This window comes from Gymnoscopelus microlampas, assembly GCF_963454915.1.
Source record: "Gymnoscopelus microlampas genome assembly, chromosome: 20".
Taxonomy (NCBI): domain Eukaryota; kingdom Metazoa; phylum Chordata; class Actinopteri; order Myctophiformes; family Myctophidae; genus Gymnoscopelus; species Gymnoscopelus microlampas.
Window position 1 is genome coordinate 24274091 of NC_139957.1, and position 144179 is coordinate 24418269.

The 144179-nt window shown below is 42.4% G+C and overlaps 3 protein-coding genes and 1 long non-coding RNA gene across 6 annotated transcripts in view; all 4 read right to left on the minus strand.

The window, feature by feature from the left end:
• Positions 1–4622: 4622 nt before the first annotated feature.
• Positions 4623–8633, minus strand: LOC311035726. Its single transcript, XR_014599767.1, has 3 exons — positions 8535–8633; positions 7953–8099; positions 4623–5397 (listed from the first exon to the last, which is right to left on the minus strand). It is a non-coding gene; the product is annotated as an uncharacterized lncRNA (long non-coding RNA).
• A 1819-nt stretch (positions 8634–10452) lies between these two features.
• aqr (aquarius intron-binding spliceosomal factor) lies at positions 10453–89717 on the minus strand. Of its 3 annotated transcripts, none has more exons than XM_084044338.1 (36): positions 89616–89717; positions 88702–88797; positions 88184–88240; positions 87440–87480; positions 86973–87012; positions 86768–86884; positions 85925–86065; positions 83882–83950; positions 83617–83717; positions 83425–83504; positions 82378–82442; positions 80304–80420; positions 79023–79136; positions 76904–77007; positions 71637–71739; positions 69394–69514; positions 68904–69045; positions 68124–68302; positions 64921–65088; positions 60403–60572; positions 57525–57766; positions 57107–57253; positions 55711–55780; positions 52321–52431; positions 51522–51631; positions 41977–42112; positions 39864–40073; positions 33126–33263; positions 32303–32374; positions 30214–30401; positions 28918–29089; positions 22997–23167; positions 17352–17437; positions 13369–13543; positions 11631–11738; positions 10453–11030 (listed from the first exon to the last, which is right to left on the minus strand). In XM_084044338.1, exons 2-36 carry the CDS (start codon positions 88774–88776, stop codon positions 10704–10706), a joined length of 4467 nt encoding a protein of 1488 aa, XP_083900464.1. In that variant the 5' UTR covers positions 88777–88797; positions 89616–89717; the 3' UTR covers positions 10453–10703. The 3 variants fall into 3 exon arrangements, with proteins under 3 accessions (XP_083900464.1, XP_083900465.1, XP_083900463.1); XM_084044339.1 differs by having other exon boundaries at positions 86768–86888; positions 86977–87012; positions 88702–88801; positions 89616–89716; XM_084044337.1 differs by having other exon boundaries at positions 88702–88801; positions 89616–89716.
• Positions 89718–90717: 1000 nt separating this feature from the next.
• On the minus strand, positions 90718–94773 carry LOC311035849 (uncharacterized protein). Its single transcript, XM_084044311.1, has 2 exons — positions 94667–94773; positions 90718–94326 (listed from the first exon to the last, which is right to left on the minus strand). Exon 2 carries the CDS (start codon positions 94265–94267, stop codon positions 90803–90805), a length of 3465 nt encoding a protein of 1154 aa, XP_083900437.1. The 5' UTR covers positions 94268–94326; positions 94667–94773; the 3' UTR covers positions 90718–90802.
• A 2284-nt stretch (positions 94774–97057) lies between these two features.
• Positions 97058–144179, minus strand: part of dph6 (diphthamine biosynthesis 6) — a 79753-nt gene continuing 32631 nt past the window's right edge. The window contains exons 8-15 of the mRNA XM_084044733.1: positions 144086–144179; positions 141480–141630; positions 140900–141025; positions 139159–139288; positions 138820–138994; positions 121888–122133; positions 105620–106010; positions 97058–99101 (exon numbers count right to left, since the gene is read on the minus strand). Coding sequence (XP_083900859.1) covers positions 98983–99101; positions 105620–106010; positions 121888–122133; positions 138820–138994; positions 139159–139288; positions 140900–141025; positions 141480–141630; positions 144086–144179 — 1432 coding nt within the window. The 3' untranslated portion in view covers positions 97058–98982. The remainder of the gene's footprint in view (positions 99102–105619; positions 106011–121887; positions 122134–138819; positions 138995–139158; positions 139289–140899; positions 141026–141479; positions 141631–144085) is intronic.

Here is a 144179-nt window from a genome sequence, read left to right on the forward strand (position 1 = left end):
GTTAACATTTTATGAACATGACTTTGCTGAGTCTGTCCATAATACAGGATAAGTGATATATATAAAGTAATGTGACTGCTTTTGCTACAGTCATTCATCCCTGGAAAAACATTACAATGATATGGATGTGATATTATTTGAGTGTATAAGCCTAATATCCTTACGCCTATGTTTTCAGATGACATGTTAACATGGCAGATTGAAATAGAGGGTTATCTGTTGGTCAGAGAGGGATTTGGCTACTAATGGTCATTCATGAAAACAGTGTTTATTTAGCCTATTCCCAGAGCACCTGATGGTGTAAAAGGCTCGCAGCAGTGCCTGCCTGCTCATTTAATTGGAGAGACACTTGGAGGCTTCTCAAATTCTCACATCCAGCAATTTTCAAAGCTGTTCCCACCAAGGTTAAATCAACATTGGGTGATCACACACCTATCTACTGCCACCTCAAGGAAGAAATCAGATATAAATATAGCCCAGTAAAATGTGTGTTCTTTGTGTGGCCTAGTTGGGATTGTTTTAAAGGCCTGTGCTAAGTGAGTACAGATCTTCAGAGTACCGTCAACTATCCCCAGGTAGGTATAGGCACTGTAAAATGTTATTCAACAACACTGACACTTGTGCATAGTATGCAAATATTCTTCAAATTATTCTACTACACATTTAGTCTGTTTTATAGCCTAATAGGCTAAACGTATTACACATAAAGAGAACTGCCCTTATATTATTATATTATAGTACTGAACACAATATATTTGTTAAAAGAATAATGATATAAAGATATATATGGTGGGAATTGTTCAAAGCATTGTGTAAAACAAAAATCACACCCTGTGTGAAGGTAGCGGCACCTTTGATACATTTTGTCATCGATATGTGTTTATAATGTGTTTATAGCCATGTGTCACGTGAAGCTTGACCAATCAGAACGTTGACGGGTCTGACCAATCAGAACGTTGACGGTGAACACGGACAAAGTCAGGTATAGAGCAGGATCCGCTCTATACCTAAAGGTATAGAGCGGGTCTGACCAATCAGAACGTTGACGGGTCTGACCAATCAGAACGTTGACGGGTCTGACCAATCAGAACGTTGACGGTGAACACGGACAAAGTCAGTTATAGAGCAGGATCAGCGCCGCTAAAAAAAAAACTATTAAACCATCACATTTTAAGTCGAAACCAATATTGCATTGTATTGATATATACCAATACAATGCTGAAGGAATTGAAAGCAAATTGTTTATAAAGAGCTCAGAGCATCAGAGAAGTGTTAGTCTATCCATATTCAAGCAAACAATAACTTACCACTGTTGGCAGGGATTCACATTAAAAATGCATGAACCATTTTGAACGAATTACAATATAGCTTGTTCAGCACACACACCCTGAAGTGCTTCATATTTTGCAAACTCTCACTGTCACGAATCAGCCTATATTTGCATACAGTGCATGGATGTGTGTGAGTGTTTATGGTCTGCATGTATTTGAATATATTCACTGTACAGTCCCTTAGTCAGGAGCAGCAGTCAGGGGTAGTTTGTGCCCTTTGGTAAGAGCCTAAGACTGTCAGGAGAGGAAGGAGATAGGAGGCAGGAAGAGAAGGAGAGAGGAAGGAGATAGGGGGCAGGCAGACAAGGAGAGAGGAGAGGAAGTAGATAGGAGGCAGGCCGACAAGGAGAGAGGAGAGGAGAGGAAGGAGATAGGTAGGTAGGTAGGTACTTTATTCATCCCCGAGGGGAAATTAAGATGTTACAGCAACTCTCATAGAGACATCAATAAAAATAAGAAAATAAAAACACATTATAGTAATAGAAAACATCTAAAATAGGCATCTAAGCATAGTCTACAAAATTAAAAATTGACAATTGACAGACCAAACACTACTAAAGAGTCCGATGGCTTGCATCCCACATATACAGATAGGAGGAAGGCAGACAAGGAGAGAGGAGAGATAGGAGGCAGGCAGACTAGAGAAAGGAGATGAGCGGAAGGAGATAGGAGTCATGCAGACTAGAGATGAGGATATGAGAGGATGCATCCTGCCTGATGAGAGCTAGGAAATGCCAAGCTAGAGTAGAAACCCTCTGGGTGGTAACACACGTGCATGCATGCAGGCGGCCAGGCAAGCAAGTAGGCAGGCAGGCAGGCAGGCAGGCAAGCAAGCAAGCAAGCACTCTCGCTCGCACACTCTCTCTCTCATTTACTGCACACATACATTAAGTCACAGCTCATTAGCACATACTGTAGATCACATTATGAGGAATGTAGTAGCTTTACATTCAGGGCAGTCTAACTCTGGCAGTCCCTAAGTTAGTCATACAAAAATGTTCCCACTTCAGTGTGTGTATGAATGTAAAATAATGTAATATGTAAAGTGTGTGTGTGTGTGTGTGTGTGTGTGTGTGTGTGTGTGAGAGATTACAAACCAGCATGTGATTAATTGGATGAGGAGGCCTACATTTCCTCTCTCTAAACCTCCTAGGTCTCCTCACACAGTAACCAAAGTGCTAATTTAATTCTGGGAGTGTAAAAATGGACTCCTAAGGTCGTAAGCCAGGTTTCACTTTTACACTCCGAGTTAAATTATCACTCTGGATTGTTACTTTGCAGCCAATAAGGAGCAAGCTTTTTCCATACTCAAACTCAAATGAAAAAATCACCAGCTAAACCCAGGCATCTCTCTCTCATGTGCATCCATCCACTTGGCTCTCAGATCCTATACCCTGTGCAAGCCAAGCTCACTGTATCCTCTGCCAAGGCTTCTGAGTGTAATAAAAGAGAAAGAACAAAGTTGAAATTAAAATCGGGCGATTTTTGGCAAGTGCTATTCTGCCCCTCTGGGCGTTTGGGAGAAGAACAAACCCAGAAAAAAACATAGTGTAACAGGATCTCATATGACAGACATACATATTGCACTACAGCCAGTCCTTTTTCGGAGAAATTGCTCAAGGATTAGAACCCAACGTATAAAAAGCATCACTGAGTTTTAGTCACTGTGCATCAGTCAACAGCGACAGCCTAAAACATTTGGTTAAATAGCTCTTTGAGTTGCAAATAAAATATTAATGAATAAAATGTGAATGAGCTACAAAAATGCGTTGGCGATACCTACCCGGATTTGTAGGTTTAAGCTTTAATACCGACATTTGAATGATTTCCGAGGCCGCTGGCAAACCAATGTCTGTTAGGGGGGTGAAGTCGGAAGACCTCAAAAGGTAGATTGGTGAAGATCTACGAGCGAGTCCAGGCCGGCTAGTTGCCTCCTGGAGTATTGGGCTGTTAAGCTTATCGTCAGAGTTGCTCGGATGAACAACTAAAAGGGTATGAGATAGTTAGCTGAATAGACTTTAAGAAACTGTTAGTAATCTTTATTATCAGACAGCTAGAAGAGGAAGGCGACGAGATAGATAAAGGGCCGAGGGATGACATCATCGTCGGAGATGGCGTAACGGTCACATAACCGTTACGTCACCCTTAACAATGTCAGTCAAAAGTGACATGAGATTTTTGAGTTTTCAGACTCAACATCGTGCACAAAAGTGTACTTTTGACTGTTGTTGGAAAGATGAAGTTGGCACACCACTTTTGTGGGATTTCTTTTGAGCTGAAATTATGTTTCATATGTTACCCCACCCGACACTGGGGTAAAACAAAAGTGGCCTCATTCCACCTTTACAAGTCATTTAAGGACACTGTCAATAATAATGATTGTTTGTTTAGCAGACACAGGTTGCCAATTGCAATTGACAGAGAATCAGTAGTACCGAGCAATGATTGCAAAAAGTCATACAATGTATGCATTTAGCAGACATTCTCTTATCCAGAGTGACTTAGTCTTTACAGCTTGATTTAAGTTAAATGAAAGGTTACTCAAGGACGCTATTATGCAGCATAAAAAAAGAAAAATGGTAATTTACTATGATAGTCCTCTAAAATATTTGTTAAAGCACAAGCCTTACCTCAACAATTTGTCACGATAGCTCAGAGCACAATAGATTGAATCACAGGTGTAGCGTCTAGTGATGGAATTCAACATTGCCAAAATCTCTTTCCAGGATTCTGTATAGCACAACAGAATAGACAAACAGCTGAGGTCACAGTTAAAGTTGTATGCCTGTTGATTAAACCACAAATCTTTTAAGTGTGAGTAGAAGAGAGAAAAAGATCAATCAAATCATGTGGATCTCGGGATCCAAATAGGAACAGCGTGGCTCCAATGTGGATCTCGGACTAACTTTTAGATTCCTTTTGTGATTCCAGTCATCTATGATGACAGTTGTCTATGATGCATGACTTCAAATTTTGGCAAGGTTTAATCTGAGCCCCACTGACTTATAAAAGTATACAATATACAGTATGTGGTAAAAAATAAATAGTAATTTGTCACTTGGTCCAGCGGTTTGCGAGATTAGCTCCACACACACACACACACACACACACACACACACACACACACACATCGTGCAATTGTTATTGTATTATGTTTTTACAAACATTTTGTATCTATTGCTATTTTTGCAAATGTTTTGGCTCTTTATTGACCATTTTGTAAGACCTGACCAGTGCATTTTCTACCAAATTCTGTCTGCAACAACTCAATCAACCAACAGAAGACAAGTTCAAAGCAATTTTAATCGTATTTTAAATTTCCATAAACTCATTTACATGTCTGAGCGTCTTCATTGTTGAATAGCTATTTCCATTCTTATCTGCCCCAAGCAGTGTCATCATGAATTAAACAGCAATCACAGACCATGAACACAAAGCCTATTTCATTGCAGACAAACCCACACAAATGTGAAATTCATGGTTATTACATATTCACCAAGCAAGTGGAACCCATTTTTCCAGACCTTCTGGACCAACAAAATATGTTTATATTATATTGTATAAAGTTTTCTCAAAGTACATTTCACATCAGCATTTGAAACCAAAGTGTCTCAAAGCTCCTCAGGACATCTCATAATAAAACAGACCTTACAAGACTTGAATGAAAAGTAACACACTTCTCTCTTAAGAAGAATATCAAGTGTGCACTGGTTTCCCATTTGATTTCTTGTTAGACCTCAAAATCTTAACCACTTTAACCCTGGTGTCCCAATTTTGGGCATAGCATAGGTTCAAATAAAATAAACATTTAGAAAACCTTTGTGGTTAAGTGGTCAAGTGGTTAACACAACGGCTTGCCGTGCCTCATGTTCTGGGCGCAGGTTCGACCCAGGTTGGCTCCCTCCAGGAGTAGGTCAGAGAGTCGGTCCAGGCCAATGCAGGTGGTGAGCGGGGTGACGAGGCCATAGAGAGCCCCCAGGGTAACGCTGAGTGGCCAACCCACGCACAGAAGAACCACCAACCAGATGATGCTCCAGAAACATGACCCACAACTGGCCATCCTAGTCTGGGAGAGAGAGAAGTTGAGAGCATGGGAAAAAAGTTTGTGGTATACTCATAAGACACATAATAGGAATGGTCTAATTTAAAAACATATTACAGTATATTCAAAATATATATATATGCTAATTCACATTTTAATCAACCAGACTAATCACAGATCAGGACATTTGTAGTTTGAGTCTTGCTGTAAGACAGGGCTTCCATCTCTGAAGCCATTGGCCATGTCAGTCTCTGCAAAAATAACAGGAATAGAGTCCCAATGCCTGTCCACACCACTTTAGTGATGATAGGGAGATTATCAGATTGGAACGTGCCCTGTTGATGATCTGGATGTACTTGTCAGGATTTAGCTGTGGTCTTGACAAAGCACGATAAGCCGGCAGTGCCATGCAACAACCACAGTGCACGTCTGGCTGCTGAGGTCAACTGGCCGCCCACTTAGACCCCACAGAGGAAAAGCCCTGACACATGAATCACCTGCTAACAGCAGCGATCATGCATGACGTCCGTAATAAAGCATTATTTAGCTGTCAACATTAATAACAAATGACAATGGGTGACACAGTGTGTTGGTATTTGGGGATCCAGATTGTTTATTATCTGTGATGAAGCACAGATAACTGGAATGTGTAAATGCCATCTGCCTGATGATTTATTCAGTGCAAGGTTCCAATTGTATGCACACTGAAAGATTATAAAATATGTTTGCTTTCATGTAATTCACGTATAAAGACACTCAGTATGTGAGAGATGAGAGATTGAAGGGGAATAATATTTAAAAAGTACAGTGATAACAAAACATATACATCTTGAGTATTGGTACTGTTTTGCCACCATTATAAAGTCTGTTGGTTGTCTTACTGGCTGCATGTTGCTGATGGGGATGTTTGGCCCTTCTAAGTGCATAGAGATTCATGTCATCACTGTCAACAGAAAACTTTGTTGACTGTAGAAAGCTTTAGACAGCTAAAACAGCCAATCTACAAGCTCACAACTTCAGATCAATAGATCAGCTATTTTCGCTACTTTCACTGTCACATGGCTATGTATAAAATATTGAATTAATTTATGAAAATGGAAGTTACAAGATTTCTGCCCGACAGTGACAATATATTTGGTTATAAATGTATTTGTTTTGGGTGCTCGGTTGGGGCAGTGGTCAAGTGGCTGACCACCACTGCGGAGGTTGCGGGTTCGAATCTGCAATGGTGTATCCGGCTTTGTCGAGCGTCTCTATACGAACAAAATTGGCCCGTTCGGGGGAGGGAAGCCGGGTGTGGAGGGTGATAATTGTCACTGCACGTATTCCTACGGGCTGGAGCGGCACCTGTCAGCAGGGAGTGTTTGGTGGGAGGATTGGACGAAGGATTACATCCTCCTGGTGGCGGCTCCTCACTGGCAGGTGAGTCAGTAGGATACAACAGCAGTGACAACACACAGAAATGTGTGGGGTGGAATCAATTCGCATAATGATTGAACTGGGAGAAAAGGGGTACAAAAATAACAAGTACTTTTTTTTTTTAATTTAAATATTTTTTCCCCTAAATTCTGTCTTTAAATAATTTAATATTTTTCTTTCTCCATACTTTTTATATATCATTTTATATTTTTCCTTCTCCATACTCTTTATTTTCCCTAACCCCACTTGTTCTTCTCTATACCCTTTATCGTGCACTGCAGTGCTGTAATCTTGCATAAATGTATTGTGTATAACTTATTCTTTCTGCCAATATTATAATAAAAAAAGGGGGGAAAAGAAATAAATCACTGCCAGAATATTTGGTCCGAGATCAAGCCTTGAAGTTGAGATTGTATAAATTGTGGTTTTATGAGTGTCAAAGTCTAGTTTGCTGGGATTCCACAACCCAGTTACAGTTTAAAGAGCTAGTGTTTTTCTTCCTCTCCCAACACTTCCCAGTTTGCTTTGTGGTATGCAATTTCCTGTTGAGACAGTCACACGACATAAGGCTAGGGCTGAGGTCATGAATTACACAAAACACGAGCACATCTCGTGCTTTTTGGGAACACCGTGCAGCTTATCAAAACATTTAGAGACAATGCAGGCATTGAAAGGCCAATATGCAGAGACGGTGGAATGTTATGAGAGTCAGGAGTGCAGTCACTCCTTTTCTGCTTTGGCAGCAATTCTTTTTTCATTTACAATTTCTGCTAAATGAGTAAAATATGATCAATGCAGTATTTGGATTAATAATAATAATAATCAAATCACGGCTTGCCGATTCATCTGCTACTTGTGCAATATCTTGTAAACACAAGATATATACATTTCCACAATATGACAGTTAACATTCCAATAAATCTGCACAGGAACAATTATTATATTGCCACAATAGCCTAGCTTAAGAGAACTTTGACTATGTTCAGAGGACAATACATTACTGCCCCAACTGTGATCATAAACAAATGTACACAACAGTTTCACTGCATGCAGTTAGTTTTTAGAGACAAACAGCCCATAGCAATAGTTAAAACAGTGCTTTGCAAAGTAGCAATGAACCTAATGAATACCTGTCGCGTGAGTATAAAAGACATGTTCACCTTCAGCAATGGAAAGCTGTGGAGAAAGCGAGAGCCTGTTCTCCTCCCTGACCGTGGATGCTGCTTCCAGTCTCAAGTCCCTGCTTGGGGCTCCAAGGGATCGTCTGGGTGCACAGTGGCCACTTCCCACCACTTAGACCTAATTTACTACAACAAGGTATACCACAGGGAACTGAATGCCCAACAGTCAAGCTCGTACTAAACAGATATGTAGTAATTAGCAGCCTGAAGTTGGGGGAGGATATTACACAATGTGGACATTCATGTGACTGCAGTTGTTGCCATGGGTTTTCTGCATTGTTTTTCTAGGCTCCCAACAATATGTAGTTTTATGTATGTCATAAAAAGGGTTGTTGATCTTTCACATGGCTAACGGCTATAGTATAATTATGGATTACATACACTATATATACATACACACTTTAGGTCATATCTTGTATGTCAATAATGTATTGATACAGTACAAAGATTGGACATACTGCCTGAGGGAAAAGAAAAAAATCAGTGTTTCAATGTCATAATATTAAACATACTTTTAGTAGGTTTCTCAGAAAGGGAAAAACCCAGAAGTTAGTGGCCTACCTTCATAGTGGACTGCTTTAGCAGAAGTATAATTGTGGAACTGGAATGATACCTCCAAAGCCACTGTATCGATCAAATGCGGGTCTATCCCAAGCCCCCAGAGCCGCTGAGAAATCTTGAAGCCGCCACCCCAGTGGCCAAAGCTGGAACTGCAGGCGGGGAGAAATACATGCGCGAGCAAAACATACTGATATATATTTATATATATAGATATAAATATGTAAACATATTATACATAAATACATATGCATTTACATATACATAGGCATCACCAGTGAATTTCATAAATATCCCGCGTTCAATCCTTGACACACAGGCTGCCGTAGAACGCAAAAATGACACTAGTGCGCATGCTCATAACTCTACGTGTGGTCAAAATCGAACCAATAATTCTACTTCCGGCAGTCTTCCGGGTGCTTCAAAACGCCACTGAGCACATTCATTGAAATGATAGCTGGGGGCGGGGCAATCCGCCCTCTAGTTATATTATACCTCTATGGTCTATCCATGTCCGCCAATACATGAAGATTCATTTTGAGTTGATAAATACTTTGGTATTGTCTTGATAAAGGCCTGCAGACCAAAATGTTGACTTTCAATACAGATGTAAATCGCCACATGAGCTTCTTGTCTTCAATTTAAAACAAGACTCTAAAAGCCATGCTACCTACACCCAATTGTACAAATTTGAAACGTCAGTGCTTTCACTGGGGCTAGAAATGAAGTAGACTAACACATTGTAAATTACAAAATCAGTGGGGTTCATTGTGCAATATTATTGCAATATGATATTAGATTATAACATATTTTGAGTGTAAATTTTACATTTTGGCCAAAGAGCTAGAGGAAAGGTCAGGGGGTACTCAAAAATGATTAGGGTTCATCCTTTGGAGAGCATGAATTTGCTCTGCAAGTTTCATGGCAATCCATCCATTATAAATTATTTTCAGATATCTTGTATGCAAGTGGAAATTGTGGCTTTACGGCAGTATTAGAGTAAAGGCATTGGGGTCATCATAATTGTTTGGGCTCATCCTCCAGGGAGCATGAATGTGCTCAGCAAGTTTCATAGATCTCCACCCATCGTGCAAGTGGAAATACTGGCCTACGGGTGCCGCCACAGTTCAGGCCATGGGGCCAACAAAATCAGTACGACTCATCCCCCAAGTTGCACTGCAAATTCAATGGCAATCCAGACAGTTTTCGAGATATCTCATTTTGGATCAAAGTGTTGAGCCGACTGACCTTACCGTTAGAGCCCCACCGCTAAGGGAGATGACAAAAGAAATAATTCGAATGGCTGCTAGTTCATCTGAATGAATCTACTCACATGATCCCCAGCAAAGTCAATGCGAGGACTGTTAAACATGCAGCGGTTGGAGCAGCTGTGCAACTGACCTCTCTACTCAGACAGTAGGGGTTGGGGTTTTGTAGTGTGGACAAGTCTGCCTGAGGTATGAGGTAACGGCAAGCTAACATGTGGTGCACGGTAACGACTAGAGTCTGCCTGCCTGCAGGTTGTGGCCTCATCTGTCTTCTCCACAGTTAAGTAAGACCCATATGCAAGTTATGAATGGAAAAGGGACTGGGTGACTGTACAATATCTGTACAATGCCGGTTGAAATTCACCCTGCATGCATGGTGGCTGGGTGACAGACCTACAAATGCTGAATAGTAGCAGCTTGTCTGCCAATCATATTGCCAAATTGCAGTTGTGCTTCAAAACGGTAAGGGAGGATGAAGTACTGTATATCATGACTAAGATTTTACCACGACTTGAACATGATGAACCAATATATATATATTATATTGTGTGTGTAAAGAAGAGGTACTGAGAGAATAATGTCTTCCTAGTGAGCATTTTACAAACCCATTCAAGTGTGTAAAGTAAAATATATATCACAGACTAGAAATCCAATTGAGCGTTTAGTTTCATTTTTTTTAATAAAAAAGTACTATTGGTTACAAAAGGTGTTTCACAAAAATCAAATATATCACTGTTCTCCAGATCTTCCCTGTGTGAATTCTTTGTGGCTCCAGTAGAAAAAAAAATCTAAAACAGGATTATTGACTCTACAGTCATGGACTCTCTCTCTCTGTAACGGTCAGTTTCAGGTATACATGAGCCTCCCAAAGCCGACACTCTTGATGAGGCAGAGATGGAACACTCTATGGTTCCTGCTCATCTGCGCTGTCCTCCCCATCGCTGTCGCTGTCTCTGCCGGGGTGCTCTGGCATCTTAGCGCGCTCCTCATTCTCCTCCTGGGGCTCCGCCTTCTCTGCTGTGTCCTCCTCCGGGGTTTGCTCCATCTCCTCCTGGGGTGCCGCCTTCACTGTCGTTGCCTCCTCTGGGGTTTGCGCCACCTCCGCCTCCAAGCTCTTAGCCTTGCCCTCTTGGTTCTCCTGCTCCATTGGGGTGTCCTCGTCTGGTTTGGAGATGGTTGCCAAGACAACGGTCTTGGTTTGTTGTGGGGGTGGAGCAAGCTGCTGCTGTTGCTGTAGGGGAATGGTGGTGGTGGGGGCGGGGGGGGGGGGTAAAGATGATTCAACCTTTACATTTTTATAAAATCCTTTCCCCTCAAGTTTCATGATATTCTTCAGCTTATTGTACATTTGTGTATTTCCACTGGAAAACATTCTGTATTGAAGCCAACTGGGTTGAGAATACATCTAGTCTAGTGTCAAAACATGGCTTCCCTTATGGTATGTAACATTCATGTCTCTCTGGATGGGAAGGTTAAAAGCAGCAGGGGATAAGTTCAAACTCATTTGAGCTTCTGCATATGTTAGGCTTGTGGCCTGTTAAGGCTCCACACTCAGAACTAAAACAGTGCTCTAATACATGACCTATTTCTAGCGCTGCATTAAAGTTTAAAGTAAAAAAAAAAAAAAAAGCAACTAGGGAGAGAGACTGCTTTAAGAGCTGCACCATGGCAAACTGTAAGACATCTTGGCATGATTTGCAGTGATATGTGTGTCTTTTAGAGTTGTATAAATATATAATTAATAAAATGTTTACGTTGCGGCTCTGCAGAAGGCTAGCCGTCTATATCTAGGTTTGATTTGAACATTATTTGAAGGCTTTTTCTTTTTTACCTGTCTGTACTGCTGGCTCTGGATCATGCGCATGTACATATTGTACACCAAGTTGGCCATCTCAGGCATATTCTTTATGACCTGGTCGGGCTGATTAGAAGCTTCTCTCTGCAAAGACGAACAAGAGGAAGAAGAGTTAAAGTGAGAGATGGTTAAAGTTTGTTCCCAGAAGCCGATCTGAGTGAGGGATGCTGGGGGCCTGTACCTACCTTGTTAGCACAAATTCTCAAATGTATTACATCCTTGTTAACAATTGATCTGCGGGACAATGTACAGGGAGATAATGCTGAACTCGCTCACCAGGCGCCTTGTTAAATAAAAACACATCTCCTGTTGGCCGTTTCCGAAGATCAATGGTCACGCTACATCAAAAGAAGTGGTTGCACAGTTGTATGGTTTGATGAATTAGTATGCAGGGGGATAGGCCGCAGAGGACACATTGAGGAGGGAGGGGAGGAGTACAGTATTCATTCAACTGGACCGTTGCATCCTAAATAGCGAGGTAATAGGTTGAAATCACAGCGGCTTGTATGGGCAGCAAGTGGATCTGAGCACAATGAGGGCTGCAGCGTTGTAAAACTAAACCGTCTGTGCTTTTATCGCTGTAAAACTATCACAGGCAGAGCGCCTTAAAGTGCTTCCCGAAACCCCATTTTGCAGTAATAGATGTTTTACGGTCTTGTCCAGTACAGTTATCAGCTGCTGTAAATGTATAAAGCTGCATGCAGAGCTGCAACCGGTTCCACGTCCACACTGTTAAACAATTTATAATAGCTATGCTCAAGGCTAAATGGGAGAAAAAAGGCTGACTTAAAAACTGCATTACGGTACAGGCAACAGCAGGAGTTGCCTGGCTCCACATAGGCTTGGCCCAGCATGGGGGGCACGTGTGTGCCCAAAACGAGCTGTCCCTCTCAGGAGCAAGTGCTGCAGTGTTGGAGCATGTGTCAGGTTGGGGGGTGTTTCCACTCACACCAGTCAGTGAAACGCACAATGACCAGACAGTGGCCGTCTCGCTCCGGCGGGATTTGGGGGAGCAGCACAGAACTTCTGACCTTTGAGTGTTAATTATAGCCCGGGCCTGTAGTTCCCCTGGCTAGCAGACGGCCCCTGTAGAATGCTGTTAACAGACTGGAGGCCCTTGGGCGCTAAAGCCACAGTAAGACTTGTGACCAAAGGCTAAGAAGAGGAATCAAGATTCCATTCAGAATATAGAGGCAGGATTAGACAGGGAAATGGGGTGAGCTAGGATGGAGAACAGCATTGCAGAATAAGGAAAACGGTATTTGGGTATATGCGAAAGTAACCACTTTCAACCTGGAGTCCCTGTGTCATTATAGGCATAGATAAAACGAAAACATTTCAACATTTTCAAAAATCACACCCAGTGTGAAGTGAGCGGTGTTATTTAGAACAGTGGTCATCACAGTGATGGAAGCTCACTTTTAATTTCATCATGCGTCTCGCTAGCCAATCACAGTACTGAGCAAAGAGTGTGAATAGTCAGCCAATCACAGTACAGCGAAAGACACATTTTCACGACGGTCTTTTCACGACGGTCCCAAACCCACTTATAGGAGCGGCTACACCGCTCAAAAATAACAAGCTTGCAACGCGCCATGAACACCTACCTATTTATGCAAAAGTATACAGGGCTTAAGTGGTCAAAAGACTAGGAAATAAGGGTGCTCTGGGAAAACACGTCCGACTCTCTGCACATGCGTGCATCTCTACTCACGGGCTGTTCCTGGTTGAAGTATTCGTGTGGTCTGATGTGCAGCTGCAGAGGTCTGGCTGTGAGTTGGTTGAAGGCGGGGGTGAGCTCAAAGCAGTTCTGGAACAGAGACACTCGGGCGAAGATGTACAGACCCAGCCTGGATCTGGACATGGCTACCACCAGACGCCTCACATCCCTGGGAAGAGACGAGAAGAAAGATTGAAAATAAATAACTGGGGGTGGAAGACAACAGATCAGAAAAGAGGAAGGATGAACATTGAGTGCAAGGGCTGGGGGAACTTGAATTGAAAGGATCAGATAGGAAGGGGAGTGAAACATATTGGAGTTAAAATGAAATAAAAAGTGTAGGAGGTAGAGGTTTAGAGAAGGATAAGCTAGCTATAGTTGAGGGTGGAGATAAAAAAGGAACAGAGGGTGGGGGGAAGAGAAGAGAGAGGGCAGATATGTTGGCCCACTCTCCATCCACTAGGTTTAAGGGATTAGCGAATCGAGGGGTCGATTCGACTGTCTGCAATAGGCGAAGTGTTTAATAAAAGATCGTTTACAGGTTGCTCTTGTGATAGTGAAACTCCACATGCCACATTTAAGCTGCCTGAGAACACACACACACACACACACACACACACACACACACACACACACACACACACACACACACACACAGCTAGTTAAGCACTGAAATGAATTCTAATTTTAACTCTATGTTAGAGGACCCTACTAAGATAAGTAGCTACAGGGTGTTGAAAGAAAAACAGATTCCACCTCAGGCAACACCAGTACAGTATAACACTACATACTGTACTCCACCAACACAGACATGTTGCTGTCAGGTAGAAACCTTGTATGTTACTTTTCAAGCAACGGGGGAAAAAAGTACTTGTGTTCAAATGGGTCCAATGTAGTTATTATTTAAATCAAGAGCTATTTAGTCAAAAGATTTTCTTATACTTTTAATTGGTTATATATTTATAAAATCCACAGACAGAATCCTTTTTTGGGCATGATTCTATAGGAGAAAATGTAAAAATAAAAAATAGCAAAGGTAGCTGATATACGAGCCCACAATGCATCACTTACTCGCATCATGTTGTAAGTTTGTTATTTTTAACACTTTCATGACAAAGTATAAAATGGGGCATTAATTCATGAAAAATCATAAAAAGATTAAATATGGAAATCCAAGGTTTCTGTCTGACAACGACGATATGATATATAGAGAAGGAGAAATGACCAATGTCAAGTGCATTGACACATTCTATCATTTGAGACATAAAACAGTGAGATCTATTCAAGAAAAAAGGGGGTGGGGTGGACACTTGCTCTGCAACATAATTAATATGTCACATACAGTATATGCAACATATTGCCGTTGCAGAGAAGTGCACACTTTATCTGGCCAATAAATCAATGAGACAAATACAGCTTGGTTGATGCAGAGCTTCTCTCTCGAGCGTGGAAACGTGATAGAGGTTATGAGGAGGAAAGGATATGACTTTGGCTTTCTCACAGCGGCCACGGTGAGATTCAAACCAATCTTTGGTTTTTATGTAGAATCATATGGCTCTCAAGTTGGCTCTCCCTCACCCGCTATGTGTTCATGAATGCATATGAAGAGCGCACAAACCTATATTCGTACAGATACTCTCACTCACACACTAATGCAGCCAAAAATGCAGAATGCAGAGAGGACATGAGCAGAGCATGAGATTAACAAGATTAATCTCTGCAATATGTACAGTGTGTGGATGAATTATGTGGGGGGGAAGGGTTTACGGAAAAGAATGTGCAGGATTTAAGAGTCAGTTAATGTGTACAGCCAATAGCATCAATGTGTGAGTAAATACAGCATTGTAAATCTCAAGCTGAAGAGGATGCACGGTACATACATGGGACTCTAAAGTACATCAACATTGCCACAGAGACAAACCGCAACAGCGGACAACCAATGAGCACGGAGCTTGAGATGAGCCAAACCAATCACGAAGCACAGTAGCCTGGGGACATCGTTCGGTTTAGTGACTCCCACCTGGGTTGTTCCATGACACGACAGGGCAAAGTGGACAAGTACTGTGTGTGTGTGTGTGTGTGTGTGTGTGTGTGTGTGTGAGAGAGAGAGAGAATGAGTAACCCCACATGTGAGTGCATGTACATGTCGGAGGATGTTGGAATCTGTGTACATCTGTGTGTGTGTGTGTGTGTGTGTGTGTGTGTGGGGGGGGGGGGGGGGGTTCTGTCTCCACGTGGAGCAGCAGTAATGCGTCTCCTGTCAGATCCAGGGTCAGCTTGGTCAGCTGTATCCCCTGTGGTTGTCACGGCAGCAGGTTGCCATGGGAAGGGGGGTGAATGGGTGTGAGGTGGGCCTCGGGGTATGCCAGAGTGATCACAGCATGGGGTAAAATCCAAGTGACAGCAAGGAACTTCCCATGAATCAATGCTCTTAACAAGCCATTCACTAACAGGAACACAAGACATGAATGAATTATAAAGATGTGATTAATTGTAATGTCTACAGGTATTTCATATTTATCAATAACATATCTCATACTCAAAAATACAACAATTTGTTACAATGCATACATTTTATAATGCATGCATCACCAATGAGAACTACTTTCATTGGGGCAAGCAGGGGGAGGCAGTGTCTCTTGTACTCTTCAGTGGATAACTGTAGCGTTAGCATGCATTATGGTAGGAGTGCTTTCTAAACCCATCCCTCGTGTGTGGGCAGAGAATAAAATGACAACATTAAATGAAAGATAGCAGAAAGGAAAGCAGGCTGGGTTACAGCCAATAAGATGAACTACCCCTCTCAATGGCCCTACTGCACTTCTCACAGGCAATGCCATCAATTTCCTGGCTTTATCTGTGAGATGAGGTCGGGGATAAAATAAATAAATAAACAAAATGGAGTCTTCAATGTTTTCTCTGCCGGCTTTTATCTACACCCTTCGCTATCAGGGAAATAGGTGCGCGTATGCCAAAAGAAAAAAAAGAAAAGAACTGAGGATGACTTATTTGCTACTTATACGATGTTGTGCACTTCAAATAGCAGATCTACAAGCTGACAATGTGTTGCACTGCGACGCATTGTAAGCCTGTAGATCAGCTATTTACAGTGTGCAACCCGGCGTGCAACCAAGTATAAATCAGGCATTAGGCTCCATTTGCAGACTTTCCAATGTGAGGCCAGGTGAGTGTGGTTGTTAGAGGCTATCTGTAAGGACAAGTTTTCACTTGCAGTCACTCACTATACATCAGAGCACTGTGGTCAGTATGGTGCACATTAGCAGCTTAGCAAGTGCTGAAGGCAGAGTTTTGCCTCAGTGGTCTGGCATTAAGACATTCAGAGTATTAAAAACTCATCAGCAACACCCTAAAAATTAAAGCCGTTTTGACTATATACTGTATATCAATTCATGATTAAAAAGCGAAAAAGAAGAGAGGCAAGGAAGGAAAGGAGTTTGAAAAGAAGAACAATGGGACACAGGATGAAAAAAATTCAAACCTACAGTACCATTGCACAGTGGTGAACCAACATGTCACTTAAAGCCTGCAAGAGACCGCTCTTATGAATTGCCTTTGATCAGTCTTTGTTCGTTATTCTCACCCCAATCATCACAGCACAATGGCTTCTCTTAACCCTGACACACACCAAAAAAATGTGGGTACTTCCAAAAGACTCATTCTGCTCTCTGCCACAGTCCCAAAAGCTGTCTTTATCCCCCCCTGTCTGTGAAATTAAGCAGAGAGCTTAACAGAGCGAGAACTAGAACTTTTCTGTGCGTGCCAACGTTGTATGCTAAGAAAAGAAAACAAGAAAAAGAAATCCCTTGAGAATTGTTGTCTCTAGATAGCCAAAGTCATCCAAGGTGTGTCCTTTTCCCAATGCTTTTATTCTTTTGAGACAAGTATATTTACGTAGAGTAGTTCCTTCCTGTGAAGTGTGCGTATTTCAGGAGAGGGGAAATGTGTTTACTGCTTACCTCAGGTGTCCCACTGCTTTCGTGCGGACCAGTGAGAGGATGATGTAGTCATTCTGCTGACCCTGGAACCTGTCCACTGTTGTCACCTAAGCACACAGACATGATGCCATTAAAGAAGCATGCACATAACGCATAGAGATACTGCTGCTAAGCAATGCTAGCCAGAATGATGTTGATGGTTTTTTACTGAGTAATTGAGCACATGCATTTTTGTATGTGGTGGCAGGTGGGCGGGGGGATTTGGTGGAGTCTTCAAAAGCGCAAGTTGGAGAGCTTTCCATCCCAAATTCTGCGAATTTGTTTTTCGTTTTTATACCGCGAGGATGAATGGCTCTGGGTGGATGAGTTTTTGAGGTTATTGCCGTTATCGCTGTGGGCCATGTGTATATCTGGGCGGCGTTAATGCGGCTTAAGGGGTATTTTTCCACGGCTTACAGCTTACCTGAGGCCCCAGGACTGAGGGGCCACAGCACCTGGGGGCCGCACAGCCTCGCTGGGATCAGAGACTATTTCAGTGTAATGGAAGAATTGTGCTAAAAGCAGCTAGCTATTTTTTTTCCTCAGTGCAAAAGGAAAGTCGTGTCAGCCCATTTGCTTTCATTCCCTGGTAATCCTCTGTCCTCTTGAGAAGTGTGCTTATTCCACAGCCCGCTTCTGATGAGGAAAAGATCTGTGTTGAGAGTGAGAGCCTTGCATAATAAGTGCCGTACTGCTCGTGTGCTTGCGATTACCTGGAATGCCCAAGAAGCCAATAAGCCACGTAAAAATGTAACATGCAACAGATACTGTATGCTAGTTTTTCCTCTGTGTGTGGCATTCATATCACCATAAAATGAAAGGCCATGAGCAGTATGTACTGTACACTAAGTGACTGGCTCTATGTGTGTACTAAGGTCTCAGGGGTACTCAATGTCCCAACCTATCTTTGCTAACAAAACAAAGAACTGTTTTACTGAAAATACACATTGGAAGAGATGAAAAGAGATAGCCCCTTCTCTCCAGTGAATATAGCCAGGACAAGCCATCAATCAATGCAGTGGTACACTTAAGTCTATGTGGATAACACAGTATAGGGTATTGGCCATATCAAGGACATCTGGAGAAGTCCTCTTCTTTCCTCCACCAGTCCATACTGGATCAATAGGACAGCAGCTGGTATCATGATGCCACACCGCCCCAGGACCACAGCAACTAGCCCACCAACCAACAGCTTTAAATAAATCATCCCACTGATCGAATGCAACATTCAGCAACTCTGGGACCGCTTGCCAAAACCCTTGAAGCCCCCTTAGGGGCAATAGGAAGGGTGTGCATGTAACGGTGTCTGTATGTGTAGCGCCATAGACGGGGTTGAAACAAGGAAGTGGACCAATATTTATTTACGTCTCCCTGTTGCTACGTAGAACAGGTGCAGCACCGGAGGCAACAATATGCCAGTTTGTACAATAGCGTGAGGAGGCATTGACTTCTGTCTGTTCTAGTCAAACAGCCACCGAACCCAAGGCTGGGAGGAAGAGGAACACCCACCAAGTTTACCATGTGGCCTCAAATTACCCCCCGAGAAGAGGAAGAGCGCACGCACACACACACACACACACACACACACACACACAAGACTGAAGGGGCTAAATATGCCACATGGTTTCAGCCAAAACAACTCCACTTGTTTTCCATTAGACTGTTGTATGGAAGACAGTTATTCTTGGCCCACAGAGAGAGGAGAAAAAGAGACCCACAGAGAGAAGAGAGAAAGACAGAGATACAATGACAGGGAGGGAGGGAGAGAGGGAGACAATGACAGGGAGGGAGGGAGAGAGAGAGAACAAGAATGAGGCCCAGATAGAGCGTCTCCCTTGGGAGTAGCATTTTGCATGCTGTTTAGTTATTTATATGAAATCTTCCAGGGAGTGAATTGCAGAGGTCGTGTCATTGTGGCAGGCACATGGCTGTACTTACAAATACATGCACGGCACGCACACACACAGACAGACAGAAAGTAACAATACTCACACAGGCATGCAGGTACGTACACACGCGCACGCGCACACACACACACACACACACACACACACACACACACACACACACACACACACACACACACACACACACACACACACACACACACGTTCCTAATAGAAGTCATTTGACAGCAGGGATAGAGGACTCATTTCATTTCACCTTCCTACCCTCTTCCTGCTCATTGTCACAACCACAATGACACAGTGTCTCAGCAGATGCCCTCATAGTTGGAAATGCGGTTGAAAAATTCATCGTTCTCATTCCTCCTCTCCCTCTCTCATTCACTCCCTCCGACCCCACTATGACTTATTCATGCACATTATGCCGCAAGGAGGCGCAGAAGTCATAGATTGTCGATTGTTCAATTTTTCACGAGGAACTCCACGAGGGCAGAATGCCGTGGCAGTCTAACGCCTAGTGGCTCTTCATACCCCACCGCTGGCACTGTCCTCCTAGTCTACAATAAGGCGTGCCGAGATATGTGCCGCATATGTGTACTGTACGTCTGGTTGCAAGTGTGCCCCTTGTTCCCATCACTAAATTATGTATGAACTGATTCAACTTTGTCACATGTTTGCCAATTTCAAAACAGTCAATGTAATCTACCACTGATCCCCTTAAAAGGGACTGCACTGTGGTGCATGTGATTCTCCATCGAATAACCTCTTAAAACTCTGTTTCAAAGTAACGACAACAACACAGTGGAAACTAGAAACAGGGTTGTGCATCAACACCCACAGCAAAACAAAAACCCCAACAAAAACAAAACAAAGGCCATTAAAAATGCATTAAGTAATATAAACAGCGTGCAAATGATCTCCCTGTGTGCATGTGCAAGCAAACCGTGGTGTTTAAGATTCAGCACTCATCTTCTGTTTTGACTTCCTTTCTAATTCTCGTTCTGAAGTGTTTGTGTGGATACGTATGGGACTGTGACCCAAACGTATTGGCCTTCCCCTCTCCATGCGACTAATTACAGCTGTCATGGAGGAGTGGCTGACATTGCTGACATTCGCCTGGTTGTATCCATAGTAAAGCGCTGTCAAGATGCACATTGCGGACCAACGGCAGACATCATGACCTTTCAGCTGCCCAGCATTCCTTCTCCCCTTTCTTTCTCATCCCTTCATCTTTCATCCCCTTACTTGTCTTATACAAAACAATCCAGCAGCCTCTGCCACCCCCAGTAATCTCAGCACTGGACAGTGGACACATCTAATGAGTGAAAGACTAAGAGATCAAAGCTAGGGAAGAGAGTGAGGGAGAGAGCATAGAGAGAGAGTTGAGAAATTCAGGGAAAGCAAGAGCAGACAGAAGTCAAGACAGAGGCTAGTAGTAGTTTAACAATGACCTTGAATTATTTCAAGTTTGATGACACTTTTTATTCTCAGAAAAGTATCCCCCGAACACGGGCCAATTGTGTTTTTATAGACGCTCAACAAAGCTGGAAGCACGGCTGTGGATTCAAACCCCCAGACTCCGCGTGGTGGGCAGATACTTACCACTGTGCCACCTGAGCGCCTCCTACCTTGCAGTTCTATGATAAAGACACGCTGGAGCGCTCCTCTTCCCAGTAACGAGCATTAACCTTGTGTAACCTTGAGTGTGTTGGTGAAGTTTCAAGGCATCAGCATGCTTTAGGATGTTCTTTTTTGCTTTACTTTCTTCTTTGTCATGTGTTAATTTAATTGTCACAGTAAACTTTAAAAGGCTAGTTGTATACCTAAAAACACAGATGAAGGCTGTATTCATATGCTGTATTATAAAATTCTCTTTACAGAGTGTGCAAGCTTTTTTCTAGGTGACTATACACTTCATGTGAAGGATGGAGAACGGGCGAAAAGCATTGAGAAAACGAGTGTGGGTGGAGAGCAGCATGGCCTGAAGCAGGATTGCCGAGCATTATGCTTCAGGGGAGAATGGAGCTCTGAGATTACACCTACACTAAATTTGACACACAGGTTCTCTGTCTCACTCTTTCATACACACACAAAGTAACAACACATCAGACAGACAATTGCACACACGGTTAACTGCGTACACAAAAATAAATCCATATCTGTTTAGGACAATGTTTAACCCTTTTACTGCCAGACTTATTTCTGGTTGTGTGCACCCACTGCCAGCGATTTTCTTACCTTTTGAAGAAGTCACAGAATATTTATCTCCAGAATGATCGATCCCCTGATGGTTGCTAATCACAGAGGGTTTCACTGTGCTTCCTGTCATCGCGACCTTCGCTTTTTTACGCCTTTGAAAATAACATGTCTCGGCCAAAATGACATAGTAAAAAAAATAAGTACACAGGAGCCGAGATAAAAGATTTTTAAGTAATAAGTTAACCAGGAAGTGAATGTCTTCGGATTGCGTTATCTCTGGTTCTGCGTTTTTTTCTTTTTTTTTAACAAATTAAGTGCCAGAGTTTAATTAAAACAGGGTACATCTAGTGCTGACATTCTTTACCGTTTACGCTGATATGTTTAGCGCTGTAGTGGCCATGACGAGGACGCGGATGTAAAGAATGGATGCGTGTATGACTTTTAAATTAAACAAAAGGCTTTGCTCTTAAATCATAGCTGATAAAGAGTCACCTAAGAACAGATGACTGTTTAACTGTATTTGGACACTGTTCACCTGTAAGCTATGTCTGGAATAAGGTGTTTGCTGTGTTCAAGTACTGACAGCAGTTACACTACATACTGTACATGTATAAGATACAGTTGATGTGTCCAAGGTATGTGCTCCGCAATGTAAATTAGTCACGCTACGGCTAACCACACAACACTCCTAGTGTACGCATTTACAAAGAAAAATCCCAAATGCCTATCCCTAGTGAGTACACGTCAGAGGCAGGGCTGCCAACATTGGAGTCAGAGGATAGGATAGTTGACAGTAACACAAGCCCCCCCCAAGCAGGTTGGGCAGTTGGTGATTTGAGTGCATTGTTCCTGTCAAAGTACAAGCTTACTGCTGTACAGGCCTGTAGGTGTTACATGGTATAGGAAAAGAGGAATGTGTGTGTGTGTGTGTGTGTGTGTGTGTGTGCGCGCGCACGCGCATGCAGGTGGTAATTTAAGTTAGATACAAGGCAAGGCTCCTGTGAGAATTGAGAGCTGTTAACGTCTCTCTTGACAGAGTGGATGACATAGCGAGTTGGTTGGTAAGCCAAATGATTGTAGATGACATCTGGAGGTGTGAGGAGCCAGTGTTTGTGTGTTGTGCATATGTTAACTACACCAGCCTTTATGCAACATACATACTGTATGAAGTAAGAACACGTCTGATGGGAGTTGAGATACCTTACTGACAGAGACGAGAACGTTTGACTCTCAGGAGGTGCCAGGGCTGTGTGTGTGTGTGTGTGTGTGTGTGTGTGTGTGTGTGTGTGTGTGTGTGTGGTCGGTTTTATTTCACTGTGCTAAGGGGAGTGGGTCTATACCTGTCATGAGTACCTCATGCAGGAACAGCATTAAAGACCACATGAAAAAGGAAATATATGGGTTAGTTTTGGGAACCGTTTCCGAGGCAATAATGTATACAGATACACATAGATTTTTTAAATATATTTTTAAAATCAGACAGTTGCTTTGGTGTGTTGCTGTCCAGAAACAACTTGGCCTCACCTTATTGGGCTGTCCGAAGAAGGGGTTCCCGGCACAGCGCTGGTTGATGACATCTCTGATCAGGTGCTTCTGTCCGTTGTAAGTGGTGAGGATGCTGATGCGGTCAGCAGGGTAACCCAGCAGACGCATGTACATGAACAGAGCCACAGAGTACTCCGCCTCACCCAGGTTCTATACAGGGGGAGAGAGGAAGAGGAAGATGGTAGAAACGTTCAGTGGGCAATCTTACTAAAGCAAAATTGACTTCATGTAAAAAATGCATAAATTAATATTGAAACAAGCAAACCAATTATGCAATAGAACTAGCTACTTTTATAATGCAGTAACTAAGTTACTTTTTGAGTAGCAGTTTGTTACTAACTAAAGTAACATGCCCAATACTGCCTGCCAGTGAGAAGCCCCCATCGGAAAGATGTAGCGCCTCAATCCGACTCCTGCTGACAGGCGCTACCCCAGCGCATACCCCAGCCACTATGTAGCGCAGCTACAAAGGTCGCCCTCCTCGCCTGTGTTCCCTGAACACGGCCAGTTGTGTTTGTAAAGACACTTGGCAAAGCCGGATGCATTGTGGTGGTTCTAAACCCCTAGACTCTGCAGCGATGTACAAGTAATTTACCCCTGTGCCCCCTCTAGTAGAGTTTGTCATTTTTAAGCAAAGCAAAGTTTACAGTATCTGAATGGAAGTTGATTTGCATACCGTACTGAAATGAAAGGAATCTAATGTCTTCTTTAAAAATTGACCGTATGCTTTGGAAAACGGTCAGCAGTAACGTTGTAAATGTCGACATCTGTAACAGGGACCCTGTCACCTGTCTCTTAACTATATGAGCAATGCACAGCTCAGTTTAGAGAATCACATACTACAGAGCAGACAATCACTCAAATATACAAGTCACTCTTGACTGCACACCTCTGGTTGCCTAATCCCTTTCGAACACCACCCCCCTCGCGTTGTCTCTTCCTACCTTACAGACACACACAAGCGTGCTCTTAGACAGACAGACAGACAGACAGACAGACACAAGCTCACTCACTCACTGACTGTCACTCACTGTCTGACTTCTCAGCCAGACGAAAGCCCTCTCTCATTCATGCATGAGTAGCCATCTGATTTGGGTTGGAATTAATTACCTTACACAAAGCACAACAATAGCACTACCCAGCTATCATTTAGGACATAATGTCCTGTCCTTCGTTCCCTGTATAAAAGCAAAGCAAAGGAGAAAATGGGGCATTTTTTTGTATTGAATTAGATATTAATTTAAAAAAGAAGATAATCGCCTTTTGGGGTGTGACAAATTGTTGGATCTTAAAAACAAGTTTCATCATTCAGTCCTCTGGCAGAACGCTATTATGTTACCCCTATAATCCAATTTACATTTTAATTAGCAAACTTGAATTTAATCAAAATGTAATCAGTTTGGATCACAGCCTATTCTTTCCATTCTAAACAAAGATCTTTGTCATAGCCACCCAATAATTGAAAAGTAAACTGACATGATGTTATTCATCTGAAATAGAACATGACTAGACAATAAAATATGATTTAATTAGTTCCCAAGCATACACAAGCATGACAAGTAGGCTAGTTCCAGTGGTGGACAAAGTATATACCCCAGTATTCAAAAGTACAAATGAATGAATTATGAAGTACATTTTATTTTTAATATCAATGCATTGCTGTCTTTAAATGTATAACATTTCTACAAAAACAAAAGAAAAATAATTTCCCAGACGTTTTAAAAACAAAATAGTGAAAACATAGCAGAGCTAAAAGCTCACCAAGCAGTGCACTGTTGCAAAAATAAAAAATAATAAAAAACAACAACAAATGTACTTAAGTACAGTATTCAAGTAAATGTACTTAGTTACTGTCCACCACTGGCTAGTTCAGCCCCGCCTGTGACCCATCCAGAGCTCAGGGCTAAAACAGGAAATGGTTTGCCCTTCAATAGATGACCACGTTTGAATAACAAAAAAGGTCAAGCACATTCATTTTTCATCTAAGTTGCAATCAAATAGGATGGAAAGAAACACCACTCTAAACACACTCGTACACACACCAACCTCTTTATCTTTTTTCTTTTCTTTTTAACCAAAGCCTCCTGACCCTGCAGGGTGATCTGCCCTCCAAACACGACCACAAATAATTAAAAAAAGGCCAACAGTATGCATTATTCACTCAGTTTCAATTAAGCAGAGACCGCAACCTCTCATTTGTGCTTTTGAAATAATTCATGGGCCTTGGGTCATAGTTCTCGATCCAGCCACATCAGAGTCAAAACTTCAAAACCCTAGGCGGCCTTTGTACCTCTGCCCCTCTATTAGCTGGCCTGGGAGGTATTGAGCATAATCAATAACAATGAGGATCGCCCCCACTCTATTACTGCATACCAACAGAAATGTTCCGTCAGTGCATGGAATGTAGGGGTGGGACGATATGGGTATCTCACGATACGATATCTGTGGCGATATTAGGCCCTCGATAACAATAATATCATGATATTCGATATATTGCGATATCACGATATATTGCATGAAATTTCACCAACGATATATCACGATAGTCCTTGTATTCAATTCATAAACACATAAAATAGCACCAAACAGTTCAAAATCATCATCACACAAATACAGAGTCGGAAAAACAACGTATCACAAACGAGAACAAAAGATTAACGAAAAACGATTATTACGATTATTTATCGCAGGAGGAAGTATCGCGATATATCGCGATATCGTCCCACCCCTAAGAATGCCTCAGATTTGTGCTCTGAAGGTTACGGTTGGCTCTGAGGGAAGCTGTATACTTAATTCTGCATGCAAATACATGAGAAGGAGGGAAATGAAGAGAGTCACACTGCAGTTTACAAAAGAAAGACACGGGAGAGAACCACATGTTATATGCATTATGCAATTATGCGTGTGTGTGTGTGTGTGTGTGTGTGTGTGTGTGTGTGTGTGTGTGCATGCTCGCGTGTGAGGGCGCACACAGTCACACAGATGAGTAAGAACATTGTACAAGCTGATGTCTCTTGAATTATAGTCTTAAAAAAAATGCAGAATTTAAAAAGTACTACAGACTAGAGTGACCGATTATTTTTGCCTGGGTTACAACAATGATAAGATAAGATAAGAGCTTTATTGTCATTGCATACACAACGAAACATAGTTTGGTACCTCTGCAGACAACAACAGTATTAAAAGAGATCACTGAACATTGAAGGAACAATAAAAAAACGTGGTCAAACAAACAATGCTCTCAAACATGAAATAAAGACTTGTGTAACCTACCGGACAAGTACAGTAATCCTGTTAGTGTTTTAGCAGCGTGAGGCGAGCGTCACAATAAATACAACTTGTAAAGTGACGGAATGCTCGAGCATGGACAGTCCAGCATCCATGCTGGACATTGATGTCACCATCATGCGGAATTGTTTCAAACACGTGGGATTAACCACTTAATCCCTGACCTCTGATGTTCGGCGGTGAAGACCGTCAGCACGCACAGAATTTACTTTATAAAACATTGCCACGGCCACTAATCGAATATATATATTTTGTACAATTGAATGCGCATTTTCCCCCAAAATTAGACAAATATTCGATTTATATATTTATTTCCCAATACTAGTTGGCACCTTCCAGTTGTGCTCGTCTCATTTGAGTTTAGCATAAATGTGATCTAATGGCCTGGCACCCTAGAGCACTTGGTAACCATAGCAACAAGGCCAGGCCAAGCCTCATCTGGGGTTGGCGCTAAACTACTATATACAGTGGTGAGTGTGTATGTATGTGTAGAGAGAGAGAGAGAGAGCGAGAGAGAGTGTGAGAAAGAGAGATTCAGACCTACATACTATAGAGGCTCATCTACAGTATAATCAAATTTCTCCAAGAAACCTGTCTAATCTAATGTAAAAGTCCCTAATGTGCCACTGAATCCACCACACCATTTGCTCCTATATGCAATTTATAATGCGTGATTTAATGCTGTTTACAATGCAGCAGGCACACAGAATGGAACATAACAACCCCTGCACCAGAGGAAAGCAATTTTCTAACTATAGGGGAGGTGGATTAAGGGAAACATTTTCGTCTTTTTACGAGCCATTTGAGATCCATGGGGAGGCACCCGCAATGTGCCATAGTGGGGCAAGACTTGACTTAAAATGTGCTTTAGCAAATGAGCCAAACAGGGAAGGGATAGATTGCTGCTGGCTGTCACTTGGTTGCTGGTGCTCAATGAAGGAGTAAGAGAATGAGTGTGTGTGGAGTGTATAATGTGTGTGTATGTCCATGGTGGGGGTCAGAGCAGTGTTTGTACAGCTGTGACAGGCATTCACCATGCACTAGACACATTGCTTCTCTAGTGTCCAATTTACTCCCCCTGATTCCTTAGAAAGTGTATGTCGGGGTGAGTGTTTGAGTGATGTGGCCAGTTCCCTTGAGGTGCCTGAAAATGGCAACAGGCAAATGGAGAAAGAGTATCATGTGACTTAGTGCCTCGAGAGACACACATGGTTTGCATTTAAGAACAATAAGCAGCTTCATCAACATGCCCACGTGCAACGTCATGGTTTGGGTTGGCACTGGTACCAGTCAAAATGTTGGCACGGTAACAGTAATAGTGTACATAAATGTGTGCTTGCACACATGCGCGTGCATACACACACACACACTGTTGAAAGCCCCCTTAGTTTGTGCTGTGCTGTGATTTCAGGTAATGTTGTGTGTACTGTGTAGGTAAACTGTCTATAAGAGTATGGACTATTGACCTGGCAGAAGAAGGTATCTGTGTGTGCGTGCATGCACACATACTCACTTCCCATTTTCCTCCGCAGTCTGAAAACAGATGTCTCAAGAATCTACTTCAATCCCTAGCACAGGCCATCGATTACTGACTCCTATCTATTTGTCTGTGTGTCTGGTAGTGTGCCTGTGAACAGCTACAAGTAATCTCTGAAACTTTGCATGCACACTCCCTTTATCTAATTAGCCTCAAGGTGGCACTGTAACAGGTCACCTCACATTTTGGCCTAAAACTATCCCTGGATTCCTTGGAACGAATCCCCAATTAAGCCCCACCAATTTCCACCTGAAAAGATTTTCCACCATTTCGTGTTTTCTTCAAAACACACTTTTTGAGGCCCGGATCGCTGGCCTAGCGGCACATTAGGCTCTAATGTAGCGCGTCGTGGGTTCGAGTCCCGTTCCCGACGACCTTTGCTGCATGTCTCTCCCCCGTCTCTCTCTCCCTCTTTCAATCAATAAAGGCAGAAAAGCCCCCCAAAAAAACACTTTTTGCTACTACTCCTACAGATTTTGTCCCAAACTCACCCAAACACATTATATCTGGGATCAAGACCTATGTGTCCGATTTCTTTGATCCCACTCCAATTGGCTATGACTGCCTTCCAAAGTTTGCGGGGCCCTGGGTAGGCAGCCCATGCTGGCTGAGACCTGTGTTTTGAGGAGCACACTTTCCTAGTTCATATACAGGGGTATGCTATGTACGACGTACAGATTGGCTCTACGCATGGCGTCGCCCCTGCCGCCGTGCAAGAGACCTAATGATGATGATGATATTCTGTTTACTTCTCCACATACGCTAAGTATGTTATTTACAGTGTAGATAGCAGTTTTTATGCAGGTGCTAGGTTTGATGTTGACCTGGTAACCTTTACTTGTAGAACTCATTTATTTTCTTTGCACTATATTTACCATTTATCCTGTCATTGGTTGACTAGGGTTTGCATTTACCATCTTGCATTTTGTCACATCTGCCAAATGCCAAAATTATAAATGATACTTTAAGTGTGTGTGTGTGTGTGTGTGTGTGTGTGTGTGTGTGTGTGTGTGTGTGTGTGTGTGTGTGTGTGTGTGTGTGTGTGTGTGTGTGTGTGTGTGTGTGTATTATTGACCTGGTAGAAGTAAGGGTTGGGCTCAGATTCTCCAACCCCATTGAAGTCCTCCACATTGACGAGCTGGAAGTCAAAGGTCAGGCCTGGGTTGGGCACTTGAAACTGTGGCAGAAGCTGGACATGGGGCAGGTTCCCCAGCTGCTTATAGCGCCAGTTATACAGGTTGCACAGGCTGATGGGAGAGAGATGAAAACATTATTACTTCTACCATCAAAACCCCCTTACAGTACATGGCAAATTTGTGCTCAAGATCAATTCTTTATTATACCAAGTTTTTTTTATTTTGCACTTACAAAGACTTTTATTTGGCAAGGTTGGCGCATGAATAAGCAGAAACAAAATATTTACACACTATACAATATATTAGAGCTTGACAAATATATCAGGCAAATAGCATTTTTAGACCACTTTAGATCAGTAGTCAAGGATGAGACTCCCAGCACAGACGGATAAGCTAATGCTAATACTCGACCTGCACTCTGTGAGGAGAGTGACATTGTTGGTATTCAAATCTCGACCTACACACGTGCGGTCGTGCGCACAATCAATATGGCGATCAGAAGGAATTAAATAGATAGAAATAATATTCTGTGTTTTCTGTTTTAACAAACTCAGGTAATATTTATACTGTGCGTAAAGGGCTTAAATTACTTGATAGGCAGTATTGAAGTATTCAGTGTTTTTTTTTATTTATTCAATCTATAATTATTAGAATATTAACATTGATGTTGTCAACCAATTTTAGAAATGAACTATAAAATACTGTATATCTAATATAGATGGATGATAAATAAAAAAAACTATAAAAAACATTAAGGTCGTTTGACCTTTTGGTTTGTTTCCGGAATGCTAATTTAGACATTTTACATTGTACTGTATGTTTTGTTTGCTGGACCTAAAGAATGCTCACTGTCCCTGCAGTGTTAGGTAATGGACATCATAATAAAAGGCAACAATAAGATATACATACAGTAGAGCAGCAGAAGAAAACAATCTAGGATGACCATTACTTATGCAATACAGTTAATTAAGGATTCATTCCATAGCTATGCTCTATTAGTCAAAGAATTACCACTGTGCCCATGTGCATTAGCAGTTACTTATCTAATGGTACTGAGAGGTTAGATACAGTGGTGTGTGTAGCTCTTTCTGCAGAACATCATTGCTGTTATGGTGAGTAATACCTCTAATTATCTGCCTCAATACATTTTTGTAACATAATTTAAATAATCATCAATTCTCTCTGCTGTCCAAACTCTTGACATTCTTGTTCAATGTTAAGCCAATGTGACACACCTTGCACGGGCTCTGCCCTGGGCGTCCAGGTCTACTGGAGGCACCCCCAGCCGTACAAATCGAGTGAAAAGGGACTGCTCCATGTTGGAGTACTTCTGGAAGGCCATATTCTTGATTACAGGGGGCAGTTGGTGGTGGTCTCCAATCATGATCCAGCGCTTCAGCCTGCTGTAGCCATCCTCTGGGTTCTATGCAGTGAATGAGTGAGTGAATACAGTGGAGGGAAAAGGTGAGGGGGTTACATTAAGAACAGGAACGAGTTAAACAACCTCAGGATTAATCTTCTGTAGGTCTGGAATTAGCTTAGATCAAGAATAATTAATAATCAGAATGTTGGATCAGGGTGAGAGCACATGCATATCATGTGGATCCAGCTGCACTGATGGGCTCCTCCTCATTTCTAATACCACATGAGTCTAATGGACACATTTAAAGAGAAAATGGAAGTGCTAAAAACCAAGAAATCTGTGAAGATGTCGGCTTGAACAAACTATTGGCTTTCTTAGTACCTGACTACAACATGCCATGCCAGTGTGGACGTATTTTCCCCTTAGCGGTTAAACGTTTAAGCCTTTAGAAAACAGGGAGTTAAATGTTAAGGACAATGTTGATTTGTCATACCCCTACAGTAATTAACGTTCGTTTCCAACCTCGTCCTTTTCATTGTGGGCCTACCACCCCCTGAAAAAAAAAAACCCTTGTTATTCGCTCTCAGCTTCACTGCTTGGGTGGTTTTAACAGGCAGGAAGAAAATTCTTACTGCCTTGAATTTTAAACACCTTTCGCCTGCCAACGAGAGGCTTCACATAACATCTGTTTTTCATGCTGCCACCTCCCTTTCCTTTCAGCCTGTGTCTTTTTTATCATGCTAATCAGGCTGTGAACTGCTGTGTAAACTCAGAGTGCAGGATTGCTGCAGAGAGGGCTGCAGCAGGTACACCTGAGCAAAACGAATTAGAGCGGCTAAAATAAAAAATTAAGTAGCCAAGTTTGTTAAAAGAAAAAGAAAAAAATAAGTACTAAATGTAGTATGAGCTATCTGACTCAAGGTCTAACCTGGTTGCTTGAATGGCCTTTACACACCATCTGGTCGGGTCCCCGACTCCCCGCAACAAACTCCCAGGCCAACAAGGCAGCTGTGTTTAAAATGTAACTTCATTTCCTGCAATATGACATTATCATACTGTGGACCCGAGGGTTGCACGCTAAGCTGTATCATGAGCTGTGCCTAGTGTTACAGGAAGCAGTGAAGCATGAATACACTGTACAGTATTTCACTCATGACTGCTCTCCGCTGCTGCTACTAATTAGACAAGGTTTAATTGAAGCTTGACCCCAGACAAACCTGATATGTCAATGTTCATAACTCTGGCAGTGATTCAATCACTGATAAAGGGTTCAATAAGAGGGAGGGAGAATAACATGTTGCGTTATGATGTTCTTAGTACACAGCTCTGACTGTCGCTCCCGGAAGGAAAGAAAGATGGAGTCCAGAGGACAAGGTAGTCGGACAGGCTGCTGTGTCCAATGGTCTTGTCTGTAAATAGACATTAGTGCCATCTCAGACAATTAGGTACAAGCTTCAAACACAAGGCCCATTACTCTGTATAGGTGGTTTCATCTAAGAGCTTTCATGTTGCTAGGAGACAAGCCAAAACCCTTGTCCACATCCAGTTTACTGTTGGTTGGTTTAGCCAACAATCGAAGGGGTGAAGCCCACAAGACAATTTCTCAGAGTATCTTTTTGTTTTGTTTTTTTAATCTCTGAACATTAACCACTCGAAATTACTAGCTGAGCTAAAAACAGACAGAAAGGGCTTTAATATTATATCCAGGAAACAGAACAGAAAGTTCAACTGGATTGGAACACCTGCTGTTGTCAGATTGACACCATCTACCTAATCAGCAAGAGTGAGGTACAGTAGGTAGTAGAGGTCACTGCTGAAGAAACCATTTGTGTTTCAATTGGCATGAAGGCAGTAGATAATGAGTAGATAGAAATGTAGCATTTTGGGTGCCCAGCCTTAATACGTAAATTTCAGGTTGTAATTTGTGTGGGGACAAAAATAAATATTAAGGTGCTGTTCACCTGCAGCAGTAGAGGGATGAAGGTCTCTATCTCCAGGATCTGAGCTGCTTCTTCCATCAGGATGTTGTCATACTGATGAAAACAAAAGCAGGTCAACAAAAAATACTACATGACTGAAAACTGAAATAAAGGATGAACTAGGTTCTTAAAGTATATGTTAAAAGATAGTGTAAGTGATATATTTTGGCTAAAACAATAAGTCTTTAGTTAACCCATTTAGACCTGAGGCCGATTCTAAAAACGCCTTCTAAATCCTGTCCTAAGTTTTCTGAAAAACTTCAGAAAAAAAAACTAACAAATATTTATTTAACAATTACAACAAATGTATGTTGCTATATACTGTACATAGCAACAGGAACCGTCCTGAAAGGTATAGTTACAAATAGGGGTTCCCGCCCAAAATGGATTAAAGGGTTAAAGCTCTATATTCTGATAGTAATACTTTCTATAGTGTGTTCAGTATCAGGAGTCTCGCCAGCTCTTTAATAAACAGAAAATACATTTTCAGGTGGGTTGCAAATTTCATCCAATCATGTAAGTGTGTCCATTTATCAGCTTCATTGTTCCAGTTTTGCTCATTTCTTTGTGTCATCATTTTCAATTTCCCTTGTTTATCCTGTCGAGGTTCTCTCTTTATTGGATAAAATTGTTATCCTGACCTGAAAATGCATTTTCTGTTTATTAAAGAGCAGTAGAGTTACTGAACAAACACTATGATTAGTATCAGAATATAGAGCTATTTAACACTTATCTTAACAAAAAGAATACTACTTACTGCATATTTAAAGTGTGCATGCATGTGAGTCAAAATAGAGAAACTCACCTTGAATCCAAGCTCCACCAGATCATGGCGTTTTAAAGCGGCATGTGTACAGGTCATGGCGATTATTTTGGCTTCCTTCACCAGCAGGTACTTGGAGCGGTCCAGCCCACTTCTCAGCAGCTCAAAGGCCCTGAACTCCTGACAGGAAAGACAGACAGAGGGACAAGTGTCAGGAGTCAATCACTGTGTTATGATGAACAAGAAAGTCACAGAGGGTAGGAATAAATTGGTTATATCATTATAAACTTGACTGAAATCAAGCATTTCAGGATAGCTCTAATCTCACATTTGGTTTAGTTTGTATCAAGTAATCAAGTTAATAGATAGTTGGTTAGTTGATGTGTGTTGCTTCTAGCGGGATGAACGTGGGTCTTAGAGAAGAAATCTGAAATCAAGTAAATGATGTGCGCATGGCGCACGCATCACGTTGGATTTTTGGGGGGCCTTTGCAGTTATATTATAGAAAATTCACATCACCAGAAATGTATTACATTGCAAGTCATGCTAATGAAACACACACACACACACACACACACACACACACACACACACACACATGCGCTTTTGATGCTTTTTCACGAGGAAGACCCCGTTAATATATCGCAAAACATAAAAACTAATTTATACTCCATAGTACAATGGTGTTGCTTGCCAAAAAGAACAGATATACCAGCCTACAAACTTCCTTCAATGAATCGCCTAGCACCCATTCTTGAGAATCGGGACGAAACCTTTATTTATTATTTCTTTTAGTATATTCTTCTATTATGCAGGGAAAATATATTTAAAAATATCACAGCGTTGATAAAATTAAAAAAAAATGTTTTAAACGTCAACTCCAGATGGCATATCTGACGGAGTTGACATCTGACGGAGTCTGACGGAGTTGACAAAATGTTTTTCATTCCACAGCACAGTCGTAGTGAGTTGACAATTTATTTTTCAAAGTTTCTTAGGTTCTATTAATGCTAATAGAATTAGACTTTTTCTTTTTCTTTCTTTTGATTTAGAAGGCCTGATGGAGTTGAGTTGACATGTTATGGTTGGGACACACTAGACAGTAATATTATTTAGAGCATTTATCAAAAAATAAAAAGCTTACCAGAGCTTTCACACCTTCACCGCCTTTTTTTAAACCGTGAAGTGAGACAGTGGACCTTAGAATATAGCTAAATCTGTTTATGCCTGATTAAATTATGTTTTTTGTAGACATCTGATTGAGTTGACAGCAATCTTGGACACAAGTTTAAAGGACAAAAACTATTACAAAAAACAGTTGATGGCAAAAGGACATTCTTTGTTATCAATACACATGGTTAGATTTTTAATGCTTTTAACAAAAACATGAAAAGAATGTTGTGAATCCTTTGTCTTAGACAAGGGTGTTTTCTGGCAGAGTGCACGTTTAGATGTAAAAAAGAAAAAAGAAAAAAAGGAAACCAGACCAAAATATTGTATAAATCTTATACAATTCATCCTACTATAATTCTAGTAACCTGACGGTAGGTGGGTGGGTGGATGGGGTCTTGGGTCTCCGATCAAACTGCGCATGCGTCGTGTTGCCAGGTTTCGCGAGAGAAACAAGCAGCGAGGTCTATGAAAACGAGGCCAAACCAAACGAACCCTATAACACCAACATTGGCCCTAAAGCGCTTACAATCGGCGGACATGGCAACACCGACGCCGACGCTACACCATAGACCCCGCCCACTCTCTGCTGTGGAAAGTAAACACTCCAGATTTGTTTCCCCACACACGATGCACATTAGCTCCATAAAGAACGGTTCTATGTCGTTCTCTTCCAGGATCGGGCAAACGTCCGCCAAGGCTCCGCTGTTTACCCTTTTGTATACATCGTATCCCAAAACTAATGGTAGATTCTAAACCGCACGGATGTTTAAGGTTTGGTCTCCTGCATAATATTTTAGGTCGCCAGCGAAACTACCCGTTTAAATCGCTTATTTAGTCAGCCTGTGGCCATTTAGTCAGCCTGTGGCCATGTTTCCCATTGTAGCCAAACCGGGAGCAGTAGTGGCAGCGGACGTAGGGTTTTTTTCCGGGTTGAATGGGAAACATGGCCACAGGTTTCGCGAGAGAAACAAGCAACGAGGTCTATGAAAACGAGGCCAAACCAAACGAACCCCATACCACCAACATGCAACCTGATAATAATGTCCAAAGCATGTCTGTGTATGTTTACATCCATTACTGTGTTGGCGTTAGTTGGGATTAATGTTTATTAGCCAAACCAAGTTCATATGAGCCGTTAGCGTGATGCTAAGCTAACGGACGTTTGGCGCTAGCATGCGGCTAACGCTAATGCTAACGTCGTCATCGTGGCTGTTTACCCTTTTGTATACATCGTATCCCAAAACTAATGGTAGATTCTAAACCGCACGGATGTTTAAGGTTTGGTCGGCTGCATAATATTTTAGGTCGCCAGCGAAACTACCCGTTTAAATCGCTTATTTAGTCAGCCTGTGGCCATGTTTCCCATTGTAGCCAAACCGGGAGCAGTAGTGGCAGCGGACGTAGGGTTTTTTTTCCGGGTTGAATGGGAAACATGGCCACAGGCTGACTACATAGCCTGAATAAATAAGTTTCCCACGGGACCCGGGGCGGGCGAGTAACATGCCTACGCCATTCTCCGTGCTGCTGTGGGTGGGGGGGGGGGGGAGGGGGGGGGGGAGGGGAGGGGTCCCTGGCATATCTATCAAATGGGGGTCCGCGGGCTAACAAGTGTCAATTTGGGGGTCCTTGACATAAAAACGTTGGAGAACCACTGCACTACACAGTACACACTCACTTTCGATCCCTGATAACTTAAAAGTACTGAAAATTAGTAAAAATACTTCAAAGTTGAAAAACAAAGTACAAATACTTAAAGATTGATAAAAACACTAAAAATACCTACAAGTTGAGAAAAACAGTAAAAATACTTAAAAATAGGGGGGCGCCACAACGGGGCGCGCACGGGGGAGAAACCGCGCGACAGGACGTGCATTAACCCTAACTTTGCAAATACTTTCGCCTGCGCCCTTCACCGGGTATGGTCTAGTATATATAAATGCTTTAAGAATATATTTTTAAATGAGTGTTAATAAATAATAATTTGAAATGTTTTGGTAGGACTTGATTTGTCCCAATTCTCAAGAATGGGTAAGTATGAGACACAGACACACATAGACATTGAGTTGGTGCAAGGTAATTAATCACACCTCAAAAACATTTGCCATGTTGTTTGTGATGAACTCATTTAAAAAACACAGAAGTGTTTCTCCGCACTAATTGGCTGCACAGAGTTGAATCTGAGTTCAGCACTGGCAGAGAATCTCATTTGCTGCCCCCACAACCCCCCAAAACAAATGCAGATTTGCATTAATCAATATGATCATTTCTGGAAAGAAAACCCGGAAAATTCAGAGTAAGTGCAAGATCAGAGTGAATGAAACCTATAACAAATGACAGGTCAGTGGTCACTGCAAACTCGAAAAACAGAACAAGCTAACTAGGATAACATGTAAAAATCAAACCTATAGCATCTGTATACACAACATGGCACGTAAATAACATTCTAAGCATTCGCGATCAAGCAAACAGTAAAGTTATGTCTCATCTAAATAACATTGTGAACAAATAACCAACACACAACACGCATAGTATAACTAGTATCTATCAACCCCCCAAAAAAGAGGGAGGGGGGGCAATAACGAGTAGTGTCCCAAGAGGTGAGTTTTCAGACTGCCGCAGAAAATGGGGAGCGAGTCTGCAGTCCTGATTGGGGTGGGGGGTCTCATTATATAGATGAGAGAAGACACTAAGATGCTTGGAGAGTTGGTCAAGGTGTTCAGGGAAAAGGTCTGGACATTCTTGCGTGAGCTACTCCTGAAACAATTTGTGATGATTTGTGTCAGTCTGTGAAAGATGATGGATAGCATAATTATCAAAGCTGAGATAGAGCAATAACTCTAAGCCCCTATAGGAAAAAGAAGCTCACCTCATCAAGTCTAAAATTTGACAGATACATCAGTGTCTACCCATTTCATATAACAATTACACAGGCATTTGACAAGCACAGCAGTGGCTTACCTTGACATATTTCTTTTGAACAAGGACCACAGTTTCCCATTATCTATTAGAAATATCTGATTTTAAGCTTTTCCCTGGAGACAAATCACAATGGCAAACTAAAAGGCTGTGGTGAAAAACAACACCTTAATGGGTGAGTAACCTACCCTTTTAGCAAAGTGATTCAGATTGGACTAACTTATGCCTTGGGGAGCATAAACCAGGTGTAGGTTACTGCTCAATAGTATCTCGAGAAGCACTTCCACCACGATACTTTTGCATGGCTTAAGTGGAAGTGTTAGATTAGGGTTTTTTTTTTTTTTTAACGCCAAAAAGGACTCTTAACAACATAAAACCTATATACTTATAAAACTGATCTACAGGCTCAAGTTGTAAGCTTATAGATCTGCTATTTAATAATATTCACCTATTCTCGCCAAATGTTGGCCTATTTTTGCTGAATGTTCCTCCGTCACGACATGCCCAAAATCGGGAAGCTATAGGGTTCATGTAATTAACTTCCAAAGACTGACAACACGGCACTGTGGAAGCCCTGCTACAGGGGGGGGGGGAGGGGCAGTATCGGTAAACGAGACAGCCATGCTATTTTCAGGTTGCCATGCTGGCTGTGGTCGGGGCAGTGAGGGGAGGGGGAGGGATCTCAGAGGGCATGAGGTTATAAATATTTGATGCATTACTATTTTAGCATTAATATTAAACCAATCAAAACATGCAATATTAACGAGGTCTATTTTTAACCCCTGTGGCACCAGAGTGGTTCGAATGTCGAAATCAAGCCGGGCCAGGACTGGCAGACAAGTGTCCGAGGGGAGGGGGGGAGGGGGGCAAAAGAGGTAAACAACAAGGACAGTAAACCTGGAGGAGGAAACCGGAGATGCAGATGTCTGCACTGGAAGTACAGAGGAATCACATTGTGTTCCCGCTCCTTTTCCTGTGTCTGTCTAATCTGTCTGTTCTTAATAAAAAAACTGTCAACGATGCATTCTCCGGAACGACGGCAGTTCTCTCAATCATATGGCTTTCCCCTATCCTACAGTGGAGAAAGCAAATGTCTTCTAAGCAGATGGATTTCATTGCAGTGTGGGTGTGGCTGAGCAGGGATCTGAGGTCCTGTGTTTGATGCAGTGACACAGGGGGCAGCCAGATAAATCAAGGTCAGCACACGTGTTGGGATATTACCTCCAACCAATACATTCTTTATTGCTTCTCAGAGGCCTTGGTGGGGGTTCCCATTAATCTCTAATGTTATTGTTATTTCTATAGAAATACTGAATGGGCTTAAGAAAGATGGCACTGCATCTTGTGCACATTGAGTGTGCATGATTTAAAGTGTGGTTGTGTGTGTGTGTATGCCTTGCATGCACGTGTTAGAAAGAGTCAGAGAGATAAATATAGAGAGAAATCGAGAGGAAGAGAAATTAATAGCCTTTATCATTACATCTTGCAATTAGATAGCTTATCTCATTCGCGAATGACATGGCTCAGATTTATTTTCAGCAAAATAATCTGCACACACGCAGCTACCTTAAAGGATGATTTGCTCCCAGCAATTTAAACAAAGAGACAGATGAAATCAGAGCGATGCCAACCTAACGTGGCTGCTACTTGTATGTACACTTAAAACATTCACAGACAGAGATGCCGTGTCCAACCAATCACTGCTAATCTGAGATAACCCGTCATCACCATGGTGGCAGGCAAGGGAAGAAAAACACAGTCAGGTCACGTGCGCAGCGGGTAGAAGCTCCACCTGGAAACACAGCTGGCTAATGGCCTGTGAGCAATACCAAAAAAGTGCTGACATAAGCCGCGTGCGATGACTGTACGTGTGTGCAAGCATGCATGCTTCCATGCATGTGACCTCTTTCCATCCCACCAAAAGTTGATCTGCGCTATGCAAGTACAGCAGAGGTTTTCAAACATCTTTTGCCCAAGGCACACCGATGGACAAATCAAAATCATATCTGTGCAAAGTAGCCTCTAACACGTGTGATCACTCTGTAAACATGATTTTTTTAATGCTAAATAAGTCCTTTTTCATACTTTCACATATAAAGAAAGCATACATAGTAGATCTACAAGCACAACGTGACTCCATGTTGAAAGTGGTTAAAATATATTTTAGGGTATATAATTTGCCCCTGTATTGGGAAACAAGTGCGCACAAAGTACAGATATAGTACATCAAAAGATAATTCATAACTTTGTGTATAGTTTGTGTATAGTAGATTTAGGTTATCTTTCAATAGGTAGAGTCTGTGTGGTTCCTAATTGAAGTGTGTACCTAAATAGATGACAGGTAGTCTGAGTGGTTCTGGAAACCTTCTAAAGTGATGTAGTGATGTTTTGTTCTGGCTGTTTTCTTTTCTTTTAATTTTGTTCTTATTTAATATTGTGTTATTTTTCTTTTGTTGTAATGTTTTTTTATGTAAAGGCTGCATTATGTATGGGCTGCATTTGATGTCATGAAAGGTGCTATAAAAATAAAGTTTATTATTATTATTATAGTTGATGTGTAGTCGTCTCAAAATCCAAAGGCCCGCCTGAACTTGTCTCATCACACACCATTTGGGAATCACTGTTCTACAGTATGTGTGCACCTTTGTGTGTGTGTCTGTGTGTGTGTGTAAGCATGGCCTGCCTGCTTACCTCCAGCTGAGTGAATATCTTCTTGATGTGGCGGTAACAGCCCTCAGCGATGTCCATGTCCTCTTCATAGGATCGACCCCTGAACACAGGCTGGGGTGCGTTGGAGAAATACTTGGGAAAGGGGAAGTGCGTGGCCACTGCCTCAGTCTCCACCTGCTTGCCCTGCTTGGGCTTGACCTTGCTCATGTACTCTTCCCAACGGGATATCACCTGCAAGAGGGCGGGCACACGATAAACACGCTATAAGCCTACTGTAGATCCATAATTACCCCTGTAAACAACACATTAAAAGATACAGAAAAGCCTACAGGGGACTTAAGTGGTGTTACAAATGTGCACTGCCATCTGCTTGAAAGGACAATTATGGCTAACAACCAGAACCTATTTCCATCTATACAGTCTCAATCAATCACATCCATTACAAACAGTACGACATGTTCATGGACACAAGATTCCACGCACCAGCAACCCCACTACTTTCAGTCACTATAGTGGTCACTTAGCAGAGCCTCAATAAAGCCAAGGACTCAATCAAAATGGACTGAGACGGTGTGGAGATTGCAAGCGCTATGAAAATATAAAATGAATAAGGAATGCATGTGGCGACTTATGGGTCTCTCGCATTGTGAGCACAATGAACATTGACACGAGACCTCTGGATCCAATCTCAACTATGACTCTCTCTATATACCACTGGCATCCTGTATAAACATCTCCACTGTGTATTTCGGCCATTCGTTCCATTTATTAGACTGGCTAGACAGCCACTTCTCTTCATTAAGAACCTGCGGGCTGTTACATAAGCTGGGCTGCTGAAGATGACAGCTACACCTTCAGCTCGGCTTTGTTGCAGACATCTATTTTAGGGGCACTTCTAATGATGCATGGGGATGCGGCAAGTAATTGTCTGTGGTGGCATTTTTTCCTGGAGCCCGGGAGGAGGGCGATAATTAGGTGACAGGAATAAACAGAGGGATATTATCTGGGTATTTGCTGTCTAGGCAATATGAGCAGTGAGCCCCGGGAATGGAAAATTCAATACTGTCTGGGTGTGATCGGCATGAATAAGTCACACTGCTTTTTAGTCCACTGAAACTCTGTCGTCAAAGGACCATACGGCAGTCTGGCATGTTTAGCCAAGACTCACAGTATTCTTGTTCTAGTTTCTAGACTTGGAACTTGCTCGAGATAGGTACTATTCCAACATATGAATTTTGTTGTCAAAATTAAAACGTTCATTACTTGAATTATTTCTGGCTATTTCTGGCCATTTCGATAAAAAAAAAAAAAATCAAATTATAAAAAAAAGTGCTTAGGAAGCGAGATACAGCCTTTTTCAGTTATAAGTTAAACAAGGAGTGGATGGAGCTGCAAATCTTCAGATAATGATTTTTTTTCTTTTACTATTTTTTTACAAAAACACGTGATTGGCACGTTGCACCATAGCGGTAAAACACGTGAATGGCACTCAATGAGTTAACTGTCCAATTATTAAGGTACATCCGGTAATGTTTTAATTACTATATAAATGTAAACAAACGCAAGATATCAAAGTAAAGCCAGTAATGAAAAAGGTTCCATGTATAATATGGCTGAAGCTGTGAATAAACAATGAAATGTATTGACAGCAGTATAGTCCTTTAATAATGTCCAGAAACGGTTTCAACTTTCCAGGTACAGTATATCAATGGCCTGGGACTGGAGAGCTGACGGCGAGGGGATTACACCTGTGGGTACTTCATCTCATTAAGACCTGAGGCCGGCTCTAAAAATGCCTTCTAAATCAGTAGTGCTCAAACTTTTTCATGCCAAGGACCCGTAAATGATATGTATTTGGCCGTGGACCCCCATCTGAAAATGTTTTGTGGTATGGACCCCCAGAAGAGAAGATTGGGGGGGAAAATTCAAGATTTCCAAAAAGAGAAGTTCAAAAATAGCAGATGTACAAGCTTGTATATCTGATATTTTTGAGAAGCACAGTTCCAAACAACTGTTCTAAATCCTGAGTTTTCTGAGAAACGTATGTTATAAAGCTAAAATCTAAAATGACAGATGCTTTCCCACACATTACTGTGTAGTCCCGTCACTGCTGCCCCTAAGACTGCTGTCTTACCTGGTAGAGGTAGAAATGTCCAGCGGTTTCACAGGTGTAGGAAACGTCTCCCGGCACATCTAAGCTCTCCTGTAGTCTCCCCACTTCTCTGAGCAGCTCCAGTCTTCTGGCCAGGACATAGTTGACTCTGCCATACCTGGACACACAAAAACACAGCACACATGTATTAAGATACAGCTTTTTCTTATGTAGAAACACACAACACAGTTGAGGAAAGTTCTGTAGTTTGTCACCACTTACCTTTCTACATGTACATGTATACGTGTGCTCCTAACTTCCAATACAAACCTCAATGAACTACATACACTATGTACAGAAACAGGTTGTGTGGAGAGATCAGAAGATTAAATGTTACTAAGATGTTGAGAGACCTTTTTGGAGCTAATTAAAGTAAAGACAATGACAAAGACAAAGTTCACTACAAACCCCCAAAGTAACAGCAGACCTAAAAACAACTTGCACAATATAGGTCTGCATGATGGCTGATTTCTCAGAAAAAAAGTAGTACACCCAGATAAATCATTTTAAGCCCTCTGAATCTAATTCTTGAGACTTAAAGGCTGTTTGTCATCCCGTAAAGTGCCCTGAATGTAGATCACCCAATTTTTTTATTTTGAGGGACCTACATACATTCTGCGCAAGAAATGTACCTATGGCGCACTGATGTCATAAATGAGATATTTCTTGCTCATTTATACAGTCCTGCAATACACAGTTCAGATCACAGTTCGGATCTCCGCCAGGCCGGGTTTGCTACCCATAGCCCACAAATTCAAGTCAATTATAATGGAATAAGAATAATCTGAATGATATACTAGATCACATCACTCCAGAGATTTGTGCGAGTTGTGGACCAAATCTGTAGGAGTAGTAGCCAAAAGTGTGTTCTGAAGAAAATCTAGTCTGACATAAATAGGCGCGGGCCACGGCCCATAGGAGGAGTTGAGCAATGATTCAAGAAATCTTGGGAAAAGATTGTACGAACTACAGTTCAATAGTTATAGGCCAAAATGTTAAGTGGCCTCTTATAGCGGCACCAAAGCGGCACTCAGACAGATGGACAAAAAAATTAGCAAACGCAAGGACAGGGGTGAAAACAATCTCCCATCCTTCGGCTGTCCGGCCTGGCGGAGATAATAAGAAGCCCAAGATTCTAAGATCTGTGGTCCACTTTGTGATCACACAAGAGCCGAGCTTCATTTCACACTGCTTTGACAAGAGATGCTGTCAATAGAACTGTAGACTCAGCTTAAAAAGTTTTAAACAACAACAGGGAAAGGTTTCACCTCAAAATATGTTGTTCAATATTTAGATGCCAGAAAGACAGTGAGACATCAAATGTATAAACAAACCTGACAGTTGCAGATATGATAGCAAGATTCAAATAAAAATGATTCCTGTCGCAACACAGTGCTCGCAAGGCAAAGACTTAGGGCCAAACTTTTGACTAAATGTTTTATGCAATTTTCGTTTTCATTTTCAACAGAAGGTAGTAAGACAAATCAATATATTCACTTAACCCATTTAGACCTGTTACACCTATATGTTGTTATGCCTTTCAAGCTCGGAACGCCTCTGTGTCATTTTAGTTGTTTCTATATACTGTATTGCTGTTGTCGGGCAGAAATCTTTTATCTCCATATTTTAACTGTGTTTTTTTCTTTTGTAAATTAACGCCCTACTTGTGTCGATCATACTACAGCGTCACACAAAAGCATAAAAATGTGCAGATGTGCAAGCTCAAAATGCTGCGCAAGGTGACACATTTTCAGCTTGTGGAACTGCTAATTTTGAATTTGAATCCTGAAAAGTAACCGTTTTGGACATATGAGGTTTCCACCAGACAGAGATGATATATAGCAACATTGTTATTTTGAAGTTTTGAAGTTTTTCAGAAAACTAAGGTAGGATTTAGAAGGCGTTTTTAGAAACGGCCTCATGTCTAAATGGGTTAACTGGCCAAAACATTTCCAGAGTAAAGATATTCTAAAAATGTCCCATCATAAATACCATTGTAGAGCTGACACAATATTCAGTAACATAAGTGATTCGTAGGTGGCAATGAGACAGGCCACACACCTACACATGGGGTCCATGGTAGGGTGGCATGGTAATACTGGAGGTAAGCTCTATTTATAGACCCTCTGCAAAGCTCCTCAGTCAGCAGATGACTCAAACACAATCCCACTGTCCTGCCTGCCTGCCTGCCTGGTTGGGATAAAATTAAATAAAATGGTGAGTGACCTTGTTTCACAGAATGTGAAACAGTGATGCACAGAAAGCCTAGTCATTTATAATACATCAACAGCAACTATATTTAATTATATTTCTAATCTAATAAGCCAGATCTTGACAAACTGTCACAAAAAAAAGGCATTTCATATGACATCAATAAAGGTGTCGCCTCAAGGAATATTTTGTATAGCAAAAACCCCATCACCAAAGATCAGAAGCATGCATTGATATGGCACACATTGCTCTGCCCATTGAACTGTGTATACTACATCTTGGATATTTTTACATTTTGAATTATGTACTGGTTTGTGCTCAGCTGAGGTGAAATTAGGTGCAGCAGGGAAAAGCGGTGCGATATTGTTAATTATTAGGTGCAGTGGGGAAATATAGTTAACTAGTGCTCCTCGAAGCTGTAGGTCAAACAACGTTCGGAATTGCAGTCATGACTATAGACATAATGTGTACCGATTTGCGTGATGTTTGGAAAAAGATTGTAGCAGTAACATAGTGTGTGCAAAACTCGGCCTCCTGGTGGCATTTCTTCCTTACTTTTCAAGGCAATCGGACCCTGCGTTCATGATTTTGAGGCATTTTGGTCAAAGCAAACCACTCCTGTAAACATTAGATGCCAATCTTAGCCAATCAGGATGGAATATGAAATAATGTGTACCGATGTGTGATGTTTGGACAAAATGTGTAGGAGTAATATAAAACTAGAAAAAGTGCTCCTCGGAGCACTGGTCTCCGCCAGGTCAGGTAGGCTATTGTGGCCTCCTGATGGAGCTATAATAGGCCAACGTGAAAAGGGTGCCATTTCTTCTTAGGCCTTGCACGACAATCGGACACTGACTGCATTCATGATTTGAGGCATTTTGTTAAAAACATTTGTTTTGCTAAATTAGACCTGCTGGTGGCGCTATAACAGGCCAATGTTAAAAGGGTGGCATTTGTTCCTCAACATAGTGTGAATGTGCGTGCAAAGTTTGACCGCAATCGGACAGTGCTTTCATGATTTGCGGAATTTTGTTCGAAACAAGTCAATAATGCAAACTTTAGATGTCAATCTTAGCCAATCAGTATGGAATATGAAAAATCAAACACATCCGTCGTGATCACATGACTATAGAGATCATGAGTACCGATTTGCGTGAAATTTTGATAAAATTGGAAGGAGTAGTATAAAATAATGTGTTTTACATAAGTCTGCCTCCTGGTGGCGCTATAAAAGGCAGATGTGAAAAATGCAGGGCAAAGGTTTTTCCTTGACCTCTAGGGAGTGTGCATACAAAGTTTTACTACAAACTCTGCCCCCTGACTGAGTCCCCCCCCACCCCATCCTACCTACCTTCCCCTCCCCTTGTTCCTCCCCTCTCTCTCTCTCTCCTTTCTCTTCTTTTCCTCCTTTTTCTTTAACTTTCTTTCAATCTTTTTGCTGAATTTAACTTTTATCAACAGTGTACACTCCCCCCAGTCATTTTTATTTCTATTTTTCTATTACATTTCAAGTCTGTGAGTACCTATATGATTATACATATATACATTTATTTTTTTATTATTCTTTTTTCGTTGTTTGTTTTATATACAGGGACGAGGCCGGGTAAAAAAAAAAAAAAGGGGATATAAATATATCTGTACATGCATATATTATGCACCTGTCTGTGAAACCTAAACTGAATTCCCTAATAAAAAAAAATATATAATAATAAAAAAAAAAAAAAAAAACGGTTCTGCATTTTTTTTAAATAAAGATTTCAACTTCCTGTTGATTTTGACATTTGTATTAGGAAGAAGACCCAGACTAGATCCATGATTAAAAAAAAGTCATACTGTATATTGCCAGAATCAGCTTTATGTGCTAAGAGTGGCTTTAAGAGCCGTTTCACCATACATGTAATGCCAATTAGTTCGTGCTTCAAGATTACAAGACCCTTGGAATAGCAGCAGCCATAAAATTGGAATAAATATTCTATGAAGCTGAGCTATTTATATCCAATGATGAGTTTTTATTGGTTTGTGGGGTCGTCAGCTACGGCAGAAAAATTACATTTCAGCTGATTCATGCAAAACATAGTCTCTCAAGCCAGCCTATCTCTTCCCCAACCTTTGTATGCTCAGGTTGAGAAGAGGAAGCTTCCCGTTTATAAAGTTCAGAAAGAGTTGAATGAAAAATATCTTTAGGAATTTCCATTTCCAGGATGAGTTATTTATGCAACTGCACAAGTGAAATGACAAGAGGGAAATGACCAAATTTACAATTTCAGACGGGTAGGCAGAAGCATTTAAACTTGTGGGAGCCAACACGTCTTTATTGAGAGACTATGCAATAAGTGCTATAGTGACAGTCCTTATAAAAAAGATTGCTAGCATCCTTATTCTGGGGGGGAACATTTTGCCAAAAATAGCAGACCTACAAAAGGCTATTTTCGGTGAAGATATTTAGTGTAGATAAAAAAAAACAGGAGGAGGCCTAGTATATAGAGCTCTTGGGAATCTTGTCTCATCTCTGTCTCACTAGCAAGGGCTGAGTCACTGTCCCTCAAGGCAGACTATAATACACAGACATACACACAGTGCAGCTTACAACTAAATGTGTGGGTTAGGGTACTGGGGACACTTGAGGTTGTTCTTGTTTGAGAGTTGTTCAATTTTATTTGATTTATTAGATGTCATGGTTAAAAGAAAAACACATGCTACATGCTTCTCACAGAAACGTCAATGATAAATACACAATAAAGTCAATGACTTAATTCCATTGTGGTCCTTGGTCTGAGAGACAAAACATAACATAAAACAGGCAATGCAACAATAAATAAAACACTCTAGAACTATAATGTTAAACAATGATTATGCCATAAATAAAATATCTGATAATAAATATTAAATAGAAGTGCCCATGCTATTCTGCAACGTTTTCTAAAAGCCTTGCTTTGACCCTTTGTTTGAAAAGCAAATGACTACTGATTCTCTTTATTGCCAAGGGAAAGAATCTAAATGAGCATTTTCGCCTCTCTTCTTGCCATGTCCTTCCACTCATGTATCTTTTGTCTGTGCACACCATCTATACAGTACAGTAGAATAGATATAAGAGCAAGGTTGCACAGTATACTGTGAAATTTTCTACCCCACAATAGATGGTAAATTATTTAACAATTTTAATGCTTACTGTAGATTGGAGCAACAAATCACTATTCATAAAGAGTCCCATCACAGCAGTTCTGCCTGTCCAGTTCAGCAGCATAGAGAAGAAAGGTCTGCAGAGACTAAGCATTTAGCAAACATTATGCTACTGGTAGACTACTGGTAGGGTGGATGAATAGATATTGAAAGACGACATTTGTTCCAATTACAAAACATATTGAAATTAATAATTATAGTCAACATACACATTTTACCCCAAATGATGCATAATCTGGCCCTAATGAAAGCTAAAAGACAAATTCTAACAAAAAAACATTGAAATTGTAAAGAATTGCCTGCACCCAACTGTCTTAATGTAAAGGGCCAACAAAGCCCATTGCCTGATGGCCCTGGCCACAAAAGTTGTTTTGGGCAACAACTAATTCAGTGCCACTTCCAAAAATGCCAAAAATCCATTACTACTTGCAAATTGCCACTGAGTGATTTCCTTTACTTAATTCAATTTGTTTCAACAAAGTTTCAGAATGGACTCCCTCAAATGTTTTACTCTTCTAACATAAAATCCATGTGCTTTGCACCATTGCTTCAGCAAAACACCTCTCACTTACAGTCAATACGAAAAAAGCGTCCCCTCCCTTCCCCTTGCCCTGATTCATCGACTTCAAAAACATGAGCAAGAATCCAAGTTAGTTTTAATGTCAAGTTGAACAAACTACATTTTAAGTACCAGTAGTCAATAATTTTTGTCTCCGCCAGGCCGAAAGGCATGGCGAGAGAGTATGTTTTACCCTCCGTCCGTCTGTCCCTGTGTCCGTGTGTGTGTGTGTCCGTCCTTCTGTCTGCGACCAGCTAATCTCCGCCACCGTTGGCCCTGTCGCTGTGAAACTGCGCACACACACTCCCTGGATACCACAGCAGAACCTCTGGCCCACATTTTTCAGATCAGCCCGTCATAGCGCCACCATGAGGCCGACTTTTGTAAAACACATTTTTTGCTCTTACTCCTTCAGATTCTGCCCAAAAATCACGCTAATCGGTCCACAGTATCTCTTTAGTCATGTGATCAAGATGGATGTGTCCCATCAGTGTCCATACCCTAGGTGGGGTTGGCGAAAGGGCCTTTCTGTGTGGAGTTTGCATGTTCTCCCCGTGTCTCCTAGGGTAGGTACCCTCACAAAAACATGCAGTAATCCTGGTCACTATACTGCCTCACCCTGGCCAGCCGGGGCGCCTGATGGAGGGGAAGGGAACTGGTTGGAATAACGTGTTCCTTCCACGCGCTACGTCCAACCAGGGAAACTCCCCCCCTGTCAGGTGACAAGAAGGTCAGTTGGCTCTCATGCATTGAAGGAGGCATGAGCTCGGCCCTGGCCTCCCTAGGTTGGCAGAGGGAAGGTAGTGCCCAGGATTACATAGACAATTGGCACTGGGTGTAAAAAATAGGGTTACAAAAATCGTGGGATAAAAATTTAAAGTAAAAAAAAAAAAAGATGGATGTGTCCGATATTTCATATTCCATCCTACTTGGCTAACATTGGCTTCCGAAGTTTGCAGGATAGGTCCCTTTTGAACAAAATTCCTCAAATCATAAACGCAGTGTGCGATTTCCGTGAAATTTTGCACGCACATTCCCACTAGGCCGAGGAAGAAATGCCACCCTTTTCACATTGGCCTGTTATAGTGCCACCAGCAGGTCTAATTTAGCAAACCACATTTTTGGAACAAAATGCCTCAAATCATGAATGCAGTGTCCGATTCTCGTGCAAGGCCTAAGAAGAAATTGCACCCTTTTCACATTGGCCTATTATAGCGCCACCAGTATGCCACAATAATCTACCTGACCTGGCGGAGACTTGTGCTCCGAGGAGCACTTTTTCTAGTTTTATTTATGTTATTTTTCAGATAGGTCAGTGTAGAGAGATGACCAAAGCCAGAGAGCGGAGAGAAACAAGACAAGATCAGGGTCTGATTTGAACAGTATTTGCACGGATGGGGGCCAATTATTTTACACCTATTATGCACCTTTCAACACCATGGATGGTGGCTAGAAAAATGAGTGTATACAGCATCAAGCTCAACTCTTTGACTGCCAATGACAAGATTTCTCGTCACATTTTGCAATGGTTCACACCGCCAATGACGAGATTTTGTATTTTCAGTGGTTTTACGATAGAGGGCGCTTTTCCGCAGCCTGTGAATGATCCCGGGATCACCCAAGTCGAATACACACAGAAATCACGTGATCACAACAAAATGAAGCTGGTTTCTTTCAGGGTTATAGGATTTATAAAAGTCAAATTTTCTGTGCCTTCTGTAGTTCTTGGCAAAAACAAGCCACATTCATCGGCGAAAGGGCCTACTCTGTGTGGAGTTTGCATGTTCTCCCCGTGTCTCCTAGGGTAGTTAATACCCTCACAAAAACATGTAGTAATCCTGGTCACTATACTGCCTCCCCCAGGTCAGCCGGGGCGCCTGATGGAGGGGAAGGGAACTGGTTGGAATAACGTGTTCCTTCCACGCGCTACGTCCAACCAGGGAAACTCCCCCCTGTCAGGTGACAAGAAGGTCAGTTGGCTCTCATGCATTGAAGGAGGCATGAGCTCGGCCCTGGCCTCCCTAGGCTGGCGGGTGGAGTGTAGTGCCCAGGATCACTTAGCAAATTGGCACCGGGTGAAAAAAAGGGTTACAAAATCGAGGGATAAAAATTAATTAACAAGCCACATTCAACTGGCCATAACTACGGAATGGATTATCCAGACAGCACGCCCCTATGATTTTTCAAAGGTTAGTAAAAAACGTTCGGAATCGCTGCCAGTGGCTTGACACTTTTCTGAAAAACTCTGGCAGTTAAAGAGTTAAAGTGTGTACTGTGCACAGTGTTTGATGTGTTGCGGTCTCGGAGAGCACAACATATTGCTAGCAACGTAAGCATCTCACTAGTAGCACCTTAATTACAGCCGACAGAAAGCTGACCAAAGACAAAACTGCAGTGTCAAACAGCAGTAACTGCATTTGTGGTGAAAGCAGTGTTACATCAGCCATGCATGCAACATACTGGACACTCAACTGTATGTAAATGGATGGACATACTGTTTTGTGTTAATGCGTGAGTCATCGTGACCATGTCACGATGACCTAAGTTACGTGAGCCACGTAACTTAGGTCCATGTCCTGGCAGGTAGCCGCATACGTCCTTGTAGATATGTAGTCTTTGTTTGCGATAATGTGCGTGCAATTAAGTGTTTAATATAATTGACTAAATTCTTCACGGCAATAATTGATAGTCGATTAATACTCAACATCTCTAGTATGTCATGTACTGTATATCAATCTGTAGCATTTACATTTGTCATTCAATTGAAAAAAAAACAATAACAAATGAATGCGTAAGATCTTGCTTAGGCCAAGCATAACCATTACTTGGTAAATGGATTATTTGTGCCAATATTCCATCACATCATAGAATTATCCAGATCTGCTAAGAATATTCATGTATTTTCCTGGTTTTCTATGATCACAGGCTCACAGCACGTCATTCTCCAGACCAGTTTTTGGTGCCTGGTTCGCCCACCACCTGTTCTGGGAGATTAATCTCTCCAATAGACCAGTAAAACTGGGCTACAAGGGCTGCTCTTACTCACTCAGGCCAATGTGGAGAGGATTATTCAGGCAGGAATGGGGGGTGACTGCAGACTCTGCAGGGAGAGATACACTGGTGGAGAGACCTGGGAGGGCTGCGATGCCTAATGAAGATAAACCAGGCATATGGACCATCGTAGGGGTATCGAGTGGCCCCTGTCACTGTGTTGGCTCAGACTAATTATGTGCAGGGCAGCTGGATTGCTTTTATGTATGTGTGTGGTCAGCCTTTGGTGCAACTGACTTTGTAGTGCAGATGCACCTTGAGTGTAAATCTGTGACCATGTACTGTATATATGAATGACCCCCTTATGCATGTACACAAGGATTTGTGTGCTGTAGTTTGCAAATTTCACACGTATTTCCATGTTTGTTCATGAGCATGTGTGTGAATGTGTGTGTGTGTGTGTGTGTGTGTGTGTGTGTGTGTGTGTGTGTGTGTGTGTGTGTGTGTGTGTGTGTGTGTGTGTGTGTGTGTGTGTGTGTGTGTGTGTGTGTGTACAACACATCCATCTGTTCCCTGCTGTCCTCACCTGCTGAAATCCTTCTCCGTCTCCAGCGCCTCCTCTCCATGTCCCAGACGCAGGAGGTGGCGTTCGTCAATGTCCAGAGCCATGATCTTCTCAAATAGCTGGTTCAGAGCCTGGTGGAACACAAACGGCGTGAAGAAGGGCTCAGACATAGAATTTGTTTTCTTTTATATAGTTTTTTATCATGTTCTATACCACTTTGCGTGTATAAATACTTGATTTCTACTCTTTTTTTGTAATACCTGAGGAGTTTGATTTAAGCGTTAGCCACTGTTGGAACGCAGTAGAGAAGTAGAGTGAGTGAATGGGTGTATAGCATGCTTTGAGGCATGATTCTATCCTTGTACACATTCCATGAGAATAAGGCTTTAGTTTTTGTAATTACATTGAACCATATATTCTCCCCTTCAGCGGTGGATTTGTCGGGCAGGCTGCCATCAGTGTAAAATAGCAGCAGATTACTTTATGATTAAATACTGAGAGCAGAACACAGGGGGCACAGGGGAGCTTAGATGTAAATTTTTCCTCCATAATTCGGACATGGCTTTTTCACCTGATTAATGGGCACCTCTGGGGCGGAGCTGTGAATTCTCAATAGAAAGCTTCACTATTATTTTTCACACAAGTTTCACTAGCTTACTGAGAAACTTTGAAGAGCAGATTCTTGTGCCCTAAAAAGATTGGTGTGTGTGTGTGTGTGTGTGTGTGTGTGTGTGTGTGTGTGTGTGTGTGTGTGTGTGTGTGTGTGTGTGTGTGTGTGTGTGTGTGTGTGTGCATTAATTTAATGATACTTTCTCTGTACCTGGTTTGAGTGTGTGACTATGAGGGTCCTCTGCTCAGGGAAATTGTGATAGAGGTTGGAGATGATCTGGACAGCAACATCTGTCTTTCCTGTTCCTGGCGGTCCCACAACCTTGAGAGATAGGACAGGGAGAGCAGAGAATCACAGTTAGCAGTTAAGTCACGTTGGAAAAAGGCCCCTGCCTCCGAGATAGCTTTGCGGTTGCGACAGTGAAGCCATATGCCTGTCAGAACGGGCTAGCCCAGCTCCCTGTTGCTAGTGCCACTTGGATAACCCTCGTGCAGCAGGGCTGTGGTACCACTCCAAATGCCAGATCAGCCACACAACACACGAGGCAAGGACACAGAGAGCCAGGCAGCAGGGAGGTAGTTATACAAGGACGACGGTAGCTTCAGAGCATACCTTTTATTTAGTGTTTTGTTATCAGAATACCACCGGCCCGCAGCACATGAGTACACAAATATGCAAATCGACTTCAAAAGATAAATATTCATGAAACATTTTATGTCATCTCAGGTGAGCATTTTCCTCTAAAATTTGTGAGCACAATAAGACCTTGCTCCAGTCTACAGCATTACACACAAGAAGCTCTGTGGTTTCGCTATAGCAGATCTACAAGCTCACCACTCGTCACAATGCAGCACGTTGCGAGCTTGTAGATTCGCTATTTTCGGTGGGCCGCATTGTACGCCAAATTACAATTGAGGCTCAAGATAGAAGGCAAGCCAGGCAGGCAGAGGGAGAATGTGACTCGTCTTGGCTGCTAACAACTGTAACACATGCCAGGGAGGGATCAGACAGGCAAGAAGAGCAAGGCATGCATGCCGAGTTGTTTTTACAAGTCTGCTGATAGCCAGTCTGCCATATTTACGCCCGCTAGCTATGTGATAAATAACTCAGAGCTTAACTGCCAGCTACCAATCACCAAGCAGGAGTGGCACCTCGATAAAAAACTGTGCATAATACACATGTTTCTGTGTCTACTCTTGCCAGGACAGCTCCAGTACACAATAGGACTGAGAGTGACTGATTACTGTGTGTATGTGGTTGAACTTGTGCTTCCATAGTCATAGGATGTGTGATGTTTGAAGTCAGTGTGTATCATCAATGATCATCATCAAAGTCAATGTTCATTTGGGTGCTGGGGGCGTGTCTCCTCCTCCGCGTCATCAGCGCCCATACCCTAGGTGGGGTTGGCGAAAGGGCCCACTCTGTGTGGAGTTTGCATGTTCTCCCCGTGTCTCTCAGGGTAGTTGATACCCTCACAAAAACATGTAGTAACCCTGGTCACTAAACTCCTCCCCCATGACAGCCGGGGCGCATGATGGAGGGGAAGGGAACTGGTTGGAATAACGTGTTCCTTCCACGCGCTACGTCCAACCAGGGAAACTCCCTCCTGTCAGGTGACAAGAAGGTCAGTTGGCTCTCATGCATTGAAGGAGGCATGAGCTCGGCCCTGGCCTCCCTAGGCTGGTGAGGGGAGTGTAGTGCCCAGGGTCACTTAGAAAATTGGCACGGGGTGAAAAATAAGGGTTACAAAATCGTGGGATAAAAAAAAAAAAAAGTCAACGTTCATTTACATTAGAAAACAGGTTGTTCAGACGCACCACACACTCGGCGTGGGGCACCACGTTCCAGAGTGGGTATCAAAATGATCCAAGCTGATCACCAAGGCAATCACCATAGGCTAATAATAAAATGTGTTGAGAAATCAGAAATATCAAAAAGACAACAGGCAGAGCTGCGCAAACATGAGATTGACAAACTTAAAACAAAACAAAGGTAATGAAATCGTTATGCACTAACTACTACTGCATCATTTTGATCTTGCCATATGGGTAGGCATTTTACAAAAGCAATAACTCATGACAGGCCAGGGTACAGTACAGTATATAGTCAGCCCTTCATTCTGTGTTGGGCCAAACACCCCTTAGCTGTTATAGAAACAGAATATACCATGGCCTGTCGTGAGTTATTGCTCAAGTATGGAGGTGCGTTTTGGGACAGTACAGTATTTCACTGCAGCTGAGCAGCTTACTATCTGCATCAGAGAGGGATACTGCAGATACCTCCAGCATGTTTACTGGTGGGTGGGGGAGTACTCTTACACTGTGTTCACACTAGCAGCTATAAAATATACAAAGCTTCAAAGCGACATAGCATATCTGTCACTGCGTTGGTGTTGAAGTGTTGATTAACTCATTGAGTGCCAGAAATAAAACATTGTTTGCTACGCCACTGCCAGCTAAAATCTGCGTTTTCCTTAGCTTTCAACTAGTCACAGAATATTTATCTCCAGTATGATCGAGCCCCCGATCGTAGCTAAACACGGAGGGTTTCACCGTGCTTCCACGAAAAGAAAAGAAAAATGTAATCTCGACCCCCCGTTTGCTTGTTATAGGCAGTTAAATATACCATGTCTTGTCAAAAATGCAGAGTAAAACCAGGGAGGCGAGATACAGATGTGTACCTGTCATACCAGCCAGCACTCACCTAACATCATCACCACCACACTGCTGGATAGAAATGATCTGTGACTTATGGAGCATATTGTTGTTCAACATGGTGTCTGTAAATGTTGTAATTAACTTCACCTTGCTGTTTGACACCCACATAGTCTACAACTCATTGATGACATTAAAGCTAGATTTAACATAAGACATACACGATCTGTATGCACATATTACTGGATAGATATGTAGTGACTTATGGAGTAGAGTTTTAACATCTGCTCTTAATTAACTTCACTATGCTGTGTGACATTCACAATGTCTACAGCTGATGAAAATTCTTCATGACATTAAAGCAAGGTATAAAAGGCAACATAAAACAACATAAGGTGTGGTGTATTTACATTTTCAATGTGATATATCATCGATTAGACTAGATCTTTAATGAACAAATACTGTGTACAAGTGTACAATAATATGCTAACTGAAATCCACCACTTTTCAATAAATATTCCAGGAGATGTAGTGCAATATTTCTGACACAGTTTTGTTGAGCAGTGGAAATGTGATTGGAACGACCCAGCTTTATGTTTATGTTTATTAAAGGATCCCCATTAGAGACACATGAATGAGCCTCTAGTCTTCCTGGGGTCTTGTTTTGCTATAATGAACTCAAACATGAATGAAACATGAGTGAATAAACTTCACGTCAATTTTGATTCCAATTATCCATGGGATTCATCCTGTAGCCGAGTTTTACACTAAACGCTTGAAGGTCGAAGAACAAAGACAAAAACAAAATTGTGAACAAATGTTGATGAAATGTTTTAGAAATCCCATAAAATGATCGGGACTGCAAACAATAGTTCCTAAATTCTATGTCTTTTCCCAGGTGCTTCGTGATGGCACGTCTTTGACAATGTTAGACACGTTTTCTTACCATGGTTAGTCCTGGTTGCATGCCAGCTCGAATGGCTTCAATCTGAGTAGGAGTGAACTGGATGGTGTTCCTGTAAGACACACAGCAAAGATTTACATTTACTGTTCCCATGACACGAACATACTGCATATATCCATGTTTTTTTATGGAGATGTAGCTGTGAGAGTTACATACGTGCGTTTATTATCGATGCTTCATGCCACTAGCTGATGTTTTCTAAGCCTTCATGAACGCCAGTTCAGTCAGGGCCTTCCCCCAAAGGACTTTTTACCCCCCAAGATTTCAACATCAAAGTACAAACTGAATATTATGGAATACCATCAAATGAATGCTAATTTTCAGAAAAGAGAGCAATTATTTTGTGGTTATCATCTCCACCAGGAGATCATGTTTTCAACCTGGTCTGTGTGTGCACGTCTGTCCGCAGCTAATCACGCAAACGACCACACTGATCAGACCGGATCTGAGCACTGAGCAGACTTTCCACGGAAAGCCTGGTGACATGAGCGTAATTGTTTTTATCATATTATATTATATATTATTATATTATTTTAATTAATACAGTACATTATAAAATGGCGCTTTCCCATTGCATAGAGTTAGTCGAACTTCAGTTCCACTGCAGTAAAGCAAAGCAAAGCAAAGTTTGTTGTTTACCCAGGGTGTCGGACTAAGTACGAAACTTGTTTCCAGCCGGACCCTGCATGGAAGCCTTGCTCAAGGGCTATTCAGCGGTGATTCATGATTGATGTGATGAATTGGGGAATCGAACTAGGGACCTTCCGGTATCAAGGCCGACCCTCTAACCACTAGGCCACCGCTGCCACGTTGCAGTTAGGATACAACATTGCTATTTTAGAAAATAGAAATTGAATTGCTTTGAAAATTTGCCCAAAGTAGTGACGCTAGGAGAGGTTAAGAGCCTTCAGCAAACCCCTGTTAGGAGAAGAATGATAAGATCATTGACTGCCGTGGAAGTTTTTTTATTTATTATATTTTTTTTAATTTTGCACACTTGAGCCTTGAACCAGGAGATAATGTGATCCAACAATGTACTGCTCCATTCAGTTCCTGGTTTAAGTATTTGGGAAATAGTCTGTATCTCGGCTCCTGTGTTTTACTATGTATTTATGGCGAGACATGCTATTTTCAGCAGCGTATAACAATCGAACGGGAGGTTGCGATGACATTCCCCCCCCCCCGGAAGCACAGTGAAACCCTCCGTGATTAGCAACCATCAGGGGATTGATCATACTGGAGATAAATATTCTGTGACTACTTGAAAAGGTAAGAAAAATCGATGGCAGTCTTTATTTATTTAGCCCACACTATTTTATTTATTTACTCTGGCAGTGAAAGAGTTAAAAAAGACTCTTGACTTGGTTTTGGCCCTTACCGTTTGGGCTGGTTGTAAGGGTATGGCCCACGGTTTGGGGTGACATGAGGCTCCACAATTAAACATTTGTTGTCCTCTTTTTCTTCTTCCTCATCAGCCTTCCTCTTTTTCCCTTTGTCAGTTTGGTTCTGGATGGGGAATTTAATTCTGGAACCAAAAGCCCAAGGTTGATGGTTAAATAAGGTTTGGAAACAAAAAAAGAGAAGAAAACAGCATATTTATCTCGTGATTAATTATAGCAAGTTTAATCTATAGAGGCCAGAACACAAATTCTCTAGAGATTAGCGAGGTAATGCAATTGCTAGCAACAGTTAGAAAAATAAACAATATATTTACTCTCAATGCTCCTTCATTCATCATTGAACCTTAATAATAAACCTCAGCTTTGCAATCACATTCGACCTTTGTTGACCCTCACCTGAAAGGCGGTACTTGCAGTTCGCTATTCTGTTCGGAGACCTTGACGGTGTAGCCAGGGAAACAGGAGCGCAAGTGGTCGAGGGTGAGGAAGGTGTCGTTGAAGTCCAGGGTGGAGATCTGATTGGGCATTTTGGAATAGTGGGCACTGCCTGGGTCGCCGTAGCCGAGGATGATGTCGTGGAGCCAATCTGGGACGACACACTCCGTGTTCATCAGGTTTCTGATGGTCTCAAGCACTGCCTGGTTTACAGGCAGAAAACAAATGGGGACAGCTCAAACAAATATAACATGTTTTGAAAAACACACTGAAGTCTGATTTATACTTAGATCGGCTATTTTTGCTGAGAGACACCGCAACGCGCAACCAAGTTTATATCAGGCATTTGACTTTCACCATTTGAATTTTTCACTTCAGGTTACAGAATTACAGACCCTTTTTGAGTAGAAAGACGGAAGGTTCAGACTGCAATAGCTCTACAGTTTAACTAATGGGGGAAATGGGAAATTACATGTGCATCTGTCAATAATATTTTAATGAGCTGCCAACTGTCAAATGCTTAATAGGGAACCTCGTCGGAATTTTATCTCTCATCACAGATGAGGGGAGGAGAAGAATGTTTCTTCAAAACTGAAAGAAGCCCATGTCGTTTCATTTCAAAAACATCTGCCAATCTTGTGGATTTGAAATGATAGAAATGGACTTTAGAGAACAGAAACAAAAAAATATCTGCATTTTGAGGTTGACAAACACTCCAGTTGATAATGCAAATGGAGCACAACATCCTACTATTAAATGATGAAAACTCTGTCTATCTGTCCGCATCTATTTTTTCCCGCAGTGAGTTGACCAATCATCTGAAATTTCATGTGGGCATTGGCATATGCACGGAGTGAGGAAGGCAAATTTTAACGGTTTATTTGAATTTCTGCCACGGGATCTGATCAGTCAAGGTCCCATAATCCGGCCAGACGGTGGGACCAGGCTTCAGGCTACAGTATAAACAACACAATGCCAGAAAGAAAGCGGGCTCAATGGTGCCAAGTTAGGACTTTGATTTAAAAGCATGGCAAGCAGCAGACCTAGCAAGGCTGCTGTTGTATATGCAGTCAATAAAGCACAAGTGGTCGTGGTCCCATAGCCCGGACGGATGGTGGGTCGAAACCTGGCTTTGGGGCTTCAGTGTACACCCACACAATGCCAAAGAGAATGCCAGCACAGAGAGAGAAATCTGGCCCTATGGTTCAAAATTGTAGTAGCAGTTGCAGTCCCAATTCTGCACATATTTAGATAGTGTGCATGCATCCCTGGGTATGGACTAGTTAGACAGATAGCCTATATGAATGTAAACAACAAAGCCACAAGCCAAAGCATTTAGCATTTTCATGGCTTGTAAAAAAACACAACAAAAAACAAACAAACATAATGGCATGTGGATTAGCAGCTCTTGAAACAAGGATATAGGACGGGGATTTCCTTTTCTCTTATCCTGCTCTGCCATCAGGATCCTGCAAGGCTGCAAGCTGATCCTACTGTATGTAGTATAACTGACGGGCTTGTTGCCAGGGATGGATTCTTGGAGGGAGAGAGAGTAGAGAGGGGAGAGCATTGCAAGGTCACCCAGGGAGGAGTCCGTTTGGGGGACGGGTGGGAGGGGTGTGGGGGCTTGATCCGGTGGTAATCCCACCGATGCCCTGCCCCGAGAGCCCTCCAGCTCAAAGACCCAAGTAGTCCAATACATGTGATTGATCACCCAGGGGAGATGCTGGGAGGGCAAGAGCTCATGGCCTGGAGAGGCAATTCTCCAACATAAGAGCAAAGGGAGGGGAACAGAGAGAGGTAGAGGGAGAAAGCAGAGGCAGGCATCTTATCTAGGTTCCAGGTTACGGATCTGCATGTATTAATAACCACATGTTTCAAAGGCTAACCAAGCAGTCACTGCAATGATATAAAAACTATAGGAAAACAGCATATTGGATCAACCTAAGTGCTTCAACAGTGCAAATAAAAGTAAATACGGTTCCGTGTCTGTCCAGACAATGGTGTGTTGACAAAACTTGCAAGTTGTCCCGATTTGTAAAAAAATATTTTGATACTCTACCCTGAATTTAGCAGTTAACTCATTGAGTGCCACAATCCGTCAAATCCGTCACGTGGCCTGACGCCCAGAGCGCCACAATCCGTCAAATCCGTCATAAAAAAAAATTCAAAATAAAAAAGAATTTTCAAAATAAAAGTTTATGATGATTTGAAGATTTGCTGCTCCATCCACTCCTTGTTTAACCTATAACTTAAAAAGGCTGTATCTCGCTTCCTAAGCACTTTTTTTTTACAATGAATTTTGGCTGTGGCACTCAGAACCAAAATTCCATTAACATGAATAAATAAGCTTGGCACTGAATGAGTTAATGCTGCATTGGTCATTTTTAGTTGAGGTTGGAATCTCTGTTGCGGCCACTTAGATATTTTCCTATCTATCCCGCTGCCGCTTGTGTTTACTGTTGTGTGTGCTGGTAACGGAAAACACAAAAGAGGAAAACACAGAAGCGTGACAGGGAGCGATAGGTAGTCTATGGACAAACAATTTTACAGTCTTATCTTATCCCAATTACATGATCCCTCTGTGTTTCAGCATCTTGGACTGATGCCATGTGTTTATTGGTGTCTAACGATGGGTGACAGAATGGGCTGGTAGTAACGTTTGAAGTTGACCTGGGCGGCAATGCCAGACACTTTGGAAACAGTGTGTGTGTGCGAGTGCAGTTAGCACTGACAGAACGGACAGAAGCACTGGGCAAGATATCTTTAATCTCTCTGCAGATTGCAGAGATATTTGTATCACCTACAATCCAAGATCCTCAAATTAAAACACCCCTACCTTGAAGTTATTCTCCTTGGGTTTGCGCCTCATGATGATGTTGAAGGTCTCATAGGGATCCTCTGTTCTGTTCTGGATGCTACTGGTCATGTCCTGCTGGTACTGGTTTGGATCCAGCCACACACGGAATGTTCTGGCATCTCCTCGCAGCTTAGGTTTAGGATCAGGTCCTGGGCGGATATTGGTTACAAATTATACATTTCAATTGTTTCAATGGTGGACACACTGACATTTTACAATTTAGGCATTTTACAATTTAAGCATTTAGCAGATGCAGTAAGCAAGGTAAACACGAGGTAATACATCAAATGCATAGAAATAGTAATCTAGGATTATAGTTAAACCAAGAACCTATCATATCAATAGAACATACCTAAAGTAGGAGGCTGCCACCTTCATATAATAACACATATCGTCCAACATTTGATCCATTACATTTTCATCATTGTATCAAGGTACTTCTGAATGAGACGTTTCAAGCCAATGATGTGAACAGTGTTCCATTAGCCTATTACTGTTGAGACTGAAGACGGTGAAGGTTCAAAGTTACCTTCTAAGATGTGGTGTCTAAATACTACCTGACGTGTTGGTGAAATGTGAGTGTTGTGTATTGTAGTGTATATCCAAGCATAATGTGTGTCTGATCAGTGCACAGAGATGGTGGGCAAGAGAGAGACCTTTATTGATCCCCATGGGGAAATTGAATTCAGGTGTCATCACAGACTGCAATACGCATGAAAAACAGGACAGGACAGGTAAGAATGGAGAGATACAACTAAGATTAATACAAATGTAAAAATATATATAAAGATAAAAAATAAGAGTAACTGACTGGGTTAGCATAATAAATAACCTATTAATAAACATAATATAGGTTTAAATATAATGTACAATCACCAGTAATATGAACATACATCTTTCGTCATGTACATAGTATTGATAGTTGATATGAGGCTGATATAGTATGTACAAGATGGGTGCTTCAGAAAACCAGCATTTACTGTTGAGACACCTACTCTTCCTGGGGTCCACAAAATGGCAGTTTAACACATTTTAGATGGGCAATTAAACATTTTAAAGTAAGAGAAAGAAATGTTTTGATCAGATATTATTTGACCAAAAAAATACATAATACTAGCAAAAGTAATGGGACAGGGACAAGAGGAGACTGTACTGTACCATTATGGATGGTATCAGACATTATTTGTCGCTCTCTCTGTTAATTTACCCCGTGCAAAAGACAGAATATGTCTTTTGTCTTTTATGGGATTGAATTGTCTGCCAAAGAATTTTCATTCACTTGTAGGTGCTAATGCACACGTTAAGCAATGCCATACCTTCATCATAAAATCACATGTCAACATAGAGCATGTGCTATGTGCCATGCAACTTGAGCCAGCTGCCAAATGTAGGGCACATATGTTGGTTTAACCTCAGTCTAAGAGTCAAGGGACTTGCATAATTCTCAAGCAAACCTGTACAAGGCTATTTCTTGAATATGTAGCTAATGAGCTAGATTGGATCAATGTGCAATCTGTCCAGAGTCAGTAGCTTATATAACCACTGCTGTACATGCATTATTTTGACTACAACACAAACATGCAGACATATGGCCCATTCCAGAATTGTAGGTATATTTCGCGTCTCCAAGACAAACCAATTTTATATTAAAAAAAAAAAATCTGTGTTGAATGAATGTCAGACACAGAAAGGGACAGAGAGACAGGTTCCTTGAAAACAGACCAACCCCTCAAAAATCCAGAACTGCAGAGTTAAATATCCTTTTATTTGCCCCACAACACCAAACCAGCTCGCCTTGATAAAAACAGCTTATCCTTCAGTTCTCCGACTGGGCACTACCTCACCTCAGCAGTAATAGGCCTTACATTCTGATGCCTCTCAGGCAGGAACAGGCGTTGCAATGCCTGACAGCCTAGCTGAGGGCTTTTGGCTTACTCCCATAGGGGGCTAGAGGGTGATGCAGCTTTCACAGACATATAAATGGAAATCCTTCATGGTAGCGCAGGGCAGGGAGTGGGCTAGTGAAACTCAATCCTGTTGGCCTCTGATGTGTTTGAATTTGTTTGTTACTGTGCGTGACTGCGTGTGGGTGTGGGTGTCATAAAATCCCCCTTACTAAAAGAGTGTGATGATGCTAGTTGACGATTGGAAGCTACACCCAATACAACATGGGGTAAAGGTGTTGAACAGTTGGACCTAGGTTTGGTTGGCCACATCAAGACAGGCAGGCCTGGTTTCAATGCAAGAAGCTGCCAATTATTGAAATAACATGTGCTTCTTTTAGCGAATGACTTACAATATGTTACGATTTAGGGATGAAACATTTGACGTGTTTCAGTGGAGACGGTGAGTCACGTGATTTCCTACTGTAGTTTCCAGCGCTATTTCCGGATACCGCCGCATAATTAATTACATTTTAACACAGACGTAACTAAACACCATAAACGACACAGTCACAACCTGACAGATTCGCTGGACACATTCTTTTTATTCTTATATGTCGTGATGTTGCAAATGGTTCCCAGATTGTTGTCAGCGAAACGAGTGCACTCCGGGTGTACCGAGAGCGCGTGCACATCACTGATGCGCATTGCAGTCGCCAAAGCCAGAAATAGCGCCGTCTTTAGAGACAGAAACTTCAGCAGATTGAATCCAGTACCACAGCTAAATCCCATGTCGGGACCAAGGGGCGAGCTCCTTTCAAGAACTGGCATATGAGCGGGTGTTGACTCGCTGTTATGCCTTCAAAGCCTATATGGCAAGCAGAAATCTCTGCCAGATATACTTTCACGGTGGAGAACGCCCTGCCCTTATCCATTAGCTCCTGGAGAAAGGATAACATATCCTTCACAGAGTCCTGGAACAGGATAACATGTAACTTTCACACCATTCTTCGAACACTCACCACTTAGCGGCATAAAGTTGACAGGGCCCTAGCACTTTTTATAGTCGCAATGACATTGTGGTGAAGACCCACAGTGCTTAAGTTCATCCTCTCACGGGCCAAGCCCATAGAGCCAGGTTCTCCGGATGGGGATGATATATCTCACCCCCCGCCTAAGACAGCAGGTCCCTTAGTAACGGGAGGGGCCACGGCTGAATGTAATGGCCATTATATTCAGTCCACATGGTTCCAAAGTAGTCCCTTTGAACATCGTCACCTTGGATGGGACATCCATAGAGTGGGTGGACCGATATAAATAGCATCTGGCTGGACAAAAACTGAACTTCAAATTTCATATAGATCATCTGGTCAAAAAACTCAACTGTTCAGTTAATTATTATTATTATTTTTGTACATATTTTATCTGTGTCCGACTTGTGAAGTGAAAAACTGTCCCTGTTATATAGAATAAGGAGAGGTATCTCTGTCTAGAATTGTGAAAATTGTGTTTTGATTGTAATCTTGTCCCACTGCTTTGTTTTTTTGTTTTTTGTTTTTTGTTTGGAGCCTAAGGGGGGAGGGGGGAGGGGGGGGGGGGTTGTATGTGTGTTTATATAGTCTTGTATGTTATATCAACGCGATCTCTTTTTTGTATAAAATGCTATACATTTGTACGTGTATATACGTGTATGTAACATAAAAACTGTAAAATAAAGTTGTAAAAAAAACTCAAATTCACCGTGAGCTTCTTTTATAGGCTGAAGCACTGATTTTTTATCTGCCTCTTGGCAAGTTCACAATTGTAAAAGAGACCCTGTCTCAATGTGCTCTTGGTGGTTAAATAAAGTTAAATAAAAAAGGAAGGGCATCATCTCCACCACCTAATGACCACACCGTGGGGCAATGTTTGTTTAATGGACTGACACTGCAATCATTTGATTTATTATTAGATATTAAATGCATTTAAGAAAATGCAATTTGTTATATTTTGTGTGAATATCATATTGTGAAGCCTGTCTGGGACACAAATTGTATCAGGGTGCACCATATCATGCCGATAATCTTCTAAGCATATTTTGCTGGAAAAGCACATGGGTGCATCATATGATGCAGGCTATGCACTGTGGTCTTCAATCCAATAAAGGAAGCAGAGAGCAAAGACCGGAAGCTCTCAGGTGTTGTTGCTGACCTCAGGTTAATGGAATGTTAATGTAGACAGGTCAGGTCACGCTGTGACTGTCACCATGACAACCCTGCTCTGACCTGCTCCATTGGGCTTGATGGGAGGGGGAATGTCACATGTCACCAGTGTGTAAGTGTTAAGAAAGTGGTGCGTGATTCAGCGTGTGTTTGTGTGTGTTTATGTATATGTACATATACACATGTGTGATTGTGAGTGTGCACGTGTGTCAAGGTGGTTATAGATATGCGTGCATCTGTATTTAGATCTGTGTCTGTGCAAACAAAATAATGCATATATGTGTTGTGGTTATGGGCATGGCAGTGTGTTTAGCTCTGTATACAAATGTGTGTATGTGTGCATGTGCGTCAATGAGGTTATAGGCAGGCGTGTGTGTGTGTGCGTGCGTGCGTGCGTGCGTGCGTGAACCTACCCTCCTCAATAACACGTCCCTTGTCGTCCAGCATACCCTGCACCTCACAGCCCCTCACGTACACCAGGCCAGTCTGTTCCACGAAGGGCTGCCGCCGGTCGAAGCGTGTGCCATAGGGCAGGCAGGGCCGCACCGTGATCAGAAAGCAAACATCATGCTTCCGCAGCCCTAGAGAGAGATGGGGTGTGAAGTATCATTCATAGTCGGACGTAAGGATACGTAACGAGCGCCAGCGCTCCTTGCGTTGTCGTTTTTTACTCCCCCTCCGTCACTTACGGCTCCAGTTGTTCCGTCCGTCGGGCTGACGTTCACCGTCAGCCCGACGGACGTTCTCTACGTTTTGCCTGTTGTACCACTGGGCTACAATGCTAGTTTCATAACATTGCAGCGTGACACAACCGGTTGCCAGATTTTGTGAGAGAAATAAGTAACCAGGTCTATGAAAACAAGCCCAAAAGAATCGACTAGGCCACACATGAACAGTGGTGGAAAAAGTACTCAAATGTTTTACTTAAGTAAAAGTATCACTACTCCAATGCAGAAGTACTCTGTTACAAGTAAAAAAAATTGGAGTTGGAATGAAAAATGTACTTGAGTAAAAGTACAAAAGTATTGGTATCAGAATGTACTTAAAGTACCAAAAGTAAAAGTACAAAAATGTTTGAAAATAGCCTATGTATAAAATTGGGCTAAAGTGGTTAATGTATGTTTCATAATATCATCATTTATATCTGAAAAGTAACTAGTAACTAAAGTTTTCAAATAATTGTAGTGGAGTAAAAGTACAATATTTGACTCTGAGATGTAGTGGAGTAAAAGTAAAAGTATTGGAAATTGGAAATACTCAAGTAAAGTACAATTACCTCAAAATTTTACTTAAGTACAGTACTTAAGTAAATGTACTTAGTTACTTTACACCACTGCATATGAAAATAGCAGATCTACAATATATATTTGAGAATCACTGGTTTAAATAATAATTGGTCCAAATAAGCAACTACACTTTAGAAACAAGACCAAATAAAACCGCAACCACCAATAAAAAATTGCTTGTTTGTTTACAAGCAACTATACAGAAGAATAAGCCCAAAGTCGCTTATAATAAGCAGACATGGCAACATTGGGTACGTGCAATCTCTCACGTGAGCGAACCATATATGTGTCCGTAAAGAACGGACGGAATGCCTCACCCCCATGACGCACGTTAAGACGGGTGCAGTATGTTAGTCCGACAGCGCATTCCTCCGACAGCGCAGCGCTCCGACGTTTCCAATACTAAACCCGAACCAAACCCGCACCCTAACCCTAACCGCACGCGGATGCCACATAGTCGGAGAAAAGGTCTGTCGGATTAACGCATGCCTCCCGTTAAGACACATCTAGGGACTATGAACGGGCCTTTAAGGGAGAGAACACGAGAGAGAGGGAGAGAGGGGGAGAGAAACAGCCCCGTCAGCACATGGCTGATCTTTAAAACATGAAGCTATAATGATACAATGGGATAAAAGCCAGGGAAGAGAATCAAATCATAGGAGTAAGAGAAAGCAAATTTGTTTAAAAAAATAGTGTGTGGAAAAGTGAAGGAGGTTATAGAGCAAGAGAGAAGAAAAGTCTAAGAAACTGTCATCTGGGATGGTCTCACACTAAGCAGAGTGAGCTTCATACCTACAGTAGTAGTGACAATTCCTTGAAAAAACTACTTGAAAAAAAAAAATACAGTAAAAAGCCCCCTGTACCCCCAGACACTACACAAGAACAATGTAGGTGTAACTAAGATATATTTTTACATGCATAGATAGAACTAAAATACAACTTTCAAGATTAAATAAACTTGGCATTTTTACACAGAAAAGATGCCAGTGCAGCTTTGTGTTTTGGCAATGTGAGTGACTTTGGAGATATAAATTACCCTCTGCAGAGATAACAATCTCAATGCAAAGAGCCTTGATTTGATTTATTGGGCAATTGATTTAGAGTATTTGGATATTCTATTGGAAAATTTGCAGAATATCTGAAGCTTACAAAAAGGCAATGGGGACAACCCTATGGCTGACAAGCTACAATAACATTATCTACAGTGCCTGTTCCTCGCATGCCGAGAGACAGCAAAAGATGAGGAAATAAAACACAGAGGGTTGGACAGTCCCAAGAAATGGCACGCCTGAACACAGACACAAGGCTAGGCAGGGTTCAACAGGCCAAGGCCAGGGACGATTGGATAGAGTGCTCAGGGAAGAATTTATGGAGGACATAAACTGCGTACTTGATTGTTGTGCAACACTGCTGTTGTGGTTCCCTAGTAAGCCCACAACACAATTTGCCTTGTGGGCATCCCATCCCATTTATTATAGGGTAAACGATGCACAGTTGCACATCGTGGGTTTGAACTCAGCTCATTGTGTCTACATTGTCTTCCTTAAAAACTAAATTATTATTATTAGGCATTGTGGTGTGTTGCTTGAGTGCTGCTTAGGCATCATCAGTTGACCGTCTCGATGAGGTGTTTTTTCGCCTCGTCACGACGGCTGTGGCAACAGTTTCGTTGCCCTTGCAAATGTTCTAATTAATCATTATTAAGCTTTGTTGTTGTGAGCTGCTTAGCTATTGTCAGCCAGCGGTATGGTTGAGGGACTTATAGCCTTGCTACGATGACCGTGGCAAAACTTTTTGGTTGACTCACGTTGATATCTATATTAAAATGTTAGAGCACCAGCAAATTTACCAGGCAAAGGTGATGACACATATGTCCCAAGTACCCCCAAATATATCAAAATGTATTTTGATCATAATTATATGAAAAGACAAAGCACATTTGAGGGGAATCCAAGCTAATAGAAACTACAGCCTTTACCTTCCTGGAAAGCTAGCATGCTGAAATACAATTAATTATTTTATTATAATTAATAAAACATAAAACAAAACGTTTGAAATCATGTTTGAAATGACCAAACTGTCAAAAGCCCTCTGAGAGTGAATAGACAGAAATGGTGACATCTTATAATAAGCATTAATGAGGACCAAATATATGAAGATACGTTGAAAATGGGTGGTCTTTTAAAAACAATTTTGAAACAAATAAAACAAAAAGGTGAGAGATGGGGAGAGTGTGTGTGTGTGTGTGTGTGAGACAGACAGACAGACAGACAGACAGACAGACAGACAGACAGACAGACAGACAGACAGACAGAGAGACAGAGTCATACCTTCCCACTCATGTTTGATATGATCTCGCACGTTGAGGTTGACGGTGATATCGGCCCGGACACGGGCCGGCCAGTTCTCTCCTATGTTGGGTTTGGCTACCTCTACTATGGAGAAAGCGGTGATGGACTGGGCCATCCTTGCCCAGCCCCCAAAAACGACGCCTCCATACTCTGACTGCCTGCCAGGGAGAGGTCAGACACACACAACAGGCAGCCAGTCAATCAGTCTGCTCTCAAAGACGGCATTAAAAGTCAACATCAAACAGAACTAAGCTCAAAACAGTATGAAGTTGAACAAATGTTTTTGCTGTGATGGTGTCAGGCTTGAACTGATATTACCGCTGGAATCACCACTCAAGGTTACCGTTTTTAAAGCAATGATTTTTGTATTGTGCTGTTGTATTAAACCAACTTACTATTGCAAATTTACATATGCTCACTTTATCACTTCAGAGATTACATTTAAATTGCATAAAAAATAAAACAATTCTTCATTTAAACGGCTAAAGATTTTTCTGAACATTTACTTTTTTATTTTATTTGTGTTGACGTTTAGCATTAAAAATGTTTAGAAGTAGTCACACCCCTAACAAAGATCTTTCAACAGCAGAAAGAGTAGGCTGGAAGTGACCAGGACAGCAGGCGCTGGGCAAACATTTACAAAACCTATGATGAGGGTATAATCAGAGTATCACTCTAGTATATGAGAACATAGGGTAGTTGCACCAGATGCCAGTTTAACGGCATATTGTCAAATGTAACGCAGAAGTGGTTGGTTACCATGGTTTCATCCGCAATACCACATCCTCTATGTCCTGTCGGATCTCGTATGTAGACTCTAGACGAAACAGGTTGAAGTTCCTCAGCAGGTAGTCATGGAGTGTCAGGAACTGAAGGTTCAACTTAGGTAGGGCCAGACAACCTGGAAAACACACACACACACACACACACACACACACACACACACACACACACCCACAAACACACATAAGTCAGATTGGGTTCCCCACTCGAGTAATGCGATTAAGAGGTGTTGCTTTGATTGTAAGGTGGTATCTTAGCAGGTGAAGGTGCCCCTGCCAGCTAAAGAGGATTCCTCATGAGGAGGGTTGCCAGATCACTGCCAGATAAGTGCCCTTGGGATGTAGGGGATAAAACATAGTGTGTGTGTGTGTGTGTGTGTGTGTGTATTATAGGGCACTGATTAGATATGCAAACAAGTCCATGTGCCGCGGTGCACGTACACATGCACGCACACAGGAACACACACCTTCTCCAGAGTAGTACTCCGTCGGCACAATGTTCTCATCCCAGATAATCTTCTCCGTTGGATAAAGGGGCATCTGGTTAAGTTGCTCAATCTGAGAGATTCTCCGCTCATGACGAGACACCTGTGTGTGAGTGAGTAAGTGAGATAGAGAAATATATATTTTAGCATGTGGCCTTTATAAGCGTTGCATACAGTCACACGTTTTGTAACCGAAGAGCCATTACCAAATCAACCAATAAAGAAATAAATTGGATGTGGAATTTGGCTTTGATCTTACTCCTGCACCTGTACTAATTCCATGCACCTTGCGAGTAGGTGAAGTTGTGCCAGAACTCCAAGTCAACCAGAGAGAGACAAGAACAACAGAGAAAGAGACAGGAAGAGAACAAAGTGACACAGAGAGAGAAATATAAAAAAGTCCCCATCTCTCTTTCTGACTCAGTGTCTAGAATTTTTATTCTTTCACCCATGAGAAAACAGGGTAATGAAGAAAAATGATATCACAGAATCACGTCATCAAACCGTTCCATTACATCACCCACCGTAAATGTCAGGTTAAGCTAAACCTTTCAAATGTCTTTCATGTTTATCGGTTAATTCGCGTATGTCAGCAGAGGATTTATTGCATTACATGCTAGGTTTTTTCACTATGCTGATGACCACACCAGCGCATGAAGTTAGTTTGCATATCCGTGCATTAACGTGTCCTGGAACACTACAGTGGAAGTGTTTAGGCGGATATTCCTGTGTTCCGCTGAAGCCAACATGCTCCAGGAGCTGTATAATATCCTCTGCTCTCCACTTGCAGGCTGCAATGCAAGGCTAATCCTGTTACAGCATAGCCCTGCCTGCCTGTGTGGAAAACCAGGGTTACTCTACAATTACACAGAGACCTGGATAGATGTCTCTGTAGACCAGGTAGAAGAGAGTTAAAACAGGGTATTTGGAGTGCATGGGACAGGACATATGCACAGTTCATAGTATGACCTTCAAGTGATAGAACAGTGTTAGTTAAACATTGGGCTACACTGCCTACCCAGCTTTTTCTGTGTCCAACTAGATGAGTTAAAGCTGTTCAGAGGAATAGTGTGCTTGGCTTCACATAATGAGCAATGTCTAAATGAGGATATGCCACTGGTGTGGTGTGTCCTGAAAGCACCCCTGCAGGTATTTAGAGAGAGTGATAGACCAGACTCATTTAAACTCAGTGCAACTCTGGTAAAAGAGCGCATTGTCCTTTCTGGGGAAGAAGGGGGGGGGGGAAACATTCCTGTTCATAAATTATTCACCCAGTGAGGGAGAATGATATCTGCCGCAGAATACAGACTAGCTCATTGGGCCCATCAGGAGGTAAATCGTCTAAACTGGTCTAAATGACAGCAGGAGGACCGGCTCATCATCCTTTAGCTTAATTATGGGTGTGGTCTCCGCAGTGTGTGATCTGCCTTGCTGCTGCATGGTGAGCTCTGACCAGCGGCCTATCTCCTGAGCCACGGCAACTGTATGTTACACAAGCCCCCCTATATGTAGGAGAGATTTGGTTGTCGGGGGCAACCTTGGGCGCACATAAACGAGTCCCCTGACGTTGGCCACTGCGACAATCTAATCAACTAATTATGAAAAGGATCCTCTCCACGGCTTCTCAGCGGGGGCCTGGGGAGGGTCTGAGTGGGTAATTAAGAGTACCTGCAGGTCAGTCCACAAGGACCCACTTTGATGAAGAGGCCCGTACACCATGTGTTTAAATGTATATTGGGGACACTTGCAGAACAAGGGCCCACTAGACTCCGCAAAGGGTTTTAGAAAAAGATAATTATTCAAGGAGAGGGTGGGAGGGAGAAAGAAGGGACGATCAGACCAAATCTGGCCTTTCTGAAGACTAACAAAAAGGGGAAAAAAAGAAAAAACAACAACCATGCCCTCCATCCTCACTCAGCAGGAGCGTCCTCGGTTTCTTTCCCCATAACAATTGCCCACATAAGGCAGTAATTGGATTAAAAAGGCAATTCAAGAGGGGAGGGTGGTAAGGAAAGGACATCGCATGTATTCCAAGGTCAAAAAAATAAATTAATTATTTTTAAAATGAGAAACACAAAACCCCATTATACTGTGTAATTCTTGCTTAGCAGCCATTGTTCCTGCTCCTTGCACCTCCTTCTCACACGTCTCAAAGGGGTTGGAGCAACTATGCTGTGATGCCCTCATAAACACATCAGTGAGGAGCAACAGCTACAATTACTTACCAGCAGCTCAAGAAGAACCTCCTTCTCATAGGTGGTGTCTTGCCCTTCAGCCAGCTCTGGTAAGAGACAAAGATACGAGGCCACCCGGTGGAGTGTGTTGGGACTACAGGGGTGGAGATTTGCAGAGGGAAGGTGAGAAAAAAGAAAACAAGCATATAAAACAGAGAATTAATGATCCGTGTCCTCTTTACATAATTTGGAATTATTTTCTTTTTTTCAATCGTCAGCAATTACAGACAGACACTGACTGCCTCTAATTGCTGCAACATATGTATTGATTGGTGAAATGGTCATTGGTGTAGACGAAATCTGATACTTTGTTCATAGGGGAAAAGATGTATCCATACTATATGAACTACTCTTTACAGGTGCAGGGATTTGAAGGTTTTCTTCTCGTATAATCGACTGGAGTTTCTTTCAAATGGCAATATCAACAGCACTGTATACACATGAGGATGAAACGGGGCCGTTCCTCATTCTCTGTGCTCGTTAGCACTGCGGTGCGAGGCAGTTTGCTGGTTTGCTTTGACACTGCAGCCTGCTCTGTCAGCATGCGTGTCTTAACCCATTAAAACCGGGAACGCATCTGTGTGTCATTTTTGGATTTCTTTGGCTATTAATTTATTTATTTTTTTAAATCATGGAACATTTGTGCAAATCTTTGAATATATATATATTCTTTTTTTAAAGGTAACATTTTTTACTCAAATCTTTGCTTCTGGGGGGGTCCCTGGAACTAAATATTTTGAGATGGGAGTCGGCGGCCAAATACATTTTTGAGGGTCCTTGACATGAAAACAATGTACAAACTTTAAAAAAAATATTCAAAGATTTGCACACATTTTCAAGATTTTTCAAAAATAGCAGATATACAAGTTTGATAGCCCAAAGACATCTAAAATGACACAGATACTTTCCCGGTCTTAAATGGTTAAGGGGCCGGGGTGCATCGATGCGACGGGATTATGAAAATCAAAGCCCATCTCCATCTCTGAGAGCTGAGACACGACTCTCTGCATACAGATCTGTCTTAATCGAACTGACACACCGTGACACAGGCATGGGGCCAGTACACAAGGAGGGACACACAGTGACAGGGCCTGGACAGCCACACGTGGCAATGACCGACGGTATCTATGTGTAGGGTGATGTGCATGTGCGCCCTCTCAGCCCCTGCCCCGTTTGTTTGAACATTTGGGTGGCAGTTCTGCCATTGCTGCACTTTAGTCGCCCAGCCACTGGTCTGGTAGAGGGATATGTAGGCAACATTTCCCTTAGTGACAAAACAACAACTCACTGTGAGTTATAGAAAGAGAGGAGACTGGATTAGGTCATGGCTGACAGCTTAGCCACAGGCATAACTACTCTAAAGGTAAGGGAGAGGGGGGATGGTTGCCCTTAATATTACATTTATAATCAGTTTCCTCTTCAACCTGGGGACAAACATAATAACCGCTACCTGAACCGACCCTTGTTCAGAGCTTATGGAAAACTTTCTGTTATGCAACATTATTAGATTTGTCTGTAAAACTCTGGAGCAAACATGTTTTTCTGCAGCCACACAGGAATATGTGAGCAATAATAGATAAATACTTGGCAGCATTTCCTATTACAAAAATGTTTAATGTGGCACTATAGCATGATTTCCTTGAGTAGATTTTGAATAGTTCATGCAACCTTATTTATGCAAGGTTATTGTTTATGAACAGCGGTTGAACAACTCTAAGCCAAGGATAACTATAGGTTACAATCATAACCCTGGTTATTTGAGTATTACGAGCGAGATGTCTCGCTTACAGGAGAGCGCCCCCTGGCGTGATCACAGAAGCATTTATTATATACTTCCAGACAAGTCATTGGCTGGATCAAGGTCGCACAAGGCCACGTCAGCAGGGTACCACCCCCCTTTTGTGCTACATAAGGGACCGCCGTGGCCCAGTGCATTATTCAAGTAAGCATTTTCCTTCCACGCTTATCATGCAAGGACTGACTCTGTCAAATGGAAGAAGCTTGCGACACACATTTTGTTTCACAGCCCACTTCCATCTGAGACTCCTGAAGCAGAATCGATGACAGACGGCATTTACATTTTTTCAAGCTACTTGGCAGGTGATTGGATGATCCCGCCCCTAGCAGCCGCCGATTGGTTCTAACACGCAGCGGACCGGGCAGCTTTACTCCCTGAGCGATCCCAGAACTCCTTCCTGAAATCAAATGCAAATGAGATTTCCGGAGGGAGGGGGGTTTACCAGGCTAGCAAGGAGGGTGTTTCAGCGTGACATCTCGCTCGTAACACTCAAATAACTGGGGTTACGTTTGTAACCTATAGTTATTTTTCACATTACTCACTCAATGTCTCGCTTATGGGATATGTGATAAACGTCGCCCACCCATACTGCCGAGAAACTGAGGACTGCATGCGCCAGGGGCGGTGCAGTCAAATTTGATTGATTGAATACTTTATTAACAGTTTGCAAATAGCACAGTGGTACGATATAACAATGATTGCTAAAACGATAACACAAAAAGCCCTAGGGGCTTGTTTCCATTGTGGTCCTGTGTATTCAATTCATCGAGACATTTAAAGACATACAATAATATACAATAATAAACAAGACATCATCAACACTAGTAGCAACATGTACGTAGCAACGTATATGTACAGTAAACAGTTGGGGAGGGGGGGGTCATTTCTTGTGTTAAGCTTAGAACATACAGTCATATAGTCTATAAAATCTAGCAAAGGTCAAGGGTGAAGACCAGCTTGCTGCCGCAGATATCCTGTATAGTGATCACTTTAAAAAAGGACCCAGGATGTAGATATCCCTCTAGTGGAATGCCCACACAGCCCCTGTGGCGTATGATAGTTGTATGGCCTCCACTATCCAGTGGGAGAGCCTTTGTTTAGTTATGCGTTTCCCAGCATACTGCTAGGCCCATGAGACAAATAACTGGTCCGATTGTTTGTATGTTTGTACATAAGTTTGTATATAAGTAACTCTGTCAAACTGCTCGATTATGCCTGGAAAAGGTCATCAGAGACCGAAACGTTGCTTCTCTTTCAATAAATGTGCTCCTGTACTGTGCAGTTTTGCAGTGTGTGGGCGTATTTTTATTATTGATGTGCACTTGTTTGCCTACGCACCTGCTCTTAAGCTTTTATCCTAGGTGTGCGAAAGTTTATCTCAACTGTGCACAGCATTAAAATGCGCCAATTGTCAAAATTTCAAGCAATGTTCTGTGGAACATTGAGGAAATAAGTATCTTCTTTGGTCTCTGGCCTCAGATGACACATAATATGCAGAGTGCATTCTCTCTGCCTGTATTTCTTGGTGTCAAACTTTGGGAAGTAGATCTGCATTATTTGTGTTTTTAAGCCAGGGAGGAGAGCATCTTTGAATGTTGTGTTTACAAACCGCAACTGACAAATCCTACTCGTTATACCTTTAAGTGAACCGATACATGTTAAGAGTGTGTGTACGTGGACAGGTTATGCAATAATGCTGTCTCTGTGAGTTTAGGAGGACTGAGAGCATAAATTCGACATGGTGGTGGGTGACTGGGAGCTTAGCTGGCGGGTAGTGCAGCTGGAATGAACAGGCATTAGTATGAGTTGCTTGTATGAGAGGTGCCTTATTAAATCTGATTGGCATATTTGGAGTGTCCCAACCCCAGAGCTGCTCTGGTGACAGTTGTGAAATGGCAAACAATGCAGAGGCTGCTATATTCATAACGCTAATACTGGGAGGAAGAGTGCCGTTTCTGGAAATACATGAAAAGAGCTCAGGCAAGTCTCTACCTGATTCAGCTCAACTCGGCTCATATCCCTGTGCTCGACTCTCAGGAACTTAATGTGGGTTTTAAGCATCTATAATCCGGCACAGAAGTAAAGAGAGGAAATGGAAGTGGGGAACTCAGACACAATTTGTCTCGCTTAATGCTTAGTCACCACTCTTTCTCATTTAATGCTGACGTGCGACAGAGGAGCTATGATCAGAGAGGGCATAACAAACTCAGAAAAGGGCCATCTGTCATTCAGACAGATGTTAGATTAAGATGTGAGGGTGCAATTTGCATGGTACCTGTATTTAAATGTTGGAAGCAGAGATTTTTCAACCTTGTGGTGGCAGGCACGTGCCAAATGTAAAAATAGGAAAAACCTAGCCCTTCTCTCGCTCCCTTTTGTGCATACACTTACAAACCAGTGTTGATTTAGTTTTAGTCTTTTGAATAAAATTCCATTTAGTTTCAGTCATATTTTAGTCATCTGAAATGTTTTTTTTTGTCTCTAGTTTTAGTCGACTAAATATCATAAGATTATAGTCGACTATCTACACTTGATTTAGTCAACTAAAATGTATTTTGGCGGGCCTTGATGGCATCATAATGGCTGATTTTACACTTGGTTGCATGCTGAAAATAGCCGATCTACAAGCTCACAACACGTCGCAGCGCGACACGTTGTGAGCTTGTAGATCTTTTATTTTCAGAGCGCAACACCCGAGCGCAACAAACACAAAATGACTTTTCTTTTAGTTCTACTGGATCTCCTCTCCACTCGTCCCTCATTAACGTTTTTGTCTCGTTTTTATTTGTTGATACAATTGTCAATATATTCAGTCTTAGTTTTAGTCATCGTAGCTTGGTTTTGATTTTTGTTTTCGTCATAGTTTTAGTTGACAAAATCAACACTGATACAAACACACACGCTAAAAACAGTTATTCACAGGCCAGTCCATCAAAGTGAGGGGGCTTTTTGGCTCTCCAGCAGCCAGGCTAATATGAACTGACAAACACAGCTGTTCAAAGAGTTTATTCTCAAGCCACTGCAAATCGATTAAATTAATGAGGCGCGTCTTTCTCTCTGGCTTGTACCAGCTGCCTGTTCAAGGACTTCCTGGCTGCCAGTTAACAGAGAGACAGCAACAAGGCATGGGGGCACGATATTGACAAACGAAAAGAAAATGCTGAATACTGCCTTTGCAGTATGAATTACAATACATGTGGACACAGCGTTTTATGTAATTTTTGAGTGCTTAGTTTTGTGGTGGGAAGTGAGATACTGTATGTAATATTTTGCCTAGTCATTTTCCCTGGAGCGAACACCTGCACAGCTTATTAAGGAGGCTGTCTAAAACAGCAACAGAGTTATGTTATGATGCAACACAATGCCAAGATTGATGTGTATGGAAAAGTTATCATTGGGTTTTTTCCATATTCCTCATGTGATTCCTGTTCATTGTTCATGTTTCAGCTGAATGTCTTACCTGAGATGACCAAAATGCTTGGTCAAGGACTCTCGTGTGTCTACTGCAGCAACGTTGGACAGGGCAAAGTCCTGCAACTCTGGGAAATGGGCAAAGGCTGCCCTCTGGAATACGGACCACACACAAACACATACAGAACACTCAGATAATTTACCTATGGACGTATCAAACACATATGTAGCCTTATTAACTCTTTGGACGCGTTAACGCGTCGAATTCTGCCAAGGACGACTTTGGCCACGTTTTTGTTTTCAGTGGTTTTCCACTAGATGGCGCTGTTACCTGATGATGCTTTCACTGCCTGATGAACAGACCCGGAAATTACGTCATTTAAAAAAATAAAACCTTGTTTACTTCCTGTTTATTTCCTGCAGTGAAATGGCTATATCTCTGCTAGATGTCCGTTCCGCCTGCTTTACGGCAAAACAAGCCTCATTGAAACGGCCATAGCTCTTTAATGGAGGATCGCGACCGGACACATTTTTTTCCCTTCTACAACCCTGTGCGTGTAATGAGCCGATCTCCGTGAGGACGGCGATAATATTCCATGATTTCTCAAAAGTACAGTAAAATCGCTGTTTTGGCTGGCAGCAGTGGCACACTATTACTCTGGCAGTCAAAGAGTTAATCTAGTAGTTCAATTTGAATACAGTATCACTCTCGTTCCGTATTTGGGTGCCATTAACATTTTAAAAAAGACTGAACATAAAAAACATACATGCATGACTGCTGGCCCACAAATAAAGGACAACACATTTCTAATCTCTGAGTTACAATGAAGCACTAACTGCCGTTAGTGTGAAAATATGCAGCTTGTAGAGATGTGCGGAATGATTCATTTTATTATACATTATTTAAACATAATTTGTTTGTTTGATTAATCAGTACAGGAAAGTACATACAGTACATGCATAAATTAATTATGCATGCATATTATTATCAATTTGTACACCCTTTTCTCCTCAATTTAGTTCGGTTGTCTGCAATTAATTTCTCCCCATATGTGTGTTTTAACGCTATCGGCTCACCTACCAGTGAGGAGCCCCTACCGGGAGAATGTAGTGCCTACGTCCTACTCCTCCTGCCCAACACTCCCTGCGGAGTACATGCCGTGACAAATATACCCCTCCCCGCCGGCGCCCGGCTTCCCTCCCCCCAACACAGGCCAATTGTGTTGTATAGACACAAAGACGGATGCACTGCAGTAGGTTAAACCCCTAGACTGCTCATTGGTGGGCAGGTACTTTACCACTGCACCACCCGAGCGCCTGACAAACATCAACTTGTTTATTCTCTTTTTTCAAACCAGTCAAAACACTGATGTTTGCCTACAAGACAACCAAAAGATTTTTGGCTTAGAGATTTGGTGTAGACGAAATAAAGCGGTCCAAGTACAATTGCACGGTCCGTTTTACTGAGAATAGAGGGTTTAAGTGATTAACTGTTAAGTCGAATGAACGCTCACATCACCTGGCAGCTTGTGTATGACCCAGGAAGAAATCCTGTATGGAAATGGTTAGGGTTAAACATGCATGGTAGTGCATGCTAGGTGAGATCATAGTTTTGCAGTGGTTGTCTGGTGGATAATCTAATCAAAAGGAAACACTGCATGGCTTTGTTTCAGCATCAAGGGTCATTCCAGTTGATATCACATCTCTGAAATGGCATCTGGTAACTGGCAGCAAACTAGGATGTTTACATATTCATGTCTCCGTTTCTCTTTCTCTCCCTATGTCGCTCTCTCAATCTCAGCATGGAGCCCATGTAGTCCGGGTGCACATTAATTCACAAGGGGATCGAATCCGTTGACAATAAGTAATCAATCCTCCTGCGTTTTGTTTAAAAGAGTAGTTCACCCAAAAAAATACTTATTTCCTATCAATTACCCACTCCACGAAGCCTTGAATTCATGGAGTTTTTTTTTGTTTTTTGTTGCATTCCTGAGCCAATAATTATCAAATCATTCGCTTAGGAATGTGACAAAAACAAGGGAATATCATGAATTCAAGGTTTCATGGGGTGGGTCATTGATGGAAAATAATTAATCTTTTGGGTGAACAACAGTATAATTTACAGGATAAAGCAAGATGAAGCAGGTGGTGGATAGAGTTGCAATTACCTGGAGCGAGGTGATTCGGTCATAGTGCAGGGTGGTCATTTCTTTCTGCGTCAGGGCGGTGCCTGTCTGGTCGTTGATCTCAAAGCCGGTGTAGAACTTCAGCATGTCCAGCAACTACAGAGAGAAAAGACAACAGAGACACAGTTTGCTTCCTGAAATCAAACAGCGGCCACCAATTTAAATAACATATTAAATATGTAAGCATATTAATTAATAAACACCCAGAATAATTTTACTTACTGTCATGTTGTCTGACTTGTTCCTATGTTTCTTCTCTGACTATTACAGTATGTAACTGCAAATGGTTGTAGCTTGTATGGAAAATAATTTTACTGGTTTGTTCCTTCATTTACATTGGTCTTAGGCGATTAGGAAGTAACACTCCAAATCATGTCAATGGCGGCTCAGCTGTTCTACAGTATAATGGTCGTGAATATAATACATCAAATACAATAAACGTATTTTCATGCAGACTGGCATTGTGGACCACCAGCGAGTGGTCCCTGGGTTAGGGACCACTGTCATAGACAACATATCCACATTGGAGGCACGCCCTTCCCATTAGTGATGGGTCGTTCATGATCGATTCGTTCAAAAGAACTAGTTCATTGCTGTGAACGTGAACAAACTCGTTACGTTCAGGCTTTCGTTCATGCCTCCCGTCCCCTGCCCCCGTACACAGGATGGGAGGGCGGGCTGTTCCCGCAACAGACAGCGGTGACAGACAGCGGTTGAGTTGCTTTTCACTAGTACATGAACGAATCATTTGAACTGATCATTGCCACGAACATGAACAAAATTGTTCGTTCAATAAAATTAACTTTTTTTCCCACCACTACTTCCCATGTGGACCACATGATTTGATTTTTCATCTAAAACCTCAATATTGATAATCTTTTGCAGATGACAATTGATGCCTTCAGAAATATTTTACACACAAGACATTTTTGAGATAAGATAAATTATGTGCATGCGAAGACCAAACAGGTGGAGGCATTTGTCCTTAAAAAAAGTTCAGAACATTCAATCAATTTACTCTAATCCATGCTCCATTACAGTAACGCTACTACACTAGACCAGGCAGGTAAAGTCAACATTTAAATCAGTATCAGAATCGAAACCTGTTTATTGGTCAGGAATGTTCACATACTGTACTAAGAATTTGACTTGGCACCACAATTACAGATGATATCTAGTCTCATATCACAATACCAATAATGTATTGATAATTGCTCAGCTATATTTCGGCATGCATGCTTGGCATGCATCTGTGTGTATTACCTGGCAGAAAAGGTGTCCCTCCTTCTCTCTGTTGGTGAGGTTGGACAGGTGGCAGCTGACCACTAGGTGAGAGTCATCCAGCACTGTGTTGAACCAGCGCCTGGTGGGCAGCAAGGCCTGCATGCACAGTATACACGTTAACATGGCAATACAGGGTTCAGAAATGCTTCTAATGCAACACTGCTCCATTAAATGTCTCCAGTAGGCAACATAAGGGATGCTGCCAACAAAACTATAGCTTGAGAGACCAAAGAAAAATGTATTATCTTATGTTTTGAGGCTTTCTGCAGATAGGGCATTGAAGATATTACAGGAAAGTGAGGGCAGATAGGAGAGGATGTTGGACAACCGTCAGAGTACCAAAGGCGGGAAATGACATGAATCAATAATCATGAAGTGATATGGTCGGCATGCTAAGTGCTCAAGCCACAAGGACACACCCCAAAAAGATAACAAAAAACAACTATTAGGTAATATGCACATGGTCTGTGAGAAATGTGCTACACCCATATTGACTAATGGCCAGGATTGAATGTCACCAAAAACAAATGTGTGGAGGATGCCCGTCGTAACCTTGGTCCATTTCTGAGGTGAAAATGCTTGATGCTGATGAAGACCTTCCACTTTACAATCAATGACAAAAACAATTAGTTATCGCATGGACTGACATCCTATCAAGGGTCAAAGGGATCATTTGACCTTGCTATAAACCAAAGTTCCCAGCATCCAGTCTGACATTGTATTGATCTTGGGGTGGAGGGTGGGAGGCCTTCTCTAGAGATCATAGAAACGACAAACAATAACAGACAGCCTGACAATAAGACATAAACGGGAATTGGTTGGTTGAAGTAAATAGACCCATAGTAGCTTTTGATTCCCTGATATAAAGATAGCAGAATAACGTGCCATCTACCAAGGACCATAAAGGGCCTTTCATAAAAGAGGTAAATTGAACTCCTTCAGTGGGCACTGGCAGTTGACAAAGAAATGAGAATTTGATGTTCTGACAGCTTGCCCAAAGATGAAAGAAGGAGGTCAGCCCATCACATGACAGGAGAAGAACCATCACAGAGGGAAACAGTAGCACTATGAAACAGAATATGTAATAGAATATTGACACTTAAAACGCCACAAACCAAAACACCCGTTCTCATTTCAGTCATTGGGAAGCCGCTCTTCAAAGGTGGCAGGTGCAGTGAGTGATACCGCGCCAGTGACAAGGCAGAGTGTCTCCTTTATCTCCGGCAGCCATCTTTGATCTCCCTACACATCCCTGACAGCTGGCTCTAAAAAGGCATGAAATGGAGGATCTCCGTTTTTTCCCTGTGCATTAATTCTCAGGTCATCATCAGAGAGGGGAAGTATGGATTTCAGGCAGCCGTGGCTTTGTAAAAGGATATCGCTGGAGGAGATGGAGAGGAAAGGAGATGTCTCCGGAGACAGGCGGCTGGCTGGGCCACTAGCCGCTGCCAGGAACAGCAAGGCCGGCCTGTCAATGAGCAGCCAGAAGGAAATCTATTCAGCCCCACCGCCGGTAAGTGGAGATCCACACGGCGCAGGCAGGAGCAGCCATCTTAACTAAGTGACACTGTGTTTTTGTGCCAGATAAGACAACCCAGATAATAAAAATTGTACCAAGTCTACACCTTACACCTCCTAACAGAAGTCATCAGGCTGAAAATAACCTCTTTCGCGCGGCGTGTCACGTAGCTTTGCAGGCGGTACAAAAATAAATTGAATGGGTGGAGCTCGGATCGTACATTTATCTATGTCTCTTGACCTGAACCGGCTGTAGCATGAAGGACAAGAGGCAAAACTGTCAGCTGTCTGGACCACTTCACAGCAGACACATATTCACTCATTGAGACTTTGTGTTAGTTTTCATCCTCGTGCCTTGCTTCACAGAGCAAGTGCTTTCAAAGAACCCTTAATCTGATCTTGATTAGATTAATCTAATCAAGATTAGATTATGGGTTTCAGGTAATTCATGCAAGAGTCAGAGGTTTGAAAGGTGGCACTTTTGGTCCTGTGTGACAGGGCTACCCAGGTTATGTTACAACAGGGCGAGTCTTACCTCCAAATCTATCATGAGCTCGATAAACCTCTCACAGTAATGCACCATATCCATGGATACAGGACCTGAGGAGTACAGAGGGGAAGAAACGGATTATACATTGGCAAACGCACACAATCGCACGGTGCTAGGCAGAGGGGTGTTTATGCACCTGGGAAATGAGAGCAGAGCAAACGCATGTGGACAACACTGTGGCATCACACTGAGTGTGTAAGCCTTGCTAGGAGACAAGGATAGCAACGCCTGCCACAGCAGCACACTGAGAGCGAAGCCCTCATTAAGAGTGTACGTGCGTGCACTAGTGTTGGTGCAAAAGCTAGGGGAATGCAGCAGCTAGCTAGAATGATGGTGGATCCTGCTGGGCTGCAGATTTTAATCTATTCTGTCATGTCTGAATTCTACCTCTCACACACACACACACACACACACACACACACACACACACACACTATTCTTAGTGTTCAGGTGGGGGGCCTCCATGTCGGTCTGCATTACAACACAACGGCCAGTGCCAGTGGCAGCTGGAGCACATGCTCTTTCAGCGGCTGCACGGGTCACAGAGGAACAAATGAACTTTTGTGACCGACAGGGTAACAAGAGAGAAAGAGAGAGACAGAAAGGTGTGTCACACTAATGGAGGTCCTGAGCAGAGGACGGATGCAACCCGAGACCAGGCGTGCACAACAAATCGTGCCGCAAAGAGGCAGACAAGTGTACAGTGCATCATGGCACAGGGGAAAGGTCATCCATAGCACAGTGTCATAAAGTGACCTGTTAACCGGCACCAAGGTCAGAAGAAGAGTCTGTCTCACCTGATCACACTTACACTGTTAAATCCTGCATGATAATTTAACTCGAATTACGAATGGATAAATGAACACTGAGGATTTTATTGTGTATTGTACTGTGTACATTCTTTGTGGGAAATAAATATCTCATTGTGACATTGTGAACGAAAGCTCATTCAACCTGTCGTGGCAATACCCTATGAAGGATCACAGTGAGGTGTATGTGCACACATGTGATAACGACATGTTTATTGTTTACCTGATGCTGGAATGGACATCAGAACTCCCAGGAACTTGTTCTTAATGAGCGCTGATAGAAATGTTCTCTCTTTTGTGGCTCTGATGATGATAACAGAAAAGAGAGAAAACAGTGAGCATGAGAGAGCATAGCAGTGCTCTGTGGATGCAAAGCAGTCATGAGCAGATTGAAGATTGAAGAATAGTGCCTTACTGCTCAGCATCCCCAGGGTCCATCTTATCGTATTTCTTCTTGATCAGGTTCCAGAACTTCTGCAGCTTTGGAACTTTCTTCAGCTCGTGCTGGAGTCTGGACTGCAGACACGACATACCACCACATCAATTGAAAGTATCCTTTTTTGTGCTACCAGATATATCATCATCATAACATTGCAATACTTAAGCAATGACATATCACATGGCAGTTCGGGGAGGTGATACAAATGCTTGACATGGAGGTAAAAGGTATGAGAGCTTACTGGTAAGATACACATCCACATAGGCAGAGATATGAGCTGCTGAACCTGCTCTCTAATCAAATCCACCTCCTAGGAGAGAGGGAACAAAGGAGGGAGGAAAATGGACGGCATGAGGGAGAGAGGGAGCAATTGAGGGGAGAGACTTGTCAAAAGTATTGTTTATGACAGATTTTTATTGCACTCCACCAGCCCTTAATAAAAGCCTGCAACTAAAATATTTAGAGAGTTCTATCGGATACAATCAAAGTGCAATGGGCTATCACAGCAGATTTCAGAGTTAGATATCCGCAGTGGCTCCCTGTGGTTTAATGCGGCTGTGGATACTACAGATGTGCATAAGCTGGCCCAAGGCACACAGTCTAGTCCAACACTGCCACCTTGAGGACACAAAACAGAATTAGTTATTTTTAGCCTTATCTTGAGAGGGGAAGGAAAATGGCATTTTAACAAGGCAGTGGCTTTTCGAGTGTTGGGCAGCATTGGTCACTCTGAACGCCCTCCCTCGACTATGTTTAACTATGTTAAACTTAATGGACCATTGTGCCAATCATTTTCCAAAACATACCATGATTTGTTCCATTTTTTAAGCCACAAGACTTGAAAGACTAGAATCTTGAGATAGGTAATCCAACACTACATAGCATTGTGTTATAATTGTCTTGTAATATATTTTAAAGTGCGGATTGATTGCTGGTAAAGATTGTATCACGAATAAAGTTCAAACAACCATGACTTACTAACGGATTGAACTGTGCACAGACATGCTAGTTTAACCGCTATGTAACACTATGAGAGAAATGGATGAGGGGAGTAGGGAAACGCAAGTGATTAAAGACTCACAGTACTTTGAAAGCGGACATCTGTTTTACAAACACAGTCAAAGCCTTTGTTAATTTAACAACAATGCACAACACTGATCTACACAATCACAATTACAGATAGTGGAACTATGAGCAAACAGCGATGTGAAAGCACTCAACAGATCTACAAGCTCACACCATCACATTGTGATGTGACAAGCTATAAGCTTGCAGATCAGCTATTTTAAGGGTCACCGTCATGCGACAAGGATTCACGTCTCCATTTGGTTACACTGACTTGAATTCTCTCCAAGTCAAATTAACAGTGAGGTTTCTACTGTACTAAATTTGTTTCTGAAGTGCCCTGTCTTGGAGCTACAATGTGAAAACCTTATTTTTGTATATTATAGGCAGCACATTTGTTAAGTTGTAATGCAGTGCATAAGGATTTATGTTTATTACATTTGTACAATAGGTAGGCTAGGATTATACCATGTACTTATTTTGGTTTGAAATGTAATATAATGCTAAGACATTTATATTTTAAGGAGTGATTATATGCACGTTAAAGCACTTTATAAATGAAAAAGGAGTTCATAATATATACGTGACTGCTTGTATTAAAAAGTAGACGTGTGCAGTAAATATATAAAATTGAGATGCATCGGGGCGCCTGCTGGCCTAGCGGTCCAGACGCAAACCACATAGATTGGTAAAGCAGTTTTACAGCGCGTGGCGGGTTTGACTCCCGATCCGGGCGTCCTTTGCTGTGTGTCACCCCCCCATCTCTCTCCCCATTTCCTGTCAGCCTACTTTCCTCTCAAATAAAGGCAAAAAAGCCCAAAAATATATATTTTTTTATTATTGAGATGCATCATAGAATTAATTAAATCAAATCGTTAACAGGTGCATCGGCTGCATCGTAATCAAATCGCATCGTGAGGCCAGTGAAGATTCACATACATGGATCATACCGGTATGGTTCTTTAATGTTACTAACCGAAAAGTATTAATTAAACCACACTCAAACCCATGCCTAAACTTCAACATACTAACAGTGCCTAACCTGAACCAGCTACAAGCTATAACCCCATAACTGCCACATACCAATCAAATGGCAAAGGAGAAGAGGACAGCTGGATGTCCACAACCTTTTATCAATCTCATCATGAAGTAGAGATCGACGCTTCTATGTTCCCCTGTGACAGTAGATTGTAGTTTACAGTAGTTTACGTGCACATACCAGACTGTTGAAACAGTGGTCCAGGAAGACCAGCAGGACTGTCTGCTCCTTAAGAGTCAAGCCAGATTTGTCTCCTGCCAGCACAGCCTCCATCACACATTTGAAGAAGAATGGGAAATGACTGGGCTCCTTCTTGAACACCTGAGATTCCCACAGACAGTAGAAAATTGCAAACCATCAATTTGCTTATGCCTTCCTGAAATAGGGGGTGATCATGTAGTCTCAACATTTATATAAAATCTATCTGAGGAAACATCAATCCCCTCCTCCCCATTTCAGCTTCTTCAATGGGTCTAATGCCGGATTTCAACAGCTGTACCATCTATCTGTAGCCAAAGAGTTCATCTATTGTTTTGTGACCAATGCCCTACACCCCCCAACCAATGGCACTGTGCAACTGTTGAAACCCAGGATTACACCCACTGAAGAAGGCAAAGAAGACATTATAGCGAAAACAAAACAAATAAATCTATCTTAGTCTCTGTCAAGGCTAGGAAGTTTTCCATTAAGAGTGATCTTCACAGATATTTAACATAAATACTATAATTGTTAGGAGGACCCTCGTACACATCACTTCCCAGAGCATTCTATATGCTGAAAGCTTGCCCTCTCTGCACTCGAAAATGTTTACTTTCTGGGGGAAAGGAAAAAAAGGATATATACAGTAATACCTAAGGATCATCAAGCAGGAATTAGGCCTGTGGCTCTAGAACTTTAAATGTTGGCAAAGTTACCCTTTAACCTAGTAGGATTCTCATCCCTTTTAAACTTACTGGGGAAAGTGTGAGTTCACCAGATAATCAGGAACTAGTCTAAATTCCCAAATCAGCCTGCATTTCTTACCTCCCAGGCGGGGACGTTCTCTCTGAATTTCTCATTAACAATGCAGGAGATGGACATGAGATAAGCATTGCTTGACACCTGGGGAGTGTAGTTCACCCAAAGAAAGTTCTCAAGATACTGGCTGAAAGGCAACAAAATAATATGTTAGCATCTGTAAACTAGTGATGGTGTAGGCTACTGAATTAAAGTGAAGGTGTCAAACAACTTGCCTGAACTCAAGCAGCATGATCTTTCTTATGGCGAACCTGAAAATATAAAAACAAAATCCATATGAGAGAAAAGTCCATACAGCAGGTTTGCATTGGGTTGTAGATAAATTAAGAAAACAAGCAAAAAAGGCTTATGATATGAACACATTTTGTTCAACATAATAAATCTCTGCAAATCAACACTATTTTCAAATGTTCTTAAAGCACATAGTGGCTTCAACATTAACAGTTGAGATATTAACAGCTGAAATGTATTATGTCATAGACACAAACTCTTAGAATTAGGCTTATGTTAACTACAGACATTATTTTCTGCATCAATTGAAAACCCAACGTAAAAAATCATTGAACATCTGGCAAGGGGACCAATAGTGAACTCGCTTCAGGATTTTATGATTACAAAACTGTAGCAGCCTATTAAGTAGACGAAGCAGCACAAATCAAAGAGGTTAAATTCCCTTACTTGGACTTAAGAATCTCCTTTTCATAAACATCTTCCAACACCTAAAAAGATTAGAAACAATGTTTAAACACTTATGTTGCCTTAAGGCATATATGGAGGACATTGTTAAAAACCAGAACATAATTAGGTCTGATATTTTTTACACTTACAGTACTCATTCTAACAAATGCAAAACTGAATCACCCAGAAAACCAGCTAAGAGGCAAGTTTTAGGTTGTTCTGATTCACAGAATCTGAATTCTCAAGCCAATAACTAAACTAGATGTGATGATATGAGACTCTTTGTTTCCCCCTAGAGCTTCTTTCAGGTGGCTGGGTCGCCTGGGCGAGGGTGTCTGATGATGCAAGCCCCGAAACACCCAGTGAACCTAGGATACATCACTGATCATGTGTATAAGTTGCGTGTGTGTGTGTGTGTGTGTGTGTGTGTGTGTGTGTGTGCGCGCGTGTGCGAGTACAACATGCTTGCACCCCGCGTTTATTAAGGTTAAGCCTGATAAACTTAGTTTATACAACAGTAAGAAAACTAAGATCTAAGATTGTAGATCTGCTATTTGTGGCACAGGACACCATTGTACAACGTAGTATAAATTAGGCATTTACAAAGCCATGCAAAAGGTTCCCAAGCCCAAGAGGTCGTTGATTTCTAAATGAATGTGTAGGCTATTTCGTGTTAATGTTTATCGTTTACATTAGCAAAGATAATGTATAAAGTCTAGTAGCTCAACAATACAAAAGACTCACCTTTGGGTCAAAAGGTAGTTTATTCTTGGCATGGGGGGCCCAGTATTTATTAGCCAACTAAAACAAGAGACAAAAGAGACACAGGATAATAAATACATTAGAGATACATGATGCACAATTATTATCAATTGCCACACGTTCACTGTGCTGTAAACAGTATCACTACTACTGATGATGCATTATAGTATAATTGTAACTAGCCAGCAAAATGCATTATCATACATTACAGTGCTATCACTTCAGCAAGGTAATAAGTGTGCTCAATCTAGGCTTATTGAACACAATTGCAACTTAATATAATATAATGCGGTGAGTAAAATGATTGCAGATAGGGGGAGTCACTCATTATCTCAGTCCCTCACCAGTTGAAGGATAAAAAGTCCCACATTTAAATAAGCAAGATTCTGGCACTGAGCTGGGCATAATAAGAATATAAATAAAATCATCTTGAAATAAAGTTATTGTTCCAACACCTGACACAGTTCTACTGTGTTCACACAGTCACACTTAACATTTACCTGCGTTACATATTCTGCATTGATCTGAGAGACAGAGGGCGCAGCAGCTTTTTTGGCAGGGGTTTGTTTCTCCATGACAAACAGCTACAAATTTCACTGTCTAGAAAAGAAGGAAACACCATAATGAAGGTCAGTAGCTATATTTCCTAACAACTAGGTTAACGTTGGATAGAGAGCAGTGGTGGAAAGTACATTTACTCAAGTACGGTATTTTTACTTTAATCCAATTTCCAATAATTTTACTTCTACTCCACTACACCCGACAAGAAAATATTGTACTTTTAGTACACTACAATTATTTGAAAACTGTAATTACTTTGTAGACATATCATTTCGGAATAGCCGACCTACAAGCTCACAATGGGTCACTTTGTGAGCTTGTAGATCTGCCATTTTCAAAAGATGTTTTTATTTTATACATTTAAAAACTTGTGAAAATGGGACATTCTGCATAATGAGTACTTTCTACTTTTGGTACTACGAGTACATTTAGATATCAATACTTTTGTACTTTTACTCAAGTAAATTTGGAATTCCAGACTTTTACTTGTAACAGAGTATTTACATTGCAGTATTGATACTTTTACTTAAGTTAATTAAGTGTCCACCACTGGTAGAGAAACAATATACATACATTATAAACAAACAATATATACACATTATAATCTAACAATATATACACACATTATAAACAAACAACAATATATACTTTATAATCTAACAATATACACATTATAATCTAACTACAATGTAACAAGCATCACCATGTGACGTTGGTGTGTTTATACTGGCTAATGTTAGCGTGCTAGCACTAGTCTTCTTAGAGAATAGCCAGGGATGATACAATGAGTCAAACACATTTGGAGGTAAAAATAGAGTCAAAGGGGTAAATCTAATACAACGACGCCACAAACCTTTAAGTTTCTTTGTTACAGCATCAGTTCAAATAACTCTTGCTGCTGCTACGCATGTAGAGAACCAAGCTTCAAAACGCCTTGAGTGCGACTCACTTCCTGTATACGTACGTCGCGGAAGCATGTTCCCCTAGCAACAACACACATGCATGTCTTTAGTTCCTACTTGGTTACGCAGTGATCATCAATGATGGAGATTGTGCAGTAGTGGAAGTACTCAGATATTTTACTGAAGTAATAATTTATACCTGCAAAGTAAATAGTAACTACATTTTTCAAATAATTGTAGTGGAGTAAAAGTACAATATTTGCCTCTGAGATGTGGTGGAGTAGAAGTTAAAGTATTGGAAATTGGAAATACTCCAGTAAAGTAAAACAATACCTCAAAATTATACTTAAGTTCAGTACTTAAGTAAATGTACTTAGTTACTTTACACTGGTGGTTTTCAGCCTTTTTCATGCCCAGGACCCCTAAATTGATATCCATTTGGCCGCGGACCCCCATCTGAAAATGTTTTGTGCCAGGGACAGCCCAAAAGAGAAGATTTGTGTAAAAACAAAAGCGAAATTCTTCAAACACTTTGAAGATTTTTCGAAAATGTAAAAAAATAGCAGATATACAATACAGCTTGTATATCTGCTATTTTTGAATAGCCAACGTATGCAATATGGATAAAGGGGTGAAAATGTATTAACACCTTTTGCCGGGGAAGTTGGGGGAACCACTCTGAACTTACCTCTGAAGGGCTTACCACTCTGAACTTATATACACTTGAAGGGCCTCCAAGGACCACTGGTGGTCCCTGGACCACTGGTTGAGAACCACTGCTTTACACCATTGAAATTGTGAGTATAAATGAATATATCTAGTTGTTAAATATTTTAAATCTCTTTGTCATACACTGCATTATTTGGGTGAAAACGTAACGAACTAAAGATGAAGTTTATAATTGTGGACTATAAGAATTCAAACTCAATGCAAAAAGACATTTAAAATCAAGTTAAATAAGCTCCTTTATTAAATAAAATATCAGTTAATAAAATTCAACAAACTCACAAAAAAAAGGTTATTTTTTTTAACAGTCGTGTAATTGATACACGTTATTAAACATTTAAAATGTACATAATCATTAAATAGCATGCTTCATAATATGGAAGGAATAATTCCAAAGATAGAACCATCGTTATCACTGACGTTTATGCGTCCGTTGGTGGCTTCTGAGATGTGCTGTTTGTGTGAATGTTTTGCCACAAATGTTACACTTGAAGGGCCTCTGGCCTGTGTGGATAACATAATGTCTTTCAAGTTTCCAGGGACTCCCAAAAGTCTTCAAGCAAACCTCACAACAATATTTTGGGACTGGCTGAGCTGTTTTATTGTGACTTTCAGCTTTGCATTTATGACGCTGAACATCCTGCTCTGTCTCAAAACCCTCAGAACATTTGTCACACTGGACCATGCCGAGTGGCTTGCACCAGTAATCATCTGGCGAGTCCAGCCGGAGCAGATTTCCAACCACACCATTGCCACGTCCCTCACTGAACACCTTATGACTGTCTAAGTTAGCTGGAATCCCAGTGGCTTGAAATTCTGTTCCTAGACTACAGTGTATATCATCCCTCATTCCCTGCTGTGAAGAAGTTAAACCTGCTAACTCTTGCTTTTGGACCAGTCTCTGTATTTCAGAGGTAAGTTCAGAGGCAAATGATGACCCGTCAAACGGCATAGTCTGTTCTCCCCTTTGCTCACAATCAGTTTCCATATTCAGCTCTAGAAAATCTGCTGATGGCACTGCCAGCCCTTCAGAAGCCGGGGACAAATCGTCATTGATAACGTAATGGCCAGCACTGGTATACCATGACTGAGGATGCTCTCCCACGGTCTCTCCTTCATAACCAATAAGCTGAGCAGTGATAACCGTTTCAGGTGCATGGACATTATCAAGGCATCCATCCTGGGGATGATTGGCCCCTGTTACCCTTTCTTGGATATGATCTATTGCCATTTTGTGCACACGACTGCGCTCATGAACTTTCAAATGGATAAGCTGTCTGAAGGTTTTATCACACAAACTGCATTTGTATGGTTTAATCCCATAGTGAGTGAGCAAGTGTCTGGACAGCTTGTATGGAGAAACAAAGTTCTTACGGCACATCCTGCACATGTGTAATTTCCTCTTATCACGAGATGTTTTGTGTTTGAACCTGGTCATCGTATTTTTACATTTTGTAATGGACTCTTCGGTCTTGGGAGGATTCTGCTCACATTCACCTTGAATGCCTGAATTGTGTTGTGCATATCCTGAACGTACCGTTTTCAAATATTTTTTCTGTGGTGGAACATAGATTCTGATTCTAGGGTAGGGCAGTTGTTGACTCCTTTCTTTTGTGTTAGTGGTTGTCCCTTGCTGAACTGTCTTAGGGCGTCTCCAGTTAAAGTGAGTTCTTTCATGGCCTTTCAGATGCACAGCCTGCCTAAACATTTTACCACACACAAGACACTGGAATGGTTTCAAGCCTGTATGGACCATCTCATGCCTTTGTAGTTTGGAAGGAGAAGGAAAGCACTTGAAACACCGCACACACTTGTGTTGGATTTGGTTTCTACTGTGTAAATGTTTAAGATTCTGCCTGTCCTTAACAGTCATTTTAGTAACCGTACTTGAGTGCAGGGCCTCATTTTTCTTTGTAGTAGATGGTAGAATATGTGTCTCTCTACTAGTGACTGATGACACACTTAACAGAGAACTGGTCTGACCGAGACGATTTTCTGACAATAAGTCAACGTCTGACACTGATTTATGTCTGGCATTGACTTTTTTGAAATCGTTACTTTGAATAAACACTTCTTGGACATCAGCTGATGGCCTTGTACTGCATCCAGGCAGACGAGATGGAGGACGGCTAATGTACAGCGATCGTTGTTTGTGATATCTGGACCACAGGTGTGTACGGGAATGGACCCTCAAGTGTGTTTTCTGACGGAAGCTCTTTCCACATGTCTGGCAATCAAAGGGTCTTTGTCCGGTATGAGTCAACATGTGCCGTTGCAGTTTTGACAGAGACGGAAAACCTTTAGAGCATGCATAGCACTGGTGCAATCTGTTCTTTATTCTCTGATGTGGGGTTTTGAATTGATCTCTCGTGATCTTCTGGTCTGGTGATACACTCAACACAGTTTCTTGAAGATCTTCATTACTACTAATATTTTCACTCCATGTCTCAGGTTTAACAATAATGTTGAGGTCAACGGGACTTGCATAGTTGGCTTCAGGAGAAGAAATTTGCGGTTCAGAATTCATATACGTTTTCGTATGATCGTACGTGGTTGCCCACGTGTCTTCTACAGGATTACAACTTTGACTTTGACATTTTTGGCTCTTGTGACAGATTTGGTGACGAATTAAATTAAGTTCCAGGCGAAATGATCTGCTGCATGTAGCACAACGAAAGGGCTTCAGGTCTTTCTGTGTCAAATAGCCCTGCTCACATACAACCGGCTTACTTAATGTCTCACAGCAAACACCATTCTGCTGTTGGCTTTTGTCATTTACATACTTTTGGGGTTCAGAAGTTGCCTCCGATTTGATTCTGGAAATGCCCAGGTCTTGTGGAGCACTAAGGCTTATTTTGCACTGTAGCTCCAATTCTACTGATGAATTCCCTGGATTGTCTTGGCTGCAGTGATGCTGTAGAACTGATGATCGGGGTCCTAAATCAGCAGTTAGGCAGTCATTATGAAAACTAGATTTGTGTCTTTCATTTCTATCACACAACTGTTTAGGCTCTATCTGGCGAAATAATTCTTTATGTGCTACACTCAAGTGGGATTTCAAGTGTGTCTCCTGTCTAAAAGCTTTCCCACACAGGCTACAAGAAAAGGGTTTCTGACCAGTATGAATGAGAAAATGCCGTTTCAATTTGGATGGTGAACAGAATGTTTTTAGACAGGTAGGACATTGGTGTCTAAGAGTCATTTTGCCTCCGCAAGAGCCTAGGTTGTGTGATTTTGACTGCCTGTTTAAATAGCTCTTTCCTGAGAATGATTCTCCACCTGTCCCACAGTCAAAGGATTTATCATGAACTGGCAAGTGAATCTGAAGCTGGAGAAATGAACTAAAGGACTTTGGGCAGACCTGGCAGGTAAATCCATTGTGTGTGAAGCATGCAGGATTATATACAGTTGCAGAATCAACGTTATCTTGTGGTACAGAATCCAATTTCAATTCACCATTTGTGATATCGTTCTGAATACCTAACCTATCATTGACATGCAGCTTAGGTTCGGAATGGTCTTTCATCTCTGATGAAGGTGAACACGTGTCCAGTGGTGACATCTCCCTCTTCTGTCCAGGTGGGAAGGATACCGAGGAGGACGGCGCTGCGGCAGGAACGCCATCATATCTGTACTTTTCCTGAGTACGTTGTTCATTGAGGCTTGATGGCAGATACTGTAGGCTATCATTCAGGTTGTCGGTGGAAGGATTGGAAGGATGGACTCTCTGTGCATGAGACTTTAAATGCTCAGGTTGATTGAACGCATTCCCACATATTGTGCAGGTGAAGGGTTTCTGTCCAGAATGAATGCGATGGTGTCTCTGGAGCTTATATGGCGAGGGGAACGATTTTGCACAGATGGAACAATTGTGCATGTTTGGATCAGCTCAGACGCAACTTCTTCCAAGTTGATGATGAATTGGTGATATTACACCTAAGATGAGGCAAACACAACGTAATATTAACACAAGATAAGTGCAGTACAATAATGTTAAGTGTTGTAACATAGATTTAGCTTAAGTACTGATTGAGAATGTTATTCAGTAACAATATAGTAATATAGTAATAATATAAGCAATTTACACGACATTGCTCATATAACGCATTAAAAAACATTATGCACAGTATAATAACATTATAACAGCTTTATAAAAACGTTGGTAAGTGTGTGGTTGTCAAAAATAACAAAGGTCAGACTTGCTAATGTGTTAGCACGGCTAACCCTAAAACTTATACGGCTACCTTTCGTTTTGTGTAAATTAAAATACTTACACTTCACGGTTGACCAATAATCTCATTAGACCCAATTTAATCCAATAAAAATAAACTTCATTTCAGAGAAGAGCTTCATTGCTAGTCTTTCAAGCATAGCTTCCAAGCAGTGTTGCCAGGTTATGTGACAGAGATAAGCAACCAGCCCAGTGTAGGAAAACAAGCCCAAAAGAAGCAACTTAGGCCTCATGAGCACTTTTAAACCTATTATGCATCGGCTATTTGAAAATAGACGATCTACCTGTTGTAGATCTGTAGACCGATTGTAGATTTTCAAAAAATCTTAAAATAAAATGTGAAATATTTGGATTTAAAAAAAATATTTTTTGAAACATTCTAACACAAATGCTCCATGGCACAAAACATTTTCATGAAAAGATTTGAGAACCACTGGCTTAAATAATAATTAAAACATTTGGAAGCAAGCCTAAATAAGTCAGTACACTTTTAGAAACCAGTCCAAAAAGAAACGCAACCCGCAAGCAACTTTACAGAAAAAGAAGCCCAAAGTCGCTTATAATAAGCGGACATGGCAACAGTTCTTCCAAGGCTCTTCTTTACGTCACGTCAACAACAAGCATGTACGTCCTTTCTAAAAGGTTCGACTGGAAACATTGACAAGTTGCTTTTACGTTCGTTCCTGCCACATGGGGATGGGGACAGTGTTGCTGCCATGTCTGCTCATTATAAGCGACGTTGGGCTTGTTTTTTCCGTAATGTTGCTTGCAAATAGTTTTTTATTTATTGATTGAACACTTTATTAACATTTTGCCCCCCAAAAAAAGCACAGAAAGGTCAGTTCAATACAAAAGGATGCTGAAAGGATTAAACCCAAGAAAGCACTATGGCTCGTTTCCTTATGTTGGCTTTCCTGATCAGTGGCTCTCAAAAATGTTCATGTTAAAGACCCCCAAATTAATATGTATTTGTCCGTGGAAGAAAAATGTATATAATTAAAGAAAACGGTGGTCTTTTGTTTAATGAATGTGGGTATTCCTCTAAATATGTCTTGTGTGCATGAGAATGTCACTGTAATGACAGCAGCACTGTCTTACTTGTTACTTACTTATGACAATGGCTCTCAACCTGTGGGTCGGGATCCCCAGGGGGTCCCCACAAGATTTTCTTTTGGCAGACAGTGAAGTGACAATTTAAGGACTTTTAAGACCTTTTTAATACCAAAAAAAAGAAAGAAAAAAAGGCCATTACTTCCTCAAAAGCAATCAAACTATCCAAAAATTCAGGTCAAACATTGGCCAAATTGTCAAATAATATAAGGAGGCAAAACTTGTGAAAACAGCCGATCTACAAGCTCAAACCAAATTGAATGCCTACATTCCAAGTTTACATATGATAAATTTGGGAGGTCGCGGCCTGAAAAGGTTGAGAGCCACTGACTTATGACATGAGTAACAACAGAAAGTTAAATTTACACACTTTCTTAGCGATTAATACATACTGTATGTTTAGATGGTTGGATATACTGAAATAAAAATTCAAAGTACCATATCCTTCCTACAAAAGTCTGTCATTTTAGTTGTACTGTATTTTTGTTCTGGAGTAGGTTTCCATGTATACTAGTCTAGTATTTATTTTCATAATAATTAACTACCATCTAATTTCGTAGTAGGTTTTTATGAATTTACTGGGCAATTACTGTAATAGCCATTTCTCACGTCTTTCCTAGTATTTTTGATTGCCATGTACTTTTCTGGTAAATAGCTGGAAATTGGGAACTATAAAATAAAGGGTTACCGAAAGGTCGTACATGAAGAAGTGTTCACTAACCCTAACCCTAATTTGTTCATGTGTAAATAAGCAGTAGTAGGATCTAGGTGGGAATTAGTGGGTGCAATCCATAGGTGGAATCAGCATCTCTTGTTGGTGGCAATATTTATATTAGCCACACGAGGGCAGCAGACTCCACTCAATAGCATGTGGCGTGGCGGCCAGGCTACACTACATATTGTCATTGTTGTGACCATGATGACTGGCTCTCATAATACTCGAAGGAACGAAAACAATACATAATGTCAAAGAGGCTCCAGAACATGAAAACAAACAAAACCACAGTCATAATGGGATATAGCCCACAGTTTGAAGAGGTGTCTAGGGCACCAAGTCAGCTTTTGAAATGGGTTCCCCTACTGTAGCCCACTGCCATGGCTAGGAAGAATCACACACATCAGCCTGGAGGACGTAGCACACAGTTAAAGTCCATGTGCCAGGCCACAATGACAAGGGCTGCAGTGCAGTACACTATGCACAATGGACAATGTTGGCCACAATGACTAGTTTCTGTGTAGAGTGGTTGCAGGTCTCTGATAGAAAATTCACATTTGACAAAACACACAAGAAAACTAAATGTCACCCTGTCTTTATTCATTCTTGAGAGGAAACACAGTGATGCAAAAGGAATGGGTATCTGCCGTAGGGCCACACTATGGCTTGGTTGAGGGTGCGATGATATACTTGTGGCTTCGCCTGTGTCTGTCTGAAAACAACATGATCTTAGTCTACTGGAAAAAGACATAATGGAGTGTTTACTGTGGTGAGCGACAAGTGGTTGTCTGGCTATGTGTGTGGCGCTAAACTTTAGCGGCTGAATTCTTACACTGACTGAAATGCTGACTATTTATTTTGTATTTATTCACATGAACTTTTAGACTGGTCTGTTATTTCACAGAGACAAACTCCACACAGGCACACAACTCAATGACAAAAGCATCCTCATTCTCTTTTCTCTATTAAAACAAGAAAAGTTGACCAAAAAAACATCACTGTCTTTTCGGTGCAATCGAAAGAGGATAAAAACCCACTTAAGTTGACATTGAAACATAATCAATGATTTATGTCCTGTAACAATTTTGACGGTTTAATTTAATGTTAGTTAAGCAGTAGAAACAGTGTTTTGTCTTTCTAAAATAATACTGTATCTTCTTATCGCATTATTGATGCAAGTCTATATTCAATATTGGTGGAACACTTAAGTGGGAAAATGAGGGTGCTCTTGGTTTGATGTGTTGAACCTCGAGTGAACCAGTTGCATCATTCCATAATTAGAATGGGGGGGGGGGGGTGTCAAAATCTCCCACTGTGGAGGAGCCTTTAAACAGAACGGGTAAACATTAACACATATATTCATGGTGCTCTGGTTTGCTCACCCTCACAGATAATTGCTTGTTTATGCTTTTCGACCCCCAATAAAAGTCTTCAGGCTCTGCTGGTTGCCTCTATTGTTCAATTTTTGATAACAACAATGAACACAACAGCTAGATGTCTGAGGATCAATAGCCCACAGTGCTCCCACCATCACCCAGCACAATGAAGAGAATAACTGGAGTGAAGACATTCCAATTCAGATCGTCAATATGGTTCATGATCTTTGAGAAAAGAAATGTTCCAGGACCAATGGTTAATGGTGTTGTTTTCCTCCCACTGCATCACAAAAATCCCAATGACACACACACACACACACACACACACACACACACACACACACACACACACACACACACACACACACACGTGCCCTGCAGCTGTATGGGGTAACGTCCCTCTCCCATTAACCAGCCTTAGAATCGATGGAGAACATAAAGAGGCTTAATCTTTTCAGGTGCTTGGTCGTGATTGCCTATTACACGATAATAACACACCTCTGTCCCATGGAGCATGAGAGGGAAGAACACAGTCACCTTACCCACCTACAGTACATAACACACAGCCACAAAACAGTCACCAAGTAAATCTATAGGTTTCCATATTCTGCACAGATGGTGTCAGCGGTGGCACGGCGTCTTTATGAGGGGGGAGTTAGCTAGCGTGCTAAGAGAGGCTCCATCAGACACAGCGGGAGATCCAGGGTTACAGTTTATCACCTCATGGTGTGAGACTGGTGTCTTTCCCCTGTAAGACCCTATAACTTTGTGGGCTCTGGTATGCAAGCCCTTTAGGTTACAGAGCTTCAACAATGCTGCACTCCAAGGCAGAGGAACAGCTGCTGCCATACAAGAAGTCTGCTAGAGGACAGTGTATTACTGGTCCTGGGTGTTGGGGTATGCCACTGACCAGATCATATACATGCTCAAAACACCACGTCATCAGCAAACATAGCTGTGCATTTAACTGTAGACACTGTCAACATTAATTGGGAGTATGTTTTTCTTCACATCAGGGGTATTTCTTTTCCTCCACATTTACCGTTCCGTTTAAAGGCCCTTAAGTTCTTTGGCAGTCCGAGTCTCTCGTTGAGGTACGGCCCATTGAATTCCAGCGCTGTGGATGACTTGAGTCCAGTTTGTTGACTCTGGACGTTTTACTATACACTGAGCCAGCAGGACAGGTGGAGGATCTGGGAGTCAGGCAAGTCCAGGACCGGAACCAGAGACACAGATGGACTGGACTGGCCGACGATGCTTCTCAAACATTCCTCAAGACCTGGTGGGAGGGGGTGTGCAGGATGGAAAGAAAAGGGTGGGAGGAAGGTATGATCAGAACTTGAAGAAGTGGTCTGCATGTTAGAGATGAGCATTAGGCCCCCTCAGGGGCTGCACTTAACCCTTAAACTAGAGAACACAGGCATATTTACAAATTATTGACATTCTTAAATCCTTGGCAGATTGCAGCCCCCCACTTTAATTCCCTGCAGTGCAGACATATGGTCAGCTAGTACTGAACTCTTGAGCTACTGAAACTTCTCCCAGACCCACAAACAGAGCCATGTATGCGCACGCACGCACGCACGCACGCACACACACACACACACACACACACACACACACACACACACACACACACACACACACACACACACACACACACACACACACACACACACACACACACACACACACACACACACACACACACACACACACACACACACACACAAAGAGTGAGGAGGGAATAAGACTGCTGTGCCCTTTTGGACAATTGAGCAGCTTGCTGGGGGGTGTCTTGTGCAATGGATATTCCATCCCTGTTGTATTGGGACATCAGGAAACTGTGTTGGGACTGCTACTCAGCTTGAATGGAGCTGAGAGATTGTGTGTGTGCGTGTGTGTGTGTGTGTGTGTGTGTGTGTGTGTGTGTGTGTGTGTGTGTGTGTGTGTGTGTGTGTGTGTGTGTGTGTGTGTGTGTGTGTGTGTGTGTGTGTGTGTGTGTGTGTGTGTGTGCGTGCGTGCGTGCGTGCGTGCATGTACTGTAGGAGTGTGAGGCAGTGTGAGTGTGTAAAGGCTGTCTACAGATAGACAGTGCACATGTGAGAATTCATTGAGCGTCTCAGAGCCCAGTGTTGATGACAGTCTGTCCATTTAGCAGAGGCCCGCTGGGATGTCAGGCCTTTCCTCTCCTGCTCCACACAGTCTAATTGGTCACAAGTGTTCCTGTCACGCGGCTGGCTGTCCTGGCTTGTTTCTCCTGGTCTAACAGCATGTTGACTGGGGTGTGGTTACTGGCTTTAGAGTCAGGGTAGGAGAACATGCCGTGAATATAACCGATATTCAAGCTGACGATGCCTTGCTTCGTATGAGTGTGAAAATAACTTGCTGAAAATAACTAATTTTCAAGCTAATAATGCCAGGCATCGTTAGCTTGAAAATCTGCTATTTTCGGCGAGCAACACTGCCATGCGTCAGGGCAGGGGATAAAGGCTTTACTATCAGACTCAACATGATCACATCTGTCAATACATTAGTTGTGTACACAGTTACATGTATCTAATAAAATCTATGTCAAAATGTACCATAATTGGGTAAACTTTTGTTCATCATTTCACCAATGGCAGCCACAGGTTCCAACAAGTTCTGACACTAATGTGAACTTGTACAGAGGGAAATGAGGACAAAAAGGTTGCAAGCGCTGTTCAGCACCATTTAATAAGCCCCATCCTCTTTCATTAGAAACAGACACAGCGTGCCAAACAGCTACACAAAGAGCCCACACAGGCTAATTAGCTAATATGCGCTACAGCTTAAAGTGGCCCCCACTGAACACTGGGCCTTTTTTGGGAGCGATATTAAAAGCCTAAATATGTGTTATCTGAGCAAGAGGTACACTCTGGGAAGCGGTATCCTCTGGAGATGACTCGAACACATCGAGCCAGAGAGATCACAGAAAGGGGGGAGATGACATTAGTGGAAAAGACACATAACGTTAATCAGCCCTCTCACACAAGGCCCGTTTCATATCAGGACTTTTTAGTCTCCGTTAAAGCATAGGAAATAATTGCACGATTGCTCTGTTTGAGTGTCTTTGCCTTTATCTGAGAGCTCACAGGAGCTAACGTGTGCATGAGACTGAAGAGGGTGAAGGTGACCGTGTGAAGTTATTAGATTTTTTGAGCATTTCTTTTAGGATTGTGCAAGACAGACTAATGAAGAACTGAAAGAGATTGTTACTTCTCAGCTACTACAAACCTGTGACCACTTCCCATCCTACACCACTCCAACTGCCTTCCCTTGGTTCCCTGACAATTCCCTTCCCCTGGTCTCCCAAGCCCCCCTTTGGGCAACATGGGGAGTCTCATTGAGAGGCCCAGTGGACAGAGGCCATTAGACGGATTCTAAAAGCAATCACATTAGCAATGGGATGGAACTAAACCATCTACCCAAGGGTACGCACCATTATTCTGCTTCATGGCAAACACGCAGAGAGTTGAAAAGCCTGCTGTTAAATCTCTCTGTGTTTCAAACACCAAATCATTACTAATGCTCACAACACCCTTTTCAGCAAACCACCAATGGCCATTTTAGTTGGACCTGATTAATATAGAAATATTGTAAGCCTAGACGAGGAGGAGGCGGGGTGATGGTGCTAGTGGGGTGCAGTGCGGTGAAAAGGAGAGAAATGAGGCTTCTTGTGTGAAATTTCCTGATGCCTGCTGGGCTTAGGGGGCTTTTAAGCTGTGGCCGAGGCCCAAAGCCAGTGGTTTTTAGTTGTGCTACACTGACTTCCAAACTGGTTCAAATTAACCGGTAAACGAGGTGGTAATTAGCAAGTGTTGGCTCATGAAAATTGTTCATTTAGGCCAAGGAGAATGAATGTGGCAGAGAGGCTGGGTGTGTGCAGTAGAGCTTACAGAACATCATATAGTACTAAGTACTGATGTAGCAACACAAGCTGCTGTACTGGTACTATAACCTGAACACTGTGAAATATGTCAATATTATGTCCATATTGTGATATGAGACTAGATATCATCTGCAATTAGGATATTGTAATATCATAATATGACTTAAGTGTTGTCTTTTCCAGTTTTTTATCACTTATGCCTTATTTTATACTTTCAAAAATGTTCAAAAACAATGAAAATAACCAATGATGTGCTATTTTCGCTATTTTTCAAAAATATTTCATAAACAAGCAAAAAGATTTCAAAAAAGATTTCGCCACAATAAAGATATCAACATATTTGGTCTAAATATTGTGCTATTTGATTTTGTCTACATGGCCCAGCCCTACACTGTACTATTCAAAAAGAACTAAAATACATTCGGGCTTCTGGAGTTTATAAGGAAACTGTCCATAAACAGTTGCATCACTTGTATATGTTTCAAATGTCTGCCAAGTATCACTGAATAATCACACATGCTCGATTCCTCCTCCCTGCAATTATGTCCATCCATCAATTCATCCACCCTGCTCTAAATGATTTTACAGCATGAATGAATGGGTGGCACCTACAAAGTAAAAGGTGAGGTCTGCGGGGCTCCTAATCTTTCTGTCGTGAATAACACATTGAGACAAGATGTTTAAAGGCTTCATTCAAAGCATATGTCCTGTCGATCAGATGTGAATCCTAACGCAAGTAATTTCTTTTGTGTGTGTGTGTGTGTGTGTGTGTGTGTGTGTGTGTGTGTGTGTGTTGGTGGGTGCAGTCACATTACGCTACAGTGTTTGGCAGCAGTCAGTCGTGTGTTGGTGACAGCTAGCGCCAGAGGTGTTACTTTTCCCCCCTTTGACTTTTGGGATACATCACCCAGAGAGCGTACGCTGTGCCGGTGACCCATAAAAGAGCCCGTGGGTGAGCTACCAGGGACTGGCTGTGCGTGCAGGGGAACGTAACAGATTCCAGTTCAATGATGAGTCAATATCTGGCTTGAGGGGAATGGTCTGTGTGGTATAGCACAGTTAATAGGGAAACAAAGTAAGAAACACATTTTAAGCATGGTTATCTTCCTTTGTTAGATGGAAAATCTTTTTTTCTGTCTTATGTTCCCACTGACCCAGTATCAAAATTAATGGATTGTCCAAAAATGTCTTATGAGGAAAAATAACTATTTTAAACAGAATGTTCCATAGGCTGTGTCTATACACTACAGGGGCCTACAGGAAGAATAACAATTGGAAATCCTGAGGAATTTGTCCACCACATAAAATGCTTGTTATACATTCTTGTGCCTTGAGAAACATTAATTATAGTTCACATATTAAACTCACATTTTATGGTATGTTTTTGTCCTCTCTAATTTATAAGACTGTCTTAGTGGGCAGTGACCATAAAAGACTGGGAGTGACATGCGACATATAAGCCAGACTCAAGCTAACAAAGCCGCAAGTACAAGATAAGTGCCTTCGTCTGCACTAGACAAAGAGCACTCCATAATAAACATTTCAAAATTAATTTGGATGTCACGCTTGGTGTGAACTTAAGCAGTTCTCTGCTCCCCCGAGATCCTCCGAGCAACAGTCACAGACAAGATTGAATTATGATTATATAATTAGGTGACAAAACAAAGAGCACTGTTTGTGCTCACACGTACAAACACATTCATCCCAAATAAACCTATCCTTATTCCTATTCATCACTGGTGACCATAATTTCATGTCCCCTTCATAACGACGACTAATGCTGGAGCTAAAAACGACAGTAAGATGACACGGTTTGGCGTGGATTCAAATTGTTTTAATTGATTGCTTAAGCGAGGACGTGACGGGCGAGCCTTGCTTTATAGATGTTCTAGTTGCCCTTTTCTCCCCTCAGACAGAGAACATCTCTCTGGATAAAACACATACCATTCCATATTTGCCTTGATGAGGACCGAGAATACTGAGAGAGGAAGGCGGTGGCATATAAAAGTATAATGATGACAAAAGAGCGTGCCAGCTGCTCTGGGCTACCATACACAATGCAGAAACAACAAACGGCTCACAATAATTAAACACGGAGGAAGAAGTGCAGATCCTCCGGAGAGTCTGCTTCCTAGACTACTTGGCGGAGTTTACTTTGGATAGTGTCACCTTCAACTTTATTTGGAGAGAGAGAGAGAGAGAGAGAGAGAGAGAGAGAGAGAGAGAGAGAGAGAGAGAGAGAGAGAGAGAGAGAGAGAGAGACTGAGACTCCAGGCTCTTTGCTTTGTGTATAATGTTGTCACAGAGGTTAAGAAAGAATTTGGTAGGAAGACAAAAAAAAAAATTTAACCTGCCATTTTATACTAGAATATCCACTTTTAGAGACTAGTGCTCTTAACATATTGCCAGGGGCACTGTCATTGTGATTATGCTTGTACAGTCTGGTACACTAGCATCCCTAAGATCCTAAAAAAAAGAAGCTACAGACCTTGCAAAATAAATTAGGTAGGTTGATTCTTAAACTCTACCCCACATCTCCCAGCTCATATCACCAGTAAGACTCCCTAATCGGGAGATAAGCGACCGTAGGTCACATGTATACAGAAGAGGGCTGTAACGGCGATTGGTTCCTAGTTGTGTGGGCAATGTATAGTTTTGTTTGGTGGTCTAAGAAATGTGGTGGCAGGCATGTTGATGACATGAGTGTACACATACTGTGTAGTGTGTAGCAATTTGCGTGTTTTTAGGGGCAAAACTGTAGGAGTAGTGGGCAAAAATGTGTTGTGAAAAGCGGCCTGAAGGTGGCGCTAGAAGAGGGCCATGTGAGAAATTAGGGGTGGGGTGTCCGCGTTGCCTTGGCGGACGAATAGGTACCGGCCGCGGCTCTCCCGGACGCTCCTAGCCCGAGTTACGGCATTTTATGTGAGCTGCAGTGGCAGGGGGTCCTCCACTGGGGGCGCCACCACTTTTGCATCCGTTCTGGAGCACCAGGAGTGGGTGGTCCCCGGGAATGCCCCGTGAGCAGCCCCGTTGGGGTGGTCATTTGGTAATTTGTCCACATGTGCTCATTTTTTACACTTGGGGGTCCCCGAGGCAGCTGGGGGTCCCTGGAGGTCCGGGGGTCCTTGGAGGGTGTAGTTTGGCAGGTAAGGAGTGTGTGTGCAAAATCTGGCATGGATCGGGGCAACGGGTGCGGAGATATGAGCAGGGCAAAAGTGTGACGGGACGTGTGTGACGGAGGGACGGACGGACACCTGGAGCAGGTTTCTATAGTAAATGCGACCTACGGTCGCAATTAGCCTCAAGAGGCTGATAGTGGAGGAGAGAATAACACATATTTAAGTGTGTATGGTCCACAGGACTGTAAACAAGGTGGTGCCCAAATATCTAGTCATTTAATTTTTTTAGGTTAGTTATGTATTCCACCAGGGAGGGAGTTTCCACAGACTTTGTACCTTGCCGATTCAAAAGCTGCACGGGAAATAAGGTTTACAGTTTACACACACATTTCCACTCCACAATACCACAATGGAAATTATCTTTCAAGGTTTTTTGTGTTTTATCCTTTTGACAGATATGTACAAATATGTATATGCATTTTTGTCAATAAAAACATAAATCAATCAATCAGTCATATGGTCACGCAGTGACAATAGCTGTTCTACTAGCTTACAATGCATTGCAAAGTGACGCGTTGTGAGCTTGCAGATCTGCTATTTACGCAATGTTTGAAAATGTACTATAGTGACATGCCCGAAATAGGGATGACAGGTTGAAAGTGGTTAATGTAACATAATCTGACACTTAACCTAAGCACACACATTAAATCATGTAATCATCATGTGAAGTCAGTGAGCTGTGTGTTGTGTTATGTACTAACATACCTGTAGCAATCTGCAGTGCCAAGGAGTGGTCGGACTTATAGAAGACCCTGGCGCACAGCGGCGACAGCACAGTCTCCATCTTCTTCATGGTGTTATTGAACATCGCACTGATTGCCCCCAGCGCATCCTTCACATCTAAGACCTCAAGGTCAGAGTTAGGTGTAGCATGGGCCAGGGAAAGGGAAAGTGTAGCGCTCTGGCTGTCACTGGACACCACAGTTTGGCATTCTATCAATCCACACCCCAACTCTGTAGTCACGTGACAGGAAGTCCTTTCTCTGGGGTCATCTCGGACGGCAGTGACATGCAGCTCAACGGATGCAGCCTTGGGTAAGGCAGGCACCACAGCAACCAATAATGGACTCTGGTTCTCTGGATCCCCAAATGCGTCCTGTAAGATGGAAACATGTTTTTCAAAACTTGTTGGCAAATGCTTTTGTCACACAGTACAATGACATTTTCGGCTCTCCTGCTGAGATACCTGCTGTAGATAACATAAAAAAAATTAAAAAAAATCTCATCTCATTTCACCAAGATGGGATTTTCTCTTGCAAAATACCAATTAACATGTGAGATTGCAAGGTAATAATAGGGTGCTAACAATTTGACAGGAAGGCAGGGGCCAGGGTCTACAGACACCATAAACAAAATGCATCAATGTATCCATTGTTTGTGAGTGAAATCGACAGACATGACAGCACCCACCAAATATGGCTTTTCACCTTTCAATGAAGATCATTCTCAGAATGTTGTGGCAGTCTTACACCATTTCACCAAGACATTTAGTGGAAAACTGCCTCGATTCTATCTACAGAGTAAAAATGTCTTCATTTTGGGCCATTATCAGCAACAAAATGTCTTGCAGCAGTGTACAATGTGGCCCTCTAATAATACTTGGTGGTAGCTTCATCTGCTAATGGGAGAGAAATGAGTGTTTTATACAACCGTCATTTCAGTTGGAGTCGATAGGGCAAAAACACTTAACCCCCTTTTCAATTTGCTGGATCAATTTTCATCCACTTACACCCCACTTCGTAAGTGCAGAATAATAACAGGTTACATACACTTTATTTTGAAACTCACTCTCAAAAAAAGAGACATCATTGACAAGAGCAGACAGCAGCCTCTTTTCCCCTTTGACAGACGAACCCGTCATGACCCAATCCACCAGTCTCACCAAAGCAGCACTTACCTTCAGATTAAACTTTAGCCACGGCCTAATTGTGTATCAACAGCTAACCTCTCACCTTTGAGAGTGAAAAACATTGCGGGAGCACAGTGTGTGTGTGTGTGTGTGGGTGTGGGTGTGGGTGTGTGTGTGTGTGTGTGTGTGTGTGTGTGTGTGTGTGTGTGTGTGTGTGTGTGTGTGTGTGTGTGTGTAATGTTAGAGGAGGGTAAAGACTTCCTTCGTCCACTATAGTGTGCAGTGATCAACAACAACTGTCACAGTGGCGAACAATAGCCGTGTCATTGTGGACCTGTTAGCGTGTCGGGCAAAGTGACAGCACGCATACACACATCTCTGCTTTGATAAATGTTAGATTAGCGACTGGCACAAGCTAGGTGTAGGAGCCAATTGCCATTGTTTTATTTTGGAGTAAATTCATGTTTAAGATCAAGAATACTTTATGCTAAAAGGTGCAAATGCTTTTGCTGGTAATCTGATTACATTTGATTATGCTTCACAAGTATCAGGTGTGTCTACAAAGGTCTAGCTGACCTGACCTGTTAATCTGTTTGATGTTGAGTAGGGCCTAATTAGTCTAGTTTGATGCACCTGTGTATAGCTCTGATGATGGCAAACAGTCTTTAGTTCAGTTGGAGTCAGACACTGAAGGAAGCAACACAGTTTTTTGACCGTACACTTGACCCTGTAACCTTTTATGTTTTTCTGAGTAAAACCTTTTTAAGAAAAGTTACTTTGTCTTGTCGTTCGCGTACAAATACTTTTTTGTGTTTTCATGAGGTCTACTCCACCAAGTGGTACATTTTTTGAAGATTTTAGACGGAGTGCCACTACATTAGTCAAAAAACTGAGCTAACAAGCCTACAGCTGGAACTTGCCTGGAAATGTTTGGAGGATTACAAGTGCTTCTGAAGAAAAAAGCAGTAAAAGGGGTAATCTTTGGAAGTGATTCCCAGGACAAGGTACTGAAAATAATTATTTTTGCCAGTGCTTTGTGACACGAGACACGAAGATATCTCCTGGATTTGTGAAGTTATTCAGTGAGTAAAAAGTGGATTGGATGGAATTCCTCTCCTATGCTTAATGACTGTGGCTCTCTACCTCTCCATGTGAGCATAATTGCAAGCTTTGATTCAACCATTGTGGAGTTTTGCATCTTTTGAGAAGTTGTTTTGCACTTGTTTGATTAAGAAGAGTGACTTTGTTACAAAGTGCTTTTAAGCTTATGCATACAACTTGAGCATTCTACTCTGCAATTGATAAGATGGCTGATGAAAAGAAAAATGAACCTGAAGGTGTAATGGAGGAAGGAAGGCCACGCAGACTGACAGAGAAAGCACTAGAAGAGAAATTGCAAAAAAGCATTGCATTAAGAAGACAGAGATTGGGAGTTGTTACAAGCAAAATGAATGAGCTAGAGCCATTGATGAATGATGTTTGCAACTTTCAACATGTGAATGATGTGTGGAATGGTGATTTTGCACATGCTTATGATGAGTTCTATCATTACAATGCAGAAGTTGCAAGTCTTTTGCCTGAGGATGAAAAAAGGATGGATCAAGATACTTGGTTTGAACCTAAAAATGCACACATACAGGATTTCACCAAAACAGTTGTGAATTGGATTGCAAAGCAGAAAGCCTTAACAATCCAAAAGGTGTGTGACGATGAAAATAACCTGCAAGATGCCGTTAAACCAAGTGATAGTGTGTCACAGGTTGGTGTCAGCAACACAGGACATGCCCGCAAAGGTGCATCTCAAGTAAGTCGTGCATCAACACTGTCACGAGTGTCATCAACGCGTGTTAGACAGGAGGCCGAGCACGCAGCACTGCTTGAACATGCTGCAGCACTGAAGAAAAAACAACAGCTTGAGAAAGAAGCGGCTGATCTTAAAGCTAATTTTGAGAAAGCAGAGGCTGCACTTAAAGCTAAAAAAGAGGAGCTCGAAGTAGAGACTGCATTAGCCGCAAGCAGTGCAAAAATAAAAGTACTCAAAGAACATGAAAGACAAGAGGATGGTTTGAGTAGCCATGCGGCATCGCAAAGGCCACAGCGTGGGATTTTGAAGCAAGAAAGATCCAGCATTGCTCAACCAGTAACTTCACACCCTCGGGCACATGCACAACCGTTGCAGGCACAAATATCACAAGGAGATCATCAAGGTTCAAATCAGAACACCAAAAGTGATGGCATACTAGAAGTCCTGCAAAGGCAGAATGCAATAACGGAGTTGCTTGTAAAACAGCAGAAGCAATCCCAATTACCAACAAAAGATATTCCTGTGTTCAAGGGCGATGCATTGCAGTACAAATCTTTCATCAGAGCGTTCGAGCACTCAGTAGAACAGAAGACGGACACTGATCAAGACAAGTTGTACTTCTTGGAGCAATTTACAGCCGGAGAACCACAAGAGTTAGTTCGCAGCTGTGCTCACATGCCATCCGGCAAAGGTTACCAAGAAGCGAAGCAACTGCTCCAGAAGCACTATGGGGATGAACTAAGGATCGCCAGTGCTTACATCGATAAAGCCCTCAAGTGGCCGATGATCAAGTCCGATGATGGAAAGGCATTAAGTACCTATGCAATGTTTTTAGTTGGATGTCACAATACTATGGAGGACATAGACTTTTTGGAGGAGATGGACAATCCAACCAACCTACGAACGGTTGTGTCTAAACTACCATTCAGACTGAAAGAACGCTGGCGTACTGAAGCCTACAATATTAAAGATCGACAGAGCAGAAGAGCGAAGTTTGCTGATTTGGTCGGATACATTGACCGGCAAGCTAAAATAGCTACAGATCCCCTCTTTGGTAATATACCAGACAGCCGCCCAGTGGCAGCTGGAAAGAGTGATCAAAAGGAAAGACCTCCTGTGAAGAGAGAAGTCCGCGGAAGTAGTTTCGCTACCAATGTTTCAGGTGAAAACAAAGGGCCTCAAGAGGCATCTACAAAGCCAGAAAAAACAAGCAAAGCAGTGAATGCTTTTGAGAAGCCGTGTTTGTATTGCCAGCAAGGTCATACACTAGCTTCATGCAACAAGATCAAGAAGCAGCCATACAAAGAACGTGTGGAATTCTTGAAGTCAAAGGGCTTATGTTTCGGGTGCTTAACTTGTGGCCATATGAGCAAGTTCTGCAAAAACAGAGCAGAGTGTAAAGAATGTAAATTCAAGCATCCAGACATTCTACACAAAGAAAAAGAAGCTTCTGTCTCACCTGAAGCCTCACCTGAAAAGAATAATGGTGCACCAGGAAGTGAAGTAACAAGTGCTCAAGTTTCGGTCACAGAAGAATCCTGTAACCTCACGGGGGCCGGAGAGCTTGAATGTGTGCTGTCAATAGTACCGGTGAAGATCAAGTCAAGAAAGAGTGACAAGTATGTTGAAACGTACGCGTTCTTGGATCCGGGAAGCACAGGAACGTTCTGCACGGAAGCTCTGCAAAAGAAACTGAACGTTAAAGGGAAACCAACCCAAGTACTTCTCAGCACCATGGGCCAAGACACTCCTGAAGAAAAGAAACTCATGAGCAGTTATGTGATATTGGATCTTGAAATATGTGGGCTAGAAGAGAACAAGTATGTTGAGCTCCCCAAGGTGTACACCCACAGCTACATACCTGTTCACCCTGAAAACATACCAAAGCAATCCGATATTCAGAAGTGGCCATATCTCCACAAAGTACGCTTGCCAGAACTAGAAGCAGAGGTTGGCTTACTTATTGGAGCGAACTGTCCAAGAGCAATGGAGCCATGGCACGTTATCAATGGCCGAAATGGAGGACCGTATGCGGTGAAGACTGCCATCGGCTGGGTCGTGAATGGGCCTATAAGGAAGGAACTGAGTGACACAGAGAAAAAACGGCCTCATTATGCAATAAACAGGCTCTCTGTGATGGAGATTGAGAAGCTACTGGTCCAACAGTATAATACTGATTTTCCAGAGCGCAACTATGATGACAAAGAAGAGCTGTCTCAGGAAGACGTACGGTTCATGCAGTCTGTGCAGAAAACGACAATGTTTGAGAACGGACATTACAGTGTGGGTTTGCCACTCAAGAACGCAAAGCTTCAAATGCCTAATAACCGTTGTGTGGCGGAGCAGCGTACAGCCAGTTTGCTCAGAAAGTTCAAGAAGAATTCTGGGTTCTTTGAAGACTACAAAGGCTTCATGGATACCATCATTGGCAAAGGCTATGCTGTCCAAGTCCCGACACACCAACTGAGCCGTGATGACGGCAGGGTGTTCTACATACCACACCATGGGGTGTATCACCCTAAAAAGAAAAAGATACGAGTGGTCTTCGATTGCACAGCCTCGTTTAAAGATCAGTCCCTGAATGGGGAGTTGCTACAAGGGCCCGACCTGACCAACACACTGATTGGTGTCCTCTCAAGATTTCGTGAGGAACCAATAGCAATGATGGCAGACATCGAGTCGATGTTTTATCAAGTCAAGGTGACAGAGGAAGACGCAGATCTCCTACGTTTTCTTTGGTGGCCCAATGGCAACTTGAACGAGCCTATGAAAGAATTTAGAATGACAGTGCACCTTTTTGGAGCCACTTCATCCCCCAGTGTCGCTTCTTATGCACTGAGAAGAACCGCTGAGGATCACAAAGCCACTGCACCTCCAGAAGCTGTCCAGTCAGTCTTGCGTAACTTTTATGTAGATGACTGCTTGAAAAGCGTTGCTACAGAAGATGATGCAGTGATCCTGGCTGGTGACCTTCGCACCTTGTGTGCCAGTGGAGGTTTCAAGTTAACGAAGTGGATGAGCAATAGCAGGAAAGTACTAATGTCCATCCCCGAAGAACATAGAGCCAGTGAAGTGAAAGATCTAGAACTAAGCCATGACGCTCTACCAGTCGAGAGGGCTCTCGGTGTGCAGTGGGATACAGAAACAGATACTTTCACCTACAGCATGAAGCTGCAAGACAAACCGATGACCAGAAGAGGCATTCTGTCAGTTGTCAATTCTATGTATGACCCCCTTGGCTTCCTGGCACCGGTCATCTTGCCTGCTAAACTCCTGCTGAAAGATCTCTGTAAAGAGCAACATAGTTGGGATGAGAACATAAGTGAAAAATATGCTGACGTTTGGAGAAGATGGCAAGAAGATGTTACTTGCCTCTCAGACTTCCGTGTGAGCAGGTGTTTGAAACCGTCAGATTTTGGATGCACTGCCAAAGCGCAGTTACATCATTTTTCAGATGCTTCAGAGTACGCATATGGCACTGTGTCCTATCTGCTGCTAGAAAACAATGAAGGACAGAAACATTGTTCTTTTGTGATGGGGAAGTCAAGAGTGGCGCCACTCAAGCAAGTCACAATCCCCAGACTCGAGCTGACTGCAGCAGTCGTCGCGGTGAAGGTAGACAAAATGTTACGTCAAGAACTTCAAGTTCCACTGCAACAATCTATCTTCTGGACCGACAGCACCACCGTACTCAGGTACATTCACAACGAAGATGCTCGCTTCAAAACATTTGTTGCAAACAGAATCACACTGATCCGGGAAGCCACCAAGCCGTTTCAATGGAAGTATGTTAAGACAACAGAAAATCCTGCAGATCAATCCAGTAGAGGCCTGAAGGCCAAGAACTTGGTACAAGGCGGAACTTGGATTAACGGACCAAGCTTCTTGCTGGACAATGAATGTGATTGGCCAGCACAACCTATTCAAATGAAAGAAACCCTTCAAGAGGATCCTGAGGTTAAGAACACAGTTAAAGTCAACACAGTCAAGGTTGAGGATAACGTGGAACCAATGAACGAACTGATCAAGTACTACTCGGACTGGCATAGACTCAAACGAGCAGTTGCCTGGATTTTAAAACTGAAGAAAGCTTTGCAGCAACTGAAAGAGAGAAGAAAGGAGTTATCACAAAGTGAAACTGAAAAGGACCCTGCAAAGCAAAAGGCAAAGATAGAACAGTGTATGACGAAATACAGAACAACAACAGAAAAGAAACCACTTACCTTGGATGATCTGGACAACGCAGAGTCCGAAATAATTCAGTACAGCCAAAGGCGGCACTTCGGAGAAGAAATCAAAGCTCTGCAGAAAGACAAACATGTCAGTAACAGCAGTCAGCTGGTCAAACTAGATCCGATTCTTCAAGATGGCACTTTGAGAGTCGGCGGAAGGCTCAACAAACTGGCCATGCCAGAGAGTGTCAAACACCCAACAATTCTCTCTAAGCAGAGCAGAGTTGCCACATTGATCTTGAGAGACATACACCAAAGAACAGGACACTGCGGACGCAGCTACGTCTTGGCACAACTAAGATGCAAGTATTGGATCCCACAAGCCAATTCTGCAGTCAGAAAAGTAATTTACGATTGTACAGTGTGTCGCAGAATCAGTGGAAAAGTCGGAGAGCAAAAGATGGCGAGCTTACCCGAAGATCGCCTCATGCCCGACAAACCTCCCTTTACAAATACCGGCGTTGACTTCTTCGGGTCATTTGATGTAAAGCGGGGCCGGAGCACAGTGAAAAGGTACGGCGTGTTGTTCACCTGCCTCGTCCTTAGAGCTGTGCATATAGAAGTTGCAGACAGCCTCGACACAGACTCCTGCATCAACGCAATTCGCCGCTTCGTGTGCAGAAGAGGTCAAGTCACTGTCATACGTAGTGACAATGGCACAAACTTTGTGGCCGCTGAAAGGGAGTTGAGAGAAGCAGTTCAGCAACTGGATAATGACAAGATTGAAAAGACCTTGCAGCCAAAGGGAATCAAGTGGATATTCAACAGCCCAGCCGCTTCCCACCAGGGCGGGGTTTGGGAAAGACAAATTCGTACAGTACGAAGAATCCTCAATTCCCTATTGAAAGAGCAAGCTGTGAATGATGATTGTCTGCAGACGATAATGTGTGAAGTCGAGAGCATCATTAACAACAGGCCGCTCACATGTGTCTCGGATGACCCGAATGACATTGAGCCTCTGACACCTAATCACTTATTGCTGCTGAAGTCACAACCCAGCATGCCCCCGGGCATCTTCAGTAGGGATGACATATACTCAAGAAGGCGTTGGAAGCAAGCTCAGTATCTAGCAGACCTATTCTGGACCAGATGGATGCGAGAGTATATTCCGCTCCTCCAAGAACGTCAGAAATGGTCAAGGCCAAGAAGAAACTTCGCAGCTGGAGATGTTGTGCTAATAGCGGACAGTTCTTCACCTCGCAATTCCTGGCTTATGGGAAGAATTGTTCAAACGCTGCCAGACGCCAGTGGAACCGTTCGAAGGGCGAAGGTAAAAACCAAGACCAGCATTCTGGAAAGACCTATAAACAAGCTCTGCCTGTTGCAAGAAGCCAGGCCAGAAGAGAAGACTAACTGAGAAGAGGAAAGCAAATATGAAGATTTGATAAAAAGAAGAACATGCATGTTTACGTTTTTTGATGCTTTATGGACATTATAAGTAATGTGGCTCTGAATGTTAAAGTAAGATAATTGCTTAGCCCTCCTGCCTAACCAATTAGGGGCCGGGTAATGTAGGAGCCAATTGCCATTGTTTTATTTTGGAGTAAATTCATGTTTAAGATCAAGAATACTTTATGCTAAAAGGTGCAAATGCTTTTGCTGGTAATCTGATTACATTTGATTATGCTTCACAAGTATCAGGTGTGTCTACAAAGGTCTAGCTGACCTGACCTGTTAATCTGTTTGATGTTGAGTAGGGCCTAATTAGTCTAGTTTGATGCACCTGTGTATAGCTCTGATGATGGCAAACAGTCTTTAGTTCAGTTGGAGTCAGACACTGAAGGAAGCAACACAGTTTTTTGACCGTACACTTGACCCTGTAACCTTTTATGTTTTTCTGAGTAAAACCTTTTTAAGAAAAGTTACTTTGTCTTGTCGTTCGCGTACAAATACTTTTTTGTGTTTTCATGAGGTCTACTCCACCAAGTGGTACATTTTTTGAAGATTTTAGACGGAGTGCCACTACACTAGGTATTCTCCTGGAGGGGACAGCTCGCACACTTGTCAATAGAGATTGCCCAGGATGCAGGGAGGCTGGGGAGACTCAGCCAGGCTTAAAGGCCACCATGCAGGCCTTGCAGGTACATCACCAGACCAGCCATCCACAAAGAGATGGGAGTGATCTTGGTGTTGTGCTGCAATCCTACCCCTGTCTGTTTCAGGATCTTATATTGACAACACATTTGCTGACTTTATTATTATTTTCTTTCAGGTATGTCTTTTTTGTTATGACACTCCCCTAGACTTCCATTGTAAATGAAGAATATTCATATAATATTCAATTGTTTATTACCAAAACCAACATACAGTTGCTCTGACATAACAACAAGAACAAGAAGAATGCAGAAGTAACGCTTAAAATTGGATGACCAGTAGTTCCAAACACTACTTTAGAGTTCCAAACATTGAATCATCAAAATGGATCTTGGAAGGACATGCAACACAGATCTCCAGCCGCAATCGAACTAGGGACGATGATATAATCGATGTACTATCTGGTCAACTATTGTGCCCTGGTTATTGACTTTTCTTTGCTGAGGTGGTTTGGTCATTTATTTTTAATTTCATGCATCCAAATACGTTGTACATGTGGTACATTTCTGTGTGAATATGGTGTGCTTGTACTTTATGTGTGTGCATGTTTCAAGCACTGACTGTGGTCAGAACTTTATCATTACAGAAACCTCTCTGCCCGGGGATGCCAGAGGGGTAGAACTCCAACTGGCTGACATCACTGTCTGACCAGAAATCATTTATTAGATTAATCCAATAAAATAAAGAGGTGACAAATCTTGATGCATGGTGGAGTTAAGTGCTGGAGTGGCCAGTTGGAGGGCTCGCTGGAAGGTGGCAGCGTGTGTGTGTGTGTGTGTGTGTGTGTGTGTGTGTGTGTGTGTGTGTGTGTGTGTGTGTGTGTGTGTGTGTGTGTGTGTGTGTGTGTGTGTGTGTGTGTGTGTGTGTGTGTGTGCGTGCGTGCGTGCGTGAACATGTGCTTGACAGGTCTGTCCCACTGTACAGCAGTTACTTAAGGCAATCCATCTCATTACTTCATCCCCAGTCCAGTTCCAGCCCAGTCTCCAGGCCCACTCCATCTACAGGCAGCCAGCAGGTAAAACCCATGAAGTCTGGATCTGCTGCGTTCAGCTCTCTACATTGATGGGGTGTGACCTGCTTCTCTTTATGTTTGTTTTTTTTCCACTCCCCCCCAGCCCCTCCTTGAACCACCCCCCCGCATCCCGTTTTCCCTCTTTCTTTTGCCCGTGCGCCTGGAGCGTGCAGCCGGTCGGAGGGCCGAGAGGCGTGAAAGCTGAACGGTAAACACGGTAATAAGGAAGTGGTGTAAAGGCGGTGAACAGCGGGGAGCTGATGGGGCCTGGCCGCTTAGCCAGTTCCCCTACATTTCCTGCCCAGCGGGACGCCTTCAGCGTGTGGCTCTGTGGCTCAGTGCTGAGCGCCGTCAGTCCCCATAATATCCTTTCCCACTTTATTTTTTCCCTCTCTCTCTCTCCCTCTCTCTCTCTCTCTCTCTCTCACTCATTCCCTCTCTCTATCTCCCTCTCTCTGTGCACTCACTCCCTCTCTCTATTTGAGATTCCACTCCATAGCAAAAGTCTACGCCATTTGTATAAATGAGACACACAATGCCATGTCTGTTAAGCAGTCCTTTTGCAGCGAGAGCCAACAGGGCATGGGTCAGGGGAGCTTTTAAGGGCATGAGGAGGCTTACAGGAAAGGGTTTGATGAATCTCTGAGTTGAGTTTTGTTTTGGTTTGCTTAAACAGGAGAATGAATAACCTATAGTTAAAATTTGCAGTTAATAGAAATAGGACACAATATCCAAGGCATATTCTCATTAGTAACAAATTTACTTCACATTTTTCTAGTACTATCTGTTCTTATTTACTGTCTTCCAGCAGCAGAGTTTGAAACAGTGAATACAAAATATTAAATATAATATATGAATGCCTGCTCAAACAATAACAAATAATCTGCAACAAAGCAATAGTTGACATATTTTTGAAACCTGTCATTGCTACAAGAAGTGAAGCCTGTTTAACAATTATCGACGTATCACACAAACACCTTGCTATTCATCTTGTACACACACACACAGACTGACCTCGCGGTTTGATTCACCGTAAATACGATTTCACACTTCTAGCAACTCCAGCATGCTCCCAATTAACCCTGCGAGCTTCCTCATCCACCTGATTTGAGAAATTATCAGCGTAGAATAACAACAACACAGCCCTGTGGCTTCACACCGACATGCCAGGCATTGGTGTTCCTATCAGTCATATGCACGCTTCAATGCTCAAATATAACAGTGAAGGTCCACCACCTGTAATTTACACGTACAGTAATGGGAAAATTAAGAAATGTTGTTAAAGCATCAACAACTGGAATCTATCGTCATCCCTGAAACATGCTTTATTAAAGTTTTCTTAACAAATGTGTGATACCCAAAATCTTTACTGAGATGTAGTAAGTCCTTAACATTCCTCATATATTCCTCATAGTCTAACCTAAAAGAACCTGAACCCACTTTAAGCATATTACTGTAGGTACATTTTTAAAATCATCTCCAATCCAATGCAAAACTATGGCTCTGGTCAAGGGGTATTTTTGTTTTGATCGGTAATGGCAATTTTGATCATTTGTATTTTTACCCCATTGTGCTCCTTCTGCATATACGTAGGCTACACTGACATTATCCACAAGCTGTAACAGATGAGGGAGAAATGTGTTTACTGTTTAGCAGCAGCTACAATGTTGACTTGGACCCCATTCTCTTATCTTTTGAGCAAAGTAAATGAGTGACCCTGCTCACGGCGACACATGTATTATGTGTTGTGTTTCGGCATGCTCAATGATGTGCTGAATCAGCCTCATGTACAGAATGTCCTGGCATAAGGCTCTTAAAAAAGGCAGAGAGTAGAGCGGGGAAAGACGGCGAGCTGAAAGAAAGCTACTGCCCCCCCCGAGCACGCCTGGGGCACAGACAGGCGCGTTTTTCACTAACTTGGACTGGAGTCCAATGTTGGTAGAATCTATGGTGTCAGACGGAGAGTACATCAGAGTCCATTCCCTCTGAACGAGGTGAAGTGTACAATGCCACTTCCCCGGCGCAAAACCGGGCGGGGAAAGCGTACAGCCTCCTCCCGCGCACGGGTATCAAACCCGACCAGTACGCGGCAGCCTAGACAGGGAGGAAGAGGGATAAATGTGCATGTCTAATTCTGCCCTCAACTCTACTGATGACGTAGAAGGAGAGGTTTCCCCATCTTCCTACGCTTACGTCCGGCTCGACACCGCCTCTCCAGATCAACACAACGGACCCGTTCGCTGTGTTGCAAATCCCCATATATGGAGTTCTTAGATTGGGCATGCCTGAACATTATGCCTGACTCCATATATGGACACAGACAGACAGACGGGCACAACGGGCATGGCATTTCCAACTTGCATTGTTTCCGAGTAGGCCGGTGCCCAACGGCCACTGGTCTAGTATATATAAATATCACTCACAGCACCTTTAAATCGAACTAACTTATTCTTTTTTTTTTTTCTCTAAAATGTTATCCCACGATTTTTGTAACACATTTTTTCACCCAGTGCCAATTAGGGAGCCTAGGGAGAGCCTAGAGGCGAGCTCATGCCTCCTTCAATGCATGAGAGCTAGCAAGCCGCTTCTTATCACCTGACAGGGGGAGGTTCCCTGGTTAGACGTAGCACGTGGAAGGAACGCGTTATTCCAACCAGTTGCTTTCCCCTCCATCAAGCGCCCCAGCTGACCAGGGGGAGGCAGTATAGAGACCAGGATTACTGCATGTTTTTGTGAGGGTACCTACCCTAGGAGACACGGGGAGAACCTGCAAACTCCACACAGAGGCCCATTCGCCAACCCCACCTAGGGTATGGCCACTGATGACGCGGAGGAGAGAACACGCCCCCAGCGCCCACAGCGTCCCCGGCGGAAATCGAACCCAGGACCTTCTAGCTGTGAGGCGACAGCGCTACCGACTGCGCCACCGTGCCCCCGAACTAACTTATTCTTAACTAAATATGCACCAATAATGCAGTTTTTCTGAATAAAACAAGAGGTAACCATACTTTCATGAAAACAATAGCATTTAAATATCATAAGACGTATCTATCATCATCATCATCATCATCCTATAAGCCACCAAATCTCTGTCCACAAAATAAATATCTGTCCGCAAATCTGTGTCAGGGAGCGATTAGCCTCGGTACCCAGGCATTTTGTTTTGGCTCAAAAGTAGGGAGCAAAAGATCCCAGATTTGGGGTGTGATCCGTAAGCCCCTCCCGATTGACGTTCCACTAACTCTTTCCCTGCCACCGACGAGACTTCTCGTCGAATTCTGCTAAGGTGCAGCCTGCCGTCGACGAGAAAGACGATTTTGTGTTTTCAGTGGTTTTCCACCAGTTGGCGCTGTTGTCAACCGTATGAATGATGCTTTCACTGCCTGATGACGTCAGACCCGGAATTGACCCAGAAGTTTACAGAAAAGGCTTGTTTACTTCCTGTTTATTTCCTGTGCCCAATATCTCCGTTCCTCTTGCTTTACGACAAAAACAAGCTGGATTCAAACGGCCACAGCTGTGCAAGGATTACCCCGTGTGGATATATATGCAATGAGGCGATGTCTGTGACCACTATCCGGCGAGGTCACAGAGAATATTCCATGATTTTTCAAATGTACAGTAAAATCGATCTTTTTCTCTGGCAGTGGTGGCACACTATTACACTATTACTCTTGCAGTCAAAGAGTTAAGGGGTCATCTAAAGCTCACACTCCAAATCTGGGACCATTTAGGCTATCGCTCCCTGAGCTATGCCCCGAACAGAGATTCTGTACACAGACATTGTTTTCGCGGACAGATCTTTTTTGCAGACAGAGACTTGGTGGCTAATAGTATGATTTTGATGATATGATGTTGTCCCCTCAGCCCTAGACCACTATCTGGAGATATTAACAGTAATGAAGACAGCAATTTCACTTTTCCATAATTAAAGTCATACTGTGTCTGAGTCATAGTGACGTGGCTGTGGTCCGCCTGCCCACCAGCCCGGCGTCGGCCCTCACATTAGCCAATTTTAATATAGGATACTGTTTTTTTTGTCGCAAGTGTCTGTCCAACACATGCAGACACCGGATTTTTGTTTAAATTCTGGGAATTTCCATTTTAACAGAGAAACCATAGTTGTCGACATAGAAAACCCACTGAAATGAAAGTTACACAATGTGACTTAAAGTACCTGGACTCATTTTATTATATATATTGGCACTATGTGCTAAAAGAAATTTTGAGACCTGTGTGGCCATAGGCCTACAAAGATATTGAAATGAATCACTACCAACAGTACTTCTGGTTTCTGTCTCACAGAGCATAGAAAGTTAAAAATTAATATTGCTTTAATTAAATGTAATTTGGAAGTTTAATAAGAGATGCCGGTTCCTATGCTAGTAAGTTTTGCAGGTTTTGAGCAGCCAGCTGGGGTGGTGGAGCTTACGTTTGTCCCTCTCTGTGGGAGCTGTGTTATCTCTGTTTGACCGGAGTTAAATATTCTCATTACACTCACTTCAAATGAACACCGACGCTTTGTGTAATCCCTACCCCAGGGAGAGAGAGCATTGCACTGGGTTAGGGATGAAACAGAAGGCCCCCCTACTGTAGCCCCTCTCTCTCTCTCCACCTCCCTAATACCACCCCATCCTCCATCTGCACTAGAGAGTAGAGGAACGAGGGACACAGAAAGAAAAAATGGATGTGAGAGAGAGGGGGGGCGTTAGGGGAGAGAGAAATACTTGGAACTCCTATCCAGACAGAGTGGGAGGTCGGGTTAGTAACTGAAGTCATCTCTGTCCCTGAGGGAGGACACCAGGTTACTTCACCTGTTTACAGGTGACATACCCATAGCTGTCAATCACAAGGGCTTCATCCTTTGAAGCCATTTGAAAATGAGAGCTGCTCATTCACCTTGGTGCCAATGTGGGGTCCACTGGATGAATATTTAGATTTTCCAGGGACATAACTCAAAGAAGTGCAACAGATGCCCAGTTCTGACCACCTCACAAGAGACTAGCCAAACTCATCTCAAACTAGACATGTGATCTGAATCTGCATGCTAATTTGACATAATACAAAACCAACGAGGTGATATGGTTAATAAATAAATAAACTCAAACTAAATTATTAACCGTGTTAGCCCTAACCAGGAATTACCGGTATGGAACCAGGCTTTTGCAGAATTGGCACAGAGTCAAAATTGTACTATTCTAAACCTCCCAGGAGTCGCTCATCTCCAGTACTTTCCACCACAGAGCAGGGAGCGACATGTTGGAGGAGGGTTCCATCCTCTCTCCCCAGACCCCAAATTCCCCAGACCAGACAGACATTACTGCAGGACCTGTGGGGAAGCTTGATGCCCCTATTAGTCATAGAGCAGCAGTTGTAGCTGGGGAGAGGATGGGGTGGAGGGAGGTGTCAGGGGTGTGGGAGGGTGGAGGAGGTGGAGAAGAGGGGATAAGCTGCTCTGAGAGTTGAGCGGAGCTCCAAAATGGTGTGCGGGGGCAAAGGATTAGGGAAGCTCTGAGGAAGACATCTGCTTCTGTGCCAAGCTCCATATTATCAAAGACACCAGTGTTTCCCACATCATCAAGTTTTCATGAGCGTGCTCACTGGTAAATATCAGACGCAGCGGCATGAGTCTCAGAGGACGAGAGAGGAGGAGAGAGGCTAGGAACTTTGGCTTATTTTGAAAGTACACTTAACACACACACAATTCTGAAGTGTTTCTGACAAGCATGAGTAGTGATACTCAATATATTTTCTTTGTTCTGTTATTTTAAGTGTAACGTTGAAATGTGAATATTCCTACCTTTTGATGCTTTGAATACCACTTTATTCTGTGTGTATATTTTCCAGGGATACATGTGATACATTTTTCATGGGCATCTAGTAACGAAACAGCTAGATGTGGCATGTCCCTCTCTGTCAGAAACAGGTGCATGGGAAAATTATTCAAAATCATGGAAATCTCTTCTGGTCACCATCACTCACCTTTTCTCGGGCGGCTCTCAGACTGCTCTCCCAGACTGCCCTGATGACGGGAACATCTTGACTTCTTGTGGCATAGATATGGGCCTGGAGAACATGACCCAGGGTCAATCCACTGATCACAGCATCCAGTACTTTCTCCACATGGCTAAAGGACAGTCGAGCCTGCGTCCTGATGCCAGCCTTTACCAACTGCATGGTACAGGGGACCAAAGCGATTTGGCCTGCACAGAACACCAACTCATCCACCTGTAGAGGAGCACACACACAGTAGAAATATCAATGTTACTCCGGTAAGAAAGGTGACACTTTAAGGTTAATGATGCCATCCAATGTATTGAGTACTTGAACTTCATCGTGGCACCCCTGAAAAACACACAAATGCACAGACACACAGACACAGACACACACACACACACACACACACACACACACTCTTGTGTTAAGGGAATAAATCTCTACTACAACAAATCAATCCGTTGCTTGAAACTCAATTACAACCTTCCACAGAATTGGTTGCTGGTATGGTGGGGAAGAGCTGCAACAGCTTGGCTTGTGATGTCAAACATGATAAATGCAGTCATCCCCTCGAATGAATAGCCTGTGAAGATGTTGTGGAGTTCAATATCGACAGAGGATGAGATGAACATTTATTTATTTCATTTGTAAACTGCATAGACACACAGACACAAGCACCATTATAGACATTCTATAGAAGTGATAATGTTTTGAATTGTTTACTCTCTAACTAGTCTGTATATCAAACTAAAGGGTTGGATTTAAACTTGAAAAGAAAGGTGATAATCACTCAATAATCAAACTAGGTGTAAGAAACAAGCCACAGACTTCCAAAATAAATGTAATCAAAAAAGCACAACTTCATCAGCAAGGTGCAACAATCAAATTAACATTAATTACCAGCTGATGTTTGGAGAACAGTGCATCAATTAACAAGTTCCAGTTCCCTCCTCATTTTGCAGTATCTTATCACCAGTAATACTCATTTCACAGCACTAAAATAAGCAGGTGTTTCTGAGTGGCATGCCAGCATACCTGTTATTCAAGAGAATAAGTGGTCATGCGATAATTAGCCGAGATTCTATGTTAAATGCCACTGATGGAGCTAAAAGTTCAAAAATTCAATAAAAAATAAATGAATAAATACAAATCTATCTGTTTAATGCAGAGAGATGAGTGGGGATGAACAGTGGTATTGAGGAGGTCAGGTCTTTAGAGACCCTTGTAAGGTTGCCAGTGTTGGAGCTGCTGGACAGTCACTCCTGATCAATGCAAGCAGCTGTGGGTGACATGTTGTTAATTGGCAGCCAAGCCCGGGACCCTGGGGTCTGAATGGACGTGGACCTCCAGGGAGGATCAAGGAGGCCTGAATCAATTGATACACGGCTCGAAACAAGGTCCTTAGCTGATTAGCAAAGGCACATCCACGGGTATCGTGTTTCACAGGCAGATTACCAGGGTTAAAGTGTGGACCAGAGGTATTACTGAAGGCTTAGCACCTCCTAACCCAAACTCCCGGAACCCCCCCCCTTCTCCCTCACTTGGTAGCATGTCAAGACACAACTAAAACCTGTGTCAATGTAGGTATGTTATGGACAATGTTGTTGCATTTAATATGTCATATCTAATATAATATTGTTTTCCCTTTCTGAAATTAAAAGGATTTTAAAGGATGTCTGCAAAAAAGAAAGAAGTAAAAAAGGAGAGAAAAAAAGATGCTAGCTACACAACTGTTTAGCTGGAGGGGCGACATGGTCACGGCCATTTCCATAATCAGATGGGTTTCCCATGATTCCCAGCTCCTGGGTTCACTTGTCAACTTTGATGAATCTTCGGCTTCTGCTTCTGCTGCTCCAAATTACCAGGACAGCGCAGGAGACAGGAGAGACAGAGGAGGGAGGACGAGGGGGCAGAAGGGAAAGAAACGGAGAGGAGAGGAGGCGGGTGAGGAGGTGGTTGGGGCCTCCCTGCATTCAAATGGTCGGATCAATCACCGTATCATTTACCTGCGAGGGAAATGTGCCTGAGAGCCTGCCATACATCTACGTCTGCCTAACATAAAAGCCAGATCCCTGCATGTCAACAACAAATTGTCATTGGCATTCCATTTATGAGCCATCAAATGCCATCATATCTCCTCCAACACAGGACGGCTCCATCAGGTTGGACGGGCGGCCGGGATCTCTTAACTAGCGGCTCTCCTATGAAAAGAGCCACCCTCTCCATTTTGAATTCAAAGGGAAAGGCTACCGTTTGTTGATTTGAATATCAAAAGGGGACTACCACCAACCCCCCCCCCCCCTCCCTCGATTGTTAAAGGCAGTATCCCCAAAGCTTCTACCAAGCAGGTGTGTGATGATCAATTATTAAGGATCCAGCTCTGGTTACTCTTAGTGGGAGGTGGGATAGGGACAGGAGGGTTGGTTGCGGAGGGGGCACATCTTTCTGTGGTGAACTGGCAAGGTGGGGGAGCAGAGACATGGTAGAGAGGAGAGCGAATACTATTTACATAAAATTAACAGTTCAAAAGAGTGAGTTCACACACCAATCAAACTTGTTAATTGACTGTCAATGCCATGTCCCAGAATATACAACACAACTACATTATTCATCTTAGGCCCTGACAGGGAAGACAGTCCAATTTGCATGGGTGTTCTAAACGTGATCAACAACCACAATGCCACATGCATTTTTAATGGGGCAGAGATGGGGACCTTTAATATTCATAAGGGTCAAACAATTGCATATGACATTAAACTTTTTATAACAAGCTAAGTATTTTTCAAATGCTAGGCCTTAGCAGTCTAAATGGCCCACAGAGACAAGAAAGGGCAAAATGTATTAGTTTTCATTGTGAATCAATTCTGAGAAAGACAAGTTGATGATGACTAGTTTATTTATCTTCTATTCCCTTTTTGTAATATATCTGATATGATGTTAAAATGTTATTCCGTCACGTTTCTATCACACTTGTCGGGGACAGATAGCCAAGATGTGTTTATGTTGATTCTCGTTAATAACTTTTTTGGATTCCTGTTATATATTGTAGGTTACATTATGCTTAAAATATTATTGGGTATACATTTTTCTGCGAGGCAAGTGTATAAAGTTCAAAGTCAATTGTTCTGACAAAGCACAAATGTATCATTTATTATAATAAAGAGTACAGTATGAGTTCCAAAACCTACAGTGCCAATTGACTTTGACACAAACTTCATCTATGACCTTATTTTCCCAACAATCCCTCTAAGCCAAACAAATTTTCAATGAGCTCAGTGTCTGAGGCAAACGCAGCACGTGCCTCCCTGCTTAGCATTAATTAAAGCGGTGTTTTGGCTTCATGCTTTATCGACCTTTATTTCATGGCTTAAACACCATCATTTTTCATAAACCCAATGACGTGTCAAAAGGTCAAACAGCCCCAACGACTCTCTCTCTCACTCTCTCTCTCCCTCTCCCTCTCTCCAGCGTCAGACAGTATCATATATGTAAATGCACTCAGGGAGCGACTGGCTGTGTCCACTTTCAAGCCTTAACGGTGTCTTGTAACCGCCAGGAGTGTCTGAGGCGTTTCTAATTGCTGTTTTTGTCAAAGAGCTGAAAGGCATGGCCAGACAGAGCTGGGCTATATTCACACTAGTGCTTTTTCAGCCTTACGGGCCCCCATCTCGCTGAGGACATCTCTGAGTGTCATTAACAGAGCTGAGGAATGGTATGGATGAACCGCAGTGGCCTGGGTAAAATGACCTGGTATTGACGAACAGTCAGGTTTTCTGCCTGGTTCCAAGGACAGAGAGAGGTGGAAAAGCGCTCCACCACTACTATCAGATATGCTAATGGTCACATTTCCCCCCATTGAGACCTCATGCATAATTTAACCAGGAAAATGATAATACAAAATGTGTAAAACGGACAAGATTAATATGGTCTAACTTTTCCCTAATGCAAGGACACATGTAACCAAGCTAAGGGGTAAACAGTGGGTGAGTGGAAGAAACGTAATTCGATTAAAATTTGTAATATGTCCTTTCATTGAAATGCCACTAAATCCATTTAGCATTGTTTACACTGATTCCATGGCTAAAATGGGAAAATGTAATACTGTAAATTGAAGACAGAGGGGGTTGTGGGATAAGTACTGTACGTCTTCTGAGCATAAGGCAAGACTTCCACATCCTATCTCAAGTGTACTTTTATATATGAATTATAATTCACCACTCAAATCTTAATACTCTTCATTTGCTTTTTAATCTCCTGGAACATACTTATTTCAAGCAACACCATTTTAAATCTTTATCCCGATTTTGTCCTCTTGGCCTCTTCTTAAATGTTTAAAGCTTGGCAAATAGTTAAAAATGTGGGGATCAAGAGCGATGGTTGAACATTTTAAAGTGCTTTTTTTTTTTGGGGGGGGGGGGGGGTGTTGATGCACAGAGACCGCTTAATCCTTATGCAGTGGATGGCAGTTTGTCAGGTCTGTGTGCCATGATTTCATCTTGAACTGGCTTCCAAGTCTGTGGGGTTCTTTCAGCATTAACGCATTCAAAGCAGATCACGTCTGGGTGTGGGAAATGATAAGAGATGGGCTCGTGTTGTGCTATGCCCTTAGGAAATCCTGCCTTTTCTGACACCTAATTTCTAGAAATACAAACCATTCAACAAGAATCACAACCTAACCCTCTAGTCTCGCATCTCTGCTCATGTCACTCTGGGCTTCGTGGTAAGGAAAAACTAAATATGTACACACACCTATATATATATATACAAATATATATACATATACATATATATATATATATAAAATAATATACATATATATATATATATATATATATATATATATATATATATATATATATATATATATACATATATTATTTAATATTAAATATATATATATATATATATATATCGTTTTTACTCTTTTTATTTCATCCCCTTGTTTTATTTTTCATTGTTTCTTTCTCTGTTTTTGCTCCAGTTTGAGCCTAAACCTTGTATGCTGAAATGTCACACAGAATCAGTGTTACTTAAACGGTGACATAAATAGCCAAATGAAGCGTGCAACAGACACAAGTATGGGGAACTTCAGAATGCCTTCGTCCAGGTCTAAAATGGCATATATAGATACAAATAACCATCTACATATGTTCATACAGGTTATTACGGTGACACAATTAGAAGACAACACAAAAGTACAAAATGAAGATGAAGCATTGTTGAGGCAACGTGTGGTCAGATTTGGGGGACACTGTCCCAAACCCACCCCCCTCCCCACGCTTGTGTACTGTAGTGTACTTTCTATTCTGCCTGGCTGTCTGCCCTCGACATGCCCGCTCCGGAGACAGCGAGCCGTGGAGAAGAGTAACACTGTCATGTCTGCTCTGGTCAGCTTTATGCTGATTACCGGTCTGGAGCTGAAGCGCAGTGCTATTACCAAGGTCAGGGGAGCCTGACTGTTGGATGCTCAGAGACATACATTCAAACGCCAACATCCATGCAATTATATACATAAAGCACGCCACTATCAATCTCAATTAAATACTAGTATGTTTTCAAATTAAAATGTCTATAGTAACTGTGTAAGTTTGTTTATAATATATCATTGCTGTCGGGTGGAAACCTCATATGTCCAAAACTGTTACTTTTCAGAATTCAAATAAAAAAATAGCAGATCTACAAGCTCAAAACGCGGCACAAAGCAACGCTTGTAGATCGGCTATTTTTGCTACTTTTGTGTGACACTGTACAGTAGTATGACGAAGTAGGGTATTAATTCACTTAAAAACATAAATAAAGAAAAGAAATAAAGAAATAAAGAAATATGGCGATAAGAGGTTTCTAACCAACAGTAACCTTATGCTAAATGTAGGCCTACTGTTTTGTTTATTTACAAATAAATTATTAAATAAATAAAAATATATGTATAATAATGACATTAAAAACTGTCAAAGATGTATGTAATGTAATAAAGGTGCATAGTGGTGCATAATGCCACAGCAGAGCCCCAGACAGAGACACTGTGTGTGGATGGCGGAGTGATGGAGGGGGCATGTTTCTTCATTGTGTTAGGGCAAAATGCCCTGCTGCCTTCAACTGTCCCGGCCTCACATTTCTTGACAAATTGGTTATGAGGCTTTTACGACTGATGCACATATCGCAAAAATCATTTCTGCCAAGCTTCCTCTATGACCTGCCCGTGGGACATGACAAGCCCCTCCATGCATCGCTCTATCAAACCAGATCTTTCCAGGACAATGCAAATTATGACAAATTCCATCATCCTGCATTATGCGCTTTCCTGCTAATCTCCCTAATTCGAGAGAATCGGGGAGGGTCTCGCCGTTTCAGCTGAGGGGCATGTTGTCTGATTGAATGATGCTGAAACTGCAACCCTCAACCCCCCATTCTTTCTTCCTTTACAGCTGTGACCAGACCACCTCGTCTCTGCTGTCTATTCATATTTTACCCTTTTATTCCATCCATGGTGGCCAATGAAACCTTTATTTACCTTTGTACATGTCTTAACCACAGCCGCTAGAAGCACCAAGTCATACTGTACTGGACATACCGGTAACACATTTATATCACAAGTGTCACAGTAAGTTGTAGCTGCATCAAATTGCAAAAAATACAAAATATGTGCCAAATCTATTCATAAATTGACATCAGGTATATATATATATATATATATATATATATATATATATATATATATATATATATATATATATATATATATATATATATATATATATATATATATATATATATATATATATATATACATATATACACACACACACACACATATATATATACATACATACATATACACATACATGCACACGCGCGCACACACACACACACACACACACACACACACACACACACACACACACACACACACACACACACACACACACACACACACACACACACACACACACACACACACACACACACACACACACACACACACACACACACACACAGTGTGCGTACTATGGGTGTGTGCTAGCACAACAGTGAGGGATGTCCGTACTGCCAGAGCCATGTCAGGTTATCACTTGCTAAAGCAGCTGGACTGGAGAGAGAGAGAGAGAGTGTTGAGTGAAAATAGGAGTAGTTCCTTGTCTTCTCAATAGATGGCAGTGTGACTGCATGTAAGAGCCAATAGACAATGTGCTGAGTTACATACTAGTCCAGGTCTCTACAAACCACGCAGAGAGCTGGCTGGAAAGCCTTGCAGTCTCCTTGGATATCTTTCATTTTAGGAATACGATGGGAAATGGAGATTACAAACTGCTGTGGGATTTCACTCGCAATGTTTATGATCTTGCTATACATCGATCTTAAATTGTAAATATGAAACAAATCTGATGAAACGTGTTGATAAAATGGTCAACATTTTCATTCAACTGAAAAGGGAAAAATAAAACATATCAAACAAGAAAAAATGACAAGAATTATGGCATCATGTGAGCATTATTAAAAAAAATCTTTTTTTAAATCTTACATGTGTGGATAGTAATCCAGTTTGAATATGCTTAAACTGAACCTCCAAAATAGGGACAATATTTGCATTGCTCTTCATGTATCAAATTCTGTTCAATAAACAGTTAGCTCTACCTAAATATCTGTATGTAAATTGAATGCTCCTGATGTCCCGTTACATAACAAATCCATAATATTAATAATACATAATAATACATCTATATAAAAAAGTGGGCATGCTGATATGTCCATAGAGAAACAGGACATTGTCTATAATTCAACACCAGAATTTGTACCACAGTAAAGTATGCTTAAGATGACAATGGCATTTGAAAAATGAATGACCCAAGCTAAAAGTTAGCACTCGGTAGAAACACTCCATGTGAAATTCATGACAAAGTGAGTGGCCAAAAGTAAATGGGACATAAATGCTAACTCCTCTCTGAGCCATCGGTTTTACAGCGCCTTCGAAAAAAGAGAAAATAACATATCCTTAATAAATGAAGACAAAGCGGCAATGCTAGTCCACCGTTGCATGAGGACGTACTAATCATTTCTCACCAGAGGCTCTTACTGCCATGTTTAATATGTGGGAATCATAGAACTACTGTATATAGCAGCATAATAATCACAGAGATAACCTAAAATAGCTCATTCCAGCCACACTTCTGTAATGTAAGTGGCTGGATGCCAGTCTCAGTCAACCACTGGCAACTGGTGACATGTGGTTATTAATAAATGCCAATTTGTTTTGCAGCACATCAATCAATTTTTTGCATGTTCATATTTTTTACAGTGCACAAACAATAGTCTATTTCTAAAATAGACTTCATTAAAACAAACCTAATCTTAAGCTCCATTTTATACTTTTTGATCGGCTATTTTCAAAGAATTTTGAAAATGTTGAAATTGTTTTCCCAAGTATGATGACATATCCAAAATGGGGAAGCCAGGGTGAGAGTGGTTAAGAAAATGAATCTGGTATTACGGTGCTTTGTGTACATGAACATCTTAATTGATTACAATCTGAGGCAAAAAAAAACAAGTTTTCTGTGTTTTCCTGCAGGGTCTCAAGTGTTTGGGGTGGCACTGAAACCTTCCCAAGGCAGGCAGCTACTTTTCTCCCCCAACGCTGTGCCATGAGTGTCACTACTGTACTGTATGTGGGAGCACTGGGCATTCACTCTCTGTATTGTTTGTCTCTATCTATTTTTGCCACCCGTCAGTGTATTTCACGAGAAGCACTTTCCAGCCCCTTCCTATCTGTGTGTATGTGTGTGTGCGTGCGAGCGTGCGTGCGTTGTGTGAAGGCCCTGTCAGCTTTGCCCTCTCGTCACTGCGGGGGTAGAAACACACTCAGGCAGCTCTGAATATAGTGGCTAGTTACCATAGTAATGGGATGGTCATTCGTCTCTCCTCTTTCAGACAGTGATGGAAGTGGACAGGACACGCCGCTATGCTTTTCATCTATGCATTTGTTATTTTATGGCACAAATAAAAAGCCACGCCACTCCTCTTTACATATGCAAATAAAAGGTGGAGAAAATGACACACAAATACTAGGGGTGTGGGTAATAAGTCACACACAGGGCTACAAATAATTGCCGTGTTTTGATTGAGAGTAGTTGTGGTTACAACTGTAATAAGGAGACAAGCTGGGCAGATATTTTTGCAGTACAGTGGTGGAATCTCTACATGACGTGTTTCAGATGCTGTCTTGATATCTCAGGTCTATTCATCCTAACCCTCATACACAGCGACAAAGTGACAAGTAAACAAGCATGCACTCATGCATGCGTGTATGAGTGCAAACACACACGAGAAAAGCACACATACAGTACACTATGTTCGTATTCTATATTTGCTTAAACTTGAATGATCTCTTATAATCTTTTATATATTTGTATTAAATGTAATGCTCTGTATATAAAAATAATTTGGCACGCATTGTTTCCTAAGAAAAATAAATAAAAACAATATGAGTTTTTTTCCCCCTTCACCCGTTCGTTTTGCATGGCTAGTAGACAGAGGAGAGTGGACTGTGGTTGGGGAGGCGGGTTAGACCCGTCCACACACACTACTGTATATTCACACACAACAGAGACCAACAACTCCATTCTCCAATGGCTGAGCGGGTGGATAAGGATCACTGCACTGGCACATGTCTACCTCTTGTGTGTGAACAGTAAAATCTAACTCTGAGAGTATACAAATGTAACCAAATGAACCAGTTTGGTCACATTTGTACTCATTCAAAGTTACAAATGGATAAATCAACACTGAAAATTGTACTGTGTGTGTGCGAGTGTGTGCGTGTGCCTGCACATGAATGTGTTTGTGAGTGTGCCTTCTGTGCTATATGGCTGGCTACACAACATTTACACTTATGGGTACATTTTTACCCTCTCAGTGTTAACACTATGAATTTTACAGCGTACGCCACCTGTATTTGTGTGGGTTTTGTCCCTCCTTCCCTCCGCTTGTTGACACGGGCCGAGGTGGTCAGGCACCCATAATACACGAAGAGCTGTTCAGAGGCAATTAGGATCAGTTGTCGGGGCGGACGGGGGCCCGTTAATGGAGGGGGGCGGGGCGGGGGGGGGGGGGGGGGGGGGGGGGTTGGTTGGTTGTGGCAGGGGCTAGGGCAGAGCCACGGAGACGACACGCGCGTGGCGCCCGGCGAGAGCCAATGCGCTCTGACAGATCCAGTCCTTCCTGCATCCTCGCCCGGTACGGGCCTGTTCCAGCGTGCGCCCCCTATGTACTCTTTAGAGTTACACTAACACTAAGGATTTTACTGTGTATAAGAGGGGACAGGGGAGGGGTGTAGGAGACGGGGACGGGTGAGCAAATAATTACCCCCAATGTACCCCTGCTGCTGTCTACCACCTCCCATATAACTGAACCCCAGCATCACATCCGAGGTGGCCTGCATGTCTGCGCTCAGTCTCTCACATCGACAAGCACAAACGCACAGATACCGCTTCCCATCCCCCACCCTGCGTTCCTCCGCTGTCCCAGGCCACGGCTGCGACCATGTGTCATCGCAGATATACGTCTAAGAACATGCTGGAGCTGTTTGGAGGCGGAGGCGGAGGGGAGGGTGTTATTGCCAAATTGCCACTGTGTGTTGGTGTGCACGCATGCATGCCTGCATGCAAGTGTGCTTGAATGAGTGTGCGAGAAGAGGACACACATGCATGTCACCCTATCAGCCGAGATTTGTGTCCGCTAACTATGTGTAGTTGTTACATCGATATGAGCATAATGCGTTTGTGCTCCCTATGTTTGACTTGGAACATTTACGTGTGTGTGTGTGTGTGTGTGTGTGTGTGTGTGTGTGTGTGTGTGTGTGTGTGTGTGTGTGTGTGTGTGTGTGTGTGTGTGTGTGTGAGAGTGTGTGTCACTGAATCTGATTTGAATGTGTTGTACTTGTCCTGTCAATCATATCTGAGACAAACAGGGAGTCATCTGTTACTGAGATTTAATGACTGGGTCTGGATATCCTGTCATACAAACAAGATCCAGTCACACGGTGCACAGGTGCATCTGTGTGTGTGTGTGTGTGTGTGTGTGTATGTGTGTGTCTATATCGACTTAGCCTCGGGGCATAAACCCCCGACACACCACTCAGGTATGGTCTTACAGGGTTTGATCAGTGACTAGTGTGTCTGTCCAGTTCAAGAGAAGACAGTTGACCTGGGTGTTTGGGAAGGATGAGTAAAGCTGGCTGACACACACACACACACACACACACACACACACACACACACACACACACACACACACACACACACACACACACACACACACACACACACACACACACACACACACACACACACACACACACACACACACGCGTACAGATGCAGAGCCCAAATCGGCCTCACTGGGGAGAGGTTCAAACGTGAAACCCGACTTGTCAGTCAACCGCTCTCTGAATCCCCCCCACCGCCGTAAACGCTCTCAAAATGTTCTTTTTCATCTGCTATATGACTCAGCTATTCAGCAGAGGAAACAAAACTCCTGTTGTCCATGTACCTTGCGCAAAGCGAGCAGAGCGTTAAAATACTGAATCCGTGTTAGCAATCTCACCGGATTGTCCCAACAGTAACTACGGATAAGAACAGCAACACAGTAGTTTGGAGTATAGCCTTCAATCTCTCGACCGGAGAGCAGAGCCGCTCAGGCTTCAAGATCTCATTTTTCATTGAGTCAATTACTCAGCAGCTGTACCCCCCCCATCCACCCTCACACCACCCTACCCCCCCCCCCCCGCCTGGTTGGAAGTGATCATTTGTTCTTTTATTAGAGCTGATAACATCCCATGCATTGTCTAGCGCGCACATGGTGGAGAGACGCCCCTTACTGTTCTAGCCTCCAGCGTTTCGTATTATTGGCGCATTATTTCACGCATGCCCTCCTCTTTTATCAAGCGCTTTTGAAGTAATGTTAATAGACTAGAAAATTGAGACATTTATGAAGTATGGGCCGTGTTTATGAAAAAATCCATAAAGTGTGACAGGGCTGAGGTGAGATAAAAGCGAGGTTTTAATAGATTATGGCGAACTGGGGGAGAGGCGTCAGAGGCTGACAGGCACCTCCTCTGAGATCCCTCATTTTTTACGGGATTAATTTTGTTGTATTAGAAATGAAGCTAAGCGTCCTAATTAATCTGTGTGTGTGGTGTGAATACCTCCCCTACAGTACACACAGACAGGCAAACACACACAGACACACATGTGCGCTTGCACATAATACACACACGCATCCCATGCTTTTTAGCTAATTACCCTTCTGTGTTAATTGAGGTAGATGTGATCTCCTCGGGTTGTGAATTGAGTCTGAGTAAGTTTTGGGAGGTGGAGCGAGGGTTGGTAGTGGGGTATGGGGGGTGGCTGAAATGTGCATGTAAGCTCTTTTATGGCTGTGAAACATTCTGGGGGAGAATAACAAACCATAAAACAAAAGCACTTAGCTTAATTTCTGCTATTCATCACAGAAAATTTTGCTTTCTCATTCAGTACAGTGACTCATATTTAGCTGTCACCATCCTCACTATTCAACATTGAGTGCTCTACTGGCTTCCCTTCTTCTCTTAAAAAATGACATGGTATGTTAATTGTTTTCTGCGACGGCTCACATACATTAGCAGTATTTTGAAAAATAACTGTAATCAATAAAGAAAAGTATATGTGTATAAGGATATATTTTGCAAATAACTAAACAAACATCAATATGTTGATACGACTATAGCTGAGAAAACTTCTCTTCATATTATCTTTAAGACAATCCTGTGTCCTTTCTCTGGCCTTACATTCAGCTACTTTATAACCATGAACCCATCAAAGAGGTCAGACAAAGCTTGGCTCATTGTTTCAAGGCGTTTATCCTCCCTGTTAAAGAAGATTATTCAAATTCTTCTGCTCACAGCCGTCCACTCCTCCCTTTGATGCTAATAGGCGTCACCAGATCCACTTTTCCTACTGATGCTTCCCAGTCCACTTTGACAATTTTCAAAATCCAATGCAAATCCTACAAGACGGGGGTTCTGCAATATTGACTGTCACTCACAATTAGGGTAGTGAGACAAGGGGTTAGCATTCGACGGCAACCTGAGGCTTGCTCCGCCAGCTCCCCAAACGCACCCCTCAGAATCTGATCAGTGAGTATAATTTCCCAGCAAATATCCCAGGGGTGAGCCACTTACCTTAACAGGAAAGAAGAGATGTTTAACAACCATCCAACTGATAGTGTTTCTATTCAGACACAGGTTTGGCTATTGTGTTTGGCTCTGTGAAAGCAGCTCCAAAGGGACTGTAATGGAACAGGCAGCATTAAATCAAGAAGGTGTTGAGGAAAAAATATCCAGCAATTTGGGATTCCTGCTGTTAACTATGACTTTGGTAAATGATGGGTCAATTTCCTTCATCTGGCAGCTCACATGCTTAATTGTCTGTTATGAGTACAAATGGATTCATGTGTGAAAACGTGGACTGTCACTGGATACAAAAAAGGCCTATACTCTTCTTTCCTGCTATTATGTTAATGCACCAGAGTGGTTTTAAAAGCTATTCAACAAAGACAAAATGTAGTGGTATATATATATATTTTTTAGATCATGCCATAATTTGATAGAATTTGTTTTGCTAGATGTCAGAGTATGTTTTTCTCATCAAGTAAAAGGATGTGGCAAAACAGTGGCATTTCTGATAGCCTAATTAAATTATGCAAATTGAGACAAAATGCAAGATGGCAACTTTTGCTTTAGATCACTGAAAACTGCAAAACAGCAAAAATGACACTCTTGCTGCAGATTCCTTACCACAATAAAAATGGTCTATCAGGACAAATCAAGCATTGTACATATATGATATTCGTTCTAAACAAACCAGAACTTAAATCACCATCTTTTTTTTCTGCATAGCCCATGCTAAACTAATACCATACCTACATTTACATACCATACACCGAGCCCCCCCCCCACACCACACCAACACTGTGACATCATAAAGGTTAACTAATTCTTTAAATCAATTCAAATCTGAATCTGTCAGCTCGCCAGGCCATGTGGTCAGTCAATAAGTCTGCCATTTCAGGGGAGTTGAGGCAAATAAATGAGATGCAACAAGGTGCTCAGACAGATGAATGGATGGATGGGACTTGAAGGTCCAACGTCCATCACATGCCAATCCCATATGCCGTCTGTACAGGCTCCACGGACTACTCCTCAAATCCTGCGGTGCCCACAAGTGCAGAGTCCTGTCTGTAGCCATGTGCTGCTTCTCAAACCGCTGGACGCTTGTCACAAGAGAGAAGCACTGTGCACAGCCGAGCTGGACATCAGTCCACACAGGCTTAATTAACATCCAGCACAGATGAACATGAATATGGTTTATCTTGGCCTACAGCCAAAAACTACTGAGGGACTAGGTATCTGTATGATACTGTAAGTAACGATAAGCAAGATAATAAACAATTATCCTTAATCACTCCATGCAGGCCATGCTATTTCCTATTCATTTCAGCCATTAAGTCATATTTCACCATCCCCTTTAAAAGGCCCTTTACAAAAATACCTCTGCTGCGCAAGACCAACGCCGTTCTCCAGGAAATAATTAAGATTGCAAATTCATCATTTGAGATGTTCAACCCCCACTAATCCCTCGGTTTAGTGGGATTCTACTTTTAATTAGTAATTATTTCCAGGGGGAGGAAGGAGGCGGGTGAAAGGCTGCAGGTTATTTGGTCCCAGACTGAGGCTCCTCTTTATGCTGCTGCCAGAAACCTGCCTCCGTGGCGTCACACGGCAATAGTCGCCAAGGAAGGGATTGTCATTAAGATGGGAGTCGTGCGTGCGGGGGAACATGCTCATCTGCATGCTCGCAGTGAGGGGCTAATTGTATCAATATGTAAAAATCTCTGTCTCTACTGAGTTGTTAATACATTTTTGATCTAATCAAGTCATTGGAGCATGGAGCAGGAGACTCACTGGGAGGCGACACGCGGCTCTGAGCAAAATAAACTCTTTTACAAAGTGTTTGAATATGAATGACCATAAGTAACGAAGGCGATGGATGAGATAGCTTACCCAGAGTCCATTGACCATATTCACACGGTGGCCGTTTTGCTCTCTGACATCATACACGCGGGGGGGGGGGGGTTCCACCGCATCAGGGTCATGTGAATATGTTCAATGCCTACAGTTCAATTCAATTTCAACTCCACCTCCTTCAACTCAGTGACACTCCATTGAGGAAGCCATACATTTCAGCTATGTCAAAGGCATGCCTAATCTACATGCACGTTTGTAGGAATCACAACTGCCCAGGATCCTCCAATCCTCGATGACACATTGGTGAGAAATGCCTTCAAGCTCTAAATGAATGGTTGATCCACACATGTTCTCACTCATAGAGGGATTTGGCTGGGGGATCAAGGACAGTGTGGAGGAGATGGACACTGGCCTTGTTGACAGTACCTTGACAAGTGTAATCCCATATAATACACACTGCGTAAACAGCACGCCAAGCCAACCGTGCAACCACGGCCCACACTTCCTCTGCTCTCCCTTTGAATGCCACATTCCTTCTAGGTTTGAAACAATATGAAAGGAGTTTTGAAATGTTCATACTTTACAAACACGTGGAAACGCGGATACACGGTGCCCACTACGAGGGAGGTAGACGTTGGCATGTATACACTACAGTACTAATGTAAGTTACAAACTATCGCTCAGACCATAAATCTTTACGCACCTGCGGTAACACACACACACACACGCATGCACAAACAAACACGGGCACAGATGCATGTACCGTACATCATTGAAAATATGCAAAAGGGGGCGACCGGGTGGCGCAGGGGTAAAGTAGATGCCCACCACCGTGGAGGCTAGGGTTTGATTCCTCCAATGTGTTTCCGGCTTGGCCCGGTGCTACAACGACTGCAATTGGCTGTGTTTGCGAGTGGGAAGCCGGGAGGGGAGAACGTGCCCTGTTGCTGCACTACAGACTCCTACAGCTTGGTTGAAGTACCTGTACCTGTTAAATTGGGAAGGATAACATGTTCCTCCACACGTGTTTCGCTCTCCCGGGGAAACTCCTCACTGCCAGGTGCAAGGAAGTAGCTGAAGACTCCATGCGTATGTTGTCTACACCCTCCCCTGTCCAACAGACCTACTGTAACAGTGGTGGTTGGCAGTGACCAGGACTATTGACAATGGGAAATGGGCATGATGACTCAATTTGGGAGAAAAATGAAAAAAATAATATATATAATACAAAAAAGAAAAGAAAAGGGGGGGGGGGGACAATTGAATCAGAGGGACTTCAAAAGCTATATGATGTCAGCGAACATATACTCATGTCCATCAATATAACATCTTAAATGTATTATGGGAAAATCCTGTCTTTTCGCACATCTCTGAAAAACCATTACGTTCACATTTGGCCATCCGCGGTACCCGCAAAGTAGCGTCACATTATTGCCGCCCTTCTTTGCTTTGTTAACAATGACAAAAAACAGACGTGGAAAATAACGTTCTTTGTTCTGGCATGGGTCTCTCCAAAATAAAAAAAGGATAAGAGGTTTTGTGGGAGATGCTCTGTTGCCGGTTGCATTTCATGATGTGAAAGGGGGTGTCAAATGTGGACAGAAAAGGCACACATCTGTCCTGGTCGCCTCATTTGCTGGCAAGCTGGTGAACATTTGTTAAATGACTAAGCCCAGACCCACGACAGTGAAAATGTAACATAATATGTATAACCAAATAATATGACAAATGGATCCAAAAGTGGATTTTTTGCATCAACACAGATTATCTGAGGGAGCCCACCGCAAAATTTACTACCGATCAACACCAGAATTCACCCCTTCCATTTCCTGCCAGGTATCCCCTGAAGCTTTAGGCCTTACCCTGAGGGCTTGGCTGTAGGGCCCTATGTTGGCTGGGGCCCAGTGGGACATGCTCTGGACATGTAGGGCCTCTCTCTGGTGGAAGGAGCCATCCTCCAGGGGCTGGGCCCAGTCATGGAGAAGACAGTCCAACTGCAGTAGCTGACCAGCCGGCAGAGAAGCCTGGACACACACCCTGGGGGAAAACCACAGAACAATAAATGTATGGATGGATGGGGGATGGATAGGTGGAGAGATGCACTGTTGAGAATGTTAGGCAGGGAATGCAGAGAAAAATGAATCTGTCTTTTAAACCCTATTCCACAAGGAATTAAAAAAAAGAAAAAAGTGTTCCTTTACCTGGCTGGAGGGTTGATGCCAAAGTGTTTCTTGTAAATGTTGTTGAGGGAACAAAAGTCCTCCATGCTGCTTACATAAAGGTGAACCAGGACGATGTTCTTCATCTGCCAGCCTCTGCTGTCCAACTCAGCTGGAAAGGCAACACATAATATGAGAAGTCTATACTCCAAATACTCCAAATAATAATTACCTAGATAGACCGTACTTGACCTCAACTACCCATACCTATAGTGTTAATTTAACTTTAAGAGTATACAAATGTAACCAAATACACCCATAAGGGTCCATTTGCTCACATTTGTACACTCTCAATTACTATAATATATATAATATACATTTAAATTAACAAAGGATTTTACTGTGCAGTGTTAGTGGAAGCATGACAGTGTTATTGTGTTGGAAGGGTGCGTATTAAATCTTTATACGTTTTGTCTGGTTTGGCCCCATCAGATTGTATTTGAAAGCTCTCAAAACTGAAACTCAAAACTTAAAGAAGAAACACATATTTCATCCTCGTTATCTATCTATTGGTTTGAGGGAAACAACTAGGAAAATATGGTGCAGGTTGAAAAGAAAAAAGGATCTAACCAATAAGTACCTAAATTGTATGTACATTTTCTCACCTTGCTAAACCTAATACAAGCACTCCACCTAATACAAGCCTTATATAACCGAGCAAAATCTTTTTTTCATTGATGTGTTTTACCTCCCACACCAAACACATATTGAAATACGTATGTTTACCTGCTGTGATATTATTGTTAAGTTGTAATGGCACTTTGCCACTTCAGTAAAACATAGTCCAATGGAGTCTGTGTACACATTGCCCTCTTTGGATGAAAATGGCAGACGAGGGCTCAAAGCAACAATCATGTGAAAGAGATCCAAGTTTGTTTTTCCTCTGCTGATGTAGCATCTCAGACTCCTTCGCCCTCATACAAAGAGGGTGTTCATTAAATATTAACTTGTTTAATATTGTCTCTGCCCTGTGAAGGCTGTTCAGCCGAGCACCACGATAAACATTAAATATGCTTTTCATCTTTCGCTTTTTTCTCCATCAAAACAGAGGAAGGGAGGGAGAGGGGGTGGATGGGGGTTAGATAATCTATTAAAGCGTGTGCTTTAAAAGTCCTATAGGGCAACGCTCTTTGTGCGTGCGTGCGTGCGTGCGTGCGTGCGTGCGTGCGTGCGTGCGTGCGTGCGTGCGTGCGTGCGTGCGTGCGTCAAAGTCAAGGGGCTTGACTTTGGGTTGATTTGATCTTTGAGTCACTGACTGGCAGGGCTTCGCTTGCTTCAAGACCTAAGCAATGCTGAATAAAGTTTTGTTTGTTTGTCAAATATTTAGCCAACACATTGCGAAAATAGGGTCTTTTTTATGGGCAAGGAGGGAGGGGGGACCAGAGTGAGCAGTGGAGCTACATAAACCCCCTCCAGAATAGCTTTTTATCGAGTATAAAGAAATCATCCCCAGACAAATTAAACACATGAACCCTTAGCATATTCTGGGGGGAACATTCTCCAAAAATAGAAGCTCTACAAGCTCATAACGTGTCGCAACAAGACGCATTGCGAGCTTGTAGATCAGCATTTTTTTATTGGGTAGAGCCTATGGGAATACGGTCAACTTTCTGTCCGTATTTCTGCATGTTCCTTTGAGCTAAGAGATGTTATGGGAGTTTTTTTGAGAACAGATGCAACTGTTTATTCTGTATGCCCTTCTCCTTCTCTCTCTCTCTCTCACCTTGCAGCAGTGTGAAAGCTGTTATTGTTTGGCCCTCTATCCCAGGGTCTGTGCACTGGAGTCCATTGATGCCCGAGATCCACTGATAGCCCCTAGAGCTTCTGGGCGAGAAGGAAGGTGGGACCTCTGAAAGAGACAGGAGATGTTACAGGGGTTTGGTTTGGGGAGAAATCCAGACTGTAGGGCGTGTAAAAACTAAAATGTGTACTACTATAGCATGAAGTTGTTGAGGGTTGTATGAGAGATAACTCATGAATAACTATCGAAGGGGAAAAGACTGTCATAAATACACGTTGGAATGGCAGCGGGTGTCAAACAATCACTCAAAATCGCATCTTGTGACACTGACCGCATGACACCAATACAGGGAACACACATTGCATGAGATATTATTTGACACACCCACAAAACACACACGCACACACGCACACACACACACACACACACACACACACACACACACACACACACACACACACACACACGCACACACACACGCACAAACAAAGAGACACATGCACATGTGTGCACACACAAACACACACGCTTGATCACATGTTTCACAAGGCGCTCATCTCACCACGGCCCTGCTGACAACTAAGGTCGCAATTTGATGTAAATTCTCGCCGGTCGTCTTCGGCGTGATCAGCATATTCCAGGTCCTCCGTCATCTTGTCAATGGCATTCTGGCAAGGACAACTATCATGGGGCAAAGCTCTCGCCACCGCATCCTGCAATAAAACACCACGGGGGAATATACATCAGGGCCAAACGCACACCAAATAATACACACCCCTCTTGCAAAGGCAAGACAAAACACGGCATAATAGCCTGGCCTTTTTCAATAGGTTGTGTGTGTGTCAGTCTTCCACGACGACGGCCCAGACAACATATAACTTCAAGGTGAATGAATATGAAACACGCATACTAACATATTCATGAATGGGGGGGTTAGGCAGGAGTGACGCTGGTGTTTTTCTGATACTGTAGATCCAATCATACCAACTGTCAGTCATGACATCCTGACTGGCTGTCGGAGACGTGTTTTGGGGGGTTTTCGCCAGAGTGCCATTTTATTCATCTCCTTATTTATACTTTGCCTTCGACACTCTGCATTTTCTTTAAATAACAAATCATTAGCATTCTCTAAGGCGTACATATTACCTGCCAAATCCTGCTGAGGCGTCGCACATTAAAATACATATTTCATATTTCTTCAACACTGAACCCCCCCCCCCACCATCCCCGCCCCCCACCTCACCCTCTCCCCATCCTGACAACCATCCACCCCCCCCCCCCCTCCTCTTCTGCTGTCAACTGCATTAGGCCATATGATAATCAAATTAATTATACTTCAGCCCCCTCTCTCCTGGCCAACACACATACACACGCACAAAAGAAAATAGCTTGACTAGCGTTAACGGAGGGCAAATGATGGCGGTCCGTCCCCACCCCCTGAGCCCGGTGCCGTTTCCTCTAGTGCTGGTGTCACTGCGGATCTGTCACCCTGACGAGAAGAGCTTCAGACTGCTGCACCAGGGCAGGTCCTCCCCTGGTCCCCCCCGCCCACCTCCCCGCTCTCCACAACCACCCTCCCACCCTCATCCAAGCCCCAGCCAGATCTCCTATGCAACCTGGGGGTGTGTGCGAGAGGGGGCTGTGGTGGGGTAGAAAATATATAGCTACAAGGAGTGATTGCTGGAGGGGAGAGGGGAGATGGGAGGGGGGGTTGTCACTGAGGTTGCAGTGGTATGTTTTCTGTCTGACAACACCAACCAACCCCCATCCAAAAGCTCTCCAACAGGGCCGTGCACAGATACTCAAGACCAGGCAACACATAGGGACACACTCTCCTGCAGACATAGGCACATGCATTCACACGCACCTAAACAAAAGTAAACACACACACACACACAGAAGGCTACGTGATGCGGCACAGAAACACATGTGCCCATGAACACGCGTGCACAATACACACATGCCGTACCCTGCAGATGCGCCCAGCCAGAGGCTAGTGCCACCCATTGGTGTGACTCCTACAGTACATACCATCGGCCCCCTTTAACCACATCTGCGAGTAGCACAGCATCTAACGTTGTGAACGACCCCTCCTCAACTAATGGGTATTTTATTAACCCATTAAATCCTTGAACGCATCTACAAATGTCTTCTAAATCCTAACTGGTTTCTGAAAAACATATGTTGCTATATCAGTGGTGCTCAAACGTTTTCATGTCAAGGACCCCCAACATTATATGTATGTATGTTTGCTTTAAAATATATATATATATTCAAAGATTTGCACAAATCTTCACGATAAAAAATAGCAGATCTACAAGCTCGAGTGCTGGGCTATGAGATTGTATATCTGCTATGTTTGAATAGCCAAAGACATCTAAAATGACACAGATGTGATCCCGGATTGAATGGGTTAAACCAGACTCCTTAAACCAGAACAATTAAAATCTACATAAATGAGGCCTATCTCTTTCACAGCACAGACGCCTCGCACTCAATTTAGGTTCCTAAAACTGCTCGTTTGTCAAGAAAAATGACAAGAAAAATGGAGGCAAGAGTGTCACTGTTCCTGTCCATGGACCCCCCTGCATTCAGCCCCCCTAGTACACAGAATGAACCCAAATGCATAGTACTTCGCCCCAGAACCTGCCTGCGTCTGCTTAGCCGGGCTACCTGAATGCAAAGCGCCTTAATGTGAGTGGACATGTTTATTAAGCTGGGCCTAGTTTCAGGCAGCAGCGAATATTGTGGACGTCAAAGTAGGCCATGTGGGGCTAGAGGAGAACGAGCTAGGGATTTGCGGGAGAGACCATGAGCAAGAGTATGTGAGAGAGAGAGAAAGAGAGCAAGTCCCTCTGGAGGCTGATCAGAGGGGAGGCTGATCTACCCCCCACCCACCCCCCAATACACACACACACACACAGCAAAAAAAGAATCTTTTTTCGTCGACAAAGTTATCAGCCTCCTAAGGGCAATGGTTTTGCTCATGTTATGTGTTTTGCCCTCTGTGCGTTTTTTATTCTTTTTCTTTTTTCTCTTTGTATAATCAGCCTGAGAGCGACTCTCAAACTTTCATGGTAAAAGTATTGATTCAACATTGCACAGCTTTGACTCTATTTTATGGAAGAACGAGTTACACTGTTGGATTCCTTTCGAAGTCCAACTCACACAGTGTTTGTCCTCGGTGTGCATCTTGGTGAATCGGAGGTAGCCAACTGGAGCAAAGGCATCTGCTGAGTGGATCACTGTCTCCATTGCATCG

Bases quoted from the DNA above. Each gene is read 5' to 3' on its own strand.
- aqr (XM_084044338.1), bottom strand. From the start codon at position 88,776: ATGGAGAAACAAACCCCTGCCAAAAAAGCTGCTGCGCCCTCTGTCTCT. The intron at 80,421-82,377 runs GTAAGACTCGCC...CTGTGCATGCAG, and splicing joins AGCTCATGATAGATTTGGAG to GCCTTGCTGCCCACCAGGCG. The intron at 42,113-51,521 runs GTGAGGACAGCA...TTGTGTGTCCAG, and splicing joins ACGGAGAAGGATTTCAGCAG to GTATGGCAGAGTCAACTATG.
- LOC311035849 (XM_084044311.1), bottom strand. From the start codon at position 94,267: ATGCACAATTGTTCCATCTGTGCAAAATCGTTCCCCTCGCCATATAAG.